At 41.7% G+C, this 121,943-nt stretch overlaps 1 protein-coding gene across 2 annotated transcripts; it reads right to left on the bottom strand.

Moving 5' to 3' along the window:
• Nucleotides 1-1,801: 1,801 nt before the first annotated feature.
• trpc6 (transient receptor potential cation channel, subfamily C, member 6) lies at nt 1,802-89,810 on the bottom strand. Of its 2 annotated transcripts, none has more exons than XM_031897323.1 (12): nt 89,492-89,810; nt 38,222-38,996; nt 31,449-31,637; nt 30,517-30,681; nt 28,786-29,002; nt 25,314-25,547; nt 18,648-18,912; nt 16,670-16,865; nt 12,474-12,677; nt 4,575-4,658; nt 4,336-4,411; nt 1,802-2,942 (listed from the first exon to the last, which is right to left on the bottom strand). In XM_031897323.1, exons 2-12 carry the CDS (start codon nt 38,906-38,908, stop codon nt 2,791-2,793), a joined length of 2,469 nt encoding a protein of 822 aa, XP_031753183.1. In that variant the 5' UTR covers nt 38,909-38,996; nt 89,492-89,810; the 3' UTR covers nt 1,802-2,790. The 2 variants fall into 2 exon arrangements, with proteins under 2 accessions (XP_031753183.1, XP_002935616.2); XM_002935570.5 differs by lacking the exon at nt 89,492-89,810 and adding an exon at nt 86,476-86,820.
• Nucleotides 89,811-121,943: the final 32,133 nt, after the last annotated feature.

The following is a 121,943-nucleotide window of genomic DNA, read 5'->3' as shown; positions in this document are numbered from 1 at the left end:
ATATTCTTATCATACTCTCATCATAAAATAACTTTGTATTGTGTCTAAAAACACTGACTAATCACAGACCTGGACTTGCTCAGATCCAAAACCCCATGATTTTGGTCCAAATCCTGGTCTTGCCAGACCACACCCCCATTCTGCCCAGCCCCACCTTCTTCTGTCTTCTGTATAAACATGGGGAATCTGGGAGGGTTGACAGGTCTGACTGGGGGAGTAGGTCTGAAATGCTCTTTGTGCTTGGGGGCGCTGGGCCAGAGATTCACACTGCTGCTGGGGAGTCAGAGGAGGTTGTGGGTCAGAAGGAACCTTGTAGCCAGTTTGGCTTGTGACCTACCCCCATAGATAGAATGTCGACCCATAAAGTTCAAGTTGAATGGTCAACTCTGTAGGGAGTGGATACAGATTTCAGAGAAAAAAGAATAGTTTCCCCCCCACCAATCCTGCCAACAATTTTGCCACCTAAATCCAAAGCCTAAATCCCTTTCTCCTTTACAGCAGAACAGACTCCATTTTGAGCCCCTGACTGGAGCCCTGCCTGCCCCTCCTTCATGCCTGCAGTTCCCAGATGATCCTATTAGGCTTTCTGCCTGTCTGCGTGACGGCGCCACAGACACAAATATACCTGCTACTGTAAGCACTATTTACTGATATCACTTGAATTGAAAAGTAACACGTCTAAATCTGTGTGAATTATGGGCAAGGAGGGTGCTATATGGTATTTATAGGCCTGCAAACAGTCAGTAAGGGGAGACGTCTGTACCAGGGGAACCTGCACTCCTTTATTCCCCGTTCATAAAAGGTTGAAATGGTTGCTACGCTGAAGGCCCACTGAATACAGTTTTCTCTTGCTTGTGCTGTTAGAACCACTATGGTTCTGAATTTACAGTTGAATTGTAGTATTTCCATGCTTCCCCCATTAATATCAAAATAGGAAAATAACGACTGGATCACTTTTGTACCAAATAACCTACACCAGTGGTTCCCAACCTTCCTAATGCTGCGACCCTTTAATACAGTTCCTCGTGTTGTGGTGACCCCCAACCATAAAATTATTCATAAGACCATCGAAAATATGTGTTTTGCAATAGTCTTACGCGACCCCTGTGAAAGGGACCCACAGGTTGAGAACCGCTGCCCTACACGGTAACACAGTGTTCCTAAACGCTCACCAAATATGTCACCAGATGGAGTGTAAGGGTGCCAGCTGGACATTACCCCCTTTTTAAGGTTGGTAATTAGACCAAGACCAAATTTTCTTTAAGAGTGATGGCACGTGGAACATTTGTCCCCTGTGGTAAATCATCTCCTTTACAAATCATCCATAAATACCTGTATTGTAGTCTATCTGAAGCAAAAAAAAAGCATGTGTGTGTGGGGAGGCAGCTTTAAATTAAATATGAGCCTATTTAGGGCAATCTGGGTTGGGGCTGGATTCTAGCCTGGTTAAAGGAACAGTAACACCAAAAAATGAAAGTGTATAAAAGTAACTAAAATATAATGTGCTGCTGCCCTGCACTGGTAAAAGTTGTGTGTTTACTTCAGAAAGTCTACTATAATTTATATAAATAAGCTGCTATGTAGCCATGGAGGCAGCCATTCAAAGGAGAAAAGGCACAGGCACATAGCAGATAACAGATAAAACACCATTGTATTCCACAGAGCTTATCTGTTATCTGCTATGTAACCTGTGCCTTTTCTCCTTTTTTCCAACTTGAATGGCTGCCCCCGGGGCTACACAGCAGCTTATTATATAAATTATAGTAGTGTTACTGTAGCAAACACACCAGTTTTACCAGTGCAGGGCAACAGTGCATTATATATTTATTACTTTAAAGCTCTTTCATTTTTTTAGTGTTACTGTTCCTTTAAGATAGTCATGAGATCCATGTTCGTGCCCATGGAGTTCCCATGTTCCCAGTTTTTTTCAGCACCTTTATAAACATAAGAGAAATGATCCCCACGTCTGAGGCATTTTAGAACATGTTGCACCCCGACCTTCACTTGTGCCCCACCCTAGCCTTGTGCTCTCCATTAATTTACCCCTTAGGCAATATTTGTAGTTCTCTGTCTGTAACACTGAAACGAAAGCTTTGGGATCAAATGCCATTGTCCCATTATCATTGGAGGATAACCCTACCCTACATTCCATAAGAGTCAGCAAGGTGGCTCCCTTACACGCCCTCCATTTGTACATGGAGCTTTTCCTTTGCTTTCCTAGGCCGGGGCAATGCGCCTCGTGTCTGCTATCAGTCATAGGTACAAAGGCACGGGGGGACTCAGTTCTGCATTACTTAGATGTTACAATGGCGCGTGTGCTTTTTGTATGTATTACAGATGCACCGAGCACAGAACTCTTTGTCAGTGCAGCCCTCGCAAGATGAATGAACCTAAAGATGGATTCCAAGGCTGCTGTGCAATTCTTTAAATCGCTCCTGGGTCAAATAAACAAATTAGCCACTAGCAACCGGCCATCTTGCACTATATTTATCTTAAATACTTTGGTCCTGATGAACCAGTTTATCAATTCTATGGCGCTTACAGCTAAAAGTACAATAAATAACATACATAATAGTGGCTGAGCATCAGTCTCCCCGCTGGTAATGGAGCAGCATAACCCTCAGTTTATATCATGTATTAAATATATCGTGAGTAATATGACTATTCAGATAAATGTCGCTGTTTGGAAGTACTTATAATAATCATGGAATGTGAAATGCTGAATACACACAGTTGGAAAATTGAAGAGATAACTCAGAGGGTGATGGTTTTCAGTAGTTAACTCCTCCGTCATCCCTTGTTCTGTTCTGGTTCAGGCTCTATTGACAGTCTCTCCCCAAGTTTCCTAATAAGCTCTGCCAAGTCTTCTGTATTGTGGGACTTTTCCTCCAGAAGCTCGTAGCGCAGGCTGGAAATGTCCTGCTTGATCTCCTTTAACTCCCCTGAAGAAATAGAGAGAAAAAGTAGACTATATGCAACAGATAATGAGAGAAACTGTACAGGGAACCAGAACATCACGGAGAACCCCAACATCCCTCAAGCCTTCAATGGTCAAGTAAAGTCAGTATTGATCTCTAACATCAGTTAAAAGTTCTAGATCTTTGCTGTAGCGCTTAGCACTAATCATATAACTATGAATCATATTTACACTTCACCTAAAAAGAATAATGCATGTGAAGCCCACAGATAGCTACAGTACGCTATGGGCCTACTGCTTAGGGGCTTCATTGGTTGCCTGCATATTGGTGCACTAGATATATGGTTAATGGATAAATAGGATTATTTGCATGGAAAAAGTTGCCCAACACCAGTGATGGAAAAGTTAACAAAAGTTAGGTACATTATGTTGCTATGTAAAGTTGTTTCATATTGTTTCCTAGGTAGGAAGTAGAAGAGGAAGAATTAGTGCAACCCAACTATTGGGTGATACCCTGGTGGAGGAATGTCCTTAAGATGGGAAGAGGCAGGTTGGGTGGGGAAGGAGAAGGAAGACTGAAACGAAAGCTACTACAGGAAAGAGAAACCTCACAAGGTCAAGGAACTGCCCCCACAAGATAAAAGCAAATATCATATTGGTTGCCATGTGTTAATGAACCTGAATAAACTTTGCCTTTTATTTCTCATTGAGGTTTCCCTTACAACCAGCGCTAGGGGAAACCTTGCAGGTTGTGTTCATGGGAATAACTGCTTTGGCTGGGTCATGGACATCTTCTGGGAGATGGTACTGCATGTCGGCCAACTGTCCAAGTGCCCATGGTTGGAAGAGTTTGGGCTGGTTAAGGACCCAGATGAAGAACAGGGAGCCAAGAGAAAGGAAGAGGGGTTCTAAGGGAGGGGCCAGACTACTATACCATAATCTGGAAGGGTAATGTGATACAGTTGTGAGTTGTATAGGATGAACGGCTATAAAAGTATAAAGTCAGCAAAGAAGATTTGTATTTACTATTCAATAGATTTAACATTGTATCTGTATGTGAATGTGAGTGGCCATCCCACTTGCACTGGATTGCAGGCATGTTTAACCCCTACCTCTCTCTATTGTCATGTGACCTGTCCCCCCCCCCTCTTACTTTCACTCTTGGTTCAACCTTGTACCTTTATTGGCTCCACATACAGCACTGAAATAACTAGGGCCGGTGTTATTATGGTAAGGAAGAGGGGGGCATATAACAAATGCATTCCACCAGCTGGTAACCTACCTTCCAGCAGCTCCAGACTATCAGAGCCGTAGTATTACCATTATACCGATGCCCCCAGCCTTCCTGTATCCCTTCTGGTCTAACCCTGACCCTGCTCCTAGGGTGCCACCAAGGTCCCTATGGCAGAAGAACTCACCTTCGTTCACTTCGTCGCTCTCCTTGTCAATCTGAGCTTTCAGGACATATCTCTTAATAAGGCGCTTCATAATTTTCTGAAAACAAACAGAGATACCCATCAAACCCAGCAGTCTGTATTATCATGTTGTGCTGTTCATCATGGCGGCACAGTTTAGTTACAAACCATCTGCTCAGCACAGTTATTCAGGTTTTCTATTGTTACTAGGCAGTCCTTTGGCTAATTAATCAATCACTTACTTGATATCTGGTGGGCGGATGGCTGATGTGATTCAGATTGCCGTCTTCCGAGCTCCTGATGCTGGAATGTTTGCTGTGACCCAGCTGAAAGGGAAAAAGCACAGAATGACATTCCGTGGGGCTTATTACGCCCCGGCGCTTCCTGCCAAATGGGATTGTTATGAGCAGTTACAGCGATAACTACGGAGATAGAATGAAGACTGATAGCGTCATGGCGGGCAGCAGAAGGGAGCGCAGTGACAGGCTAGTCTGTACGGTGATTATATACAAGTGATATGTTTAGCTCATAAGAGCGAAGACACATGGAGCTACTTAGTAGCAGCTACTTGTCACAGCTACCCTAAAATACCCAGACAATACTGAGAATTGCCTCTGCTAAACACACGTAGTGACAATTGTAGGGAACTGGTAAATTATGCCTTTTCCCACTCTGGGTCCCCTAGTTCTCTAGACAGCTATAAGGGTCCTTAATATAATGGGAAGTAAGTCCCTTGTTCCTGGGTCATAGCATGACCCCTTGTGCATTTCCACAGTTTGGCCATAAGGTGGCACTGTGGGTATAAAAGGCTGAGCAGCCATGAGGCAAAGAGCCATTTTGTGAATCTCTCTGAGGAAGCAACAGAGAAATCTAGGTAGGTTTAGAAAGAATAGGCAGTTCCTGTTATAGGTCACACTAGGTGTGATAGACAGGCAGGGCTATTTAGTGAGCCGCATTTGCTCCAACCAGGATTGTAGAGGCATTATAAGCCGGGTATAATACTACCCAGAGTAGGGTTAACAGTGTACAGACCTAGGGTTAGATAGTGATCACCCAGGTTCCACTGGAAGCATATACCTGAAAGCTGGGAGTTAACCCCTTGTGCCCTGCAGCTAAAGGGTTATTGTGACTATTCCTTGTAAGTACTGCCTATGCTGTGAAATGCTACTACCTACCTATTCTATGCTGTAATTACTCCTAAGTGGCTGTGTAAATAAACAGTTCATGGTTTCAAGGTTAAGAACCACTGGCGCCCATTTATTGAGAAATACAACACATATCCACCTGGCCTCCATACAAAGCCAGGGCTCACCCCTGAAGGATACAGTCTCATCCTGGGTAAAATACGGTGTAGCTTGTGGTAATTAAAGGGCTAATTTACTATAAGCTTACACAATTATCAGTAAAGGATCAGCATTGTCGTTTAGTAGCCACGACAAGTAGCTGCTACTAGTAGCTCTGTGTGTCTTCACCCTAAGGGCAATTAGCCACAGCGACTTTTCTGCCATAGGTTATACTGTAATAGAAGTCACTGCGACTAAATGCTTGCAAATTTTCACTACGCGGATTAGTTGCTTTTTAAAAAATCGCGGTACTAATCGCCCAGTGTGTCTTCTCCCTAAGAGTTAAGGTTGTGGACCTTGTCACTGCTGATATTTCCCGTTTTAACTCCTTAAAGCCTGATCTTTAATACAAAAACACTATCACATTGGTTAACGACCACTTCATTAATGTTCTCTTAAAGGGGCGGTTCACCTTTAATTTAACTTTTAGCATGTTATAAAACGATCAGTTCTTAGCAACTATTCAACTGGTCTTCATTTTTTATATTTTATAAATTGCATAGTAACATAGTAAGTTAGGTTAGAAAAAGACATACGTCCATCACGTTCAACCATAATGCCTATATATAACCTGTGTGACTCTTTCCAGCTTTCAAATGGGGGTCACTGACCCCGGCAGCCAAAAAACTACTGCTCTTTAAAGATACAATTTTATTGTTACTTTTTTTATTACTTATCTTTTTATTCAGACCCTCTCCTATTCATATTTAAGTTTCTCATACAAACCAATGCCTGGTTGCTAGGGTAATTTGAACCCTAGCAACCAGATAGCTGCTGAAATTCAGTGAGTGGGGCTATGATGTGGTGATTAGCCAATCGTTGCATCAGTCTTCGAGAATCCTGCCCGGTTTTCCCAATTTGGCAGTTTTGACCCGGACAGCCCTAGCGAAGACCCGGCTGTCTGGGTCAAAACCAGACAGGTGGCAACCCTGCTAGCAGCTAGTTTCTTTTTATATTTTGTAAGAGAAGCCCTGGGAAACAAGTGCAGTGTATGTCTCCCCCAGATTCCTGTCATACTGCCTGAAATCATTACAATTTGTTCTCTGCAACCTATAAGCTAAAAGGTCTTGTGTATTTATTGAGAGCCACTGTAAATGTGCTGTTCTCTTATTTGGCCACTAGATGGCAGGACTAAACAAGATTTGGTGAGGACAAAGCGATGGTTTTATTCTGTGCGTGGTTTTATGTTTGGCATTTGGATTTTCAAAAGAGTAATGGTTACCTGAGGCTAAATTATATTTGTATGATTGGGGACGGAATGTATATTGACCAGTAGTTAATGTCTTATAATGGGTAATTTTGTTGCCAATAATCTGGAATAGTGGTATGTGTGTGTGTGGGGGGGGGGGGGGGCATTTTCCCTGGAGGGGTCAAGAATACCATTGGTAAAAATATAAATGTATAGTACAGATTTAAGTCTGTAGTAGACTGATTGTAACTCATTTGTTTTGCATTGGTTTGCCCCCCCCCCTTCCATTAAAGGAACAGTAACACCAAAAAATGAAATTGTATCAAAGTAACTAAAATATAATGTACTGCTGCCCTGCACTGGTAACAGGTATTCTGATCAATATGATCAATAATCATTTCACTCTCAAGATATGGACAGAGTTTAAACTAACAGTAACACCAAAAAAATAAAATGTGTCAAAGTAATTCAAATAAACTGTACTGTTGCCCTGCATTGGTAAACTGTGTGAGTTTGCTTTAAGTAACACTTCTATAATTTATATAAAACCCTGCTATATAGCCATGGGGGCAGCCATTCAAGCTGGAAAATAACGAGAAAAGGCACAGGTTACATAGCAGATAACAGATAAGCTCTGTAGAATACAATGGTGTTTTATTTGTTATCTGCTATGTACCCTGTGCCTTTTCTTCTTTTTTCAATTTGAATGGCTGCCCCCATGGCTCCACAGCAGGGTATTTATATAAATTATAGTAGGGTTTCTGAAGCAAACACACACCTTTTACCAATGCAGGGCAACAGTACATTATATTTGAATTACTTTTTTTTTTTTTGGTGTTACTGTTCCTTTAAACTCTGTCCATATCTTGATAGTGAAATGATTATTGGCCAGAATTCCTGTTCTGTATCACAATACTGTTATCTGTTAGTAGCACAGTTCTGCAGACAGATGCGGGACAGTGACATATAATGGCCGGCGCAGCCCTGAATAAGCGGCCCACTCCTGGCAGCACGTTATTAATGCACTGAGTTATGACATATTCCCATTCATACATCATGCTGTCGGCTCATAATTGCCTATCCAGCAGCTGTTTGCTCTGTAGAACTGCTCTGTGGAGCATGAATTCCAGATATGTGAATGCCACATTCCAACAGCTCTTGCTGAACTACAGTTACAGTTAGAGCTGCATTACTTCCTGTCAGCTGATCTCTGAGGAAACACTCAGACCATCACAAAATGGCGGCTCAAGATGTAGAATGACAATATTTACTGATATATATATATATATATTCCAGTTTGGTAAGATTCTTTAATAGGCCACTTAAAAAAAATATAAAGAGTTGGTTAAGTATTCATTCTGTGGGTATAGTTTTCCTTTAGTGGAGTTTCCTCTGGGTCTCCAGATAAAGCTGAGCCCACTGTGTGAATATGGTAGGGACCTTAGATTGTCAGCTCCACAGGGACAGGGACTGATGGGAATGTGATAGGGACCTTAGATTGTAAGCTCACTGGGGCAGGGACTGATGGGAATGTGATAGGGACCTTAGACTGTAAGCTCCACTGGGGCAGGGACTGATGGGAATGGGATAGGGACCTTAGATTGTCAGCTCCACAGGGACAGGGACTGATGGGAATGTGATAGGGACCTTAGATTGTAAGCTCACTGGGACAGGGACTGTTGGGAATGATGTATTATCTCTGTAAAGTGCTGTGTAAATGGCATCTCTGTATAAATAAAAGATATTAAATCTGTATATTCACAAGATCTGCTATCAGTTCTCACGGCCTCCTCAACATATAACCCCCTCTCATGGATGTCTGAGTGCCACTGACAAGCGCCGCCGCTCACGCTAACAAACATCTGCTTGTAGCTCTCTACCAAGCGCTCCCGGCTTCCCCGGAGCTGACAGTCAGATGCTCACTATACGGAACAGCCGGCATCTCGTCCAGACTAGGAAGCGGCTAACCACTTGGAAGTAAATAGGGTGGGTGAGGAGACGAGGGGTCATGGGAAAGGGTTTGTGTTGAAGCAATGAGGGAAGATGATGAAGTGGTAACAAGAGGAAAGGAAAAGGGAATATAGGGACAGAGCAGAGATACAGTCAGCAGAGGCTCCCTGTACAGAAATAATATAAGGAGTAGGATTCCCACCATGAACCACGGGGGCTGCTCAGCTTACATAAACATAATAATACACTTTATTTAATAAAAGAATTATTATGACATGAGGTCTGTAGAGATATATATTTATTGCATATAATCGGCCTCTGAATATAGTGCTGCCTGCGTTGGGCACTGCTGCATTTCTGTGGGGGATTCATGGTACCAGGTGCAGAGCAGAGCCGCACAGACGGCTGCCCCAGGAATATGTGCCTGAGCCTGCATTGTGCCCAGGGCCACAGCAAACACCTGCACGAAGCCATGATTGCATTTACGCTCATATTTCCCTTTAGAGTGAGATAAATAATGCACTCCGATTTTAGGCCTTGTATGTATGTATGTATGTATGTATATCTTTATTTATAAAGTGCTACTTATGTACGCAGCGCTGTACAGTAGAATACATTAATACAAAAAGGGGGTTATAAGATAATAATAGATAAATACAAAGTTTGTAGGGGGTTCAATTGCTCCCAGGGCTGTATTTAGGTACAGCGCTCCCCTAGGTACCAGACCTCAGCCCTCCCCACAAATGCCTGGCCAAAGGTTATGGTTCCATAAGGGAATCTGAGGGCCATCCCCTTAAACTGCTGAGTGCTCTGTTTTGCCCATGACATGCAGTACATACAGAATTACATTCCCTTTCAGCTTCCATGGAGCAGCACTCTACATGCCATTGATTACAGATAAATACAGACTGCTCTTGTATCAAAGAGAATCTAATCTTCACTGTTTATCCAGCACATCATGAACATTCAGTGTAGCTCAGCCATATGGCACGATATGGATTTTCTGTGTTCAATTTTAACCTTGCAAAGTGCCTGTCTTTCCATGCCCATCATATCTATGTATACACACATATATATATATATATTTTTTTTTTCAAATGAAGTCCACACAGCTGAAGGTGCCTAGTCAAAGATTTAATTTATAAAAAATAAAGGACCAGCACTACATGTTTCTAAACCTCTGAAGGTACAGGTATGGGATCTGTTATCCAAAAAGTTCTGGATTACAGGAAGGTCATCTCCTATAGACAGTACCTGTACTTGATCCCAACTAAGATATAATTACCCCTTATTGGGGGCAGAACAGCCCTATTGGGTTTATTTCATGTTTAAATGATTCCCTTTTCTCTGTAATAATAAAACAGTACCTTGTACTTGATCCCAACTAAGATATAATTACCCCTTATTGGGGGCAGAACAGCCCTATTGGGTTTATTTAATGGTTAAATGATTCCTTTTTCTGTGTAATAATAAAACAGTACCTGTACTTGATCCCAACTAAGATATAATTACCCCTTATTGGGGGCAGAACAGCCCTATTGGGTTTATTTAATGGTTAAATGATTCCCTTTTCTCTGTAATAATAAAACAGTACCTGTACTTGATCCCAACTAAGATATAATTACCCCTTATTGGGGGCAGAACAATCCTATTGGGTTTATTTCATGGTTAAATGATTCCCTTTTCTCTGTAATAATAAAACAGTACCTGTACTTGATCCCAACTAAGATATAATTACCCCTTATTGGGGGCAGAACAGCCCTATTGGGTTTATTTCATGGTTAAATGATTCCCTTTTCTCTGTAATAATAAAACAGTACCTGTACTTGATCCCAACTAAGATATAATTACCCCTTATTGGGGCAGAACAGTCCTATTGGGTTTTTTTCATGATTAAATGATTCCCTTTTCCAGAAAACTCCAGGTTCCAAGCATTCTGGATAACAGGTCCCATATCGCATTGACTGTACAGTTACAGGAACTAACCAGCAGGCGGTGCTGTTATTATGAAATTGGCAACTACCTTAAAAACAGCTTTGAAATGGGAAAAGTAAACATTTAATGTAAATTGTAAAAGTGCTTAGAAAACCACCCTGAGCAAACTTAGATATAATTTTTTTAAGATTTAATAATCTTTTTGCAAACTTAAGCCATTCCCAAATGTTCCACTGTTTTGTGCATTTTTTCAATGAAGTAATATGGGACAGATTCATTAGTGGTGAATAAAATGTAGATGGCAAAATGCCCTAAGTGGCCATATGTCATAGCGCTAAGGTCTCCTTACTTAAGTCAGTGCAGTAAATGGAAGATTGTCAACCCCATGGCACAGTCTTATGGAAACCCACCAAAATCCTCAAGAAAATAATATGCGTTGCACACAGATACTACAGTCCCTCATTGGCCCTTATTACTCCCCAAAGCCACCATGTCTTCTGTCTGTTTTAAATGCCTTCACCCAATTATTTCACCATGTATATAGAAATTACAAATGAAGTCATTGGCACTTGCTGCTCCTTTCCACCCACAGAGAATGGCAATCAAGTTCATTTGTACTTGGTATTCTGTTCAATCCACTCTGGGGGCTAGAAGCATGTATATTACAAAACTGGGGGATAGGAAGGATCCGCGATGCTCACAAGCATCCCTGATTTTAATTACATTGTAGAGGTGTTAAACACAGCTGGAGGGGAGCGGGGTTGGGGGGGGGGGACTGATAAAGAACACATTTAATAACATGAGATTGTTGGGGAGTTTTCTGGCCAGCAGCGGCTTGACGTTTAATGAAGGAGAATGAAAAGATCAAGTAATCAGAATATTTTGTGAAATGCTCAGCTACAATAGGAACGGGGTATGTGGAATACAAATGACTGCTCACAAAGAGACATGCGGAAAGCACACGAGACTGCTCTCCTAGCATCTGAACAATAGCAAAGGCTAGAATGTTACCAGGTAGAGATCAGTGGTTCTACAGAGGCCATACACTGACCATTACTCCAAGGTATCTCACTATCAAGCACACAGACCTTACAAACGGATACCATATGATAGTATGTGCAACTGCCAACCTGGTGCACTGGCAGATGAAACCTTCAATCTAGATCATCTACTATCCAAGAGGATCTAAGGACAGTCTGTCGTAACCTACCCCAGACATGATAGCAATATTTAGTAATCATAACAAAGACGTTATAAGCTCTCTCAATAGCCAACTAGAACTGACCAGGCTTCTCCTCCAGCTTGACAATAACAATATCCCTCCTTCTAAAAAAACAACCTCTCTGAAGGCACAAAAGTGCCTGGTCTGGATCATGTCTCACCAATCGCTCTTAAGGGAGTTCTCCCTAACCTTATACACTGCAGAGGACCTCTGCAATTTTTACTTCTACTAACCTGCTAGTGGTGGCCTTCTCCTGCTGCCTTCAACCTACAGTGTTTTAGCTTGGTCCCAGTGTCCCCTCAACACATCTTCTACCATTGCTTTGCTTTTGGTGGCTTGTCCCCATCTGTCCAACCCTCAGGTTCTATATGTCTAAGACGTTTGCACAGTTGCAGCACAGACACAGTGTATTTTAGAGGCCCTGAGTCAGAAGCCTCAGCACCCTTGTTACTTCAGCCTTTAGCATAGGTACCCGTACATGTAATGGATTAATCAAACCTACCTTGTTCATTTCTGAGTCTTCCTGCAAGCCTTTACTGTTGCACGGGAACCTTTTGTTGAGAAAACCTTTTACTTTCAGTGCAATGTAAACAAATGATTTGGGGCTTGGAACCAAATTGAATGGTACTGGGAGTGTCCTCCCTTCTTCAAAGTACGAGAACCAGAGTTTGGCTCTAGCAAACTTCCACTCCACGTCTGCATCGTCCTAAAACCAAAATGGAAAGGTTTAGCCAGGCAACCCATCTGGTAGGGGGTTTATATAGTTATTAATATTTTATTTATATAGTGCCACCATATGATACAGAGAAGTCCAGAGGTCAGACCAGTCCCTGCCTAGTGAAGTTTACAGTCTAATTTCCCTGCTGCTTTCACTACACATTGTTAGACACCTGATCTCCCAGCATGCTTTTGGATTGTGGGTAATAGTGGAAGGAAATGTAGACGTTGTGACCTGGTTGTAATCGAACTGAAGACACCAGTACAACCAAAGCACCACCATTATGCCTATTATAATTCTTACTTGTAAATAATGGATTGTGTGCACTTAGTACAACATGTTATGTAGCAGGACAAAGGCCCCCAAACTGTGTGGCTGGCCCCCTAAATGCACTGGACTGAATGAGGGCAAGCATGAATGTTATTTGGGTTGAGATTTGGGGTTATTTTCCTATACTGCAGTTATATATATACTGGGTTCGATTCTAGCCCGGTTTGATTCATGTTCTGCATGGGATTCCACCCACACTTATTAAAACATACAGGCACCAGAGTGAATGTGACAAGAACCTTAGACTGTAAGCTCCACTAGGAAAGGGATGAAAAACATGGTTCAAAAACATGAGTTCAATTGAGGCTTGGGCACTATCTGCATGGAGTTTGTATGTTCTCTCCGTATCTGCATGGGAATAAAATACAGTTGTACGCATGTGATAATTAAAATGAAACATTTGCTGTGATATTTAATTAGCAAATGAACCAATATAAGTAAAATGTCATATCATCTTTTGATGCTTGGCTCCAATTCTCTTTTTAGCCTAAAATTCCCTCTGAAATTCGTGAACCAAAGCTTCGCAGATCTATTACATTCCGTGACCTTTAAACATGGGTATATTGCTGGTGAATACATGTATATACAGACTCGAGACAAGAGCTCTGCTGTTCAGATTTAATACTGAGAGCACTGCAAATATTAATCTTTCTCTCAAATAACCAGGATTATATAACATTACATTTTCTAGACATAACATTAAGGTCAAAACCCTGAATAGCAATCCGAAAGTGCTACTGACTCGCAGACCTTGAGATCTATTCTTCTTCACTGAGAGGATATAAAACTGGGCCTGTGCTCACATAGCGGATAATCTACCCCCTACCCTAATGTATAAGGATATCAGAAGTCTGATTAATTTATAGGGAAAGAAGAACCTCACACCTTCAACATTTTAGTTATAATACAAAAGTTAATTCTTTGGAAAAGAGTTAAAGCCACCCATACCTCCCCGCTGTGTAATCACACTGCTGATCTTCTAATACTGTCATCATGAGTTGGAGCCATCACTCAAACTATTGCTCACTAAGATTAAGGTTTCCATCCCTGTTGTGTGAGTAAACCTCATGACCCACAATGCACTGTCAAAGTTTTGCCCAAAACGAAGACAACTGGAGCAACTGGAACCTACAAAAACCCTTGGTGCTGATTACACTTTGACCCATTGACATGTCTCTGCTATGTCAGCTCTTGCCGGTGCCACCAGAAGACTCAAAGAGGCCAATTCATTTAAGGTCGATAACGCTTATCACATGCTTTTTTGTGTTAAAAAGCATGGTTTTAAGTCCCGATTCATCAAAGTAATTTTGCATGCATTAAGACGCATAACGCGTGCGCAAAAAAACGCACTATGCTTTATTTACCTTGCATTGCGTTAATTCTCGGATAGAAATAATACTTCACATGATTCACAAACACATATGAAGCATTAAATGTGCTAAATATCGCATTAGTCTGTGCGAAGATTAACCCCTACTTGGGGCAGGCAGTACTTAAAGAAAATTGTGGTTCATGAGCTTTTGGCAACACAACATGAACTTTTTCAGGGGGATTTATTCAAGTCTGTGTTGGCCCCAGAGTGATGCAGCCGCCAGTTTGCAGGGAAATGGTCATTTTCAGAACAGTAGTTTTCCAAAGGTAATGGTTACGTGCATAATAGCGTGCGCTAATATAGCAATCGGTGAAATATATTGTGCGCGCTGGGAATTAACGCAAGAAAAACGCTCATTGCAAGTTAAATAATGCAAAGAACATCGCGTCTTAATTATGACAAGTATCCTTTTAGTGAATCATGCGTTAAGTTAGAAGCGATAAAATTTTTAACGCATGCTATAAATAGCTCTCGTTTTATCGACCTTTAGTGAATCAACCCCAAAATGTGGTGCTCCATAGTTATTCAAACAAAGCAGTCTTATATGAATAGTCTACAATCCCAAACTGCAGTGCACTGTATTCATCCATATAAATCTGCTATCCCTAGCATGTACCTTTATCATGGGTGTGTGGGTTTGGAAAGGCTATAGCCCCATGAAGAACTGTGAGAGTCTCACCTAAAGAAGGGCATTAGTGAAATTAAAGATGTAACAATTAGATAGCAGCACATTGAAATCTTAAATAAAGTTAATGAAAAGTTGCAAACTGCCTTCCTGTAATTGATAGCCTTATGGACAGATATTACCACCAATTAACTGCCATGTCATTAAAACAACAGTTCAAGATTTATTACTTCCATTTGTGAGCGAAAACACTTTAAAGCTGAATGAGATGAAGAAACTAATTTGAAGTAATATGTGTGATATATTATAGTACTGTGCCGGAGGTTGCACTTAATCAGCATTTAGATGAATTGTATGGAAACTCAACGTATGGTCCTTACTTGTTGATAAGCTTTAACTCCTACCCGATAACTTCTAACCATTGTCTTACAAAACTCTACTCTACTTGTTGCTGATCCAGACCTTCAAGTATTTACTTTGCGGGTTGGCTACAACAACAACAAACATTTGTAAAGCGCTTTTCTCCCGTAGGACCCAAAGAGCAAGTGATATTTGTGTAGAAGTAGCGGCTCAAAATGGCTTGACCCTATTTCAACATAAAATGGGGACATTATGTGACAAAACTCAATCTGTATTAGGCTTATTGCTTTACCTTCGTATAGTATGTTGTCATTAAATATTCCCTACGTTGTGCTTTTATTTGAGACTTCAAAGACATTCTATGGGTTGTTATGGACCATCAAGAGTGTGTTTTTCTGGATGTAGAGGAAATGTTTTTATTCTAAATGTATTTCTGATTGTAACTTTTATGTTGCTACCATCTTAGCAGCTGAGAGTTTCCACAATGGAAGAAGAGTAATAGGTCAATGCTGTGGTTATGAGCCATTTGTTACTAATGCTGCGTCTTACCGATGCTCATTAAATATATTATATTAATATATATAAATGTTCACTTTTTCATAGGAACAGCCTGTAATAATGACAATAAGGCCCAAGTACTACTGGTAGGTGCAAGTTAATGAGCACCCACATGTGCACATCAGATACAAAAAGTGCAGAGTATTGGGTTGCAAGAGAGGCTTAACTGAAGGGATCCAATAGTGAAATACACTCATAGTTGAAGCAGGCCTGTATTTTTTTTATATGGTGGCAACATTAGGGGTGTGATCTTTGGGTGCCTATATTGCCCCTGTTTACATGTAAATCCAGTGGTTGAGCTTGGGGAAGGGGGTTTCATCTGTTCTAGGTGATCAATACATGCACAAAGAATGAGTATGGGGCTGCTTGAAGGGTTGTGCCTAGTGCTGCACCAGATTTGAATTTGGTGCTGAGTTGCGGGGTATTTGCACCTTTTGAACAGAACACAAGAGGGATGTACAAGGATGCAAATGAGAGAGAAAATAGGTGTTCTTCCCAGGTCTCTCCCTAATTGCCCGTAGGCAGCCTCACAGTTTTGGAACAACTGTATCATTGAACACTGCAGGTATATAGTGGTCAAAGTAACACAGTGGTCAAACCATGAGTCCACACAGCGCCTTAATCAGAAGAGTCTAGATCAATACAACCCAATGCAGTATGATCCCTAATCCAATTTGTAACTGGAAGATGTTTCTTTGTGCAAACTTTACCAAATGGCATCAAATAAATGTTTACCTCAATTTCCTGGAATGAATTGTTGATCATGGCAATGAGCATGTTGAGCAGAACGATGACCATGGTGACATTGTATACCCCGTACAGGACGTAGCCAATATTCTCAATAAATTTGTGTCCGTAATTGATGACCACTGATTTCACTTCAGAAAGTCCAAAAATAGCCCAGAACAATGTCTTAAAACTTTCTTCAACGCTGCAAATATATAACAGAGACCCTAAGGTTAAAGCTGAGCCATAGCTGGATAAGGCTTGATAAGGTATGCAAGCTTCAATGGGTGAGTAAGGCTAAGGACCCATGTAATGAGTTAGTCACCCACAATAGATCTCTGCTACCGGGGATGACTATCTGCTCCGAAATGCCTTCCAACCAGCAACAATAGGAGTTGTCAGTGGAAAGGCCTACGTATCTCTTCAGCTTTCTGAAGTCACACAAAGATTCCTCCTGTAGGCAACTTTGCGACTTTGGAAAGCCATGGACAACTAACTCGTTCCATGGGTCCTTAGTCTAAAAGGAACAAGTATATGGCGGCACATTTTATAATACTTGACCATACTGACCATTAGTTCTTCAGTCATCTACTGAATCACATTAACAATCACATTACAGCTTTTCTTTTTAATGTTGCCTTTGGGTTTTTAGGTGGAAATATTAAGAACCAAATGGATATTTATCTTGCTTTGAGTTTATTTTTTCTAGCCTCCACAATGGTTAAACTGGCTTCTCTGGCCTAAAGAGCCACTGTATTGGGCAGGTTGCCCACAAGTTTTCTTTTCTCCATCCTGTAGGCGTCTTACTGTGTAAAAAACCCTTTACAACCCTTTACAAGCAGTATAGAGGCATGGTATAGCAGTTTATGGTTGTAATGTGACATCATTGGGTGGGTTGTGACTATCCAAGCCTGTAAAGCAAATGCTCAATAGCAGCCAAATCTCCCTAGGGTCTTTGTGGGCTACTGTGATGATGCCTTTGTGATATTTAGGACATGATCAACGCAAGTTCCTAATGTGCCTGTCTCAATGCTGCACAACTTAGGGGCAGGAGGGGAGATGCCTATGTGCCCCCGACCCCCCCCAATCAATTAATGAATACCAAATGCGGGTAGCATTGTATTCATGGGGGTAGTCGCAGGTCTCTGTGCTCAGAAAAGGACCGCAGGGCCCAGCAGCATTTTCTTCTTCAGGTATGGGATCCCTTATCCGAAACCCCTTATCCAGAAAGTTCCAAATTACGGAAAGGCCATCTCCGATAGATTTCATTATAAGCAAATAATTCTAATTTTTTAAAAAAATTTCCTTTTTCTCTGTAATAATAAAACAGAACATTGTACTTGATCCCAACTAAGATATAATTACCCCTTATTGGGGGCAGAACAGTCCTATTGGGTTTATTTAATGGTTAAATGATTCCTTTTTCTCTGTAATAATAAAACAGTACCTGTACTTGATCCCAACTAAGATATAATTACCCCTTATTGGGGGCAGAACAGCCCTATTGGGTTTATTTAATGGTTAAATGATTCCTTTTTCTCTGTAATAATAAAACAGTACCTGTACTTGATCCCAACTAAGATATAATTACCCCTTATTGGGGGCAGAACAGCCCTATTGGGTTTATTTAATGGTTAAATGATTCCCTTTTCTCTGTAATAATAAAACAGTACCTGAACTTGATCCCAACTAAGATATAATTACCCCTTATTGGGGGCAAAACAAGCCTATTAGGTTTATTCAGTAGTTAAATGATTTTTAGCAGACTTAAGTTGGAGATCCAAACTACGGAAAGATCCCTTATCCGGAAAACCCCAGGTCCTGAGCATTCTGGATAACAGGTCCCATACCTGTACAAGCCTCTATTGAGCTTAAATATCTGAGCTATGTGAATGGCACTTACATTTATTTAACAATGTTTCAATACATAATGATGGTCACAACAATAAACAAACTGAAAATCAACATTAAAAAAGGCAATACTTACGTTGTAAAGGCATCATTTTGTTTGGCTCCAAGATAATAGGAGTAGAGGTTAAACATCCCAATCATAAAGGCTACAAACACCATGATAAATATCACCATAAACTTGAATATATCTTTGACAGTTCGACCCAGTGATATCTGCAGGGGCCCGAAGCTCTCATTAGCGGGCAAAATATAGGCAATTCTGGAGAAACTTAAAACGACGGCAATTGCATAGAGACCTTCGGATATGATCTGAGGATCTGACGGCAGCCATTTGATTCTGGCTAGAGAAAGAGAGGTTAAGTCACAATAACATAATGTGAATGTCCATGATAGGTTCAGCTTCCGACACACACTGCGCTGGCAGGGACTGCTCATTATTTTCCCTTAAGTTAAGATAAATGTAGCCTATTACTAAATATTTAATACCGCTGCTAAAAAAAATCGACATTGTGAAGTTAATTTGTAAAACTGCTACCAGAAAGGAAAAGGGAATAATAATATAATGTATTTGTTTAAAGCAACAATAAACATGTCGGGGCAGGCAGTACTGCTGCATGCAAAATAAGCACAATTAGTTAATTACACAATACTGAGACGCGACTAATGCTCTCATAGAGAGATGCTATTTTTCTTTAAATTCAATAATACAAATATCATGTAGTTTTTACAGATTTCTTACTATACAGATTTCTTACTATAACCACATTACCACAAGACAAAGACAGTTTTGCATTGCTAGATGTTATTGGCTAGACAATTCAGGGGCCATGGTATGCAGTCTTATATCAGTAAAGAGCATAACGCTATCTGGCAGAGGAGTCAGAGCCTTGCAAGTCTGACCCATTTGGTAACAGAGATATTTAAAAGGGGTGGTTCACCTTATAGTACTGTATGTTATAGAAAGTCCTATTCCTAGCAACTTTGAAATTGCTTTTTTTATTTATTTTTTATAGTTCTTGAATAGTTCTTGAATAATTTGCCTTCCTCTTTTACATCTTTCTATCTTTTAGATGGGGGTCACTGCCCGGAAGCCAAAAAACTATTGCTCTGTGCAGCTATAATTTTATTTTTAATGTTACTTATCTTTCTTTTCAGGCCCTGTCCTATTCATATCCCAGTCTCTTATTCAAACCACTGCCTGGATGATAGGGTAAATAAGACCCTAGCAACCAGCTAGCTGCTGAAATTTCAAACTGGAGAGCTGCTGAACAAAAAGCTAAATAACAGAAAAATCACAATTAATAACAAATAAAGAACAATTACAAATTGTCTCAGAATATTAACATCTACATTATACTAAAAGTTAATTGAAAGGTGAACTACGCGTTTAAGGGATGTTGAAAGATGGTGGACAGGAAGTTGTTGATTTTAGCTAGCAAATGCTTTATGAGATGGATGTTGTCAAACTTCCTTGCAGTTTTTAAAGAATGGACTGTAAACCAATGTGGTATTGCAGGATATATCTTCAGATTTGAAAATATTTTGTGCAACAGCGCCTGATTTGCAACAAAGCAGATGTGCAGTCATGTCCATTTTATCGAACTGGACCCAATAGTGATAGGCACTAGTGATGTGCGGGTTGAGATTTTCTCGACCCGACCCTAACCTGCTTGTTCCCAACCCGACCTGGCTTCCTTCCTTTATTCATAGGCCTGCACCCGTCCCGCAATGATGTCACAAAAGGGGCGGGTCTTCTGCTTGTGTGCCTATAAGAAGCTGGAAGAGAGCTGCCGGCAGTGTAAGGTTGTGGGCGGGGAGGGTGAACGGAAGAGCTCAGCCTGAACCCGCCCGCAGGTGATGTGCCGAGGTTGGCCCGAATCTGCCTGACCGACGGGTATTGGGCAGCCCGCATCACTAATGGCCAATGGCATCTGCAATGATGCTGGAATTCTGGGAAAACTACCCATTGTGGGAAAAAAACACGCACCCAAAATTACTCGATGGACTTGCAAATGTAAATGAGCCATTTAATATTAATTAAGCTGTCTTCAAGGTTTGAATAACATGTAATTATCAATGACACGCCTTACCTATACAGCATGAATGAAATTGATTACTTCTTTGTATCTGGGCAACTCAAAACTGTCAAGTGGAATAGGGGTTTAACCTTCCTCTATGTTTATTTCACTGTTAAGTGTTGGTGGGAGAGAGGTATAGAACCAAAAGGTGTAGGCATTTTACGTAGCTGGGTTTGAAGTGTCCCCAGAGTTGCAGGAAAAAGAGTGGATATTTCTGGGTATAAAGAAGGTCCCAATGAAGAGAGATTTCTGGGGTCAGGGAAGAACCCCCAGGAAGGAGGGCAAGTTAGTGGTAGATGATTGGGTTGCAGCCAGTCAGGGCTATGGGGTGGGTTTCACCAGTGAGAAACTGAAGTGAGAGAATACCTTGATATTCCACATTGGATGGGCTTTAATGATGTAGCTGAACCCCCCCCCCCCCTCCCCCCATGGGAGTACTAGGTCAGGCAGTAACTATAGATAGTGTTATATGGCATTGTGAAGAAATAAATAATGTGACACCGCACAAGAATAAATATCAAATTGTTTGAAAAGGGAACCATTACTGTCATTAATCCCTGAACTAGTGGATATTTAACAAATCTGTTTCACAAGAAGCCTAAATTCTATTTTATTCTTCAAGTTGTTCATATACTTAACATTGTATTATGGCCTCAACATACATTTTTCCATCACAGTGTCTTAGTACAACCCATATCTCATATCATTCTAAGGTAAACTCTCCCTTTATCTGATCAGTCTAACATCAAATAAAAGATAGTTATCTAGAGTGGGTCATTGCAAATAACAGGTCTCAAACAGTAAAGGTTAAGAAACCCTGATTAAAGAGATTGCTGGGCAGAAGCAAGTGCAACACTAGCAGCCATCTCCTTGAATATTATTTGGGTGGCTGAGAAAGTTCTAAGATTAATTTTACAGTTTATCTTCAACACTTGATGCTGATCTGGTGCCATATGTTATTCTATAAATAAAGCTGAAATCACAGATGTGTCGTGTGTAATTAGATAACCCAGATTTCTGCCACATCCCCTGCACGGGAACTGTAGTATCTGAGTCGAACCCTCCACTGAACGGAACATATGTTCTCTGTCTAAGGAGAAATATCTGAATATGCAGAATGCCAAGGAAATGAATTATTTTAAAGGCAAACTGTCATTAAAAAGAACATTCCTAGAGAAGAAATTCCTAGAGAGTGCTAAATGGAATTCTACTATCCACTTTCTATGCCTCATTCACGAGGTCCCTGTTCCCAGACTTAACTAAGGTTTGGATAGGCTCTACTGGACTCCATTACTATGACCTATCACCTCAGGATCTCCGGCACATCCACCTCCTGCTAGGATGGAGTCCACAAAGAGAGAGAACACCACGTGCTTCTTCCCCTTATATAAACGCAGGAAAATGTCACATGATCCTTGGGCCAATAGATAGAAGCCTCCCTCCCACAGGGCAGAGAAGACAGTAACCAGGAATTCCTCAGTCAGTAGGTCAGTGATCCCCAACCAGTGTCTCAGGGCAACATGTTGCTCCCCAACCCCTTGGATGTTGCTCTCAGTGCCCCCAAACCAGGGAGTTATTTTTGAATTCCTGACTTGGGGGCAAGTTTTGGTTGAATAAAAACAAGATTTCCTACCAAATAAAGCCCCTGTTAGCTGATAGGGTGCATAGAGGCTGCCTAATAGCCAATATTAGCCCTTATTTGGCACCTCCATGAACTTTTATGGTGCTTGTGTTGCTCTCCAAGTCTTTTTACATTTGACTGTGGCTCACTAGTAAGAAAGGTTGGAGACCCCTGCAGTAAATAGAGTCAGACATTTACTGTATATATTAATATTCAGAGCTGCCCTAGGTACACCCCCATTGTCTGTCTCTCTCTTACCCAGAGCATGTGCAAAAGACTATTCCCCGTATGTAATAAAAGTTTACCCAGGAGCAGTAACTCATAGCAACCAATAAGACGTTTGCTTTTAAACAGGTGGCCAATAAATGCTACCTGCCGATTGGTTGCTATGGGTTATTGTTCCTGGGCAAATTTAGTATCAGACCACGCCTCAATGCACACCATATGTGCATAAACTAATCATGTAGGAGATGCCATATGTGCATAAACTAATCATGTAGGAGATGCCATATGTGCATAAACTAATCATGTAGGAGATGCCATATGTGCATAAACTAATCATGTAGGAGATGCCATATGTGCATAAAATAATCATGTAGGAGATGCCATATGTGCATAAACTAATCATGTAGGAGATGCCATATGTGCATAAACTAATCATGTAGGAGATGCCATATGTGCATAAAATAATCATGTAGGAGATGCCATATGTGCATAAACTAATCATGTAGGAGATGCCATATGTGCATAAACTAATCATGTAGGAGATGCCATATGTGCATAAACTAATCATGTAGGAGATGCCATATGTGCATAAACTAATCATGTAGGAGACGGGTGACATTGAGGTATGGTCTGATATCACCCACAAAAGCAAAGAAACATCAGACAAAATAGCTCCAGTTCTACCTTTGTATAGGGGATAACCCTCAGATTAGGGCTGGAGTCAGTGTCCAAATTGAGTCTGAGGCTCTCTAAACCTCTCCCCTCTCTACTGAAATAAACAGTGCATTTAACAAGACATAAACAGTGCATTTAACAAGGACAAAGATATATGTCCTGTCAATGAAATACATATTGCACCCTTACAAGCTCAGTCTCACACTGGTTCCATCCTATAAAGCACTGCAAGTTATCTGTACAGTTACACGGCCTGTCAGTAATGTCATATTAGGCCGCGGGTAAGTATATATCAGTTACATAGTGAGGGGTGCTGAAGCCTTCCAGATGGAGCCCCCCTGACCCCTCTGTCATTGAATGGCTGTGTTTTACACTCTGTCATTAAAAATGCACTTTAGTTCTAACCAGAAGGAACTGCCTATGTTACTGTTAGAGAGAAAGACACTCAAGCCCATAGTGACTAAAATGTGTAATATGACATGTGTTTCCAATAGTGCAAATACTTAGATTGTAAGCTCTACGGGGCAGGGACCTCCTTCCTACTGTGTCTCATATCACATAGCACTTATTCCCAGTGTATTTATATCTATTTATTGTATTTATTTATTATAACACTTGTATTACTTGTGTGTAATTCTGTATATTGTAAGATTGTACAGCACTGCGTACCCTTGTGGCAGTTTATAAATAAAGTTATACATACAAATACTTGTCTTGGGGTATTTTATGGAAATACAAAGACTTTCAGGTATGACCGTTCTGTATATTGAAAGCTGGATGGAGGATATTTTTGAAGGGGGATCTGGGGAGCCAAAGGTTTTCTGGAAAGTGCTCACAAAACACAAAAATCATCCATTTTGCAATTGCAAAACATCTAGGGGGCTGCAGGCTACCCATTCCCCTGCTAAACTCTAAGGGTGTGCATGGTACAGGCAACAGCATTAGAGCTGATTTACATGGACCGTGGGTACAAAAGCACCAAGGAGCGCAAAAGCACCGATCTATCAAAGGAAGAGACACCAACACCCAGCGTATTGTTAAGCAGGTATGTGTCTAGGTTTTATACACAGCAGGGTTTTCCCCACTAAAAAGACACTTTTTAGTTTATACAACATCAGCAGCAAACAAGTTAAAGTTATTTCTTCTGATACCACAGCAAACTAGTCCACTCGCAGTCCCCATAAAGGTGGCCACACACGTGACGATTTGCGACCATTGGTCACATGTTCCAATCCGCCATTAACGTTCAGGGCTGAAACGGCAGATAAGGAGGTAGAAACAATAGGATTTCTACCTCCTTCTGCCAATTCAGCCCTGAAGGCAGATTTTGCTCGGGCGCCATCAAAATCTTTTAACCCGCCCAATCGGAGAGTCGACCGATATCAGCAGCCTCCTGCATATCAGTCAACTCGCCGACTTGCCATACATGCCCGGAATATCGTACGAAACAAGGTTTCATACAATATTATCGGTGCGTGTATGGCCAGCTTAACTAAGAAACCTGCTCTTTGTATCACATCACCATTACGGCAAAATAAACCCAAAGGAAACATATTCTACTTAGTGGTTTTATTATATCTCCCCCATTTCCTGGTTTCTACTTTCTAAACAGAGGGTTTACTCACATAATGCATTAATTCCAGCACATCTATCGGCTTCTTCAGCCTGAGTGAACACAGACCCTAATTTTCTCCACATCTGCTGTGTCTCATAGAGCATTCTGGGAGAGACATGCCTACCCATTAGGGTTTTGCAGTAACTGTCCAATAAAATATATGTTTTTTTTTCCTCAGGAAAAGTCACATTAAGAACTTCTTTAGACATTGCTTTGAAATAAAAGTATAACAGGGAACTAAATATACTTGTACAATCTGTCATTCAATAAAACGAGCCAATGGCTTAAGGGTCGGAGTAGTTTAGCAAGCCAGTAGGAATTATGTATGAGTTGGGGGGGTGATTGACCCATGGATCAATACCTCAATATAAATGTTACGATGTCTCTATCCAATCTGTGCACGTGCTCTGACCATAAGACCATAAATGATATTATGCAGACGCGCTTATCCGCTTACAGATTCCGTCATTTTGCACTTACAGATGTTCCATTTGCAGCTGACGGAATAAAGAGCTGATGGAAACTCACCTAGCGTGTAGTATTTTATTTCGGGAGGCAGCGTTGCGCTCGACAGATCCTTGATGCTCTCATCGTCGTCAACATAGTTCTGCGCCCGGGACGCGTGCCAAAAAGCCATAAACCTTGCAATAAACGACGCCGCGAAGATGGCTAACATTCCGAAGTCGAGAATATTCCACAGCTCAAACATATATTCCCTGGGCCCCTGCGACCAGATCTCTTTACATTCGGACCATATCATGCCTGTGGCAAGCAGAGCAGAACCCGTTAAGGGCAATGAGGTTGGCTATAAAACAAACCGACATTAAACATTGTCCAAGTAACAACTGAGCTCTAGAAATATTCCAGAAATATGGATATCAATAGTTTTTGAAGGTTTTATGTACAAGGCTACAATATGGAATTGCCCTGCAGAATGAAAGGGGTTAATATTGTACCCCTATCCCTCAGCTGTGCATTGAACCCCTTGCGCCTTTCACTCATTGCCACTGGGGACAGGTCTGATTTATAAAAGTTCAAATTAGATCTTTTTTTGTGCAAAAACCTCCAAATTCAAAATCTTGAATGCTCGACATATAGAAGCGCAAAAATGATCAAAAACTCATGTAAAACTGTAAAAGTGAAGGGGAGCTGTCCTAGGGAAACTTTTGGCAATTTTTAAAAAAAAAAATGTTTTGGTTTTTCGAATTTTTTAAGAAATAAGCAAACTGCAAGACTGATAACGTTACGAGTTTATTCTACAATTCAAAAATGCCAAAACTGATAAATAAGCCTCTATGTGACTGGTTAATTAATGTTTGAATTAGAATTACTTAGAAGTTTGCACAAAAACTCCCAAATTCAATTTATGGTTTACAAAACGTGAATGTTTATTGAGCGCAAAAAATTTGAAAAACTTAAATGTAAAACTTCTAAAACCTTGTGAGTTCATACAGAAATCACTGGGAGTTGCCTTCAGGGTCGGACTGAGGGGTGCAGAGCCCACTGGGGCTTCTGCCTCAGGGGCCCCTGCACCCCCTAATGGCCCCCGCCGTCTTCACCCCCTCCCCACAGGAGCCCCCAATACCCTCCGACCCCCCCCCCCCGAGCGTGCCTAAATGAAACTCACCTGCAGCACATTGGGGGAGGGAGAACGACGGATCACAGGAGCGCCCTGGGGGGTTCGGGTCTGGGCCGCTGGGGCCCACTAGGGCCCAGTCTGACGCTGGTTGCCTTCCTTAGGCAAAATTTAAGCTTTTTGTTAAGTTTTTCATATTTAATTTTTTTTGAGAGTCTGTAGACCCAGTGAAAATGATCAGAAAAATGTGAATTTGATGCATTCAAGTTAATTCAATATAAGATTTTTGGTAACATTTTGACTATATTTCAATTGAAAAAGAACTCTGAATTTGAAAATTGATAAATAAGCCTATATGACCGATGCTGTGCGAATAAAATAGAGTTTTGCTTTATTCCCAAAAACATCAGAAATGGTTGTGCCGAAAACTCAGTCTTTATGGCACTGGGATGAGTTAAAACTGGCAGTTATCCCACAACAATATGTGATTTTTTTTTGTTTTCTTAGGAGCCCATTCTCTAAAGTACAAAGGGAAATATCATTAATTTCATTCATTCATTTGTGTAGAAGGCATAGCTGAGGAATGCCAGCCGGCTCCCGAGCTTCAGTGAGATAATGATCCGGTAGCAGCCGTGCCAAGTCAGTTTTTGGCATTCATCCCTCTGCTGAAAATGTGAGAAGGTCTAACAGGGCCACAAGAGCACTGACGTAAAATCTCCCTATAGGAATAGCAGATGTTACCGGGCAGAGGAAACACTGATCCCCTAAAACTCTGTTTTCTTGAAGGGTACAATGTCTAAACTGATAAAGGTATAGGGTATTCAGTATCAGTACAGCACTCAGCAGTGCTCATTTCCGAGTGCAGTGGCCAGATAAGGCTGACATTTTACTTTTAGGAGCCTACCAATACAAGGCTTTGCATTGAAAAACTTTTATGAATTATATATAAATATATAGAAATCCTAAACATTTATTTTTCTCCACCTATGATGGTGGCCTAGTGTTGGAAACAAGAAGTCAGTGATGTTGGAAAAGCAATGGAGATACTGCTCCTTGGCAAGAAGCTTTGGGGACAAAATCTCTATTATTATTGGCTAGCTGTCCCTTAGTCCTTATACAGGTATAGGACCTGTTATCCAGAATGCTCGGGTTAAATAAACCCAATAGGACTGTTCTGCCCCCAATAAGGGGTAATTATATCTTAGTTGGGATCAAGTACAGGTACTGTTTTATTATTACAGAGAAAAGGGAATCATTTAACCATGAAATAAACCCAATAGGACTGTTCTGCCCCCAATAAGGGGTAATTATATCTTAGTTGGGATCAAGTACAGGTACTGTTTTATTATTACAGAGAAAAGGGAATCATTTAACCATTAAATAAACCCAATAGGGCTGTTCTGCCCCCAATAAGGGGTAATTATATCTTAGTTGGGATCAAGTACAGGTACTGTTTTATTATTACAGAGAAAAGGGAATCATTTAACCATTAAATAAACCCAATAGGGCTGTTCTGCCCCAATAAGGGGTAATTATATCTTAGTTGGGATCAAGTACAGGTACTGTTTCATTATTACAGAGAAAAGGGAATCATTTAACCATTAAATAACCCCAATAGGGCTGTTCTGCCCCAATAAGGGGTAATTATATCTTAGTTGGGATCAAGTACAGGTACTGTTTTATTATTACAGAGAAAAGGGAATCATTTAACCATGAAATAAACCCAATAGGGCTGTTCTGCCCCCAATAAGGGGTAATTATATCTTAGTTGGGATCAAGTACAAGGTACTGTTTTATAATTACAGAGAAATAGGAAATCATTTTTTAAAATTAGAATTATTTGCTTATAATGGAGTCCCTTCCATAATTCTGAACTTTCTGGATATTGGGTTTCCGGATATGGGATCCCATAGCTGTACTGGCCTTTGGGACAGGATTGCAGTCAATGCTTTAGTTACAACATATAAAGGGATTGGAATATAATCTGGAGGCTGAGTTTGCTGATGTATCAATATAAAATGTAAATGCTGCCAACCAGTGTCAGACTGACCCACCAGAATACCAGGAAAACTCCCGGTAGGTATCCTATTCGGCCAGTTGAATGGTCATTCCCAAATTCTGTATGGGAAAAAGAGATGGAAGGATAGAGTATAGTATGTAGAGGAAAGAGACTTGGATAATAAAGAAGTTGAGGGAGGAGAGGAGGAAAAATAGTTTAGAAAGTGGGCCTATGGTAAAAGATTTTCTGGTGGGCCCCTGGCATCTGTCCGGCACTGCTTCCAACTGCACTGTTGTCTAACCAGCCTTAGAGCACTGGGATGTTATACGTGGGCAGCATAATGTGGCAACCCTATTCCCCAGTGATACATTTCTATCCTTCCAAGTAATGGGGGGCAAGCATTCTGGCACGTGAATAATCTTTACCTATTACCCAGGAGATAATGAGCAATTCCATCCAGGAGAAGCAAGAGGTTTTCATCCTAAAGAGCTGCTTGGCATTATCCGTGAGGCTTTCATTAGGAAGGATCTTTGTGCCTTCAAACCTGTCAGCGGCATTCATCACTAGCAGCCCCAGGAAGATGGTGAAAGAAGCCGCGTGGGCCACAAACTTCATGAAAGGGCCACGCATTATCTTACCAAGCTGGTAAAAAAAATAAAAATGATCATAATGTAAATGGATTGGGTATGCAAAGCTTTCCTTATATAAAATGTAAAGCTAGCCAAGAAGATGGTAAGATTTTACTACTGCTCCAACAATTAATCAAGTCAATAAGGGAGACAGGGATGGAAATTAGCGATGTACCAATTAGCACAGCAAGGTGCACTTATTGAACTGCTGCAATCAATTTACCAGCTGCCTCGCATTATAGAATACTCAAGATGTGTAATTGCAGGGGCTTTATCCTTCAGTTCTTTAGAATACTGTTTTCCTGCTATAAATTGTCAGTTTCAAAATATTATCAGTTATATAAATACTGTTGGGGGCTCCTTGATAACAATGGCACTGGGGCTCTGTAGCCAGGAGAGCTGAGTGTGTTTCAGGCGGTATGATTCCGGCCCATGGCAATGCATGTGTTAACTGATCTAATGCTGAATGGGGAAAAAATAGAACTTTCAAGAGAACACTTTGAAGAAGGAAATACTTGGAAAATTACAGTTTTCTCTTGCTGAGCATAAAATGACGTATTTAACTCTGCAGTGAAACTGTGCCCTTTGCTGATCAAAATGTATATCATTGAGCATTCAGGAGTCATAATGCCTGGCTAGCCAAATGAATGACTGGTCTGGGATACGGCATCACATAGAAAGCTAATGATACATTGTATTTGATTGATCAAATGATCGAATGTACCACTAATGGAAGCATGAATATACATTCTACATAGAATATTAAGATGTTATTGGAGCTAATTATCTGTGCCTGGGGGGCCTGGACCATGGGGTCTGCTGTACAGTATTCCACTCTCCCCAGCCCCACTCCTACCTTTAAATATAGTGGCACGGCCGGGGCCAGGAGGAGGGGCGGGGGAGGAGGGACTAGAAGGCACTGGGCACACTACACCCCCTCAGAATATTTTCCTGCAAGGGGGCCAAGTTACACCGCTTAACACATTGGTGTATAGGCCATTCTGCCATAGGCACAATAATATCTAGGGCTGCAAATGAATTTTCAATGTAATTCTCACACTTATTGACCTTCAAGGTGTATCTAGAGCAGCAAATGGCTATCCTCCCCAAATCTCTCCTTAACTGGCCTTCAGGCTGAGTCCCTCTGTCACAGCCGTATAGTCTAGGAACCACTGCTACTTTTTACACAACTAACTTACAACTAACTAATGGTGGGTTATTTTGGGATACATTTTTCATATCTCCTACATAATTCCATGTCATGGGTATTTATTTACCAGCATTAATTATACGGGATGTGACATGGTTTAATGTGTGTCTCAGGATCCAGTTTCTCCCCATTACCAGCAGGTAGACATACTCTTGCCTTACCAAGACACCTATATATCCTGACTATTGTGGCACAGAAGTATAGCTGGTAACATATGTAGGTTTGGGAAAGAGTGAGCAGGCATGGAAGGGATGCTGAATACTGAGAGTAGATGAGATTTAATAGAAAGAAGATAAGGCTGAATGAATGGCTTGTACCTTACTACATGGTGCAATCCAGTACACCATTGCCAGAAAAGGCAATCCCATCGCGACAGCTAAAACAACCAGGAATTTGACAGCAGTAGTCTGCTGGCGTAGGCCCGACAGATTCTCATACCAGATTGAGAGGAGCTGCTGCTGGCAGTTGGGATGTGCAACAAACTGAAACAAGAAACACGTTGTTATTGTTGCCTTTGTCCTTAAAGAGGGAATAGATCTGATATTCTGGCAGGGAATGCTTTTATATAATATGGGTACTATTCCAATGGTAAAATCTTAAAGGAAAGCTATAACCCCAACACAATGTAGGTCTCTATAAAAATATATTGCATACAACAGCTCAATGCAAAACCCTGCTTCATCTAAATAAACCATTTTCATAAAAATATCCTTTTTTAATAGTATGTGCCACTGGGGAACACCAAATTGAAAGTTGCCATTTTAAGTGCTAAGGGCCGCCCCCTGGAATGATAAGATTCACGGTGCACACAAACAAACCAAGGCACACATACATGCTAGGCCCCATCAGCCGATTAATGGAACAAAGTTCTGCCTTTTACTCCCAGACTACTTCCTGTTACAGTCAGAGCTGCATTATTTCCTGTCAGCTGATCTCTGAGGGAGCACACAGCCCATCACTAAATGGCGGCTCAAGGGCTGTAGAAAGACAATATTTACTGATATATATATATTCCAGTTTGGCCACTTAATAAGATATAAACTATTTGTTGGATAAATATTCCCCCTGGGGGTATAGTTTTCCTTTATCCTTATAAACGTGGGTTGTGGATGGGCCAACCTGAAATATTGGAGTGTTCAAACAGAAACATAGGCAATAAAAGCAATATAAATAGAGGTAAACTTCTTTATTCATACTGTAACATGAATACAAACTCTTTATGGAACAGAAGGAATACATAGGCTCCTACCTTCTTGACTTCATACTTAATAGCAAGTTTTAAGCGACACAAGCTGGGCCGGCCATCCAATTCCACGTTACCGCCATTTGTATCTACATCACCATTCAAAATGGCTTCCACTTCCTCCGTATTTCTGCACAAATCGAGAAGCCCAACAACAAAGTCCTTGCATTGCATAGACAATTTTTTGTAGTCATTCTAAAAAAACACGTAATATACATAGGCATTGGTTTTCTGGTCACAATATCTCTGTACGGATGTGCAAAACCTCATATAACAGATTCAAGCAAAGGCATCTACTTCCAAGTTATGGTAAAATTCCTTTCATTTTGTAATTTGCTTTTGATTTCAGTTTTTAGGTGTATAAAAATGTAGGAACACAGAAGAAACAAGTTCATATACAGGGCTTCATATATCGGACCCCTTATCCAGAAACCCATTATCCAGAAAGTTCGGAATTATGGAAAGGCCATCTCCCATAGACTCCATTTTAGTGAAATAATTCACTTTTTTAAAAAATGGTTTCCTTTTTCTCTGTAATAATAAAACAATACCTTGTACTTGATCCCAACTAAGATATAATTACCCCTTATTGGGGCAGAACAGCCCTATTGGGTTTATTTCATGGTTAAATGATTCCCTTTTCTCTGTAATAATAAAACAGTACCTGTACTTGATCCCAACTAAGATATAATTACCCCTTATTGGGGCAGAACAGCCCTATTGGGTTTATTTAATGGTTAAATGATTCCCTTTTCTCTGTAATAATAAAACAGTACCTGTACTTGATCCCAACTAAGATATAATTACCCCTTATTGGGGGCAGAACAGCCCTATTGGGTTTATTTAATGGTTAAATGATTCCCTTTTCTCTGTAATAATAAAACAGTACCTGTACTTGATCCCAACTAAGATATAATTAATCCTTATTGGAACCAAAACAATCCTACTGAATTTAATGACTGTTAAAATAATTTTTAGTAGACTTAAGGGAGGGGATCCAAATTATGGAAAGACCCATTATCCAAAATACCCCAGGTCCAGAGCATTTTGGATAATGGGTCCCATACCTGTGTAGCCCACTTTTGGTATATCTTGTGCTGCTACCTGCTGATTACTGTTATTTGGCGCTACAGGAGTCCTGAGCCCCCGCTTACTATGGGGGTTTATCTTGGATTTCTCCTTCTAAAGGCGTGCCTCCACCCAGGGATGGTGTTGTGGAACTATATTCCACCCCCTGGGAACTTAACAGTCTCTAGTACCCCTGCTTGGATCCACACAGCACCCCCAGTACCTTGCCCCTCCCTGGGGTAGTAGCTTACCGGCAGGTAGGTGATCCTTGTGCAGGAAACAGTCAGATACACACTTAGTAGAATGAATCAGTTGAGCCAGTTTATTAGGGCAGGACCTCTCCAGGAGTGGCACATATATTTATACACAGCAATGCAGGGCTTTATCTCCTTTCTACTCATTGAGAGCTTTCTCCTGTTGGGCAACTCACGGTACTCACGCCAAGTGTCTCCTTCTAGGTGATCTCCCCGGTACTCACGCCAAAAGGCACCCCCTCTTGGGGCCCTTCCCGGTACTCGCGCTAGGCAGCATCACCACAGGCAGCCCACCCCGGTACTCACGCCTAAGTCCCCTCAGATACAGCCTCCTGGGCTAGCGGTGACCTTGTCCACCTACCTAACCACTTATGGCCCTGCACTCCGGCTGATGTAATGCCGGGAGGTCTTAACCTCGCTTACACTCCTGGAGGGGCAATGTCCGCCCATGCTAAACTCCTGTTGTCCTACATGTCACTCCTAGAGCGACCTATTATATAACTTCTACCACTAACTTGTACCTGGGGTACTCCTTACTGGAGCAGTCCCCAAAATGTCTGACCAACAGCACATGGCTGCATCCCCTTATATGGGCCTATGCACCACCCTGTGGCCATATCCCGAACTGCAGGTATACACCCTGTTAACTGTTTAACCACCCAGTCATCCCAGTGTCCCTGTTTCCCAGCACCACCCTGTGGCCTGTCCTAGGGGTTCCTGTCCTAAGGGCCCATTTTTGGTAAACCCCTACACCTGTATAGGGCTTTTGTTCTCAGAGGCAGGGGCAATTAGGGCTTCAACTCTGCCTGAGGTAGCATTTGCAATGTAGCCCCTCTCCCAGCCCCCCTGTGCTTACCTTTACAGTGCCGGAGGGGGGTCTAGGGGGAGAAATGGAATTTCTCATAGAGATAGCTGGGTTTGGCAATAGCCAGATGAACACTATTTGCCTGAAGACAACATAAAGTTTAAAGTAGGAGTAATAATAGTCTGCGGCTGTTTCTAGACTAGGGTCCCTGGATCCATTTCTAAAGGCCACATCGTACAATGATATTCTTGACAACTTTGGCTTTCTGCTTTAATGCCCAAATAGAGATCCATACAGAATGGGTTTGCTGAAATGGGAGGGAAGAACTGGCCTCCCAGAGTCCTGACCTCAAACCCAATTAATACCCAGATATAATGAAACATTTGTTTGCAGGATATCATTCTATTCTCAGTCACACAACACGAGCATTGCGGTGCCCTCCTTGGGTAATCTATTCCGCTTTTTGCAGTAACCACCATGTAGGCAGATGGTCATGGATGCTTAAAGCAGTACAGCTGACTGTAAGTATTTTCTACAGTTATATTACTAGCTTGCCCTTTCCTTGCTGCTGTTATTAAAGCTAATGCTCACTTAATGACATCGTTATGGGAGCCAGGAGTCTTTCTATGGAAATGTATTAGCTACAATACAGGTCCCCGTGGATCATTTCATCACATTTTCATGGGAGCCAGGGGTCTTTTTTACAAAAACATATCAGGTGCAATACAGGGCCCCATGGATGTAGCTGTCTATATGGCAGAGATTTATACCTGCTGCCCTCCAGCCTTCATTTGTGAGTGCCCAGGTACTGCTGTGCTGAATTACAACCCTTTTGGTGGGGACTCATGGACCCTGGAGGCCTTGGTAAGTAATGTTCCTACTCCACTCACCTAGATAATTCTTAGGGACTTTCTATTTTTTCCCTCTTTGAATAGACAACCGTTTTGACACCAACTTCCATCACAGAACCATGGTTCGAGCCATTGGGTGACCAGTGCACCTTGCTTGAGACGGATATGCAAAGTACACCCCGTCTGGGGCATTTACTGGTCACCACTTTGAAAGCAACCATGTTATTGGTTGCTATGGGTTACTGCTCTTGGGCATACTTAGTGCCTTTTATTACATATGGGTGTAAGTCCTGGGTCTACTGTATATATATATATATATATAAAAAGGAAAATTGTCGGCACTCACAGGATTCTCACGAAATATACTCACGGACAGCAAAGCATAATAGGATGCAATATAGTGAGATTTATTGGTCCTACGTTTCGGTTCTTTACTAGAACCTTCGTCAGGGCCCAATTTTATATATATATATATATATATATAGATATATAGATATATATATTAGTAATTTGCAACCTCTGCCCTCCAACACCAGGTTCAGGCAGCTATATTTCTCTTAATATTAATTTAAACTAAACAAAATCACAAAAATAAATCAGGATCCCATTGGTCGGCTGTCTACTATTAAAGTAACTTTATTTTTCACCCAACTAGAGACATAAAAGCAACATGATCTATGGCTAATGAGTAATCAGCTGAGATGAATGCCGCAGGCTATGCTGATATCCAAGTCATCAAGCAGAATGCATCTCATCTAATTAATAATCAGCAGCCCTCGGGGCTATTCCTTGAGGAAACGGAATGCACATTCAGATGTCCATCTATGATGGAATGCACCTTAACATGCACAAAAACATTGTTACATACATACCTATGATGACCAGCACTTATGAAACATGATATGTGGTTATAAATGCCTACCTATCCAGGGACACAAGCCTTGTACAAGGGATAAAACACATAACAGTAAAACTGGCTTATTTATAAAAAGACAATGTTGGGAGAATGTGTCATAAGCATTGGCCGGTGCTCCAAGCTGGTCAGCGCCACATCCACAATGGGCGGCATAGTGACACATCAAGTTCAATGACCAATTATAGGATTTATTCCATGAGTTCCTAGGTGCATTTCTGATCTGGTTCTTGATTCTTCTGCTTGATTATGACTACTCTGATCGCTGCCTGCCCTGACCTTTGCCTGAAATAAGAAAATACTCTTTAAACCCTTATATAAAGCGTATTGGACTTGGCCTCTGCCTACCTGAACTGAGCTTCATCTTTGGACTTCAATCCTGGTAAGGATCAAGTGGTTCTGAAAGTCAGTGAGTCAGTGAGCCCTGCACCTCCCACCCCATTCTAGATTCACCTCCAGCTTGCATAGACACCCACACAGTGTGCAGATCACCTCCCAAAAGAACAAGAATTTATTAACGTAATATCCAAGAGATCGGACTGCTTATCTTCCACTGCTTATTGACACTGCTCCTACAGAACTTCGATATCCTCTTCAACCAAAATATCAGTAAAAACTGCTCTGGAAGTCCCAATTCTGATACCTATGTGTCCCTTACTGGACCAGAGGTGGCACCTTTTCCTGTCTGTTTATATAATCAGAGGGAGTACATGGCTCTTCCACTTTAAACCCCACCAGTGACCAGGGGTGGATATGCTGAGGAACCAGAAGGCCCAGTATCATGATGAGTTAACTGAAGGTAACCCAAGCTTTAGAAATTTCTGGACTGCATGGACCCAATGAACAAGAATCAGCTATTGAGGACACTATGACTCCTGCGATGGGGTGTATTATGACTCCTGCGATGGGATGTATTATGACTACTGTAATAGTATTCTCCAGGGGTGTAAAATAGTCAGTACTAGTGAGAAAGAGTTCTGTGCTGCATCAAGGAGACTTGGGTGGGGTTTTTAAATCCACCAGACTAGAGACCCCAGTATGGTAGGGCTCAGGGTTGTGTGTATTCTCTTTAAACAATACTGGATATTAATTACATTGGGGTGAGACTATTATTGTTTCTCTTGGTCTATTGCCAAAACTAGTGCCTTCTTCATTATTGTTTTATTTGTATTTAACCCCAGTTAGGAATCACTGATACCCTTTATTTTGATACAGCATTTAGGTTGTAGTCCAACTACTTCACCTTTACTCTAGATACGTTTGTCAAGGGCCCATAAGAGGGAGAAGGTCACAATGTAACCGCAGTCTACTGGTCATAAGTTCAGGTATAGAAGAGATTTCGTTTACCCTTTTTACCCATTACACAAGTTTCATCTCAGACCTTGCAACATGCCATTATTTTGTTATATATGGAGAAGCAAATGAAGCCAGTTTGGCAGTTGCAGCAGCAGCACCCCAGAACAAAAGCCCAATTTATCAGCTTGTAGTGCATTTGTGTGACTTCAGCCAATACCATATATAGCAGCAATAAAACACTAGAATGACATTCTTGGATGAGTATGAAAGGTAACAGACTACTTCAAGTACAGAGAGTTACAGGCAAGGGGAATTTAAATAATGGAGCCAAAAAAGGGCCAAACAAGTATAAATGGGTTGTTCAGGGAGAGACACAGAGAGGTAACATACTTACTCTCCTTATGGGCACCTATTGGTAAAACCTATTGAGGTCCAGATATTTTGATTTACAGAACAATTATGTACCAGTAACATTCCCCCGCACTGAGCGAGTCCATAATATCCTTTTTGCACATTAAGAGATAGTGTTTGAACCTATGCCAAGTTACGGCATTTAGGTTGGTATTGGTTTATAGATCAGTTAATGAAGCTGAAAGAAGATCAAGGCATGCAATCAACAGCGAATCAATTTAAAATGGTTTTGCTGTTTGCTTGGCAAGAAAGAGGACAGGGCAAATGGAAAGCCATTGCTATCTCCACTTAGGCAATTACTTGTATGGAGAAGAAGTAATCAGCCTTGCATTATATAAAATAACATATACTACATTGTTCTAATATCTAATTAGCTTCTTCTAACAACCCAAGAAACACAGACTATCTGGCACCAAATCAGCAAGGATTATCCATACTCTCTACTGAAATGAAAGGAATGGCCATGGATTTTAGATAAAGCTCCAAAATGAATACAAATATTATACAAACATTTTACAAATAATGCTGCTATTCTAGATTTTGGACTAAGAAGCTTCAGATAGACATAGTAGTGTATTTAGCTCTTGTGTGGAATATGGTGCCCTCACATATGTTAACTTACATTTCTTCCAAGGGTAAGTAAACCTTTTCTCTATTAACAATGCTCAGAGATGGAGTTGATGGTTATTTTCCAAGATACCCAGATTGAAGCAACCACCATAATTCAACCTGTTTCAAGGGTAGCTGAGCTACTGCACAATTCCAATAGAGAAAGTGGGCAGCAACCCTATTTCTAGTGGTTACTAGTAAGTCAAACATAGTCGTTCAGGGTGTGTTTGTGGCACCAAAAGTTACCTGTAAGCATACAAATGATAACTAGTGAATTTTACCCAAGGCCCATCTTATCATGCCTTTTATTTTATACTAATAAAACATAAAAATAAAAGGCATGATAAGATGGGCCTTGGGTAAAATTCCAATACCAGTCAGTTGAACTGAAGAAGCTGCTCGGATGAGTAGTGAAAGGTCTTCAATGATTACTCAGCAAGTCCAGTTGCTTTAGATATATTTATACTAGATATACCATGACCTGGATGAATGAAAATCATCATAGACATACTAATAAAACAGGTTAATAATACTGAAAGAATTATAGACATTATGACCATGTTAGCACATACCTTAAATTCTTTTTCAATATTTGCTAGAACAGCCAGCTCATTACTAAGTTCCAGAGCTGTCATGACCGGATCTTCGCTGGAAAGGGAAAGGTATGCAGGACTAGCGAGCCCTTTGTAGGCATTGATTCTAGACCTTGAGTGACTGAAAGAGTCGTGTTTTTGCTTTTCGCTACATTCAGTACATTTGCAGAAATAATCGTGGGGCCTTTCAATCCGGGCCCCCTTTCGCAGAAGCGTATGGACTATTTCATATTCCTGACAATGGGCAGCCAGAATGATAGGGGTAATATCCTGTGAGAACCTTGTTCCATCCTCGTCGTAGGCATAGAAGTCATCATGCTGGAACTCAGACTGACTAGGGCTCGTCGTGAGTCGCTTTCCTTCAGAAAATGACGGGTGGCTTAGTATTGCTTCAACTATCCGTACATACCCTTTACTGATTGCCAGCAACAGAGCATCCCCAACTCGGGCCAAATTCTCCTTTTTCAGTAGAAGTTCTGTAATTTCCAGGTGTTCATTTGCTACTGCCAACTGCAAAGCATTCTGGCCCATATAATCCACACAGTTCACGTTTAAGGAGCGGCATTCCTCCATCATTCTACGTACTACAGGGATATTCCCATATTCTGCAGCATCTAAAAAACGTTCCTCATCTGCTGAAAGGCTTGTGGAGCGGTCATTAAACATATATGCTGGTCCGCGGTTGGCTTGCCTCCGGCCCTTTTCTCGGAGTATTGTTTGCCGACGGTGGGAGAGTCTGCTTTCAGTGCTCTGCCTGTATCAAAACAAAATGGAATACTTTTGTTTTATTACAGTAATAAAAAATGGCAATCTAATTGAAAAGAACCAGCCAATGCAGGTAAAAACAAGAAACTATGGGGCCGATTCACTTAAGTGCAATAATGTTTATTGCATGCTTTTTTGCGTTAAAAAGCACGCGATAATTAAGTTAATCAAAGTCATTTCGCATGTGTTAAGACGCATATCACCATCTGGTAGAAAGCCAGCCCAGAAAAGCATATATATTGTAGAGTGTAAGCTCTTTTGGGCAGGGCTCTCTTCACCTCCTGTATCGGTTATTGATTGCTTTATGTTACTCTGTATGCCCAATGTATGAAATGCAGTAATTCCTTGTAGATTGTAAGCTCTTTTGGGCAGGGCTCCCTTCCCCTCCTGTATCGGTTACTGATTGCTTTATATGTTACTCTGTATGTCCAATGTATGAAATGCAGTAATTCCTTGTAGAGTGTAAGCTCTTTTGGGCAGGGCTCCCTTCCCCTCCTGTATCGGTTACTGATTGCTTTATATGTTACTCTGTATGTCCAATGTATGAAATGCAGTAATTCCTTGTAGAGTGTAAGCACTTTTGGGCAGGGCTCCCTTCCCCTCCTGTATCGGTTACTGATTGCTTTATATGTTACTCTGTATGTCCAATGTATGAAATGCAGTAATTCCTTGTAGAGTGTAAGCTCTTTTGGGCAGGGCTCCCTTCCCCTCCTGTATCGGTTACTGATTGCTTTATATGTTACTCTGTATGTCCAATGTATGAAACCCACTTATTGTACAGCGCTGCAGAATATGTTGGTGCTTTATAAATAAATGTTAATAATAATAATATTAGCACAAAGAAATCTTCATATTAATACCCTTGCTGTTGGAATGAGATGTTGGACATGCAGATGTCCAACTACTTTTGGCCATATAGTGTATTTTATGGTTGGGTCATTATTTAGTAGACATTTCTCATGGAACTGGTCCTGGGCCAGTGTATACATGCATTAGTTTTTGTAGTGACTATTATGTTTTTAAGAGTAAATTAGTAGACTTTCAGATGACGCTGTAAGAAGTATGCATAACACTGTGTGGTCTTATGTTGTATCATTGTTTAATAAAGTTATTCATCACCTGGTTAAAAGCAAACAGCAAATTGGTTGCTATGGGTTACCAGACCTGGGTATTATTACATTCCCACTAATGCATTGTTATATATACTGTATCAAAATTTTCATTTCAGGCAACCATATTATTTTTATATCAGACAACTGTTCTTCAACGACACAAAAGAAGGAAGGCCACAATGTTATCTCATATATATGAGATGAAATGGGTTACTGGTCTAAAAGGGGAGGGTTGCCATGGAGAAATCAGATACAAGAAGGTATTTTATCTTATATCAGTTGATAATGATTTTGTTTAGGTAAGAAAAGGCAGCTTAACAGCAAAAACAAGAATAATGTTAGTAAACGTTCCTTAATTTTTGCCCTATAGAAACATCATCAAATCCATGATAACATAAAGAACCTATAGTTCTGCCAGTGATGAATTCTGTATTTGACTGATAATGGCAAATGAATAAAGATATACACACAACTGGGGTATCAGTACGAGACAGACCTTGTGCGGCAGAGCCTACTGCAGATCCCCATAGGAATCCTACCTTATCGGGCTCAGGGAAAATAATGGAAACCTGACCGGCATGACCAATTGGAACTTGTTTCCTGAGTCCCAAAAAGCAAATAGGAAAAATGCATGGTTGGAAAATAAACATAATTATGCTTTAACACTGACTCTGTGTTTTACAGAAAAATTCAGTCAAATGGCTTATAATTAAAGTGGTGGGAGGCCTCTATGAATCTCTGGCTGCCAATAATGGCTGCAGGCTGATATTCACCTTATGGGTAGTAAATTGCTAAACGCAAAGAAAGGAAACTAATTCCAGAAAATACATTTCTTTTTCAGAGCTCATAGACGTTGAATTTGCACCAGTTTACCTGCCTAAAGGGGCAATAAAGCACATTAAAAATTTCAAACAGCAGTCTCTTAGTCATATAGCAATTGTATTATTAAGGAGGAATGTCATCCTTGAGAGAGGGAAGACGTCTTCCCGTAAAAGTGTATGCCTACAGTTTCATTAATATTATTACCTATAGCACTGACATATTCCATAGCAATGGGTTGGGTAATGTAATAAAAGCTGCAAAGTTGAATCTAGTAAACCATAGCAACCAATCAGGAGTTGGAAGGAAGCATTCACTAGGCTGCTATGGGTTACTAGACCTGGTGCCGTTGCTATGGGTTACTAGACCTGGTGCCGTTGCTATGGGTTACTAGACTTGGTGCCGTTGCTATGGGTTACTAGACCTGGTGCTGTTGCTATGGGTTACTAGACCTGGTGCCATTGCTATGGGTTACTAGACCCGGTGCCAAGTTCATTTACATCATCTTTGAAACTAGTTGTTCTTACAGTCTTAGGTTCCTATTACAGGAACACACCCTAGAATCATGGCATCAGGGTGCCCGAGGCACTTGCCTCTTCTGGCTACCATTAGCCCTGGCTCTGCAAGTGAGTTGCATATCCAAAATGCAAAGAGAGTCCTGGAAGTAACATCTCCTAAGGGAAGGTGACTATTTTAGGGCTCCATTGTGTCCATCTGTCCTGTACGTCCCACCATCACACTAATTCATCAAAGCTGGTATGGAGGCAGGTCAGTTTCTAAATAATATTTAACTGTATGCAGTTTTGCACTTATACCTGCTTTGCTCAATCCTGTGCGGAAGGCAGCTAAAGGGTTACACAAAGCAACTGGGATAATCGCTGGCAATCAGAGGGAGAATGATATGGGAGACAGGTGACAATCACTATACAACATGGAATGTACTGTATGGGGAGAGAAGAAAGAACGGAAAGCAGACGGAGCAATTAAACAGCAATTATTTTTACTTCATGTGGTTTAAGTAAAAGGCAGATCACACAATATAAATACAGATGTACCCAGTACAATACACTGTAGGAAATAAAGTTTATAGCGAAGAAGAGGGGATTGTGACTCTTTATGTAACAGTTTTGCATAGAATGGAGATACAGCAACATTACCAGGTAAACAATATGTACTACTAGTAAACTGTGGGTCGTAACTCAAACATGGGTCCCCGTGCTCATTAGAAGCGGGTGTGCAAGAGAGCTTTCAGGGTCGGACTGGGGGGTGCAGGGCCCACCGGGGCCCACACTCCCCAAGGTGCCTCCTCCGGCTGTGTCCTCCGCAGGGGCACCCGCCACACACCCCTAACCCCCCCCCCTGCAGGGGACCCTGTCCAACTTCCTCCCCTGAGCGCGTATGTAAAACGTGTCAGGGGAGGACATCGGAGGTCAGAAGAAGAAGCAATAGGGTCGGATCTTGGCCGCCGGGCGCCCAGTCCGACCCTGAGTGCTTTAAATGGGGACTTTCAACTTCAAAATAAAAGTTTAGTATGTTATAGATCAGTTATCCCCAACCAGTGGCTCCTGGGCAACAGGTTGCTCCCCACCACCTTTGATGTTGCTGCCAGTGGCCTCAAACTAGGTGCCCATTATTAAATTTCTGGCTTGGAAGCAAGTTTTATAAGCACGTATAAACAGTTTTAATCCAATCAGAGCCTTATGCAGGCCAGCAGTCCACATGGGGCTACCAAATAGCCAACCACAGTACTTATTTGGCATCACCAAAGAAGTTTTTCCATTTGTGTGTGTCTCACTTACACTATTTACATCTGTGTAAAACGTGGCTTATGAGTAAAAAAGGTTGGGGATCCCTGTTATAGAGGCACTTGTTCCATGCAACTTTTCAACTGGCCTTCAGTTTATATTCTTGAACTTTGAATAGTTAGCCATATTGGTCTTGGGTTGCTTCCATGGTTTGGGCCCCTGGCAAACCTTAAGGTTGCAATGTACAATTACATGATTTGTGCTTTCAAATTTATGGCAACATTTTGGGGTAGGCCCTTACCGCATGAACAAAGAAAGGTCTATACAGGGTTTGCAGAGATAGGAGTAGAAGAACTTGACTGGCCTTCACAGAGCCTTGACTCCAACCCAGCTGAACAACTGTGGAATTGGAAGGCCAATGTGGGCCAGGCCTGAGCCAACATCAGTGTCCAACCTCGGAAGTATTAATAGATGAAGTATGAATAGTGAGCAGAGGCTGTTATAGCAGCAAGAGTGGCCTAAATGTATAGTTATAGCCTTGGTTTGGGAACAAGATGTGGACAGGCAGGTTTACACATACTTCTGGCCATACAGGTTTACAGATACTTAGGCCATACAGGTTTACAGATACTTAGGCCATACAGTGGATCATTTGCTTATACAGCGTGCAGGTAAAATGTGCTTCAGGGATTAGCCTTTTAAAAATAACAGCTCTGATTGTGAGCTTTTGATATAAACATGGACACGTCTCAAAGCTCACCATGCACGTCACGGGGACATGAACAAAAAGCAGCAGGCAAAATGGATGAATTAGTCAGGACTCTTGGAAGATAATTCAGACCTCAATGTTCTGGCAGCCTTCAACTACAGGGAAATGAAATCAATCTTATCATTGGCAACATAAATGAAAGCAGTGAAATGTACTTTATAAACGGTTAAATCAAATTGATTTATGTGGATCTCTTTATCTGTAGCTCTTGGCCATAGAAGCAATCACGCAATGTAATGTTCTCCAACCAATCACAGAGCAGCTTCAGTTTCCCTGTTTGTCCGGTTCAGCTCAGAACATCATAGATTTTTTGTGATTAAAACTATAGACACGCATTTTTGGGCTATTTATTGCACTCACATTGAGCGTTTAAGTGAATACAGGTGTAGGTAGGGAACTGAGACATGGTTTAGTAGAAACGTTCTTCTAGAACATTAAATGGGTAGGGAACAAGGAATAACTGAGGGCATACGTTTAAACCTTTGATAGGGTTGCTGTGTACAGATGGATCATTTATATGGGGGTCCCATTGGACTGTTTATGATTTTTAAGTGTGTGTTTAGTGTGTGTCAGTTCTACTGAGGAAACACACAAGATCTCAATGATCTACATCACTTCATATTTAAAAAAAACAAAAAAACACCTCCATTACTGCCTATGGGAAAATCTGGAAATGGGTCTGGAGATCAGTATTTCTCAAGCAAATCTGTCTCAGTGGCTGATAACCATCTGTTGTTATTATGTCGTCTCATTCACTGTAACAGAGAGAGAGGAAACAATTCCGCAGAGCCCTATGTTGCTGAAGCTATTATTATCAAAATACTTAGGCTTAAATAGAGGCATTTTGGCCTGTTAGAAACCAAGGTTTAAAATGTGGTTTTGTAGCGTCTAAAACGGCTCCACATTTGTGGCAATGGGAATCATGTGAAATTACCAGCACTGATGGGGGGCAAATTCAGCAAGATAAATGGGGGAATAATAGCCCATATCACTCATCTCGCTGGGATTTAGCTCTGACGCTGGAACGCAGACTGGAATTAAGTAAGACACACATGGGCCATCGATCAGTCATAGGTCTACTTGTGGACTCTTGACTTCTAAGATCGGGAGTCCCCAACCTTTCTTACTCGTGAGCCACAGTCAAATGTAAAAAGACTTGGGGAGCAACACAAGCACCATAAAGGTTCATGGAGGTGCCAAATAATGGATTTGATTGGCTATTTCGTAGCCTCTACAGAGACTGTAAGCTTACAGGAGGCTTTGTTTGGTAGTACATATTGTTTTTATTTAACCAAAACTTGCCTCCAAGCCAGAAAGTCAAAAATAACTCCCTGGTTTGGGGGCACTAAGAGCAACACCCAAGGGGTTGGGGAGCAACATGTTGTCCCCGAGCCACTGGTTGGGGATCACTGACAAGTGATTCCAGAACATATCCAGATGTCTCCACCACTCTACCACTTAAGTAAATGTATGCTAACACTTTAAAATTATGCCTGCTCCCAAAAACAGATACATTGAACGCAGAATTTTAACCCTTTGCCCTACCCTATTGTCATGATTATGCCTTCTAACACAGAGGAAAAGCTTAGTACAACCAAGCAGATTATCTAGGGTTCAAAGCATTAATCAATTATAGGCTATATAACAACCATCCAAGGCAATATCTCAGTGTCACCCGTTTCTAAGCCAGTAACAGTATTCATATTCATGCTGCTAGCAAGCCTAATGATTTGTATATGTTGTATTTAAATGTATAGTGTGATTATTTAAGTACACACACATGGTCACATGGGGCCATTTAGCAGAGCCCAGTCATCAGACCTACCCCACTACCTCGCACTTGGATTTTCATGGTAGCATTTGTCTTCATTATGTGATCACTATACTGAATAATAAAATGTAATTACCTTAAGCCTCTTTATAAAGGTTATATTTTGTGCTGTACAGTGCCTGGAACCTAGGAGACCTCTAGCATTTGGAACTGGGGAGGATGAGAGTATAATAAAAATACAGCCTAGAGTTTATCTCATTCTAATCAGGATAAAAGCCTTTTAGTTCTGTCCATATATTCTCCTCCAGAATAATGCTTAGCGCTTATGTATAATTTCATCTTTATATGTTAATGTCAGGCCACAACCTCACTTATATTATACTACTTACCTAAGACTTACCCATTATTTCAAAATGAAAATGGAAACAGTTTTGGAAGAATATCTTGTTCTGCCCATACCTGATTACTAAAAACAACCCTCACCTGAAATGCAATGTTGTCCAACAATATATCCATCATTATTAATAGCTAATATTATCTTGTATATCCAGAAGGTGGTTACTGACAACCTGGTACAGTCCTGGAATATACAACACATCATGCAGTCATGGACGTCCACAGGAAAGTTTCCAGTAGAGGAAAAAAGTCGATAACCAACATAATAACTCCTGGATAATATCATCATTATAAAGCTTTGCTGTATACATAACATAATAATCTAATTTTATTAAATAAAATCCTGATATTCATGGGTTCAATTTCTGTATCAGGTACTTGGAGACTTTTTATGTCCCTCTAGCACCATCAATCAGAGCAAGGCCTAGCTTCTATGGCAGCCAAAACAAGGGTGGAAATCTGCATCCTCCCAACACATCATTACCCCCTGCCTCAAGCTGGCAATGCATGTACGGATTTTAGTCTTCTTCCTACGAACATTTGGATGTCAGTTGTACGTACATTTAGCCTGAGATTGTAGGATATAGCTCTTAAAATACAAATGGGAATACAAATGTTCTGAACACGAAATAGTTGGCAGACACCAATCATACAAAAGTGACTTCCATTGTAGGTCCTCCAAGTTAGCCAACTGAAATTTTCTGGCTTTTTGACTAAAAGACCGATCGCCATGGTACGAAAATTATCAAGATGATAATTCGGAGCCCACACACAGTACAAAAATCATCCGAAACTCGGACCATTTCTGGGCTTAGAATTATCGTCTCAATGTATGGCTAGCTTTAAAGAGTTTTTTGGTGGGAACAGATCAGCTGGGGGAAGTATAAGGCACATGGTTGCAATTATATATAGGCTCTAGAGCAGTGATCCCAAACCAGTGGCTCAGGGGTAACATGTTGCTCCCCAACCCCTTGGATGTTGCTCCCAGTGCCCCCAAACCAGGGAGTTATTTTTGAATTCCTGACTTGGGGGCAAGTTTTGGTTGAATAAAAACAAGATTTACTACCAAATAAAGCCCCCTGTAAGCTGATAGGGTGCATAGAGGCCCCTAATAGCCAATCACAGCCCTTATTTGGCTCCTCCATGAACTTTTATGGTGCTTATGTTGCTCCCCAAGTCTTTTTACATTTAACTGTGGCTCACGAGTAGTTACATAGTTACATAGTTACATAGTTACATAGTTACATAGGGTTGAAAAAAGACCAGAGTCCATGAAGTTCAACCCATCCAAGTAAACCCAGCACACACAACCCACACCTACCAATCTATACACTCACATACATGAACTATATATACAACCACTAGTACTAACTGTAAGAAAGGTAAGAAAGTAAGAAAAGTTGGGGACCCCTGCTCTAGAGGGTCAATGCCTAGGGTGGCAGCTTTAGGTGTGGTGGCCATCAAGTACCTATTTAAAAAAATGAAAGGCTAAAAAAAAATCCCTTCTGCCCCCTAAACAGCAATCAAATCTGGCTGCAGAGCTGAGGAGGAGGGGGGTGAGCTCTTTTTGTCTGGTCTCACAATCGGCTACCCCAGTAACGTACCTAGGACCTCCCAGGTCCTGGCAGAGGACATGCAACCCCCCCCCCCACCCCATACTGCAGGGATCCCCAACCTTTTATACCCATGAGCCACAATTAAATGGAAAAAGTGTTGGGGAGCAACACAAGCATGGAAAAGGTTCCTTGGGGTGCAAATAAGAGCTGTAATCGGCTACTTAGAATAGAATATATCTTTATTGTCATTGTCACATAGTAAACAACGAGATTTAAAAGAAGCAAGCAACAACTCAAAGCAATTAATAGCCCCTATGTGGACTGGCAGCCTACAGATGGCTCTGTTTGGCATTATACTTGGTTTTTATGCAACTTGTCTCCAAGCCATAAATTCAAAAATAAGCACCTGCTGTGAGACCACTGGGAGCAACATCCAAGGGGTTGGGGAGCAACATGTTGCCCAGGAGCCACTGGTTGGGGATCACTGCCTTACTGGATGTGCTTTTTTCTCTCTCCCAGAAACACGCTTGCATTAAAATGAATTGGGACGCAGCCTCCAGCAGGCCCCTAGAGGGCATGGACCCGGTGCAATCGCACCCCTTGTGCCCCCCTGTACCCCTCGGCTGCCCTAACCCAACTTGTTATGTACCCCTAGCTCCGGCTACCTCTGTCCACTATAGCAGTCATAAAAAAAGGGCACAATTTTGTGCCACATAATACTCTTGCACTTGCATTCTGTAAAATAGTAACTGAGCCCTATAAAGCACTAGTACAGGTATAGGACCTGTTATCCAAAATGCTTGGCACCTGTGGTGTTCCAGATAAGGGCTCTTTCCATAATCCAGATCACCATATCTTAAGTTTACTAAAAAATCATTTTAACAAGTACAAGGTATTTTTTTTTACAATTCCATTACTTTCCATTAAACCCCATTACTTTATATTGACATATTACAACCTATTTAGCCCACACTGGCACACTGTAAATACCTTGTAAGCTGAAGTAATCATCCATTATTTATATAGAACTGGCCTTGGCATTATTTAAGGGCTGCATGAAAAACTCTCATCCACTCTAGAAACTGACTTTACAAAGTGAAAACTCTAGTTCTTTTGAGTTTAGAAATCGTTCCCAACGGAATACAAAGCTGACACTTCTCACTTCACATTTCTTTGACAATTTCACATCAAATGCAGATTGCCGCACAAGAGTGAATTTTACTCCTTTGTTTTCATTTCATTTGTAATGCAAGTTTGTTTGAATCACTATAGAAGGCATTGTTCTCTCTAAACAAAGATAGAATAAACAGCTTTTCATGTAAAACAAAAAATAACATTTTCTCAATCCAGAAATTACATAGAAATGTCTTATTTTTAGGCCAAGTTTGGAATAAACGTAGTATATCTGCCGCTTTTATGGATTTAGCCAGTTTTAAAGGAGAAGGAAAGTCATTTTGGCATTTTACTGCCAATAGATTTGCCACATTAGTGCCACCTAGAACACTATATTTATTCTGCAGAAACCATTACCATACCTGAGTAAACAGCTTTAGAACTTTCTCTGTTTGCTTAAAATAGCAGCTGCCATTTTATGTAGCTTCCTGCCTGTAGTCTAGCCATTATAGCTGAGATCACACATTCCTAAGGGAGGGGGAGGGAGTTCTTAGCATTCTGGTGGGGGAGCAGGAGAGGGGAGAGAGGTGAGAACTGCAGTTTTTGAGAGAGGAAGTCAGACACTGGAACATCATGTTTACAAAAAAAGGACAGATCTCCCTTCCAACCCTCCAAAAAAGAACAGATCTCCCCTCCATATGCCTCTTCCCATCTCATTTAATCTGTTGGTATAAGATGACAGAACAGGGTTGTCCTAGTGTTATTGCACATCCTGCTATGTACAGCAAATGTACAGAAACAGGAATGGTAATGTAGGGGACTGGTAAATTATACCCCTTTCTCACTGGCAGTCCCCTAGTTATTTAGACAGCTATAGGGGTCCTTAAGATAGAAAGGAAGTGAGTCCCTTTTCCTGGGTCATAGCATGACCTTTACAGTTCTACAGTATGGCCATAAGGTGGCACTTAATGTAGAAGAAGTCCATTTTGTTAGAGAACTCCAGCTGGGCAGGCATTGGTAGAGAGAGTGGAACATGGGTGCAAGGTATAGGTCGCACTAGGCGTGACAGATAGTTAGGGCTAACTAGTGAGCAGCTCTGGCTCCGACAAAGATTGTAGAGGTATTATTATCCCAGTTGTACTGTAGCCCAGAGTAGGGTTCCCCGTGTACAGACTTAGGGCTAGATAGTGAATTGCTTGGGTGCCACTGGGGATAAACTGAAAGCTGGGAGTAGCCCATTGTTGCCCTGTGGGGATAAAGTCAATGTGACCAAGTACTGTGAGAATAAGCCTGACCTGTGATATGCAAGAGGCCTGCATGGTTGTCTCCTTACATAGTTACATAGGGTTGAAAAAAGACCAGTGTCCATCAAGTTCAACCCATCCAAGTAAACCCAGCACACCTAACCCACACCTACCAATCTATACACTCACATACATAAACTATATATACAACCACTAGTACTAACTGTAGATATTAGTATCACAATAGCCTTGGCTACTATGCTTGTTCAAGAACTCATCTAGGCCCCTCTTAAAGGCATGGATCTGTTTAATAAATATGTACCTGTTTAAGTTCAAGAACCTCTGGCACCCATTATTATTGTGAGTTACAATTGCACAACACCCTGGCCTCCAACCTATGCAAGGGCTCATGTCTGAGAGAAAAATCTTATTCTAGGTAGAAATTGGCTCCTAACTTGATTTCTCTCATTGCCCTTTTTCAGACTGAGGGCCATAACAGAGTAGAGAGATCCTGTTGCCTCCAACCATAGTGTAGAAGACAGCGGTTGCCCTTTTTAGCTAGTGATCAATAAAGCACTTGCACAGAACAATGGCTAAATTAATTACACATCCATCCCCCAAAGCACCTTCACTCAAAAAATCAGTCAATGTAACCACAACCTTCAGGAAAAACCTTTTTTTTTGGCATCACGTGATGCATCTTAGGATCAATAATAAGGCCCAAGGGAAAGCGCATGTTTGACCTGCTCGCAGTTGAAGGGTTCAGTAGCTATCAAGTATTATTTGTGAGCAGGAAGATTGGGCGTAGTAGGAAAGACTGAAGAAGTGCAATAACAGTATTGATTTGGGGCAAAATATTGTATAACTTATTGACTATCAATGGAGATGAAGGTGCTCACCAGTGGGGTAGAAACATACATTCTAATGAAGCAATTGTTTCTTTATACTTGTTCATACGTAATTGTATATAAAGAACACAATGATGTGTAATTCCTTTGCACATGATATGTCACACTTGAGAGCCTTCACTTATTATGAACAACATCCTTGGCCGGCACTAGCTGCTGGGGATGATGGAATGCTCAGAAAAATTATCATTTTCCATTTCAGTAGTAGCTCCAAGGCTATAATTCACAGAATGCAGCCGCATACACAGTAGAATTATATATAGGAAATAAGTATAAGATACAGGAAGAACAAGACTGATGTACCTTGTTTTTTCAATTGGGATCAGTCGTGTTCCCATTGCAGCACCCATGTGAGAAATGATCTATATGTAGCTATAAACACTGCTGTTGTAAAAATATATTAATGCATAATAGATACCCTTTACCTCCCAAAATGGTTAGAGGCAGGAATATATAAATGGAGACAGCAGACCTAGAGTCCCCTGGGGGCCTATGAAGAAGAAGGGTTCTGTGGTGGTCCTGAGTGAGCTAAAGGTTTTACAGTGGGGCCCCAATACGTTCTTGTTACACTATAAAAGCAGATTAAGATATAAAAACTCACTTTCTATTCAATCCTACGGGATTTTTTCGAAGTGTATTTATGAATGGGTGAAAGAGTTCCCCATTTGATTGAATATATTTCTGAAAATCCCATAGGAATGAGAAGAAAATGAGTTTTTCTGTGCTAAGCTCTAATTTCACATTGTCTGCCCCTAATACTTTGGAAAATGGGAGTTTTAATTACAGGGTGTGCTATGTATATACGGTAATAGGAAATTGACAAATCTGTAGAATATTATATGATGATATATATAATATATATATATAATATATATATATATATACAGTGGTGTGAAAAACTATTTGCCCCCTTCCTGATTTCTTATTCTTTTGCATGTTTGTCACACTTAAATGTTTCTGCTCATCAAAAACCGTTAAGTATTAGTCAAAGATAACATAATTGAACACAAAATACAGTTTTTAAATTAAGGTTTACGTTATTAAGGGAGAAAAAAAACTCCAAATCTACATGGCCCTGTGTGAAAAAGTGATTGCCCCCCTTGTTAAAAAATAACTTAACTGTGGTTTATCACACTTGAGTTCAATTTCTGTAGTCACCCCCAGGCCTGATTACTGCCACACCTGTTTCAATCAAGAAATCACTTAAATAGGAGCTACCTGACACAGAGAAGTAGCCCAAAAGCACCTCAAAAGCTAGACATCATGCCAAGATCCAAAGAAATTCAGGAACAAATGAGAACAAAAGTATTTGAGATCTATCAGTCTGGTAAAGGTTATAAAGCCATTTCTAAAGCTTTGGGACTCCAGCGAACCACAGTGAGAGCCATTATCCACAAATGGCAAAAACATGGAACAGTGGTGAACCTTCCCAGGAGTGGCCGGCCGACCAAAATTACCCCAAGAGCACAGAGACAACTCATCCGAGAGACCACAAAAGACCCCAGGACAACATCTAAAGAACTGCAGGCCTCACTTGCCTCAATTAAGGTCAGTGTTCACGACTCCACCATAAGAAAGAGACTGGGCAAAAATGGCCTGCATGGCAGATTTCCAAGGCGCAAACCACTTTTAAGCAAAAAGAACATTAAGGCTTGTCTCAAGTTTGCTAAAAAACATCTCAATGATTGCCAAGACTTTTGGGAAAATACCTTGTGGACCGACGAGACAAAAGTTGAACTTTTGGAAGGTGCGTGTCCCGTTACATCTGGCGTAAAAGTAACACAGCATTTCAGAAAAAGAACATCATACCAACAGTAAAATATGGTGGTGGTAGTGTGATGGTCTGGGGTTGTTTTGCTGCTTCAGGACCTGGAAGGCTTGCTGTGATAGATGGAACCATGAATTCTACTGTCTACCAAAAAATCCTGAAGGAGAATGTCCGGTCATCTGTTCGTCAACTCAAGCTGAAGCGATCTTGGGTGCTGCAGCAGGGCAATGACCCAAAACACACCAGCAAATCCACCTCTGAATGGCTGAAGAAAAACAAAATGAAGACTTTGGAGTGGCCTAGTCAAAGTCCTGACCTGAATCCTATTGAGATGTTGTGGCATGACCTTAAAAAGGCGGTTCATGCTAGAAAACCCTCAAATAAAGCTGAATTACAACAATTCGGCAAAGATGAGTGGGCCAAAATTCCTCCAGAGCGCTGTAAAAGACTCGTTGCAAGTTATCGCAAACGCTTGATTGCAGTTATTGCTGCTAAGGGTGGCCCAACCAGTTATTAGGTTCAGGGGGCAATTACTTTTTCACACAGGGCCATGTAGGTTTGGATTTTTTTTCTCCCTAAATAATAAAAACCCTCATTTAAAAACTGCATTTTGTGTTTACTTGTGTTATCTTTGACTAATAGTTAAATGTGTTTGATGATCAGAAACATTTTGTGTGACAAACATGCAAAAGAATAAGAAATCAGGAAGGGGGCAAATAGTTTTTCACACCACTGTATATATATATATATATATATACCAAAGGTAAGGTCAGCACTCACAGGACTTATACAAAAAAGTAGTTTTATTATAAAGGAGACTAAGGGGCGTATTTATTATGCTGTGTAAAACTAATTCGCCAAGAAAACGGAGTAAAAAGTTGTTTAAAATAAATGGAAAAGATCGCCATCTGAACGCCGGATATTACGCTGGATATTACACCTTTATTTGCCATAAGTTCCGGTGGAAGAAAAAACGCGTAAAACAATTACGCCGTTTTTACGCCATTTTTACACGGTGAAGCCTGGCGATGTGTGGCAAATTTTCTCGCCGTTTTTTACACAGCATAATAAATATGCCCCTAACATTTCGGCTAGTACTCTAGCCTTTATCTACTGACCAGAAAATTATATTTTATATTAAGTCCATGTGCTCTAAGTAATTTAATGGGGTTGTTCACCTTTGAATTAACTTTTAGTATGTTGGTATGTTCTAGAGAGTGATATCCTGAGACAGTTTGTAACTGGTCTTTATTTATTGTTATTTGTGGCTTTTGAACTATTTAGCTTTTTGTTCAGCAGCTCCTCAGTTTTTACAGCTATCTGGTTGCTAGGGTTCAATTTAACCTAGCAACAAGGCAGTGAGAAACTGTTAATGAATAGGAGAGGGCCTGAATTGAAAGCCAAGTAACAATAACAAAATTGTAGCCTCACAGAACAATAGTTTTTCGCTTGTGGGGTCATTTGAGCATGGAAAGTTTTTCTGCCATATTCTTAAATTGCAAAGGGTAAAACTGAAAAAAAAAAAAAAAAACAGATAAAGAAATGTGTTTTCTACCCACAGTGCACTATTTTTGCCCAGTATCTCAGCATAACTGCATGGAATTAGGGTTGCCAATTTTTTGGTCGGATTATATTGGCCATTGGGTGGGGGGGGGGCGACGACGACGACTGCTGAGTTGCGCGACAATGGGCCTGTTTGCATAAGGGGAATTGGGCAACGGAGAAGGTGAGTAAGGGAGGGATTACTAAGGTACTACAAATTTACCAGCAAGTATATGTGGATGAATATCTGCTTGGATGCCCTTAACCTGCTAATTGCTAGAGCACAAGGGCACGTTCCCCATTAGCCTGATACAGACAGGAGTTGAGTAGAGGGCTCCCTTGCACCTAAACGCCCTGCCTGTGTGTCGCTAAGCTAAGTGCAGCCAACAAAAGGGTACAGCATTCAAGTTATAGCTATACAGGTATGGGATCTTTCCTTTTTCTCTGTAATAATATAACAGTACCTGTACTTGATCCCAACTAAGATATAATTACCCCTTATTGGGGGCAGAACAGCCCTATTGGGTTTATTTAATGGTTAAATGATTCCCTTTTCTCTGTAATAATAAAAACGTACCTGTATTTGATCCCAACTAAGATATAATTACCCCTTATTGGGGCAGAACAGCCCTATTGGGTTTATTTAATGGTTAAATGATTCCCTTTTCTCTGTAATAATAAAACAGTACCTGTACTTGATCCCAACTAAGATATAATTACCCCTTATTGGGGGCAGAACATTCCTATTGGGTTTATTTAATGGTTAAATGATTCCCTTTTCTCTGTAATAATAAAAACGTACCTGTACTTGATCCCAACTAAGATATAATTACCCCTTATTGGGGGCAGAACAGCCCTATTGGGTTTATTTAATGGTTAAATGATTCCCTTTTCTCTGTAATAATAAAACAGTACCTGTACTTGATCCCAACTAAGATATAATTACCCCTTATTGGGGCAGAACAGCCCTATTGGGTTTATTTAATGGTTAAATGATTCCCTTTTCTCTGTAATAATAAAAACGTACCTGTACTTGATCCCAACTAAGATATAATTACCCCTTATTGGGGGCAGAACAGCCCTATTGGGTTTATTTAATGGTTAAATGATTCCCTTTTCTCTGTAATAATAAAACAGTACCTGTACTTGATCCCAACTAAGATATAATTACCCCTTATTGGGGCAGAACAGCCCTATTGGGTTTATTTAATGGTTAAATGATTCCCTTTTCTCTGTAATAATAAAACAGTACCTGTACTTGATCCCAACTAAGATATAATTACCCCTTATTGGGGGCAGAACAGTCCTATTGGGTTTATTTCATGGTTAAATGATTCCCTTTTCTCTGTAATAATAAAACAGTACCTGTAATTGATCCCAACTAAGATATAATTACCCCTTATTGGGGGCAGAACAGCCCTATTGGGTTTATTTAATGGTTAAATGATTCCCTTTTCTCTGTAATAATAAAAACGTACCTGTACTTGATCCCAACTAAGATATAATTACCCCTTATTGGGGCAGAACAGCCCTATTGGGTTTATTTAATGGTTAAATGATTCCCTTTTCTCTGTAATAATAAAACAGTACCTGTACTTGATCCCAACTAAGATATAATGACTCCTTATTGGAGGCAAAACAATCTTTTTGGGTCTAAATGATGTTTAAATTATTTTTTAGTAGACTTAAGGTATGGAGATCCAAATTACGGAAAGATCCCTTATCCGGAAATAACAGGATAAGAACAGGATGGATAACAGGTCCTATACCTGTAATAAGCACCTAGCTATCCCTGAATGCACCATAACCAATTTATTGGCACAGACAACAGAGCGGCTGGTGATTTTTTTCCTCCGGAGACTTTTTTTTTCCTCCGGAGAATTTAACATCCATCTGGATTATCTTAACAATTAAATGTTGTCCTTGAAACCTTTTCCTTTAGTATGAAATGGTAACATTTAGTACATAGATATAAACGTTAGGGGGGGGTTGGTGTAATGATGCTTTATGGGTTATATAATCCTGCTGCAGTTGTACAATAGCTACAGCCGCTCTCAGCAGAAAAGAACACGTTTATCATTGTACTGTGCATAGTTTATATCCCTAGCTGTAATGGAAGCAGCCTCTCCACTATATTATATTATATTGCCACTACATACATACAAAGCAATTTTGAGACATCATTACCTTTGTTGCCATTAGCATGTAAATAAAGCTAGAAATGAATGGGGTATTTTACATTAATGCAATATCCCTAGTATAAGTAAATCTCAGCAACTGAAGACGTTTCACTACTCATCCAAGCAGCTTCTTCAGTTCAACTGACTGGATCAGTGGAAGAGTACATATGCTGAGGGCTTCCCATACCAATCACAATGGTGCCATGGTGTAAGTGGTGACACCTGAAACTCAGAGAGGTGAATGCTGTGGGGTTACTGTGATAGAGTTAGACACCCATTACCAATATATATACATTAAGACATTCTGTGCATTAGGCTACTAAGCTGTGCACTCCCCTTTAAGCAAAACAGGGATGGTTTGAACATATACTGCAATATACTTCAAGGGCTTCCCATACCAGCCAGCTGAACTGAAGAAGCTGCTCGGATAAGTAGTGAAACGTCTTTAATAAATACTTAGCAAGTCCAGTTGCTCTAGATTTACTTATACTAGATATACCATGACCTGGATGAATGAAAACCTTCATAGTCAAGACTCAGTATCGACTGGTATTAACTCTTAGGCAATTTCCAATTAATTGGACTTTACCAGCACATAAGAGTCTTTACACAGTGTATACAGGGTTACTGTTATTATTTACATTTATTTATAAAGCACCAACATATCCCGCAGCGCTGTACAATAAGTGGGTTACATACATTGGACATACAGAGTAACATATAAAGCAATCAATAACCGATACAAGGGGTGAAGAGAGCCCTGCCCAAAAGAGCTTACAATCTACAAGGGTTAGACAGTGCTGCAGGTGATACCTTGGTTGACATCTGCCTTTGTTTATTGATATGACTGTTTTTGACTTTTTTTCCCAGTTTTTTGTCATAGTGCTATTTCAGGTAGGATGCTCTCTGCTAGGTGTGAGAAACGGCTTCTGGTGGAATTTGGTTTCTTATGTATCTTTGCAGCAAAAGAGACAGCCAGATGTGTACAGTCACAAGAAAGAGTGCTCCGAATATAGGGTCATCTTCTAGAATGAATAAAGTCATTTAGTTCTTATGCCAGCAGGGTCTACTTCTTCCCGATATCCCCCACCTACGGGTGCGCAATATCAGGAGAATCCAGGGTAATTCGGTTGTTTGGCCTGGGGCCAAATGATGGAATTAGAACGACAGTAATTTGGGTTCGCGTGGCGTTTTTCCGCTGCGTTTTTTCTCGGCCTAAAGACGCCATACAAGTCACACATGGCGTTTTTCAACAAATCCCGTTTCCATGGTGCTAATAGTGCGAAATACCAAAAAACGCTGCGTATTTCCGCTAGGTCTGCCAGCTGCCTTTGCGGTTTTACACAACGCTGTGTCAACAAAGTATTTTTCAGAGAAGTTTTTGCCCTTGATCCCCCTCCTGCATGCCACTGTCCAGGTCGTGGCACCCTTTAAACAACTTTAAAATCAGTTTTCTGGCCAGAAATGGCTTTTCTAGGTTTTAAAGTTCGCCTTCCCATTGAAGTCTATGGGGTTCGCAAAGTTCACGAATTTTCGCACTTTCTGGCGTAAGTTCGCGAACGGGTTCGCGAACTTTTTTTTGAGGTTCGCTACATCCCTAATAAATTTATATATTCCCATACTGTATGTATTAAGCTCTTGTTTTCAGTTCTGGCCAGTCAGTCTTTTAAAATTTTGGGAAAATTGTACTGATTATAAAGGGCAACAAAATTAATTTCATATTCTTTTTTAATTCATAGTTGGTTTGTTATCCCCTAAAACACCAAAAGGCTTTGGAATCTTTAATCCAGTTGTGGTTATAGTGATAGAAATCCCTTCTTCTATCTAAGCCACATTCACCCTGAGTACTCCCCAGTACCTGCACATAGATGTATTATATAGGCACCCACCCAAAATGTCCGCCTTAGGCACAGGCCCTCGGGTGCCTATATATAAATATGGCCCTGGTTTAAAGGAACAATTAATGATAAGCCCATCAGTTGGTTCTTCATCAACACAAGGAGCTAATAATTGGCATTTTTCTTATTGCAACCACTATAGGGTTCAGTGAATTGTCCATATATAACTCTGAATTGCCCCATTATCTGAATATTCCTAGACTAAGTTTCAGTTCTTGTCATTTCTACAACAAAGCAGAGAGTTCTCAAATAACTATGTCCTTTGGGGCTTAATAAATATAAGAAGCACATGGAATATCTCTTCCATCAGACAATGTCCTTTATTAGCGCTTTATCATAATGGAAATAAAATACAAAAAAAGGAGGATTTTGCACTGCTGTAATGAGGCTACTTGAAATCCAAATCTACATTTTTAACAGGATAATCCCCATTGGCTCAGGTATAAGGCAAGCACGACAACGTCCAGTTTCCACAAACAAGTAAGTGGATTTTCTTTCCGGTAAAACCAATGACTGGGAATTCTTTTATCATAATTAATTAACCTTTTAAAACAATTGCGGCTGGCAAGGCTTGTTGTCTCATAAGTGCTGTTGGCATAGATTGAATGGCAAAAAGCCTGCGGTCTGAAGTGGATTGTATTGGCAAATCTCGCAGAAAGCTCCCACGGGACCTGCTGCTATACTGTATGAAAAGGAATGTTCAGCCTTATTCCTTTAATCCAGCAATAGCCAATGCTAACCTAATATGTGTTATTAAATCTACAGAAATGTCAGAAACCTGTTATCCAGAAAATTCCGAATTACAGGAAGACCATCTCCCATAGACTCAATTATAAACAAATAATTTCACATTTTTAAAAATTATTTCCTTTTTCTCTGTAATAATAAAACAGTACCTGAACTTGATCCCAACTAAGATATAATTACCCCTTATTGGGGGCAGAACAGCCCTATTGGGTTTATTTAATGGTTAAATGATTCCCTTTTCTCTGTAATAATAAAACAGAACCTGTACTTGATCCCAACTAAGATATAATTACCCCTTATTGGGGCAGAACAGCCCTATTGGGTTTATTTAATGGTTAAATGATTCCCTTTTCTCTGTAATAATAAAACAGTACCTGTACTTGATCCCAACTAAGATATAATTACCCCTTATTGGGGCAGAACAGCCCTATTGGGTTTATTTCATGTTTAAATGATTTTTAGTAGACTTAGGGTATGGAGACCCAAATTACAAAAAGATCCCTTATCTGGAAAACTCCAGGTCCCAAGCATTCTGGATAATAGGTCCCATACCTGTATAGCAATGAGCGAATTTCTTCACCAGGCATGAATTAGATGAGATGTTTTGTGAATTTTTTCACAAAACTGGTGAAAAAGTTAGCTTTGCTAAATTAAGTCATGGTTACATCAATAAAGTTGCTTTTTGATTCAAAAGCGTTTTTACCTTCAGCAAAGCAAATAGTTGGTTCATCATGAATAACAGGATTCTATTGGTGGTGATATACTGATGCCAAACTCCCTACATGTCTTAAAGAGGAGCTTGAATGCAATAGACAGGCAAGAAAGCACTAAGGCTGGCAATTTCCTACAGAACACAAATGGGAGATTCTATTGCACCTGTTTTGACACACTGGCCACAATAGCATCGGCCACTAATCCCATCGCAGCCACAATCACTGGAATTCTGGGGCAAAAAACACTGCATTCTGGGTAAAACACATGGCAAATTGTGTCCAACATTACACATAGGGGCCTAATTATGAAACCATGAATTTTGGCACTCTGCAGCTCCAACCCGGCCAAAGGAAAGTCTCCCATAGGGCTCAATGGCACTCTGCAGCTCCAACCCGGCCCAAGGAAAGTCTCCCATAGGGCTCAATGGCACTCTGCAGCTCCAACCCGGCCCAAGGAAAGTCTCCCATAGGGCTCAATGGCACTCTGCAGCTCCAACCCGGCCCAAGGAAAGCCTCCCATAGGGCTCAATGGTACCCTGCAGCTCCAACCCGGCCCAAGGAAAGTCTCCCATAGGGCTCAATGGCACTCTGCAGCTCCAACCCGGCCCAAGGAAAGTCTCCCATAGGGCTCAATGGCACTCTGCAGCTCCAACCCGGCCCAAGGAAAGCCTCCCATAGGGCTCAATGGCACTCTGCAGCTCCAACCCGGTCCAAGGAAAGCCTCCCATAGGGCTCAATGGCACTCTGCAGCTCCAACCCGGCCCAAGGAAAGTCTCCCATAGGGCTTAATGGCACTCTGCAGCTCCAACCCGGCCCAAGGAAAGTCTCCCATAGGGCTCAATGGCACTCTGCAGCTCCAACCCGGCCCAAGGAAAGTCTCCCATAGGGCTCAATGGCACTCTGCAGCTCCAACCCGGCCCAAGGAAAGTCTCCCATAGGGCTCAATGGCACTCTGCAGCTCCAACCTGGCCCAAGGAAAGTCTCCCATAGGGCTCAATGGCACTCTGCAGCTCCAACCTGGCCCAAGGAAAGTCTCCCATAGGGCTCAATGGCACTCTGCAGCTCCAACCCGGCCCAAGGAAAGTCTCCCATAGGGCTCAATGGCACTCTGCAGCTCCAACCCGGCCCAAGGAAAGTCTCCCATAGGGCTCAATGGCACTCTGCAGCTCCAACCCGGCCCAAGGAAAGTCTCCCATAGGGCTCAATGGCACTCTGCAGCTCCAACCCGGCCCAAGGAAAGTCTCCCATAGGGCTCAATGGCACTCTGCAGCTCCAACCCGGCCCAAGGAAAGTCTCCCATAGGGCTCAATGGCACTCTGCAGCTCCAACCCGGCCCAAGGAAAGTCTCCCATAGGGCTCAATGGCACTCTGCAGCTCCAACCCGGCCCAAGGAAAGTCTCCCATAGGACTCAATGGCACTCTGCAGCTCCAACCCGGCCCAAGGAAAGTCTCCCATAGGGCTCAATGGCACTCTGCAGCTCCAACCCGGCCCAAGGAAAGTCTCCCATAGGGCTCAATGGCACTCTGCAGCTCCAACCTGGCCCAAGGAAAGTCTCCCATAGGGCTCAATGGCACTCTGCAGCTCCAACCCGGCCCAAGGAAAGTCTCCCATAGGGCTCAATGGCACTCTGCAGCTCCAACCCGGCCCAAGGAAAGTCTCCCATAGGGCTCAATGGCACTCTGCAGCTCCAACCTGGCCCAAGGAAAGTCTCCCATAGGGCTCAATGGCACTCTGCAGCTCCAACCCGGCCCAAGGAAAGTCTCCCATAGGGCTCAATGGCACTCTGCAGCTCCAACCTGGCCCAAGGAAAGTCTCCCATAGGGCTCAATGGCACTCTGCAGCTCCAACCCGGCCCAAGGAAAGCCTCCCATAGGGCTCAATGGCACTCTGCAGCTCCAACCTGGCCCAAGGAAAGTCTCCCATAGGGCTGAATGGCACTCTGCAGCTCCAACCTGGCCCAAGGAAAGTCACATTACCAAAGCTTGAATGAATCCGAAGCTTTCGTACTCGGCGCAACAATACAATTTTGTTGCGTAATTTTCGCCGCACAGTACGAAAAAGTCACACAAATATGCAAAAAAATCGGCAAAAATACGCAAGGTAAGAAACCTTGGAAAAAATACAATCTTTTCGGACTCGGATTCATTCGTATTTTGATAAATGAGCCCCTAAGTTACTCTTATAAAGCCATTCAAAATCCACACCCAGTGTTTTGTATTTTTTTATCCTTCACAATTATTCCTTTCTGCTTTGCAATTCAAATGCCGCCCAACGTCCATTTCTCAGGTGTTCCCCCCGCCATGTTCCAGCTGAATGAGCAAATGGCTCCTCCTGGGTAGGGAATGGCTGCTCCTTTATCATAATGAATTGAACGTTACATAATGTTGGCTGGCAAGGCTCGCTGTTTATAAAGCAGATCCCTTGAGCATTGTTGGCAGGGATTGACTGAGTGCTTCTGGTTTAATATGGATTGGATTGTACTGGCACATCTCACAGAAAGCTCCCACGGGATTTGCTACTGAAATTTATGAACAGGAAATTTCCAGACTGATTTCTTTAAAAGCCACATTGCCAACGATATCGCCAAGAATACTAAAGCTTAAAGCTAATGAAATGTCAGCCTCTAATTGTCCCCTTATGCACCTGTGTATAAAGGCCTTTCATTTTTCCGTTTGTCCGCTATTTAGTAATTATATTAATGATTTACTATACAATTCCCAAAATACAGTTAACAGGATCTATTATCCAGAATGCTTGGGGTTTTCTGTAATTTTGCCCACTGTAACTTAAAGGGAAACGAAAGTCAAAGTCACTTGGGGGTGCCAAAATGTTAGGCACCCCCAAGTGACTTTAACCGCTTACCTCGTACCCCGGGCTGGTGCCCCTGTTAGGAGAAAACAGCACCAGCCCGGGGTACCTGGAGCGCAGCGCTTCCTCCTTCCTCGCTTCCTTTTCCTGAGTGCCAGCGGTGGGCGCATGCGCAGTAGAGTGAAAAGCCGACTTTAACATTTAAGTTCGGCTTTTCACTCTACTGCGCATGCGCGCGCAGCGAATCAGCAGCAAGGAAGCGCCGGCAGCTACCCCGGGCTGGTGCTGTTCCTTCCTCACAGGGGCACCAGCCCGGGGTAAAAGGTAGGAGGTCAAAGTCACTTGGGGGTGCCTAACATTTTGGCACCCCCAAGTGACTTTGACTTTATTTTTCCAACTACTGATCATTTAAACACTTTATGAACCCAATGGGATTGATTTGCCGCTGATATAGATTCATGCAGCTTAGTTAACACCTAGTACAAGCTACTGTTTTATTATTACCAGGGAAAGGAAATTAAAAAAAATGAGAATTCTTTTTTTAAAATGGACAATGGTCCATTTTAAAACATTTTTATGCACCAAGTGTGTCTTTTGGTTACGTGAACACGGAAGTAAAGAAATCTTTAAGCGCCTTTCTCTTTAGTCCATTAGTAGCCTATTTTGCATTTGCAAATTAGGATTTGGATTTGATTTGGTATTCGGCCGAATCTTTCATGAATTAATGGATTTGGCACATCCCTAGCAGAAACCTATGGCAACCAGTCAAACCTTTTATTCACAGTACCATTAATAAAACTGGGGGTATATCACAAATAGCAGCACTGTCAAAGTATAACTGTGGGCTAAATCCTATAATAAAGTGGAACTCCAGCTCTTTTGTTAAAGAGCCCACACAACACAGAAACCCCTAATATACCTATCCCTGTAATCTGTTTCTTTAAAAAGTATGAATAAATACAATTTTTATATGCTGAAATCCAGCTGCAAACCAGTTCTTCTCTTTCTGCATCATCATCAAATCCTGGCAGGGGAGGAGGGACTAAAACACTGATGTTACAAATTGTAACAACTTATCCACAGCTTACAGACAGCATGCAGGAACTACATAACCCACAATGCACTGCACTGGGATGTTCCTTTCCTTATTGACATCACATGTGCAGCAGGGGATTGTGGGATTGGGAGGAGGCAGGCTGAAGGCAGGCTGAGGACAGGCGACTACTGTTACATTTTATTTGAGTCACAAAGTAGTCAGCCAATCAGCAGGGGAACAGGGGGCGGGGCTTAGGGAACTGTTCCAAACCATATTATTACATTAAACATCATGTAAAGGCTGCATATTTTTCAACTGATGTATATTGCAAAGTTGCTTGAAATTATGTTTTCTTTTCAAAAAGTTCAAGTTGTGTTAGTGGGATTAATAACTGGTAAAAAATCCATCTGCTTAGGTATTTAAGTATTTAGCACTGGGGTTGAGTGGAACCCCAGTATTTTCCTTGACAGTATCTGGTAAAGCCAGCCATACACTTTAAGATCTTTCTATCCCTAACAACCAATTTCATTTGGATCTGACAAATCTGTCAAATTATTGTAAGGTTAGTAGGTACTGAGCGCAATGAAATTTGCCCATTGTCCAACTGTTTGCAGGGCCAAGCAGCTAGGTTTCCCATCTTCAACTAGACAATATCACTTGAAATTGTTGTTTTTGCATGGGCAGCATAAAGGCTAAGGTTGTCAATGAGTCTGAGCACTGCCAAAGTTAATTCTTAACTGGGTTCTATTGTGGCAATTAGATTTCCTTAATAAATTGTTTTAAAAAGAAGCATATATAGTCACTTTGTGTGCTTAAAGACATATATTTCCTTAGCCTTTGCAGGGCAGCTGGTAAAATACAATACTTTGCACTGTATGGAACATCCAACCCCCATCTGGTAATGAGGCACCTAGCACTTCAAGCCTTCAGGTTCAGGATATGTAGCATAGTCTGTGTACTCATACTGTAGGTTAAGCTATAAGTGGTATTTTGTGGCCATAATACCTTTTAATAACATATATAAACATCTAATAAGAGAACGGTAAAGAACAGATGACAACATCTATGAAGCCCACTCAGTGCAGTAGCAAAATAGTCATATAAATAGCCCACTATTTCTTACCCCACTTTTAGCTTTAGTGTGCTACAACAATGTCCTTCCCAGAGACTCGTGCTTCTGCTGTTTTGCCTTTGTAGTGTGGCTTATACCCAACCTGTTACTGCTGGGAAAGCAGTTCCAGTTTGCAAAAGAATACAATGAAAATAACTATTTGTGATAGCAAAAACCTGCTGTAAATTTAGCAGCTTCCCACACAAATCTCCCCAGTCCAACACTGTGAGACAATATTTACAGAACTGGTTCAGAATGAATGGGAACATATTGTTTTTGTACCCACAAGTAGGTTCTCCATAGGGATTATGAAAAGAAGCCAGTTCTCTTGCTGATTACACTTGTGTCCTAACAACACTGTACTTTCATAGAGTTCTGTGGGTTTTATACAAGATGATAACATTGTTCTGTATGGAGTGATGTCATAAAACCCTTTTGCAAAGATACAACAAGTTTATATTTATGGCGATTTAGTCTAAGGAAAGAAGTTTTTACAATGTAGATCTAGATTGTAAGCTCTAGGGGGCAGGGACCTCCATCCTCCTGTGTCTTTGACTCTTAACTTATTGCAACTGTATCTTGTATTTATTGTTATACTTTGTATTTATCTATAATTATCTTAATAACCCCCTGTTTGTATTAATGTATTCTACTGTACAGCGCTGCGTACATAAGTAGCGCTTTATAAATAAAGATATACATACATACTATGTGACATCAACTACAAAAAAGTTGGTGCACCAAGAGCTATTTCATGAATTAACCTAAGTGTATGGACTGTCCAGCGGTACTGAGTTGTGAAGGATCCTCTCCAGTTGGGTAGGAATAAGAACTCAATTTCCTGTTGTACGAGACCCCATAGAGCAGGGATCCCCAACCTTTTTTACTTGTGCTGACCACAATCAGATGTAAAAAGTGTTGGGGAGCGACACAAGCATAAAAAAAGGTCTTTGGGGATGCCAAATATGATTGTGATTGGCTATTTGGTGGCCCCATGTGGACTGCTGGCCTGCAGAGGCTCTGATTGGAGTAAAAATGTGTCTCTGTGCTTCCAAAACTTGTCTCCAAGCCAGGAATTCAAAAATAGGCACCTACTGTGAGGCCACTGAGAGCAGCATCCAAGGGAGTGGGGAGCAACATGTTACTCGCGAGCCACTGGTTGGGGATCACTACCATAGAGGATCTATACATATATATACTGTAGTTAATAACATACACCCTTTCTGAAAAAAAACCATAGATATTAGATTCAACCAATAGTGCCATACCAAAGCAAAAGGCCATCGTTTCAGGTTTTGGATTCAAAGGTGACACCATAGAAGGCACTTTTCTGTTGGTGAGTTGTGCTGATGCAAATGTAATGAATTTAATGAACAACTACTGGTACCAATCCTGAGTTAGTTACTTTTTCCTGTTTATATATATAATTTCAACATCAGCAGTGCCACCAACTGCTCTCTAACCCTACCCTAGATACTGCTATAAAGTCTGGGTTAAACAGCAGTCTTTTACCTTGATTATTTACAATATCTCATAATTCCATTAGTTGTTACTTAGCATACAATTCCCAATACTAATCCACTTTACTAGCTGTTACACTGAAGCTGTATGTATGCATGTGTATTGATAGGTATTCCAACAAAAGAGGTCCTCCAGCCTTTATTTAAATAGCAGTGGAAGTTTAAGAAGATCAATCACATTTCACTAATGATCATAATGGACTGAATCTTGCCAAACCCTGGTTACCCTCAGTTTCATCTGCTAATTGTATGTGAGTAAAGTTAATGTCATGCTGATATAATACATGCGCTTGTGATGCAGTCTACGTATATTGGTTGCTGCATGCATGTATTTATGATGATATTCCTGTCCAAAAAGTATTGGAGTGCCTTACAACAGACGAGAAGGATACCCAGAGTTGTTAAGGACTTCTGGCATCCTAAATAACCAAGAGGACGCTTGCCTTGGTGCCTAGCAGGAGAAGATGTAATAAAATAGTGCTGAGCTTGCCCTGAAGGAAAGGTCTGGTGCTACAACTAGAGGGGCTCATAAGTCCCTAATAAAAGATGCCAGATGCACGGGAGTGTTTGTGCATACACCTGCAATATCTTCCAGTAAAAAGGTCCCTGTAGTACAGGGGTCCTCAACCTTTGTGAGCCACAGTCAAATGTAAAAAGACTTGGAGAGCAACACAAGCACCATAAAAGTTCATGGAGGAGCCAAAAAAGGGCTGTGATTGGCTATTAGGCAGCCTCTATGCACACTATCAGCTTACAGGGGCTTTATTTGGTAGGAAATCTTGTTTTTATTCAACCAAAACTTGCCCCCAAGTCAGGAATTCAAAAATAACTCCCTGGTTTGGGGGCACTGAGAGCAACATCCAAGGGGTTGGGGAGCAACATGTTGCCCCTGAGCCACTGGTTGGGGATCAATGCTGTAGTACTACCATGGGAGCTAAGAGGAGTCTCAAATTAGCAATGGGTACATAGGTTGCAAAAAGGTGACTTTTATTCTTCAGGGAGAGGTAGTGCTCTTGGTATGTGACCTATTCTATACTTCCAAAGTTTCTAAAGAAGAACTGAACTATATTAGATAACCCAGATTGCGGACATAACTGAACCAGATGACCTGATTCTCTTTGTCTTTCCTAGTTGGACCCGTGTAGTGTATCTACTAGATGCCATAAGGTGCAGGCACTGTGCCACTCCATCCCAGGTTTCTCACTCCTCCACTATTACCATGGAGGGTTCCGAGGTTTAACTAACTGCCAGCAAGTAACTGGAAGCTGGAGTGTAATGCCAGTTTTGAAGGCAGTGCCAGAAGAGGGTTACATTTGAGTGTATGCTTAGGGTATAGACAGTCTGTATGCCACACCGTGAACCAGAAATTGTGTGCTGCTAAGTAATTTTCTACAGCTTTATAAATAACAACATAATAAATGAACACAGTACGTTTTAGCATTCATGCAAAGTTACAGTTACAGAGGTCATTCCCCATGTCCGTACTTACGTAAATGTAGATGCTTCCCACACTAATCTTCCGGCTGTGCCCTCAGTGCTGCTCTATGGGAACCAACGGCTGCAGTACACACTGCATGTACTCCAATTCAGCATAAAATCAGAGACTGCTTTTTAATAAATTCCTTAGTACTTACTTGAAACTTAATACTTGAAGGTTTTATCTCATATATTAGGGTGCCTTTAGAGCCTCCTTATCAGTATAAATTAATTTATTATTATATTTTGCCAAAAAATCACACACTGCAACACATACTGGTGGCATATATATAGAGAAAGCAGACCCCGTTGTCGCAGGGGGCCCAGGAGACAGGGGGACCCAGACCTACTTACTCTATCAGCCTGTTGCAATAAGCCTCATTATGGCCTATCTATTGCTGCCTCTCTAATACTTTACACAAGTAACCTGTACTAAATCACATTAGGGGAGAAAAGCTGCTCTGTTTATCATTCACTATTCCAGAATGCAAAGCAAAGTCATAAACCCAATATCTGTAGTGGTAACCACATGTGGGCAGTATCCCAAGCCTTTCAGCCCAAGTGACTTTGCAGACTAATTTAACAAAAATAAATCTATAGAGAAATATTGATTTATCTGACAGGCTGCCCAATTTATAAACATTGTTTTTAATGATATGAGTGACATCACCAATATGGCGGATGCTTCCAAGGCCATCCCATGAAAAAACGCATACAAATTCAGGCCCCATGTAGGCACAGCAATTTTAACAAGTGTCTGATTTCAGCCAATCAAGCCGACCTTTATGCAGGCAGCTGACCCAAAATGGCAGATTACCCAACTCAAGTTGTCCCCTAATTTCAAGGGCCATGGAAGTTAAGCACAGCCATCGATATAGGACTCCAAGCTGCAGCAACATAAACTGAGTGCGGATTGCCACATAGCCTTGTATCAGTGTCACCTCATTCATTCACAGATTCATTCATAATGTCATACTGCCATCACTCCATTGTCATATATGTGGCAATTATACTAATCTGACTCCCAGTTAACTAAAGAGTTTTTTGTTTATTGACATATTAAATGTTTTTTTTAATAGACCTCAGGTATGAAGATCCAAATTATGGAAAGTTATCCATACCTGTACAGTTTATGTCTGGGAATACAATATCTTATTTATCAGGTAGCACTTCAGCTACAGACACAAACCTCTGCTGAAGTACCATTGAGACTTTTTATATTATTGTGTCCCAGCAATGTCCTTGCTACCCTATTCATTTACCTTATATTCAGGTGTAAGAATTTTAGGGAGGATTTTAGTTTAGCTCCCAATGGATTATGTTATGTTTTGTGTACTGGGACAGAGCCAAATTGATATGGAAATAATATATGATGATGCCTTGCCTGAATAGATCATACAGGGAGGTCACACAAAAGGTATCTTACAGATAGATCAGCAAAGTATATACAATATAGTGTTATGTTTCACTATTTCATTATTTTATTGGCTTCCATGTGAGGTCTTATAATAAGATAGATGAAGTGATACCTGCAGAGACACATATGGTATGTGAATTATTAACTGTCATATGATACTTATAAAGTACCAAATAAAGGTTGGATGTTGCACGTGAACCATTGCACACCATGACCTGGGAAGACTGACATAGAGGTGGGGTAGTCAATTACTTTCACTTTCCATTCACCACTTTCTAGATGTCACTGCACTGCTCACATTCCCCCTCCCCTCTGACAGTATATAACTGTAGCCAGTGCATAGGTATGGATATTAGATCTCCCATTCTGGCGCAGACACACAATTTTGGGGTGATACAAGACCTGCCTTAATAACAGTGTCCACAAAAAGGCGCCTGTCTGCTTCCTGCGATTGTGAGTTCCAAGACAGAAGAAAACAAAATGTAAATATTTTTTATAGTGTAACTTATTGTGCTTAACTAATAGAGAAGGTTTTGAAATAATTTCTCAGGGTGACAGGTTCCCCTTTATGAGATGCAATTCTAGTTTTATTTCTGTGTTGCGTGGGTGATGTCTCACCTAGAAGTCTATTAAAACTGCAGAAGTGGCGGCTCATTCAGAAGAAGTCTCTCATTGCAGAGCTACTTTGATTGGTGAGGAGGCTGAAAGATTCAACACTTATTTATGTGTTCTTATTGGCTGAATAAGCTTTTGAATCTCACACCTAGTCATTTTACATTGCAGCTGTTTTCATACTGTAAGCTCTTTTGGGCAGGGCTCTCTTCACCTCTTGTATCGGTTATTGATTGCTTTATATGTTACTCTGTATGCCCAATGTATGAAATGCAGTAATTCCTTGTAGAGTGTAAGCTCTTTTGGGCAGGGCTCTCTTCACCTCTTGTATCGGTTATTGATTGCTTTATATGTTACTCTGTATGCCCAATGTATGAAATGCAGTAATTCCTTGTAGAGTGTAAGCTCTTTTGGGCAGGGCTCCCTTCCCCTCCTGTATCGGTTACTGATTGCTTTATATGTTACTCTGTATGCCCAATGTATGAAATGCAGTAATTCCTTGTAGAGTGTAAGCTCTTTTGGGCAGGGCTCCCTTCCCCTCCTGTATCGGTTATTGATTGCTTTATATGTTACTCTGTATGCCCAATGTATGAAATGCAGTAATTCCTTGTAGAGTGTAAGCTCTTTTGGGCAGGGCTCTCTTCACCTCTTGTATCGGTTACTGATTGCTTTATATGTTACTCTGTATGTCCAATGTATGAAACCCACTTATTGTACAGCGCTGTGGAATATGTTGGTGCTTTATAAATAAATGTTAATAATAATAATACTAAGGAAAGGATATCCCTAACTGATAACCCATCGCTGTTCTTACCTTCCCTACTGCAGTGTGCAATGGCCCTGTTGGAGACAACAGCCTTTACATGAAGATCCTGCACCCATTAGTGCCCCAGCACGTGCTCCTGTACCCAAGGCAAATGAGCCCATATGTTTTAAGGTAAAAAGGCTCCATGTGCCATAGGCCTCAAGTTTACACAATGTGTGAAATGGTGACCAGTTTGAGGGTTCAATGGAAAAACTGATTCCCCAGCTAAAAGTAAATGTAGTAAAGTGTTCTTTTTGTCATGAAGCTAACTGTAAGCCAGCGCTTTTCTCCACTCATCATTCTATTTTACAATCTTCTTTCATCCTGTCTCATTTTATGTTTGCGTGTAAGTTATCCTTTTACAACACAAGAATTTCAGAAGTTTTAAATGCCTTACATTTATCGTTCCATTGTATTTCCTATACTAAACCTAAATAACAGCACAGGGACACAATTTCCCGTGGCTCTTGTAGAATACTAATCATCGGCTCGCCATTACTCATGTTCCTGCATTTCGGCTTTAGGCTCCTTTGTCATTGAATCAAGGTCTTTCAATTTTTTTCTCAAGAAACCCAGATTAAATATGAAGAGTGGGAGATTCCCAGCCCAAAAATTGGTTTGAAAAGCATTTGTTCACTTTATTTTTAATTACTATTATAGGAAGAAATGGTGATGGGTTATTGAAACTGGTTAAGGGGATGGAAGGGTTAAACTATGAGGTTAGACTGTCGAGGTTGGGGTTGTTTTCTCTGGAAAAGAGGCGCTTGCGAGGGGACATGATTACTCTGTACAAGTACATTAGAGGGGATTATAGGCAGTTGGGGGATGTTCTTTTTTCCCATAAAAACAATCAGCGCACCAGAGGCCCCCCTTTAGATTAGAGGAACGGAGCTTCCATTTGAAGCAGCGTAGGTGGTTTCTCACGGTGAGGGCAGTGAGGTTGGGGAATGCCCTTCCTAGAGATGGGGTAATGGCAGATTCTGTTAATGCCTATAAGAGGGACCTGGATGAGTTCTTGAACAAGCAGAATATCCAAGGCTATTGTGATACTAATATCTACAGTTAGTATTAGTGGTTGTATATATAGTTTATGTACAGTGGAGGAAATAATTATTTGACCCCTCACTGATTTTGTAAGTTTGTCCAATGACAAAGAAATGAAAAGTCTCAGAACAGTATCATTTCAATGGTAGGTTTATTTTAACAGTGGCAGATAGCACATCAAAAGGAAAATCGAAAAAATAACTTTCAATAAAAGATAGCAACTGATTTGCATTTCATTGAGTGAAATAAGTTTTTGAACCCTCTAACAAAAAAAGACTTAATACTTAGTGGAAAAACCCTTGTTTGCAAGCACAGAGGTCAAACGTTTCTTGTAATTGATGACCAAGTTTGCGCACATTTTAGGAGGAATGTTGGTCCACTCCTCTTTGCAGATCATCTCTAAATCCCTAAGGTTTCGAGGCTGTCTCTGTTCAACTCTGAGCTTGAGCTCCCTCCATAGGTTTTCTATTGGATTAAGGTCCGGAGACTGACTAGGCCCCTCCATGACCTTAATGTGCTTCTTCTTGAGCCACTCCTTTGTTGCCTTTGCTGTATGTTTTGGGTCATTGTCGTGCTGGAACACCCATCCACGACCCATTTTCAGTTTCCTGGCAGAGGGAAGGAGGTTGTCGTTCAGGATTTCACGATACATGGCTCCGTCCATTTTCCCGTTAATGCGAATAAGTTGTCCTGTGCCCTTAGCAGAAAAACACCCCCAAAGCAAAATGTTTCCACCCCCATGCTTGACGGTGGGGACGGTGTTTTGGGGGTCATAGGCAGCATTTTTCTTCCTCCAAACACAGCGAGTTGAGTTAATGCCAAAGAGCTCTATTTTGGTCTCATCAGACCACAGCACCTTCTCCCAGTCACTCACAGAATCATTCAGGTGTTCATTGGCAAACTTCAGACGGACCTGCACATGTGCCTTCTTGAGCAGGGGGACCTTGCGAGCCCTGCAGGATTTTAATCCATTGCGGTGTAATGTGTTTCCAATGGTTTTCTTGGTGACTGTGGTCCCTGCTAATTTGAGGTCATTAACTAACTCCTCCCGTGTAGTTCTAGGATGCTTTTTCACCTTTCTCAGAATCATTGACACCCCACGAGGTGAGATCTTGCGTGGAGCCCCAGAGCGAGGTCGATTGATGGTCATTTTGTGCTCCTTCCATTTTCGAACAATCGCACCAACAGTTGTCACCTTCTCTCCCAGCTTCTTGCTAATGGTTTTGTAGCCCATTCCAGCCTTGTGCAGGTCTACAATTTTGTCTCTGACATCCTTGGACAGCTCTTTGGTCTTTCCCATGTTGGAGAGTTTGGAGTCTGCTTGATTGATTGATTCTGTGGACAGGTGTCTTTTATACAGGTGACTAGTTAAGACAGGTGTCCTTAATGAGGTTGACTAATTGAGTAGAAGTGTCTAACCACTCTGTGGGAGCCAGAACTCTTAATGGTTGGTAGGGGTTCAAAAACTTATTTCACTCAATGAAATGCAAATCAGTTGCTATCTTTTATTGAAAGTTATTTTTTCGATTTTCCTTTTGATGTGCTATCTGCCACTGTTAAAATAAACCTACCATTGAAATGATACTGTTCTGAGACTTTTCATTTCTTTGTCATTGGACAAACTTACAAAATCAGTGAGGGGTCAAATAATTATTTCCTCCACTGTATGTGAGTGTATAGATTGGTAGGTGTGGGTTGTGGGTGCTCGGTTTACTTGGATGGGTTGAACTTGATGGACACTGGTCTTTTTTCAACCCTATGTAACTATGTAAACCCACCCAGTGTTATAAACTCCCTGGTCTGGAACCAGGGACCTGCTGTTCACTAGCCATAGATCCTCCTTGTCGAGCCACTGGAGGCCTAAGGTTGGGGGCCAAGTCAAGCACCCCCACACCTGTTAGTGTCTCTCCTCTGATCACATAATGTCGTCACACTCTTATGCACCATCTCAAATCTGACATCTGACAACAAATGACATTTCAGACTTGTACTATATGCGCACTGGGGTTCATTTGGCAGTGGTTGAACATGATGGGCTTTGATGTTTATTCAACCTCTTGATTTTTACCCCGACTGATTCTCAGAGGTATGCTCTTATTCACAACCAGTGTGTTTCCCCGATTCTCTCTTTAGTAGAGAAACTAGAATATTCATTAATACTCAAGTGGTCGCTTCCTGCTAATTGAGAATTCCTAATTGAAAATGACAAACGAGAGGCATAGTAACATTAAGGAATGAATCCCTAACTCCAAGTAGAAATAAATTTGGGATTCCCATTACAGACAAGCCTGCAGTGTCAGCAATAATTATGCAGTTTTATCACTTAAATACGTCTCCCTGAAGGGCATTCAAGGCCTCTGGCGTATACATAGATGAGACCCAGTCACCTATTGAGTCAATATGATAACATTGCCCAGAAAGATTTGCTTATGTATTTATTCCAGAGGGAAAACACAGCATGTTTCACTACGTTAATATAACATAGCTGGGGAGATAGATATATTGGTAACTTTGGAAATGTCAATAATAAAAACTGGAATGCTCCCATGTGTGTGGGAGTCTGTGATCAATTATTAACATTACAGAGTCGAGCTTTATTCTCTTGTGTCTGTTAGTGTCTGATTAAAAACCTCTTCTATTATTCATCTCTTTTAGACTGCTGGAGGGTTATATATAGTGATAATTAAACACGGGTCGAACAAAAAGATTTTGTTTTGAAAGGGAAACTCCACCCAAACACAACTTAAGCTTTTTGAAAATAAGCAACTTTGCAATATACATCAATTAAAAAAATCTGCAGCCTTTTCATGACGTTTAATGTAATAATATGGTTTGGAACAGTTCCCTAAGCCCCGCCCCCTGGTCCCCTGCTGATCTAAGGAAAGGAAAATCTCAGGACTCCTTAACAAATTTTGGTTTGGAAGCCAGAGTTCCCCTTTAACAGAGGTTTGTGTCTGCATAGCATAAGTTCTACCTGATAAATAAACTCTTCCATGTGTTAGTCCAGCAGTTCGCAACCTGTGGGTCAGGACCCATTTGGGGGTCGAACAGCCCTTTCACAGGGGTCGCGTAAGACTATTGCAAAACACATATTTCCGATGGTCTTAGAGATAATTTTATGGTTGGGGGTCACCACAACATTAGGAACTGTATTAAAGGGTCACGGCATTAGGAAGGTTGAGAACCACTGTGTTAGTCGCTGAGCAAAGATATTGGAGAAAAAAAAAACATTTTTTTTTTTTATTTATAGAACTTTTTGTAATGCCCACAATAATTTCATTAAAATTCCACTACTATTTCATGGTTTTCGTTAACTTTTACAAAAAAGTTGTATTTTTCCCAAAGACTACGACCATTTCAGAATTCATTCAAGCTTTGGTATTGTGACTATCTTTTGGCCGGGTTGGAGCTGCAGAGTGCCATTGAGCCCTATGGGAGACTTTCCTTGGGCCAGGTTGGAGCTGCAGAGTGCCATTGAGCCCTATGGGAGACTTTCCTTGGGCCGGGTTGGAGCTGCAGAGTGCCATTGAGCCCTATGGGAGACTTTCCTTGGGCCGGGTTGGAGCTGCAGAGTGCCATTGAGCCCTATGGGAGACTTTCCTTGGGCCGGGTTGGAGCTGCAGAGTGCCATTGAGCCCTATGGGAGACTTTCCTTGGGCCGGGTTGGAGCTGCAGAGTGCCATTGAGCCCTATGGGAGGCTTCCCTTGGGCCAGGTTGGAGCTGCAGAGTGCCATTGAGCCCTATGGGAGACTTTCCTTGGGCCAGGTTGGAGCTGCAGAGTGCCATTGAGCCCTGTGGGAGACTTTCCTTGGGCCAGGTTGGAGCTGCAGAGTGCCATTGAGCCCTATGGGAGACTTTCCTTGGGCCAGGTTGGAGCTGCAGAGTGCCATTGAGCCCTATGGGAGGCTTTCCTTGGGCCGGGTTGGAGCTGCAGAGTGCCATTGAGCCCTATGGGAGGCTTTCCTTGGGCTGGGTTGGAGCTGCAGAGTGCCATTGAGCCCTATGGGAGACTTTCCTTGGGCCGGGTTGGAGCTGCAGAGTGCCATTGAGCCCTATGGGAGACTTTCCTTGGGCCAGGTTGGAGCTGCAGAGTGCCATTGAGCCCTATGGGAGACTTTCCTTGGGCCGGGTTGGAGCTGCAGAGTGCCATTGAGCCCTATGGGAGACTTTCCTTGGGCCGGGTTGGAGCTGCAGAGTGCCATTGAGCCCTATGGGAGACTTTCCTTGGGCCGGGTTGGAGCTGCAGAGTGCCATTGAGCCCTATGAGAGGCTTTCCTTGGGCCGGGTTGGAGCTGCAGAGTGCCATTGAGTCCTATGGGAGGCTTTTCTTGGGCCGGGTTGGAGCTGCAGAGTGCCATTGAGCCCTATGGGAGGCTTTCCTTGGGCCGGGTTGGAGCTGCAGAGTGCCATTGAGTCCTATGGGAGGCTTTTCTTGGGCCGGGTTGGAGCTGCAGAGTGCCATTGAGCCCTATGGGAGACTTTCCTTGGGCCGGGTTGGAGCTGCAGAGTGCCATTGAGCCCTATGGGAGGCTTTCCTTGGGCCGGGTTGGAGCTGCAGAGTGCTATTGAGTCCTATGGGAGGCTTTTCTTGGGCCGGGTTGGAGCTGCAGAGTGCCATTGAGCCCTATGGGAGGCTTTCCTTGGGCCGGGTTGGAGCTGCAGAGTGCCATTGAGCCCTATGGGAGGCTTTCCTCGGGCCGGGTTGGAGCTGCAGAGTGCCATTGAGCCCTATGGGAGGCTTCAAAAATCATACATCGAAGGTTTCAAAGCCAGAAAGGTTTTTGCACCGTTTAGGAATGTTTGGATCCGAAAAATTTTGTGACTTTCGGAACGCAACCACGATATTTTTGCACGACCAAGAAAAGAATTATTGTGACATTTTTGAACATCAGAAATTATCCTGGTTACTCTGAATTTTTTCCAATCGTGATTTTGACCACCAACAAATCGCGGTTTAATGAATGGGCCCCATTGTATTCCCAGACACCAGGGTGAATGAGGAGGCACCATGAAAGGATAAAATTACTTTGCTATATACAATGATTCCAGACAGAAAGAAATTTGTACAATCCACATAATATGGTCAGATTTATATTGTTGATATGACTGATCTGATTGGTTTGTACCATCAGAGACCCCCACGCTTATGTTATCTAACCATGGTTATCTTCTTGGTTTTCCAGAAAGGTATACCACCTCTGTTTTATTCATTTTAAGCTCTTATCCTGATGTTATTTAGTGAGCGGTGATAAATGAAAGTCTCCTTGGGTAATGGGGCAATCTGTCTGTTTCCTTTCTTCAGTTCCACAAAGCCAGGCAAAATCCATGTAATATCCCTTCCACATACAACATGGAAGCAATTCCATTTGATGAAGAGTCTGTAACTTTCATTTATCTGTTCCTACAAATTGAATTGAATCGTGCCAAACAAATTGGCCAAGAGATAAGCAATACATTGCCCCCTTTTGTGAGCACATTGAACTAATACCCCCCCGCACACAAGCCTGGAACACTGGATACTGATGTTGTTGGAATTAAGAAGTCTATTAACACAATTAATCAGAGGGTTAGGGGCTTAGTGGTTTGTATCTACAGATTCATATACATATGGGAACGAAGGTGATTTGGGTTTGGATAGATGATAGTAAGCCCCATGTCTGCTAACATGACATTGAGAAGATGAGCGGTCGCTACTGAATGTTTCCCAGGGGTTACGGAATGCTTGCCTTGGTAACCAGTTCTCTCTGTGAATCACTTGTATTTGTTGAGATGGGTCTTCAATTAAATTCCTTCTGAGTTGATCTATCCTGACAAGCGTAAGGCATGATACAGTGCAGCCAAGACAGTCACCTTGACAATTATCCCCTACCTTGTCTCTTTCTCAAGGTGCCACTGAGCCTTCTTCATCCCTAACCATCTCACCTGTTCTAACCTCCTTGTAAATGGCTTCCTTCCATGTTCCCTGTTCAGCATGTTGCAAATACTTTTGTTTTGGTCAACCTCATCTATCTCCTTTCTTGGGCTCGTATTACTGGGTTGCCATAGCTATACAAGGGATATACTTATTATAGTGGGTAAGCCAAAATAACCGCAAAAATCAGCGATTAGAATTAAACAATCACCAATCACCACAAGTTAGAAAACAAAAGCAACCATCTGATTGGTTTCTATGGGCTTATACGCTATAATAAATATGTCCCCCCCATTCCGGAAGCAATGGTAGAAGCTTATTTAAATCAACTGGCAACTTTTCTCTGCCATGTAACCATTTACATTTCTTGTTTTCTTAAGGGAATAATCTAATAAAAAGCTAGTCGTTTTAGTGGCGATACTTTGTTTGCTTATGAGTCCCAAGTCGCATTGGTTTTGAGCTCAAAATAAGATTTCTTTATCTCCCTTGTGTAGGAGAATGAGTAGGGATTCTAAACCTGGCAGACTTTACCCTCTTACCCCTGTGAAAGAAATACTACATTTTGTTACCTATAACAAATTGGGAGTAAAAAGAGCTAAAAAAAGCAGCACCGATCAACATCAATATTTACAGCTGAGTCTTTTGACAAGATGTCCCATGATACCAATGTGGGAATATTTGGGGCATTTCAATGCTTTTATTCACACACCTTTATGAATATGCCTATATAAACAGGCCTATACTGTATGCAGAGGACTTTTGGGGAAAACCGCACAGATAAATGCACAGGAAAATACTTCTGGAACCAATTTTGGGACATCTAGGTAAACTATCCCAATGGAGACTCCTTCTTACCTCACATGTATCCCAGGACCTTTCTAATCTGATGCTTCGGTATTTCTGAATCTAAATGTGAGGCCCTCTTCTGGAAAAACCGAAACCACTGGCAAACTGGCATACAGTGTTAGCATAGATAAGAGCCAATAGGAGCAAGTGTTTATGTAATTTATGTAATTCTGAGCCTATTTATTGCACCTAGTGAACTTAAATAAGCCCTTACGTACATTATTTGGTTTCTGTTTGCAGTAAAGGACAAGGAAATCCTGATTCACTGGTAAAGCATCATTTAGGCACCCCCCCAGTAAATCCAATCACTGCTATTGGCACATATTGACACCCCCAGTAAATTGCTTGTGCTTTAAAGTTGCATGTCACATAGAATGGGATGTTTCTTGTGCCAGTACCTTTATTATTAAGTCCTTCTGTTTATCTTTCAGCCTTCATTCAGCCTAGCTCCCTGGTTGCTAACGTTAGGGGCACACAAATAACTAAATCAGTTCTTTATCCAAACAGGAGACATTCAGGATGCCACTCTCTGCCTTATGTTATCTTTAGTGGCAAACTCAGATAGGACAGGTAGGAGAAATGTATTTGTATAAAAGAAGTATCCATAAAGATGTGTCTGAATGTTCATTTCATGCTTTATTAGAACATATATTTTGGAAACATAGAAAACTAGGACTATAACAGACGTTATACTGATCAATAGATGTGCCTTTCATTTCCTTTCTGTTACAATGACAGATAGTATCTGCTATTTAGTATTCTATGAATTCTCTCGCCTTCTATACTGTCTGTAATCTACCCACAGACATTGCTCTGTCACATTTCATCTCCTCCAGCCTCCCTGACTGATGGCTGAATTTATTATCTTCTGGAACCAATTCTGGGACATCTAGGAATACTATGTTTGCTTGTCGAGATGGATTTTGAGGTTCTGTTTGAGCACAAAATAAGATTTCTTTATCTCCCTGGTGTAGGAGAATGAGTAGGACATTCAAGCCTGGCAGACTTTACCCCCTTACCCCTGTGAAAGAAATACTACATTTTGTAACCCATGACAAATTTGAAAGAGCCAAAAAAGCAACATTTGCAGCACCAATCAACATCAATATTTACAGTTTAATCTTTTGACAAGATGTGCCATGATACCAATGTGGGAATATTTGGTGCATTTCAATGCCTTTATTCACGCACCTTCATGAATATGCCCCATTATAAACATGCCTATACTGTATGCAGAGGACTTTTAGGGAAAACCAAACAGATAAATGCACAGCAAAATACTTCTGGAACATCTAGGAAAACTATCCCAATGGAGACTCCTTCTTACCCCAACAGAGACTCCTTTTTACCCCAACGGAGACTCCTTCTTACCCCACCTGTATCCCAGGACCTTTTTTAGTCTGATGCTTCTTTATTTCTTAATCTAAATGTGACGCCCTCTTCTGGAAAAGCTTTCCCAACATGGTCTACCAACTCAAATGTGAGATAATACATATCTTTTAGTGACATGTAGGTCTAAAAATCTCCAACATGCACCAACCCTAACCTGCTCTCACATAACCCACAACCAACCCAACCCATCACATTTGGATGAATTCTAATATAACTATGTCCGCCTTTCTCTGACATTACTGGAGGAGGAAGGGCAAGGTGGGTTTTTGCCATTACAGTGGGTTAGGGACAAGGTGGGGAAAGTCTAAGGTGCTGTCCCACCCACGGCCTACTGTAGGGGCAATACATCACACCAAAACTGCCTTGACCCCTACATCATTAATATCTTTATATCCAAATAAATAACGCCCATACATTGCCCCATTTTATTTAAAAGTACCCAGAAGATTAGTCACCAATTCAAGATTTGCTAGGCACTCATGTTACACCTGTTTGGATACCCCTGCCATAAAGCATTAATCTGGTGCCGATGAGGTACTGCAATAATAATCGTTTATGATTCAATATCTAGTATATTGGGTTGAAATTATAAAAACATGAATCCAAACCCAATAAGTTGTTCACCTTTGAGTTAACTTTCATTATGATGTAGAGAGTAATATTCTTAGACGATTTGCAATTGGTCTTTATTTTTTATTATTATTTTTTTTAGTTAGTTCACACTTTGCTGAACAAAGTTCAGTTTGGAGTTTCAGCAGCCATCTGGTTGCTAGGGTCTAAATTACCTTAGCAACCAGGGATTGGTTTGAATGAGAGGCTAGTAAACGAACAGGAGAGAACCTGAATAGAAAAAGATTTTTATAAAAAGTAACAATAACAATCTAACTGTAATAGTTTTTTGGCTGCTGGGGTCAGTGATCCCCATTTGGAAGCTGCAAGAGTCATTACAATGAAATGAGAAATCAAATCCTATTGTGTTTCTGGTATATAGCTAAAGGGATTCATGAAATATATCTTTGCAAATTCATATCATGATCAGATTTATGTATCAATCTAAAGCTTTATAATTAATATTAGTGGGTATTAACTCATACTCGGTGACAGTAACTATCCAATATCTGCAGCCCACCTCATACTCTTAGAAAGAGATATGGCATTCTAATGAGTTCTGATTTATATACATTGACATTTATGTTAGAGAGCAATCTGTCAGGAAAGCAAGTGACTGGCACTTATCCGATTAAGCAAGACGGACGAGCCCAGCACTAATATAAATGGATCAGATATGATACACATTCATGTAAAACTATTCAGCCATTATCTATTTAACGTACAGGCACAAAGGCCAAGAGCCATTTTGATGATAAATGAAAAGACTTTTGGGATTATCGACAAGTCACTTTTATTCACACAAATGGCAAATAGCTTTGGATCATCTGTTCTGAACATCTCGGAAGAAGCTGTAGCCAATCCTTATTCTGGACCTGCCGGTGCTTTATAGATACACACAGATGTAGCACTGTCAGATCAGATCTGTCCAAACAAACTGATTGGTTCATTGCAGTCCCTCCAAAACCCCTATGAAGTTTCCTACAGATATACTGATTGAACACACAGGCAAAGGAGGGGGGAACTGAGGCTATTAGGGTGGTTTGAGGCAAGCCGGGGGGTTGGGGGGGCAAACAACTAGAGATTACAAATTAACTGGCAGCTTAATTGCAGGTAAATTTATAATGCCGGCCGCAGCCTTGGCTGGTGTTTTACCGGCTGGGCCGGTGCCTGAGTAGCACACTGGGAATGGCTCCTTTGGGAGGAATGTGTCTGTGTTCCTATCTAGATAAATGAGCTAGGGCTGAAGAGGCTAATGAGAGAGGACGGTGGCAGACCAGTCTATTGCAAATAATTAATCCAAATCAGAGCTGACATTTTATTTCACAAGATCTTCACTTTTCAGATTACTTGGTTAATGGGGCTCTCTATGGATGGAGATTCACTGGCAGCAAGTCCCTTCATTCCCATGGAAGAAGGAATATTTGGTTACTTTTTACTCTACCAACAAATGAAATAGCTCAGGGCCATAAACCTGTAAACAAATGTATGGCAAGGGGCTTGTTTGACAGGATGGCACATTGCTCGGATACATTAATACTCGGTGTAAAGCAAATATCAAGGACCCAGAACCCTACTCTCACATATATCAAAAGGGTACAGACAATCACCAGTTTTTGCATTTACACCAAAATGGGGAGACCTGTGTGTGCCCCATGAATATAGCACTGCCTGTCATTTTTGTATTCACGAAGGGCACGTGGGGGGGACATAGGCTAATTATGTACGGTTCCAGATTTCTATTGCACTGTTAGGTGCACAGACAGCTCCCAGAAACAAATGCTTTTTGGATGAGTACTAAGGAACGTACTTGTATCCTTGGTCATAGTAAATGAGCCCTCATTGCTCCTTCACCTTGCACATTTATCAACACTTGTCCCCATATGTAATAAAAGTTTGCCCAAGAGCAGTAACCCATAGCAACCTATAAGATGCTTGCTCTTAAACAGGTTAATGCTCCCTGCTGTATGGTTGCTATGGGTCACTGCTAAAATGTGTGCATGTGTGTGCCTACTTTTGTTGTTCTATACTAGTCCTGTGTACCAACCTAGGCACTGGCACAAGGGATCTCTGTGCCAAATATAGACCTTAACCAGCCTGTGACTACAGGGCCCCTTTCTGTGTTGCTCCAATATAATCCCATGCAATTTAGTGGCATATAAATCAACACCCCCATGTCCCACCCACGTACTATCCATTTCTTGTGCTGTTTCAAGTTTATTAGCCAGGCTCAGATCCTTGTGCCCACTCCAGTTACCAGAGGTCCATTCTGGGGCAGAATGTTGCACTGTGGGTAATACTATGACAAACTGCATTTTGTACTCTTTCGGTTATGTTAGTTTAAGGAGCACATTAATCATACAGTTTGCAGACAAGAAAAGACCCAACTATCCAGCCCTTAGGGTAAATGGCTCTTCTTACTATGTCCCACCTAAATGCCATTATAGTCCAGAAACATTAAATATTAAGCCAACAATGCCATTCTCCAGTCCATATGCCTTTAACTTTCCGACAGAAGCAAATTCAGATCTAATTACATGCAGCGCGGTAATTAGCACTAATCTTGTATCGAAGAACTTCTGTTTCTTAATCATTCTCCACACGGATAGATTACCTTTTTAATTATGATCAGTAAATAAAGTGAAGCACTGGATAAAGGACAAGTAAGCCTCCAATATAATACGTGCCTGCGTGCAGTAAGTGCTTCTGTGCTGCTGACACAGTGTCTAAATATTCAATAAAGGCATTTTAATTGGAAACTTTAACTTGGTGAAGCTCAAGTTTTCCTTTGCTATCACATAGAGCTTACAATCTGATATACAGGTATGGGATCCATTATCCGCAAACCCGTTATCCAGAAAGTCCCAAATTCTGGGAAGGCCGTCTCCCATAGACTCCATTTTAATCAAATAATTCTAATTTTTAAAAATTCATTCCTTTTTTCTCTGTAATAATAAAACAGTAGCTTGTACCTGATAAAAGCTAAGATATAATAATTCCTTATTGGAGGCAAAACCATCCTAGTGGGTTCATTTAATTTTTGAATAATTTTTCTGTAGACTTAAGGTATGAAGATCCAAATTACAGAAAGACCCCTTATCAGGAAAACCCGGGTCCCGGGCATTCTTGATAATAGGTCCTATACCTGTAATTGTTTACAAAATGTATAATTAACAATAACGTTCCTGCTAGGATGGGGGTAGTGTAGATAAAAGTATTTTTAATCAGTATCCACTTGTTTAATCTACTGTGCCATACAGGTGTAATATATATTTCAGGTTCTATTGCAGTCAGAGATATTGCTGGGGCTTTCAGTTATTTTTATAGAGCGTGATTGGGTGTCAGTAAGATGCCTGGGGCCCTGTACAGATAAATACAGAAATATGTGTAGTCTCCTATGCAGGTTTACATGATACATTATAAACATGTGTGTACTTCCTACAGCCCTCAGTATTCCAGCTTCACAGGCCCAGGGATTAACAGTACAAGCAGTAACAGGTGGGCGCTGTTCTCCACCAGAGGGCAGCAGTGGTTAAAATGCCCAAGTGCCATACACCTAACTCACAAACTGTCTACATTAAAATAAATGTTATTGCTAAACTATAACACGCATAACCCTTAGGGTACCACTGCTAAGAGGTCAGGATGATGGAAGCTTTATTTCTGTAACAGCTGGAAGGCTATGAATATGACAGATTTGGAATCAGCGTCAGGTTCCTGCAGAAGTGCTATTTACACCTAGTGACAAGTGGCTTCTTACATTTGGTGACTCTTTCTGCCAACTGCCAGGCAGCTCTATTTACCAGGAGGTTTAATATATAGGTACATACTGAGCATTTAGGCATAAGCTGGACTGGGCATGCTGGTGGAACCTACTGGAACTGCAAACCACCAATCAATGGCAAAGAACCAATGGGCTCATCCAACCCTACTTTGACAGTCCACAAGAGACCATCACTGTCCTAAAGGAGAGGTTCATCTTTAAGTTAACCTTGAGTATGTTATAGAAAGGCCAATTCTAAGCACTTTTTCAATTAGTCTTCATTATTTATTTTTTTATAGTTTTTGAATTATTTGCCTTCTTCTTGAAACTCTTTCACATAAGGGTCACTGACCCCCGCAGCAAAAAAACTATTGCTCTATGATAGTTTAATTGTTATTTTATATTACGTTTTTATTCAGATCCTCTCCTACTCATATATCAGTCTTTCTGTCAAACCACACCCTGGTTACTAAGGTCATTTGAATCCTAGAAACCAAATAGCTGCTGAACCTCCAACTAGAGAGCCGATGAACAAAAACTGAAAAAATTTAAAAAACTACAAATAATAAAAAATGAAGACCAATGGCAAATTGTCTCAGAATATTACTCTCTACATCATACTAAAAGTTACATCAAAGTTAAACAACCCCTTAAGTGACCCATACATGCACAATGAGAAGGAATTGGTCAAGGCCATGCTTGATGGCCAAGTCAGTATGGTGCCAGCAGCTCCAAATCTGGTTCTGGACCTGTCTTATCCCCCATATGTATTACAAAGTGTGCCCAGGTTCAGTAACCTAAACCAACCAATAAAATGTTTACAGCTGACCAGTAAATGCTGCCTGCTGATTTTATTCCATGTATTTGCAGATAACAGTCTCACCTGTACAGCTATATACACTGCTATTAAATTGCACCTAAATTCCTAGGGGCACAGAAAAAGACTTTTCAGCAGGCGGGGGTACAGCTCCAACAATAATGTGAAGTGGGGGTCTCTAACCAGTGAACCTTCAGATTTATAAGCAAAGCTACAAGTACTCTATGATGTACTGGGAGTTGCGGTTCAACCTGTAAAAGTGCAACATCAGTTTTCAGTAGGCTGCTGGGAGTTGTACCTCAACTAAAACAGATAGGGCCCATACTGATATAATGTGTTTCCCTCCTGTAAAGCATATTTCTGTTTAAAGTCTTTTCAGAAGCCTTGAACTTCCATAACATGGAACAGTGCAACTTGCAGTAACCATATATACGGCACAGCTGCTCCCTAGGATACCCCCAACTGTTACTACAGGACAAGATTCCTGCGTACGGAGGAAATTGGTCGGTCCGTGGAGCAGAAGTCCTGTTTTTATTGTAGTGTGCATGTAACTATCCTGTAACTGGTACCAGGCAAAGTGTGACCTGTTCCACTGCATTCTGTGGTTGGAACCTGGTCCTAAGAATCCACCTGGTACCTTTCATTGCTGCCTGTTTGAGCTTAACCCAAATAGAAAATGTTGCCTAATGGAAGGAAACAGAATTCTGAGCAACTTTCCATTAAACATTTGTAATGAATCTGCAGTGGTTTAAAACTCATTTGTAACTGCAACAGTAGTTTTCCTCTGTTCTTTTCTGCACTGCTGCTCCTGACTCTTAAAACAATGAACATAGAAGAAGTAAATTCCCCGCAACCAAGACAAGCTGACTTCCACTACCTGCTGGTAGCACTAAGGGTGATGACACACAGAGCTACTTAGTAGCAGCTACTTTTTCAAGGCTACTAAACACCAAACACCAGAAAATCCCCTGCCATAGACAATACTGAGAATTGCCTCTCCTAAAACACACATAGAAGACAATTATCAGTAAATAATCAGCATTGTCTATTTCTGTAGCTGTGACAAGTAGCTGCTACTAGTAGCTCTGTGTGTCTTCACCCTTATTCATAATACTATAATACACAAACAGAGCAACAATGAGCGCACTAGGGCACAACACAACCTATGCCACGTGCAAGCTGCTCTGTGTTGTGCCAATTTGTTTCTTCATTGATTCTTATAATATTGATGTAGAGTGTCTGACACATGAGCACCCACTTTATTCCATGCTGGAGTGTTGGTTCTGACTGTGTATACAAATATAGATATATACACACCTACCGTCCCTTTATCAGCGGCTGATTGGTGACTCGTTAGATCAGTCATTTCTCTGAGATCTACTCTCTCAAAGCAACTGAGTGTTCATCTGTGTTTTTCATGTGTTTTTTTCCTATCGGAATTCAGGTCCATCTATCAAACTCACTGATCCGCAGTGGACTGGCCAGCCGAGGTGCCTTTCTATTAACATTAGAAAGTGGCCACTCTTTTCTTGGTTTACTGTAACCTAATTATGCAGTCTAGGGATCAATACAATGGCTAATAACTCTAAAAACAGGTTGCATTGTTTTCTATGGAGCATGGCACACATCAGCTTTAAATGTATGAGAATCCCTGCCATAGGAAAACATCCTTCTATATAAATAAATACATTCAACATGTTGCTCTCAGCAGCCCAGATAAAATCGCTGATATATGATTATATCTAAGAGCTGTAGTTCAGCACCAGCTTAGGGACAGAGGTTAAGTAAGGATCTCCTTAGGGTTCAACAAGTCTTTAAACAACAAACAGAGCAAGTGACATGAACACTGACAGCCCAGCAGTCATGTCCATATCAATATATATGTAGATTTCTAATTAAAACATGGCCAGCCTGCTTTCTACCAATGCTACTGACCTCTTGGGCTGGTGAGGATTATGGGAGTTGTAGTTGTGTGGCTACAGATTGGATATGCCTAGAAGATAGTAAGAAGTACTTACATGGGGTAGTATCCATAGTGATGGAAGGAGTTTTCTGCCCCATCCTCTGTCCCCATAAGCAGATAGTCCTGGCTCTCATTGCGCACCGCTGTAATGGGACAGTTATTGTTCCTGGACACATAGGGCTCACACTGGCTCATCCTTAATTATCTCCCAGGGCTTTTGCAGGGTAAGAAACGCTCTCCGCCGCACTCAGCGACTCTCCCCGATATCGGTGTCTCAGGTGCGGCAGCGCTCACAGGGCTTCATTGGAGGAGCCGGGCAGGAGGCGCCGGGTACGCAGCGCAAAGGAACAGAGGGATGAAGCGCTTGTTCAGTAGGAGCCGAACCGGCTTTTATCCGCTCCTTCACTCCCATCCCTGTGCGCCCTCTAGCGGCAGAGAGAAGAATGACCGCCAGGCTCCAATTGACTGCGATTTGTAACAGGGGAATATACTACTTACTACTGGCCGTGTGTATCTGTGCTACTGCCAACTCATCCATATCTGTGCCTCATCCATACCTGTGCCCCTGCCAACTCATCCATACCTGTGCCCCTGCCAACAGATACATACCTGTGCCCCTGCCAACTCATCCATACCTGTGCCCCTTCCAACTGATCCATATCTGTGCCCCTGCCAACTCATCCATACCTGTGCCCCTTCCAACTGATCCATATCTGTGCCCCTGCCAACTCATCCATACCTGTGCCCCTTCCAACTGATCCATATCTGTGCCCCTGCCAACTCATCCATACCTGTGCCCCTGCCAACTGATCCATACCTGTGCCCCTTCCAACTGATCCATACCTGTGCCCCTGCCAACTGATCCATATCTGTGCCTCATCCATACCTGTGCCCCTGCCAACTCATTCATACCTGTGCCCCTGCCAACTCATCCATACCTGTGCCCCTGCCAACTCATCCATACCTGTGCCCCTGCCAACTCATCCATACCTGTGCCCCTGCCAACTCATCCATACCTGTGCCCCTGCCAACTCATCCATACCTGTGCCCCTTCCAACTGATCCATATCTGTGCCCCTGCCAACTCATCCATACCTGTGCCCCTGCCAACTGATCCATACCTGTGCCCCTTCCAACTGATCCATACCTGTGCCCCTGCCAACTGATCCATATCTGTGCCTCATCCATACCTGTGCCCCTGCCAACTCATTCATACCTGTGCCCCTGCCAACTCATTCATACCTGTGCCCCTGCCAACTCATTCATACCTGTGCCCCTGCCAACTCATCCATACCTGTGCCCCTGCCAACTCATCCATACCTGTGCCCCTGCCAACTCATCCATACCTGTGCCCCTGCCAACTCATCCATACCTGTGCCCCTGCCAACTCATCCATACCTGTGCCCCTTCCAACTGATCCATATCTGTGCCCCTGCCAACTGATCCATACCTGTGCCCCTGCCAACTGATCCATACCTGTGCCCCTGCCAACTGATCCATACCTGTGCCCCTTCCAACTGATCCATATCTGTGCCTCATCCATACCTGTGCCCCTGCCAACTCATTCATACCTGTGCCCCTGCCAACTCATTCATACCTGTGCCCCTGCCAACTCATCCATACCTGTGCCCCTGCCAACTCATCCATACCTGTGCCCCTGCCAACTCATCCATACCTGTGCCCCTGCCAACTCATCCATACCTATGCCCCTGCCAACTCATCCATACCTGTACCTGTTTTTTTTACCCACAATGCAGTACTCTTCCTTACATTCCTTACATCACATATGTGATTTGCAAATACAGGAGCAAATTAGCATTTAAAGGTATTGTACACCCAGCCATGATGCTGTCCCACTGCGCCCCCTAATTTTGTTATAGAAGCTGCCGAAAAACATTATAATAAATATAAAAACTATATAAAAATTATAGATGCAAGAAAATTCACCAATGAGAATTCTACCGATAAAAATAAATATTATAAATGAAAACGTATATGACACAAGAATCAGACATGGGGATAAAGGACAGACTTGTTCAGTGCTGGGAAACTGTGCTTAATGCTCCCAACTCCAATTGCAGCAACAGAGAACAGGGAGCCGGATTTACTCACATCAGCAGTCACTTACTGTGGATATTTGGGGAAAAGTTTTATTGTGCAATTTTGCTATAAGAATACAACCCTGATGCTGCCGGGCTACATCTCCCAGCATGCCTCAATCTTCATTATATGTTACATTATTCTGGGATTTGTAGTCCAGCAACAACTGAGTTAAGTTTGGTTGAGCAGTGCTTACTGTACATCCCCTTTAATAGTTGGGATGCCGTCACATCCAGAGTAACAATAACTGCAATTGCCATTTACATTCAAATCTACCACCAGGGCAGGTACTCAAGTCAGAGGCACCATGGCAGAGGGGGGCCCAAGGGATGTAAACATGCAATTGTAAGGTCATGAAGGGGTGGGCAGAGTTTGGGAGGATAATGGGTGGGGGGTTGGCATAGTAGGGTGTGGCCGGGAAGATCAGGGATGTAGCAAATGGGGATGTGCGGGTCGGGAAGAACTTAACCCATACCCGACTCTATTCTGCAAAATGTTGCCATTGTAGGACCCATACCAATGTGTTGTATGCTACGTCTGTGCGCCCCTTAGGTTCCAAGACAAGGAAACATCAGGAGCAGAGAAAGTGTGTGCTTCCCCAGTCTGACCTGCACCCAACCTGAACACACAATGGCTGCCCAGATTTCAACCCTTACCTGTCTGAACTAAGCATAAACCCATGGGTCCAATCACTGGTAGCCATATGTGCACGGGACACTCTTTTATTGGGATGCCATTTTACTTGTGGCGGTTCCAACCACAAGGGGGATAATAATTAGGGCCATGGGTGGAAGGGCTCTGCTAACGTAATAGTATGGAGCACCATGATTACCGATGGCAGCTTTGAGTGTAAAAACCTTTTTAAATAGCATCACTGCATGCTCAATTTGGCCACTCTAGGTGGTGGCCCCCATAGGCTGGGGAGGCCCTCCCTTCTTTGCTGCCGACCCCAGGCCATCTCCCACCACATACCTCTTTTCCTTGCTCCCTGCTGAAAACCTGCAGCTGCTGCAAACTGATCCTCCTGGGGGCCAGGACTAGTGTCGGGCACATCGGAAGACCCAAAGGGCCTACTACTCAAGCCAGTGGGAACCAACAGGACTGGGGCCCACTAGATTTTCTCCCGGTCCAATTCGACCCTGTATTTGAACCACTTGTCCTGCTCAAACATGACCCTTTGCCTAAACATTTCTCCAGATTTTGCGCCATCTCTTCTCTCTGTCTAAAGGGGGACTGCACCCAAATGTTTTTCAATCCAGCTGTCAGCAACTAAACACTTAGCACCAAAAGCAAATAAAACCCCTGACACTGTAACTATGGGTCAGCCCTGATGTCAGTGCATAGCACCCGCCTATATGGGAGGCTAACTCTCTCTCTCTATATATATTGTGAGAGATGCAATGGAAAAGGTCCTTATTTGGTGTATTTCCACCAGTATTTAAGGTGGGATACAAATGGCCCAAGGTAAAATACCTGGTTTTACAGCAGGTAATGCTGTTTTGGAGTCAATCTCCTTTAAGGTTTGATTTGGCCAGCTGTAGGGAGCTGCCTCATTAGGCTGCAGGTGAGCAGCCAATAAAAGGGCTGTATGATTTACACAGAGTTGGAGTTGGAATTGAACCTTGACTGAGTGAAGGTCACTCTCAGAGCAGGGCACAGAGCAGGCGGGCTGCCTGTGTTAGGAACTCCCAGAGGAGCTGGGGTGCCACTTGCCACTGCAGGAAGCAGAGGGAGTTCTGACCAAACGGATGAGTGCTGAGAGGGCTCAGCAAGGCTTACTGTGAAGCCTGAGTGTTCCAGAGTGTGGAACCAACCCTGGAAGGTGAGAACCCTAAAGGAGAGACATCTCAAAACCCTGAACTGTTTACTGAACTGTCTTTGTGTCTCTGTTGGGAAGAATGGGCCCTTAATAAACCTGAGTTTTGCCTGAAGACTTGGTGTCCCTGTCTCTATGCTCCAGATCCTCTGCATGCCTGCCTGCCTGCCTACCATTGCTAATTCCCCCAAAATTGCATGTACAGGCATTCAGCATGTCACTATATATATATATATATATATATATATATATATATATATATGTGTAAATATCCCTTATTTAAAAAGGGCATATTCACATTTATGCTCTCTAATATGAGGGCAGATGTGTGTTTTAGGATTTATGGGATCCATCATTTACCCAATTGGAATGTGTGCTCCTTAAATCTGTCTCCCAGTGGCTGCATGACATATTGTGGTTACCTTTATGTATATCTGCTGTCAGATTCCCTCTATAAGCCATTCGTTAGTGCAGGAGTAATATGTATTTTTAGACAGGTCTGTAAATATTTGCCCTGAAACTCATCCATGTTTATATTTGCATAGATAGAAGCTAATTTTAAAGTTTCCCTGGCACTTTGCCTGACTATTACATGTCGCAAAAGGAAAAGCCACTTAAACAAAGGTCAGTTTTTCTCTGTTAAAACACTCATATTTCAAAGGGGACCGTTCTGCAGCAATCTAGTTAAAGGGTAAGTGTACACTCACGTTTTCTTGTTGGCCTAGTTTTTTGGTAAGTTTCTGTAGAGGCTCAGGCCTGGATTTGCGGCAACGTGTTGTGTTTAGAAAACCGGCGCTGTAGAGGCTATAAGAAACATGGGGGGCAGTTCCTGCTGAATCGTGCTTGGTTATTTTTGTTCAGCATATTCCCCTGTGCAATAACAGCCCATTATGAGCAATCATACAGCACTGTCCCTATGTCTGGAGTATGCCACTACTTGTCTGTCAGCGGTCACACCCCAGTAAGATGAGGCCCTTCTGCCTGTGACACTAGGGAGGAAAGAAGGAAGGCTGTTCCTGACTGATTGCACCAGCCTCATTATCTCATACCCACTGGAGTGCCGCAGCTTCCCCCTAAAGCTATGTATAAACAGCGTGACACAAGGCAGTCGGCTTGCACGGTTGTGCAGATGTGATTAGTGAGTCAGGCAGGCAGTGCTCGGGGATTAATCATTCAGGGAAATGTCACTTTCTCTGCATCATGGGAAGCGTCGGCGCTGCCAGTCTGCGCGGGGCATTGTGCATGACAATCACTTGCTGTAACGAGCAGGCAGAAAAATAGCAAAGTCTTCACAATAAACAGGGATTCATTGGCATTTCGGATATTGCCAGCTCCGAATGCTCTAATAACCAGGCCGTATTGTAACGAGATTTAGTGTTTATATAATAATGGGTATATCAGTCGTTAAATGCTGTAACTAAATGCTCACCCAGGAGAATACCAGTGTCAGTGGTGGAATAGTGGGAGTTATAGTTTGGAACAACCAAGCAATCTGCCTCTACCAATAAACTGATATTGGTCTTTATGTGTGTGTCTCCAGCAGAGGGTTATGTTGCCCATTGAGATTAACAGCTGCCATTAATTCATTATGGGGGTGCAATAGCTGACATGCCCGACAGAATGAAAGGATGGCACCCAGCTACTCACCTCCCTGTGCAACATCAGGGCTATGGCACACGTGGCATTACTACTGGCAGGGAAAACCAAGGCCCTTCTCTCTTCAAAAGAGAAAGCAATGGCGTCGTTGTTAGGAGGGTGCTACTTGGTAACGCTAGCATCGGCAGCTGCTGGAAACCTGGTTTCCCTGCTGCTATAACTATCCCCCCAGAATGAATACTTAACCAACAGACAGTTTATATTATGTTAAGTGGCCTATTAAGAATCCTGCCAAACTGGAATATAAATATCCGTAAATATTGTCCTTATACATCCTTTCCCTTGAGCCGCCATTTAGTGATGGGCTGTGTGCCCCCTCAGAGATCAGCTGACAGGAAATAATACCCAATGGTATATACTACTATAAAAGTATTTCCTTTAGCTGCCACCTACTGACGGCAGTCAGCTACAAACTAACAAAAGACGTTGCTTTCTCACTAAATTCATTTTCACAACTCTACATCAGTTTGTTTTGAGGGTTTATGTTCCCTTTAAAAGGGTTCCTCACCTTCAAATTAACTTTTAGTATGATGCAGACAATGATATTCTTAAACAATTCGCAAATGGTTTTCATTTTTATTATTTTTGGTTTTTCAGTTATATATATACATATACTGTATATTATATATAAGTCATCAAAAGGCTTTGGACTGGCGTGGGTGTAGGTTGGAAAGCAGTGAGTTTGGATTGGGTTTGGGGAAAAATAACCAATTAATGTATATTCTTGCACGAGTGGTGAGATTACAAATAACTGTATTTATTTCAATCCATATACAAAGCCTAACACGTTTAATGCTTACCCAGCACTTAATCATAGGCTCCAGAGGATTCACATATATACATATAGATCACACCCCCAATTACTTAAAACCAATCAACATAACATACATCTTCCATTACATCACAAGCTCCCCAAACCTACATAATTAACAGCAGCAATATGGCTAGAATTCACTCAAAAAGTAGAGCATGTGAATAATCCACATTACAGGGCTATAGATAGAATTCATAGAATGCATGTATAAGGTATACATAATCAAATAAAATAGTTACAAAATTCTAGAGCAATAATTATCACACAAAACAAGTAAAAGTCATCCCCAGAGGTATGCATGTATGTAAGTAGAAAATCTAGAAGAATTCGTAAAAGGGTTAAGGTATCTCCCTCTCTCCTCCCAGTATTTATTCGTTCTATTGCCTGATATTGTGGCACAACAACATGGGGTAAACATACAACTTCTCTACCCTGGATGGAATCAAACCCAGAACCCCGGGAAATAGACCCAGACTGAATTTTTAAAGACCTCTTGTTTTTTTAATTGAAAACGCTGCTCCCAGCCATTTCCTTCTTGCCTGCGCCGCTGTGTATAATAAGCCAAACAGTGAGTATAGAAGGAAAGTGGAAGGTCGAGTCTTTTAACCTCTCCCCCTGAGGAGACAGGACCACACAGGCGCTCTCAGCAGCTCACTGCAACCATGAATGATATGTACAGAGGCTGATACATGGTCCTGCAACATGGATATATGGAAAGCTTGTGCTAAGGCCGTTCAGCTGCAATTAGATCTGACTGAAGGGTAACATGGGACATTATTTTTGTATCTTGATAACTCTGCCCCTATTCAGCCTATAATTGTGCTGCATATTATATGAGGCCTGGTCTGGGAGGTTGGCACAAACATAAAGGGCTAATATTACTATAAGACCTTCTTTTGTTTTCTGCAAAGTACCTATACCCCCCTAAAGTGCAGAGATATCAAGCTCATAGGGCTTAAAGGAACAGTAACACCAAAAAATGAAAGAGCTTTAAAGTAATAAAAATATAATGTACTGTTGCTCTGCACTGGTAAAACTGGTGTGTTTGCTACAGTAACACTACTATAATTTATATAATAAGCTGCTGTGTAGCCCCGGGGGCAGCCATTCAAGCTGGAAAAAAGGAGAAAAGGCACAGGTTACATAGCAGATAACAGATAAGCTCTGTAGAATACAATAGTGTTTTATCTGTTATCTGCTATGTGCCTGTGCCTTTTCTCCTTGCTGCCCCCATGGCTACATAGCAGCTTATTTATATAAATTATAGTAGACTTTCTGAAGTAAACACACAACTTTTCCCAGTGCAGGGCAGCAGTGCATTATATTTTAGTTACTTTTATACACTTTCATTTTTTGGTGTTACTGTTCCTTTAATCTGGGTAATTTGTGTCTATGCTCACAGCCTAGTTATACCCCCCGTTACACCCAAGCCACGCCCCTTGCTCATCCCACATCAGGGTTCAAAATTCAGGTAAATCTAGGATTGCCAACAGGTAGTAAATGGCATCTACTCTCATTCTGTGTTATACATATGGGTGTGTTGAACTACAACTCTCAGAAACCCTAAGAGATTCTGAGAGTTATAGTTTAAGGATTGACTGCAGAAAGTAACAAATGTCCGCCCCCCAAATCACTGTACAAAGTAGTACAGGTATGGGACCCGTTATCCAGAATGCTCGGGACCAAGGGTATTCCGGATAAGGGTTCTTTCCACAATTTGGATCTCCATATCTAAAGTCTACTAAAAAATCAATAAAACATGAATTAAACCCCATAGGAATGTTTTGCGTCCAATAAGGATTAATTATATCTTAGTTGGGATCAATTACAAGGTACTGTTTTAATATTACAGTGATAAAGAAAATCAATTTTAAAATTCTAAATTATTTGATTAAAACGGAGTCCATGGGAGACAGGCTTTCCGTAATTCGGAGCTTTCTGGATAACGGGTTTCCAGGTAACGGATCCCATACCTGTAGTACAGTCTCATACCAGAAAGAGCTGGAGGCGGGTTGTAATGCAGACAAGTTGTGACTGACAGATTAAAACAGCAGCAAAGCAGAGTAGAAAAAGGGAGCTTCTTTCTATACCATTCTAGCCCCATTGCATACTAGGTAATATTGTTTTACCTTAACCTTGACTGAAGGATAAGTAAAAACTACATTACCCAACATGCACTGAGAGAGGCATACCAGGTACAATAGGAAGAAGTTGGTTCATTTTCAAATTACAAACCCGCAAGGCTCCAAAAAGTAGCCCACATCTGTACCTTGGCAGGTTTGTACTTTAAAAACCCACCTGAGCTTTAAATTAGTAGCCCAATTTGGCAATAACCAAGAACCAATATTGACGCGGACACCCAGGCAGCGGTGAAAATGAAAGCTTTATTCCCACCAACCTGGCAACCCTGGCTGGGACCGGTATTACAAATTACTGGCAATGTACTTGCAGGTAAATTTGTAATAGCTAATGTTCTGCTTCTGGCCCAACCCAATTGCACCCCCACTGCACCTCTATCTAGGATTGCAACCTGTCTGATTTTGACTTGGACTGCCCTACTGAAAAACGGGCTGCCCAGGTCAAAACCGGAAAGGTGGCTGTGATAACCAGGTACACGGGTGTAGCAGAACTAGAAAAACCCACATGGAGATCTTAGATAGCACGGTTACCCTAGATGGAGATGAGAAGGAGAGGTGGCAACCCTACCTCCATCCCGCAGGTTACCTCTTTCACCATGCAGCTTCTTCCAGTTTGTGTCACCTTAGCAGGTCCGCCCCCTTTGGGTCATAGCACCGCCCACTCCGCATAATAGCCCTGCCCATCTTCTCACCCTTTCCCTGGCTTGGCATTATTGGCCGATTAGGAGCCACGAAAATGTTGGTAACCCTAAATACATACGGAGGCACAAAATAATCCTACAAACCACATTGCACTTTTTGGACACAGCTTGCAGAGGCCCTTTGCTACATTGCTGAGCCACTTACATATACAAAGGTATATTTTACCTTCACCCTGTAAAAAATGAGACCCAATGGAGCAAGAGAAAGATCAACTGAAGGCGGTTAAAAAGGAATCATCAGATTAAACAGATTGCACTTCTACTCATTTGCTCGCCAAGTATTTTTAAGGCCTGAGCCTATGCTGACAATAAAAGGAGGTCAAGCCATAAGGGCCATAAGGACCATAAGAAGCAATTTAATGGCTACCGAGTAACAGCAGCCATAACACAGGCGATCGCCGCAGATATCGTCTCAGTTAACTCAATAGCAGGCGCAGTGGGGCTCATTTACTAATACCAGGCACACAGTTGGATTTAACATTTTATATTCTGCACTGGCTTAGATTAAATTTGGCCCTAGCATGTGTGAATGAGATAGGGGCCTCAGACTCCAAGCTGATGGGAATGATGTATAATATAATATTGGTGTTATATAAATAAAGGATAAGAATTATTATGATGTCATTCACTAGGGAGGAAGACACCATAAAGGGTTAAGCATAGGAATATCAGGGTCCTTATGCCAGCTTGTCTTTTTTTTTTTGTCCTGTTGCCACAGAAACCCAGTTCTCTGAAGGCCAGTGTCTGGGGTGTAGACTGTGCCAATTAACCAGATATTTTATTTTACATTTATTTTAGGCAGGGTCTAATGATGTCTGTACTCACAAGGCGTCTTCCAGTCCAACATGATTCCCTACTTGGAGGAAACATTACTAAATCATAAGGCAGCAAAGCACCGGCCAGTAGGCAATCAAATATGATTACGGATTCAAGGGAAATGATTTGCACAAGCTTAATGGGACTCTAGTGGCATAACGGGCAGGCACTGGGTAATGGGCAGGCACTTGCTTGAATGGACAGGGTATCTTGTGGAAATGTGTCCTCCGAGATTGAGGAATGTTTCTATAGGCTGGAAAGAAAAAGTGTTATTGTTGCGGACAGTGGCGTAACTCGATGTGGGACTGGGCCCCACGGCAAATACATTTTAGGGCCATCTAATCTGCCAGAAGTTGATCTTAATAGCCAATATTTATATAGAAATTGCACATTTATTAGGGCTCCACTCTGCCGTCTACACTCCTGGGCCCCTCTGCAGCCACAAGCAAGTTCCGTGACCAAGACGGGACCTTTTGGTGAGTAATAAATCTTTAGATTCATAGACTATATTATTTACAAACATATAAACCTAAACTGAGTACAGATGGACGGAATCCTGCTCCTGGGTGCAATGGGGGAGATATCAAGCACCTTGCAGCTGTATTTATGCAAGACACACACATATATATAAACTGTATATATAAATAATCATGTTCTCTGTGGAGTGTTGTTTAACTGTACAATTGAATACATACAGCATATACAGTGCACACATTAATAGGATAATATACACCAGGGGGGAGTTTGGGCTATGGTAGGCAAGTTTCAGTGCATAGAAATGTTGATTTCCAATGATAAGGCACAGAACTATGCACTAAGCTGCCATGGTGCCTGCATTTGGGGGCAATTTTTCCCCTTCCCTTACGAATGCCATTCACTTGTGTGCAAATGCTGTTACTGATACTGCACCACCACATCTAGTAGCAGATTTCCCCAATGGAAGCAAGTTTTGCGTCTATGTTGACGTACAATTGTTTGGAAAAAACACATACATAAATATATAGTGTATTTCAGTATATTTTATTGGCTTGCACAGTTTTGCTGTGCAAACGAGATTCTAGCTTATTTATACATAATATTTTGTTTTTCTTTTATTCCTACTTCCCTTTGTTCACCTTTAGCCAGTAGTGTAGGACTTGCCAAATATCTACAATTAACATTTAATATTAGAAATTGCACTTACACATAATATTATGGAGCACTTACCGGTCACTGGGTTTACGCTGGTGCAGCAACTGAGGATCAGCCAGGAAAGCATGGATTCCAGTGCTACTGGGCATGCCCCGTCCCTTCCTCACACGTTTACATGGCATTAATCATAGTGGCAGCCAACAGGATCAATGCAATACAATGCAGAGCCAAAGCCAATGTACAGTATCTGTGCTGAGCCTGATGATAGGGAGAACACTTAAAAATAAAGATGTATATTTTGGATATTGCTACCAAATTGGTAGGAGTTTGCTAAATGTGAACATCCCCTCTAATCATGCTTTGATATAATTAAGCACTTACAATGTTTGTGTTTATAAGATGAGGATGTAATTAAAGGGGCTTGTCTGTCATTCCAAGGGTCAGATTTACTGACTGACATTAAATCTCACAGATGTATTATTGTGCATGGATGTCAGTAAGGCCAAATCCTGGGAACTGGCTTTTTTGTAGTAATTGTCTCATGTTTTGATTTGTATAAAGACACAAGTAAGATATAAGTATATTTGCAAATAAGAACATTCTAGTAATTATTAAGAAATAATGCCCATTGGCTCCAATGCATTTGACACAAGAAAAAATAGCAATTGACTGTCGAAATTCCGCCTAATGCATTGGAGTCAATGGCCGTTTATTCTCACACCAAATGCATTGGAGTCAACAGACAATATTTCTCATGTTTCTGCAATTTTTTTTCCTGGGGAAACAAAAACACATGGCGGGATAGTAGTGGAGAAAAAGATATGCTCATCTCTAGCAATTATCATTAAAAGAAATATAAATTCTCACGATCCTGAGATCATAGGAGTCACAGTGCACACAAACAAGCCAAGGCACACATACATGCTAGGCCCCATCAGCCAATGAATGGGCAGAGTTCTGCCTTTTACTCCCACACTACTTCCTGTTACAGTCAGAGCTGCATTACTTCCTGTCAGCTGATCTCTGAGGGAGCACCCAGCCCATCACTAAATGGCAGCTCGTGGAAAAAAAGGGGCTATATTTACTGATATATATATATATATTCCAGTTGATTAGTTCAGATGCTTAAATGGGCCAATTAATATGACATAAACTAGAAGTATTTATTCTGGGGGTATAGTTTCCCTTTAGTTATTATTACACAAGCAATACCTCCCTACGCTCCATAGAGGCAGAAATAAACTGTTCACTTTTCACAGCAGCATAAGAACAAATGAAAATCCCCCTTCTAGAAAAATGGATTAGCCGGAGGTAACAATCATTTGCAGATCAGGATAACAATTAGTCGACTTAATTAACGATAAACTTAATTCACTTTCTGCAGTAATATTATTTGTTCTAAGAAACGCTTCAGCGCTGAAACCAAACCTCATTGTCACAATCATCATAATCCATTTATATTATATACTATATGATTATTCTGACAGCCTCTTTTTTCTGCTAATTAAAAATGCCTTCATATAATGAAAGCAGAGAATAATTGCAATTTACCCCACGCTGTAGAACACTTTCATTGTTACAGGGAGGGAATTTAATAAAGTAATATTTGAGATAATTAAGCTGGTTAGCACATAGAAAACAGTGAGGAGATTAAAGGGAAAGTGTCACTGAAACAGTAATTGGCAACAAAGGTGACCTGACACCATGTACTTTGGTAGAAATAATTAAACGCAAGCTATCTACTGAATGGTAGTGTGTTGGGGGTATCCTTAATGGAGAAGGATCTAGGGGTTTTTGTAGATCACAAGTTGTCTAATTCCAGGCAGTGTCAGTCTGTGGCTACTAAAGCAAATAAAGTGCTGTCTTGTATAAAAAGGGCATTGACTCAAGGGATGAGAACATCATTTTGCCCCTTTATAGGTCCCTGGTAAGGCCTCACCCTGAGTATGGGGGGCAGTTTTGGGCTCCAGTCCTTAAGAAGGATATTAATGAGCTAGAGAGAGTGCAGAGACTGCAACTAAACTGGTAAAGGGGATGGAAGGGTTAAGCTATGACGTTACACTGTCAGGGTTGGGGTTGTTTTCCCTGGAAAAAATGTGCTTGTGAGGGGACATGATTACTCTGTACAAGTACATTAGAGGGGATTATAGGCAGATGGGGGGTTCTTTTTACCCATAAAACAATCAACGCACCAGAGGCCCCCCCTTTAGATTAGGGGAACGGAGCTTCCATATGAAGCAGCGTAGGGGGTTTCTCACGGTGAGGGCAGTGAGGTTGGGGAATGCCCTTCCTAGTGATGTGGTAATGGCAGATTCTGTTAATGCCTATAAGAGGGGCCTGGATGAGTTCTTGAACAAGCATAGTATCCAAGGCTATTGTGATACTAATATCTACAGTTAGTATTAGTGGTTGTATATATAGTTTATGTATGTGATAGCATACATTGGTAAGTATAGGTTGTGGGTGCTGGGTTTACTTGGAAGGGTTGAACTTGATGGACTCTGGTCTTTTTCAACCCTATGTAACTATGTAACTATCATGGTCCTTCAGACGAGGTTCCAAAGCCAAAGAGCTCCATGAAATAACAATAATAAATATTAATAATAATAATAATAATAACAACAAGTATTGGGTCCAAAATATGGTGTCACCTATAGACTTCAATATATCTACATTGGGAACTGACTACACAACACATGGTCTCGTGTTTTATTGGTGCTTTGCCAGACATTGCCTTATACTCATATGGGTTATGTAATAAAGGCCACTAATTTTGCCAGAAGCAGTAACTCAGCACCCAATCAGCAGGCAGCTTTTAATAACAACAACTCAACATCTTATTGGTTGCTATGGGTTACTGCTCCTGGGCAAACATAATACCTTTAAATACATATGGGGAATAGAATGGTATTGACATTAGTTAACTTGGATTTATGTGGGGTTGCTCAATTACTTTGGTTATCAGGACATTGCTATATGGATATTTACATTACATTTTGACCACACAGCATCTGAAAGTTTTTTGGGGGAGACCCAAGATTTTTGAGTTTGGGTTTGCAGCTGGCAATTCTTTGATGGATTTGTGCAGATTTTTATATTGCAGGACCAAGAAACAATGTTTAAGGTACACCTGTCATGACAAATTACATTTTTTCCCTTGAGCCGCCATTTAGTGATGGGCTGTGTGCTCCCTCAGAGATCAGCTGACAGGAAGTGATGCAGCAACAATAACAGGAAGTAGTGTGGGAGTAAAAAGCAGAACTCTGTCCATTCATTGGCTGATGGGGCCTAGCATGTATGTGTGCCTTGGCTTGTTTGTGTGCACCGTGAATCATATGATCCCAGGGGGCGGGGCAACTTAAAATAGGGTGACAGGTTCCCTTTAATGGGGTGGTTACTGTTTCCTCTAGAGGCTTGTCCCTTCTCTCTTTCTCACAGAAGCCGTATACAAGGAATAATATGAGATATCATATAACACACTGTATAATTCTGCAGAAACATAATTAACATTCATCAGATTGTGAGTGGAGAATAAGAACCCATTACTGGCGGCTTCTGTGGATGGAGATCTAAGTGCACACGCTTCATCTATAGTTTTCCTTTCTATCAAACGTGTTTCATTAAATCCGCCACTGCCACCGCATCAAGGGAAGAGAGACGTCTTCTACGTTAGAACTGTGTATCCAGTTATCTCCTTTGTTAGTTCTGCACGGCTACAAAAGGAACCAGAAGCCATTCATTGGTTTCTCTCTGTGAGAATGAAAAGAACGGGCAAATTCTATTCATAGCCAGCGCTTGTCTAAGAATCGTAACCAGGGTCGGACTGGGGTGTCCGGGGCCCACTGGGTCTCCTGCCTGGGGCCCTCCAACTCCAGTCGCAACATCAGATCCCCTCCAACCCAACCCCTTGTGGCCGTGATGGTGGGGGGGAGACACCAGCACTTGCAGTTAGTAGAGGGATCAGGTCTGGGTCAGTCCGACCCTGTTGTAACTAGTTAGTGATGCAATGGCAGTGTATTGGGAAGAGATTACAGTGAAACCTCAATTTTATATACTTGATTTCAAGGGGCACATTTACTAAGCAATTTTGAGAAAAAGTCCATTTTGTTTTACTTCTAGATATTTTCGAGATTTGCAAATGGGTTTTCGCCAGTACTCGATCTTTCTGATATTGTTTCTTAAGTTTTTCGAAAATAACTCCCATAATTCGTGATTTATTACCGTTTAGTTAATTTTTTTTGCCAAAAAAAAAATCGGTAGGTTTGATGTTTCAAGTACCATTAAGTCCTATGGAGGCTTAGAATAGTAAAGGAATAGAATAGTCAGTGACAGCCTGTCCTTGGCACATATTCAGGGGCACATTAACCACCTCATTGCTTCAATTCCACCCAGTTTCAAGGGGAAATTAATCCCATCATTGTTTAGTATGTCACATACTTTCAAGGGAAAGTAATTCCATCATTGTTTTCTATTTCACATAATTTCAAGGGGAAGTTAACTCAGTTACACATTATTGTTTTCCAAGAATGGGTGCCAGTGCTCTTAAAATGGCTTATGGAGCAATTCCTGTTTGGGAAAAATAATGAGAATTCGTTGAAACAAGCGTCCATTTAAACTTAAATTTTTTGAGCGTTAACGATACTTTTAGCTTGAAAAATTAGTGATTTTCAAATGTAAACTCAAAATTTTCATAGACCAATAACAGCATAATCATGACATTTTATAAATTCAACAATGATCGAGTATAATTCGAATTTATACCATGTCGAGTCTATATGACTTTAAAGGCCAGAAAAAAATGAATTTTAGTAAATCAGCCCCTCAGTTTTTCCTCAGTATACACCTTGTTTTGTGGCCCCACCAATATTTAATTCATAATGCATCTCCCTAATTTGACATTTTGCTGGTTTTTACATCAAGGGATCCCTTATTTGGAAACCTGTTATCCAGAAAGTTCCGAATTACGGAAAGGCCATCTTCCATAGACTGCATTTTAAGCAAATAATTCTAATTTTTAAAAATTATTTCATTTTTCTCTGTAATAATAAAACAGTAATTACCCCTTATTGGGGGCAGAACAGTCCTATTGAGTTTATTTAATGTTTAAATGATTCCCTTTTCTCTGTAATAATAAAACAGTACCTGTACTTGATCCCAACTAAGATATAATTACCCCTTATTGGGGGCAGAACAGCCCTATTGGGTTTATTTAATGGTTAAATGATTCTCTTTTCTCTGTAATAATAAAATAGTACCTGTACTTGATCCCAACTAAGATATAATTACCCCTTATTGGGGGCAGAACAGCCCTATTGGGTTTATTTAATGGTTAAATGATTCCCTTTTCTCTGTAATAATAAAACAGTACCTGTACTTGATCCCAACTAAGATATAATTACCCCTTATTGGGGCAGAACAGTCCTATTGGGTTTATTTCATGGTTAAATGATTCCCTTTTCTCTGTAATAATAAAACAGTACCTGTACTTGATCCCAACTAAGATATAATTACCCCTTATTGGGGCAGAACAGTCCTATTGGGTTTATTTCATGGTTAAATGATTCCCTTTTCTCTGTAATAATAAAACAGTACCTGTACTTGATCCCAACTAAGATATAATTACCCCTTATTGGGGCAGAACAGTCCTATTGGGTTTATTTCATGGTTAAATGATTCCCTTTTCTCTGTAATAATAAAACAGTACCTGTACTTGATCCCAACTAAGATATAATTGCCCCTTATTGGGGGCAGAACAGCCCTATTGGGTTTATTTAATGGTTAAATGATTCCCTTTTCTCTGTAATAATAAAACAGTACCTGTACTTGATCCCAACTAAGATATAATTACCCCTTATTGGGGCAGAACAGTCCTATTGGGTTTATTTCATGGTTAAATGATTCCCTTTTCTCTGTAATAATAAAACAGTACCTGTACTTGATCCCAACTAAGATATAATTACCCCTTATTGGGGCAGAACAGTCCTATTGGGTTTATTTCATGGTTAAATGATTCCCTTTTCTCTGTAATAATAAAACAGTACCTGTACTTGATCCCAACTAAGATATAATTACCCCTTATTGGGGGCAGAACAGTCCTTTTGGGTTTATTTCATGGTTAAATGATTCCCTTTTCTCTGTAATAATAAAACAGTACCTGTACTTGATCCCAACTAAGATATAATTACCCCTTATTGGGGGCAGAACAGCCCTATTGGGTTTATTTCATGGTTAAATGATTCCCTTTTCTCTGTAATAATAAAACAGTACCTGTACTTGATCCCAACTAAGATATAATTACCCCTTATTGGGGGCAGAACAGCCCTATTGGGTTTATTTAATGGTTAAATGATTCCCTTTTCTCTGTAATAATAAAACAGTTCCTGTACTTGATCCCAACTAAGATATAATTACCCCTTATTGGGGGCAGAACAGCCCTATTGGGTTTATTTAATGGTTAACTGATTTTTAACAGACTTAAGTTATGGAGATCCAAATTACAGAAAGATCCCTTATCCAGAAAACCCCAGGTCCTGAGTATTCTGGATAACAAGTCCCATACCTGTACATCACTTTTTTCTGGTTGTCTGAAAAACAGAAAATAGGGGTTCTACTCTATTAGATATTGGGGAGGCTTCTACATGCCCTGCTAAGAGACAGACAAAAAGAAGTTCTCTAATCGAGCTGTAACAGACAACGAGAATTGATCCAGAAATACGGTTACATTTGAAGAAACATTTATGCACCGGGAACAGAAAGATCTGAGGCTTTTATTAAATAAGGTGGAAGCACAAGGACAGTAAAATTGCCGGCGTTGGCGCTGCTCGCCCTATGAAGCGACCCTGACAGCCGCCCGCTGAATGTTTACATGCTAATGGCATCAAAAGCAATTTGAGGGGATGACCTGACATTTTGCACAGAAGCAACACAAGCTGTGGGTTTAATGGGGTCCGTGCAGCTCAAGCAGTGAAATAAGGTTGAATAAAAGATGATAGGGGTTTCCCGTCAGCGCCTGAAGCAAGATCCGTCATATGAGCGGATTACTAGCACTTCTTCAGTTTAAGGGGGAAATGTCATCCAGACATAAAAAGCTGTAAAACATTTTTTTTTTTCAAATTAAACATGAAACTCATTTTATTATTAAAACATATATACCTGTTATAAAGGTATTTAAAAATCTCAGCTGTCAATCATATATTGCCTGCCCCACCTGTCAATAAGGATTGGATGGAGGTATGTGGTCCCCAACCTCTTTGAGTAAATGGGGGACCATCACCTCCTATAAAAATAACCTTTTAAATGCCACAGCATGTTTTCTTGCTGTAATACAGTAGCACAAGTGAAAAAAAATAAACAAAATAAATAAAGCCTTTATAGATTTATACATTTATAAATTATTTGTAAATGATATTCTTCCATGTAGCAGTATTTTTTTCAACTCTATTTGCGCGCTGAGAAGTGATTGTCTCTGGGCCACATGAAAACGACTGCAGGGCCCGAGACTTTAAATCAATGACAATAAATATATTGCTTCAATGTTTCTTCAGAATACAGGGGCAGATCTACTAAAGATCTAATGGGGATAGCCAGAAGCATATTTTTTGCACACATCTTTAGGAAAAATCTGCAGTGGCTCTCTGTAGGAGTGAAGGGCAGGATCAGAGTAGTTACAAGAGCAGTCAGAGGAGTCAATGAGGAGCCCAGATGGGTTAGTACCCTGGGTGCCACCCAACAGTATGGGGAGTCAACTGAACACATGATATAACGCCAGGCAGACTTCAAAAATAGTCAGTGATTTTGCACTGATTTGCGACAAAGCCAGGGCCGGATTTCAAAACCAGCCGCCCCGAGGCCACCCCCGGTCGCACACCCCCACCGAGTGCGCATGCGTGCGTGTGCTTGTCACAAGCGGGAGTGCCCATGCGCGAACGGTGGGTGGGGGGGTTGCGCATGCGCGAACGGTGCGCATGCGGGAACGGGGGTTGCGCATGCGCGAACAGCAGTGGGGCGGGGGGATGCAAGCAGGCATCCGCACATTTTGGTGCCGCCCCAAGGTTTCTGCCGCCCTAGGCCCGGGCCTTTGTGGCCTCTCCACAAATCCGGGCCTGGACAAAGCACAAACGCAGCCACGTCCCTTTTTGAGAATCAGTAGACACAGCCCAATTGCCTTAAGTGGATCGCCCGTTTGTGTCCGCAATGCTGCTGAAATTGTGGGCAAAACTGTTGCATTGTGGGGGAAAAACATGGCGATTGCACTCACAGTTGTACTTTGCTCACTGTGCTTGCAGATCTAAATGAGCTCTTTGGTGCTTTCTCCCTGGCATATATGAACTGATGGAGAAAGTACTGGTTGTGATTCTGTTACATTTTCTATTCAACCTAGCAGGACATTGCATCAGATATGTTGGGGGCTTCTGTGCCAGCACAGTATATGCCCATAGTTCTAATGTCTGGGCATCTCTGTGCTAGAGATTTACTCATAATTACAAATATCTGCATTAGGCAGTATAAAAGACAGTTGGGTTTATTTAAAAAACCATGCACTTTACTATTCCAATAGTTAAGTAAGACGATTCTTTATTTCCTTTACTTTCCCTTTCAAGAAGGAAACTGGTGTATTAAGGCCATTTAGCCTGTATTAAAAACAATAGCTTTGTCGGCAGTGAGAGACACAAGATCAAATATTGATGTTGCTACAAAATACAGGCGATTACACAGTTCAGTTCACTTAGCGCTCACATAGCGAGTTTTAATTGTCAGTTTGTATCTCTTCCAGGCTTCTTCCTGTGAATTATTAACTATGATAGAAGGCTTCTTCTAGGAGTCTGATTTTGGGTATAAAATGTGTAAAAAAACAAAAAAATGATTTTCTGTCTTATCTTCCATTCATCAAAGAGTAAAAGTTTCATTTTTTAGGTGAAAAAAATTAAAAGACAGAACATTTTACATCTGCATTTGAAAGAAAAAAATATTTACGGGAAAGTTTATTCGTGAAATTTCTCTGGGTAATCAAAGGCCCCTTCTTTGACCTTCTAATAGAACTAAAACAGATGGGGTAAATGAGAAACCTAAAAATAAAACTGCCCATTCAGCTTACAGTGGACTCCAAGAATAGACAGGGTTTTGCAATAGTCGTCACTGGCGGTTACTGGTGGGTGTAATTTTCAGTAGGAAAACTATAAAAAGTTCTATTTTATGATGTCGGATACGGGGCTGCACGTTCTCGTGTTCTCATAAAGGGTTTCATTACATTCACTAAAAGTATGTAAAAAAAAAATGGAACTGAAACAAGAAAGGAAAAACAAAGTCAAGGCCCAACGAGCTAGAAGTCTGAACCAAGGAGAAAGCTGAGTTCAAAGAGTCAGATACACAGTATACAAAGGGATTAAAAAGCTCAAGGTCGTATTCAGGCAAAAGTCGGGGCAGGCAGCAATCAATTGTAGTCTGAGTCAAAGTAGGAAATCAGATAATCGGAAGATCAGCAATTCAGGGGCACCCAGGAACATCATGCATATAATGCCCTACAGTATATTCGGCCATTGAACCCAAGTCTTTAGCATCAATTTAATTTGATTTTCTTGCCAGGTGTGATGTAATAACGTCACTGTACCTACACCGGGTCCCACTTGGCTCATGGTGCCGGAAGGAAAAGGAGCACCATCAGGTGCTAGAATTTTGGCATAATTGCAGACACCAACGGGCGATTATCTTGTTCCAATTGCCCTACACTAGCACAATTGCATCCAGTTAGCCAAAACAGGTGCAACTGCACATGAGTTCGTCACAAATCAAGCACAATTGTGCCAAATATTTTCAAAGTCTGGCATTATTTCCAGTGTTTAGTGGGTGAGTGCCGTGTTTATGGGCCTTTTAGTTTCATGTTCCAGTTTAACACTCCCGTTTAGTTGTATGTATGTATATCTTTATTTATAAAGCGCTACTTATGTACGCAGCGCTGTACTGTAGGATACATTAATACAAACAGGGGGTTAATAAGATAATAGATAAATACAAAGTATAACAATAAATACAAGATAAATACAGCTGCAATAAGTTAAGAGTCGAGGACACAAGAGGAAGGAGGTCCCTGCCCCGTAGAGCTTACAATCTATATGGGAGGGTAACTAACAGACACAAATAGGCAAATATAAGTGCTGTAGGTCACAGTGGGTGACAGTACAATATAAGTGCCAGTTCCCAGATCATTTGCTGGGCGAGTGCTCCAAAAGGTAGTCTTTAACTCTATTTTTAAAAAGACTGGGGAAGGATTCTCTCCGGAGGACATCGGGGAGGGCATTCCAAATGTAAGGGGCAGCAAGGCAGAAGGGTTTAAGGCGGGAAACCGCAGTAGTAGTTGGGGGCGCAACCAAACGGTTGCTCTGCGAGGAACGAAGGAGTCGGCCAGGAACATACGGAGACACAAGGGAAGAGATGTAGTGAGGAGCAGAGGAATGGAGGGCTTTGAAGTTAATAGGTATTGGGTATAATTTCCTTCTTTAGTGGCAATTCTATTACGTGGAAAGCATCAAAGAGCTTATCTCTATAATGATGCATTGAAGCACCGTGGAGCCATTACTGTGGGGTAGTTTTTGGGTAAAAACAACTGTTAGTAATTGTTCCTGGGTGCTCCTGAATTGCTGTTCTAACTAGTTACCTCTACTAAGTTTCATTTAGCATTACTCCAACCTAGATTTCCAGCCTCTGATCTGATTGGTGTGTGTGCATAGACTATTGTGAATGAGAGCGCTACCACCCACTCCTCCATATATGTGCCACTAGATGGTTAACAGTTGTCCTCTCTGGAAAGAGGGTTACAGATATAAGCAGATCAGTCCACCCACTCAGCAAACCATACTGGGCATGCCAAGGTACGATTTAGATTAGGGGTCCCCAAACTTGTTTACCCATGAGCCCCATTGAAATGTAAAGAATGTCGGGGAGCAACACTAGCATGCAAAAAGTTCCTGGGGTTGCCCGATAAGGGCTGTGACTGCCTGTTTTGTAGCCCCATGTAGAATGGCATTTGCAGGAGGCTCTGTACACATGGCCTTTAGGCCTCCAAAACTCACCTCCATGTCCGGCATTTAAAAATGAGCATTTGCTTTGAATTCACTGAGGGTAACATCCAAGGGGTTGGTGAGCAACATGTTGCCCAGGGGTCACAGCTTTGGGATCAAGTCTGTAGAATAGTCATAGGAATGTCCCATAGACTATTTTCAATGTAATTTGCTAATATGGCTGCTTTTGTTAAGGTCAGACTACCAGGGCTGTCCCCTCAGGGGCTCTCCACCCCAGTCGCAGGCCTTCCTCCCCCTAGTCACAGGGGCAGCAATGGGAGGGATGAGAGGAGGGTCAGAGAACGGTACTGGGTAGGTGGGGCTCACAAGGGCTGTGGCCCACCTGTTTTTCTCCCAGTGTCCCACTAGCCTAGTTGGCTTTCAGTGTACTGGAGTACTGCTTGTTGTTTATGCTGTGTATTTCTCTAGTTGGATTATGTCTCTTCCCTTTAGTGCTGCTTGAAAATATGAGATGGGGTGGTACATTATTGTTGGAAACAGTCTGCAAGTCTATTTTATATTTAGGGTCTGATAATGAGTGTTGGCTCACACTTGCAATCCCCTGTGTGGTCCATCTGTAACAATTTATAGATGCCGATCCATCCTGGAGGACCATGTTCCCAAGGAAGGGCAGCCATGCAATTAAGGAGGCATGAGTCCCATGTGTCTCGCCGGTCTCTATGTAAAGCAGAGGCTTGTCCGCAAGTATAGAATATTTCCTTATAACACATCATGTCTAAGGAAATGACAAACCTAAGGAGATGCTGGGACTTATAACTGACCTACTGTACAGGATACCTTGGATAAAAAAACATTATAAATGTCTGACACCGCTATGTCTTAAGGGCGAGGAATCTTGAAGCCACTCCAAAAAACGTACATCCTGATTATTTTAGGAGAAAAGCCTGGGAATATTCAAGATTAAAAAAAAAAAAAAACATTTCAAATGAAAAACATGCAAGGAAAGCTCATAATTCAAAAGCCGAAAGCCCTTATCTTTTCCTGGCCTTGGCACAGGGGTCGGCATTGGTAGCTGAGAACATGTTGTGCTTAGTCCATTTGCTTTTCATTGACCCAGGGTAGATGGATCCGTAGGAAACCCTTAGAGAAAGATGGAAACACAGAACACAAAGGGAGATATTAATCTTATCTTAGTCCTCCCTGCAGATCTGACGCTCACCGCGGTAACCACCATCATGTATCATCTCGCGGCAATAGGCTCCAGTGTCTGGCAAATGAAATTAAACTGACAAACAGTGAAAACAGAATTAGCAAAGATATATGTCCTTAAATGCAAAGTCATGATTCAAGCACAAATAAAGCATGCAATTAAAGGGTAGCCTGATTTAGAAAGCACCGCAGAAGAAATGGTGCAAAGGGATTCTGTCCTAATTTTTATGGGGAACCAACAAATGTATTTGTAGCTGTAATATTGGTGTGTAGGCGCCATCTCAGTGCATTGTGCCTGAGTCTGAGCTTTCAGCCAGCGCTACACATTAGAACTGCTTTCAGCTAACCTATTGTTTCTCCTACTCCCATGTAACTGGAGGAGTCCCAAGCCGGACTTGGATTTCTTACTATTGAGTGCTATTCTGATAGCTACTGGGAGCTGCTATCTTGCTCCCTTCCCATTGTTCTGCTGGGGGGGGATATCACTCCAACTTGCAGCGCAGCAGTAAAGTGTGACTGAAGTTTATCAGCGCACAGGTCACATGGCTGTGGCACCCTGGGAAATGAAGAATATGGCTAGCTCCATGTGTAATTTCAATATTAAATATAAACAAATCTGTTTGGGCTTTTGAAAAACATGAATTCCAGGATAATGACAGCCCCCAAAAACCAGATTTGTGCCAGTAATAAAAGGGTGCACATTGGGCAGCAGGCAATGTTTGTGTCTCGCTTTGTAATATGAACCTCAGTGAAGAGCAAAACTGCCCCATCTCTGCGAAAAATTTGAGTTATGGCGACATCGCGGAAATTTTCCCAAATGCACTGGAGTCAATAAGCATTTTATTAACCACGTTTTTTCCACACCAAATGTATTGGCATCAGTGGGTGTTTTTTCTTCAATGCTTTTCTCACACCAAATGCAATGGAGTCAAAGGGTGTTATTTTTTCCAGTGAAACGCATTAAAATGTTTTCCTTCTTTCTTAGAGAAAAAGAAAAGTATGATTATTTTAATTTTACCCTACTGCCCCTTCCCTTCCATGGGAGGGATACAGAGTTGTGCATGATGAGTCCCTCTCTTTCTGCTTGTGTTCAGGCTTATAGATTGCGAAGAGTTCATTATATGGGAATAATTAGTCATCTATTTAAATCCCCTCTCTAACACCCACAAGTGCTCTGCAGAACTAAAGCCATAAGCAGCCATTACATACTGGAAGCTTTGATGTAGACTCATCTGCACAAATAACGACTATTAAACCCCAGGCAGAATGCACCTTCAGTGCTAAATACATAGAGATGAGCAAACCAAGAAAGTGGAATGTTCTTCATATTATATAGTTATATAGGGGGTCAGAGAACTATTCCCCATGCTCTGCCTGCAATTATTTTACACTCCAGTGTGTCTGCATCTGGGAGCACCCTGGTGAGGGTCCCAACAAGAGATGGATATTGGAAAGGGTACATGTGTGTGGCTGTTAGCTGTACATGTAGCTGTTAATTGGGAGAGGCTACTAATTCCAAGAAGAGGTACTTGGGGCAGGTAGCACTACCTGGGGTAATAAGATCTCCTGGGAAGGGACAATTATTACAAAGGATGCACCGAACCCACTTTTTCAGGTTTGGCCAAACCCCCTAACCCACCCTGACGGATTCAGCCGAATCCTGAACTGAATTCTAATTTGCATAGGGATAAAATTCGCCACGCGGCAAAAAAAAAATTTCCCCCTACCATTTAACCCTTTCCAGTGTCGGACTGGGAACCCAGGGGCCCACCAGAAAACCTTTGACCCTGGGCCCAGTCTCCAAACTATTTTTTTCTCCTTTCCTTATCCAACCTCTTTATTCTCCTAGTCTCTTTTATTCGGCCCGAATCCGGAACCAAATCCGGGATTCGGTGCATCCCTAATTATTACACACATAACCGAGAAGGAATTGCATGGGACTGAACTTTAATTATTTAAAGGACTGTCCCCACTGCAGGATTTCTATGTGTATTGAATGCCCATTGGCAGGGCCGCCATCAGGGGGGCACAGGGGGTACGATCGTCCCGGGCCCGGGCGTTTTTAGCTTTAAAGGGGGCCCGGCCGCGCTAGAGTTTCCTTAGCTCGGGCCCCCTTTCATCAAGCCCGGGCCCTGTCTTCAGTCATGTCCTCCGCTATGTGCCGTGGCTCTCTGCTACATCTTCCCTTTTATAAGGTTGCGCCCCGTGCGTATGACGTCAGTACGCACGGGGCGCAACCTTATAAAAGGGAAGATGTAGCAGAGAGCCGCGGCACATAGAGGAGGACACGCCTAAAGACAAAGAAGTAGGTGGGAGCCGCGGCACATAGAATAATAAGGAATTATTCCTATTAGCAAGCACTGAAGTCTCCAAGTCTTTATTGTACTGTAATATTTTGTCTAAAAAGGCCAGTATGGTTTTAAAATTCCTTCTGCTCTGAACATTTGACTCTCTATTGCTTATTAAACATGCTAACAGGACCAACCAATCACAAGCCTTTCTGATGAGTAAGGGAAGAGCCAATCCAACATGCAATATTAGCTCTTCGCCTGATATAGGTTTTCACTGTAATATTTAGTAATATTGTATCACGGGAGCTGGAGGCCACTGGGGGGAGGGAAGGGGGAAATGGAAGGTGCTTGGGGGCCCTGGGGGAAGCTGAAGGATACTTGGGAGGGGGGGGGCCCTGGGGGAAGCTGAAGGATTCTTTGGGGGGGCCCTGGGGGAAGCTGAATGATGCTTGGGGGGGGGGGGCCTGGGGGAAGCTGAAGGATGCTTGGGGGGGCCCTGGGGGAAGCTGAAGGATGCTTGGGGAGGCCCTGGGGGAAGCTGAAGGATGCTTGGGGGGGAGCAGGAGGATGCTTGGAGGGGACTTGGGGGAAGCAGGAGGATGCTTTGGTGGCCTGGGAAGAAACAGGAGGATGCTGGGGGGGAGCCGAAGGATGCTGAAGGAAGCAGCGTTGAGCAGGCCATAGTATGAGTAATTTGGGGGAGGACCACCAATGTTTTAGGGGGCCCTGGGCTGGCTAGCAATGATTTAGGGGGTTCCTGCCCTGGCACCAATGCTAAACGTAACCCCTGGCCACCAATGTTTTAGGGGGCCCTGGCTACCAATGTCTTTTGTATTGATGGGAGGGGTCACTGGGGGAGGGGCCATTTGGGGTGTGGGAGGAGGGGGGGCCCTGAAATTTTTTTTGTGAGGGGCCCCGTGATTTCTGATGGCGGCCCTGCCCATTGGACCTTTATATTTCTATGAAACCTCTGTGTATTTTATTTCCCTAGTGGAACCCCTCCTGAGGTGTATCCCACAGTGCCCACTAGGTGGAGACACTGTGCTGTAAAATCCCAGTTTCCCAGTATCATCCATATCTGAAGAGGCCAGGTTTGCCAGATTGGCACAGGTAATGCCCCAGGTGTAGGTGAGCGTGATCCTATTCTAAAGGTGTGCGCCAAGAGAGAGTTACAATTCCATATAATACTGTATATTACTGCCAAGATAGGTAAATAATAGGCAAAATATTAAATTATAAGAGGAAGATTAAAAAGTTGCAGACTTTAAAATAAAATCGTAATTAAAAATAGTTAAAGACTGAGTAGATAGCAAGGGGTAAGTGAGAAGAAGAGAATGCTCAGGCACAAGGCGCAAGGGAACACCTACCATTGCCTTTGGGCACTACATGCTTTAATAATGGAAATCTAGCAGCTTCAATGGAGTTACTAATAGCCTCATACCATTTAATAGTTCATTTTCATTTCAGTGGAGCGTCACTTTAGCCTCGAAGGGTCACTTGGTAAAGAGTTCTTTGTAGTTCTCAGATACTATAAGATATGATATTGCTTTGTATTTTAATTTTTTTTGTGTTATCTGTATTTTGACTGGCAAGTGTGGCTGCTTATGGGATTTTACTAGTTGAAAGAATCAGGTCACGCCTGCAGAACAGACAATTATTAGCTGCCAGTGTCGGCATTAGATTATTACATATCAGTGTTATGCATTATAGGCTGGCGTGGGGGGAATAATGGTTGAAAACGAGAGATAAACATGGAGAGACAGATGAAGGCAGAGCAGGAAGAACAACACAAATCTATCATTCTTTTTAGGCTGATTGTGTTTAATGAGATGAGAAATGCAATAAAACCCACATTTGCTGTGTAACCGGATTATAATGAACAAATGTGCACTAATTCTGTGTTCGGATAGGTGCTGTTCCTTCTCTGTAGTGTTCTGTGCTTTTAGGGATACCCGTGTAGGGATGCACTGTGGGTACCCTGGAGCTACTACAGGTATCGGACCCTTTATCTGGAAACCCATTATCCAGAAAGTTCCGAATTACGGAAAGGCCATCTCCCATAGACTCCATTTTAATCAAATAATTCACATTTTTAAATATGGTTTCCTTTTTCTCTGTAATAATAAAACAGTACCTGTACTTGATCCCAACTAAGATATAATTACCCCTTATTGGGGGCAGAACAGCCCTATTGGGTTTATTTCATGGTTAAATGATTCCCTTTTCTCTGTAATAATAAAACAGTACCTGTACTTGATCCCAACTAAGATATAATTACCCCTTATTGGGGCAGAACAATCCTATTGGGTTTATTTAATGGTTAAATGATTCCCTTTTCTCTGTAATAATAAAACAGTACCTGTACTTGATCCCAACTAAGATATAATTACCCCTTATTGGGGGCAGAACAGCCCTAGTGGGTTTATTTAATGGTTAAATGATTCCCTTTTCTCTGTAATAATAAAACAGTACCTGTACTTGATCCCAACTAAGATATAATTACCCCTTATTGGGGGCAGAACAGCCCTATTGGGTTTATTTAATGGTTAAATGATTCCCTTTTCTCTGTAATAATAAAACAGTACCTGTACTTGATCCCAACTAAGATATAATTAATCCTTATTGGAGCCAAAACAATCGGATTGGGCTTAATTACTGTTTATATAATTTTTTTTAGCAGACTTAAGGTAGGAGATCCAAATTACAGAAAGACCCCTTATCCGGAAAACCCCAAGTCCCGAGTATTCTGGATAAGGGGTCCCATACCTGTACCTAGTTCAGAGGTGGTGGTAGCTCTAGAACTGTCAACTTTTACTGCTGATGTTCCGGAAGATTGTGCGGGGTGCACAGTCCGCCACCAACATTTTGTGGGCATGGCTGTCCCCTTTGACGTCACCACACACAATACACAGTGACGCTGCTTAATGCTTACTGCACACGTGCAAAGCCCTTTCCTCAGTACTAAAGGCTGCGCATTCACAGTGAGCGTTCAAATGGGGAGAAACTAATATTGGGGGAAATCAAGCAACTCCCAAATAATCCAGAAAAGTCAATAGCTCTTAGTTCCAGGACCTCTTTGCTGAGTTGGGGTTGATTCTGGACAGGAGGCAGGAGGGACTAAGCGGCGCTGATCACAAATATACGGCAGTGCAAAGAGGGCCTTGGACGTCAATACCTTTATGGAAATTTTCTGACTGTGGGGAAATTTGCACATCTACAGCTTCAGTAACGGATGCAAAAAAAACCCTACTGACTTTTACTAAGATTTGCCAAAATATAAACGGCACGGCATATAAGGTTAGATTCCAAGAGCTAGAAAGCCATGGTTACACCTGAGCCATCTCTGCAGAACAAAACAGCAGTTAGTGATATCTCCTCTGAAAATGTTCTTCTCTCTGTCCGGGAATCCCTGGGATTTATTTATGGAACGTCAGTTATTCTTCTTTCTGCACCTATTGGGGAAAAGAAAGACATGTTCAGCTTGGCACGACGACTGACAGGGTATCAGGAAATTTTGACAGGAAAGCAGAGACCCAGTTAGCAGATACATCATTCAAAACTGCTGGTTTCCTTCCATCGGTACATTCTATGAATGACATGCAATTTGTTATATCCATCTCACTGGCTTCTGCCGTCTGTTCTCTGCATTACCTGAAACAAATCCATACTGGAAATAAAAAGCAGATCATATTATCCTACTGGCAGCACCAATGGCAGGCTCAATCAATGGCCCTTGGGATGTCTTGTCATTGTTACTCAAGTGTTTTCTCAAAATTTCCCATGGGCCCTTTCACTAGGTGCTCACTTTTTTGTGATGTGCATTTATTTTCAACCATAAAAGTGATGGTGCATAAGAGTTGTCTCTGCTCTAGAACTCTATTAATGTGGTTCTTTCACTTCCGTGACATGAGTAGTTCAGACTAGTGAGAAGGCATAGTAGCAAGATGAATAAATAAAGCGTCACAGCAAACATGGCGGCAGGGGTAGTTTGCTGCAATCCTTAGCCACCAAATTGTTTGCAAATAACTGTAATTTTACTGAGAATAATAATACCAGTAGTTTCTACCCTATCTGTCATAAAGTAAATATTGCCTTTTAACATCTTTTCCCATAAGCCACCATTTAGTGATGGGCTGTGTGCTCCCCCAGAGATCACCTTGGCTGATGGGGCCTAGCATGTATGTGTGCCTTGGCTTGTTTGCGTGCATCCTGAATCCTATGATCCCAGGGGGCGGCACTTAGTACCTAAAATGACAATTTTCTATTTAGAGTTACCCAGTGGCCCATACTACTACAAAATTATATTTTTAGCAAAATGGTTTATTTAGATAAAGCAGGGTTTTACATATAGGCTGTTCTATGTAATATATTTTAGCGATCTACATTGTTGGGGTGTATAACTTTCCTTTTATATAGTTTAGAATATCCTCAAGGCTGCAAGGCTGCTTTCATGGATGTTCCAGAAAGAACACGGAGAAGATCAAATTATGGCTTAAAGCCACCGGCCAGCGTACAATCACATTTATCACCTGAAGAAATCTGGCAGCTGACGGAAGGCTCTGTAGGAACCCTACTAATTGTTCCATTGCATAGATCAGCTTTCTCTGCTTCCCTCATGTTTGCAAAGATTTGTTCAAAAGCCAACTGTCACTTAGGGATAACTTTATTTCAGTTTGATTTTTTTTAAAACCAAAAATAAGTATATGTTTTGAAAAAATAAAAAATTGATCCTAAACACTTAGTCCTGTGTAGGATATTTAATATGATGCGTCTCAGCACAGTATTTGGCCTCACCCTTCCAGTGGTACGATCTGAACTCAATGCCTTGTGCCGAAATCTGACGGAAGGCACGGAGCATGGCCGATGCAGGGGAGCCCTGTACTTAATAAATGCCATAAGCAGGCAGGACCAGTGCCGGCTCAGGCTGGCCAGATGCCCTCGGCAACCCTAGGGTGCGCATGTGCCCTAACAATGCGCCAGCAGCAGAGGGACAAGATGACAGAGTTGGGCCAAGCCAGCTGGGTGCCCTAAGCAACCCGGCCACCCACCTCGCCCCTGCAACCATCTCCTGTGTAAGCAGGCAAAGAAACACATCCATGCACGGTAATATTGCACGGGGTGCTGCGCAATGACAAGTGGTGGCAGGGGCAAGAGGGCAGGGACTAGGGGTAGGTAGAAGAGGTATCTGGTTGGTGCCCCCTCATCATTGCATCCTAGACAGGTGCTTCTTCTGCCTACCCCTAGTTTCGGCCCTGCAAGACAATGACAAGCGGTGGGAGGTCAAAGGCCCGAACTACGGGTAGGCAACAGAGGATATGTGCCCAGTTATACCCTAGACCAGTGGTTCTCAACCTGTGGGTTGGGACCCCTTTGGGGGGTCGCCTAAGACCATCAGGAAACACATATTTCCGATGGTTTTAGGAATAATTTTATGGTTGGGGGTCACCACAACATGAGGAACTGTATTAAAGGATTGTGGCATGAAGAAGGTTGAGAATCACTGCCCTAGACACTTGCCTCTTCTGCCTACCCCTAGTTCTGGCCCTGGGCAGGATGTACAAAGCTACTTAGCTACAGATGTCCCCAGGCAATTCTGGTTTGCACTTTCTGAGTGACATGCCAACTTGCTATGGGTCAGGTGCCCTCATACAGCGAGACAGTGTCACATTCAGGAAGAGACACAGCATTCTGTGCTGCATTGTGGGAGAGCAATAATTGCACAAGGGGCCAAAATGAAAAGTACAAATAAAAGAGCACAGTTCACCAAGTCAAAGCAATCAAATAAATTCTGAGGAAGTGCAGGGAATACGTTTCCCTGGCAGGAAGATTTTATGAACAGATGACTGTTAACAACTACAATGCAATGACCATAAATAGGCAGCCAGAGTTTTACCAAACTATAACCATAACAGAGGTATTTGATTTTTTAGGGCCTGTAGATCAAGTCCAATTGTATAAATAGAGAAATATACTTTTAACTGCACTTTACGGCACATCTATGACAGGTAGGCTTCTAATAAATCAAATAAATCTTCAAACCATTGCTGAGTACCCTTGGTAAATCCTATTTTGCAAATAAAAGTCTGTCAGGGTTGAAAGAAATAGGAAATGCATCCAATTACCAACTGAGCAAAGAAACGTGATATACTGTTGTGCTGAGCTGATTTACTTTTTCCTTTCCTTCTATACATGGAAGAGAGATACACTGGATAGGTACCTATAGACTTTGGGTATCTCATTACATAGCTGATGAGACATACACAGAGTACACGCCTATCAAGTTAAATCTTCTTAAGCATTTAGTTGATATAGAGCAGGGATTCCCAACCTTTTTTACTTGTGAGCCACACTCAGATGTAACAAGTGTTGGTGAGCCACACAAGCATGAAAAAAGTTCTCTGGGGGGTGCTAAATAAGGGCTGTGATTGGCTATTTGGTAGCCCCATGTAGACTGGCAGCCTACAGGAGGCTCTTTTTGGCAGTACACCTGTTGTTTATGCAACCAAAACTTGCCTCAAAGCCAAAAATTAAAAAATAAATACCTACTGCAAGGCCATCGGGAGCAACATCCAAGGGGTTGGTAAGCAACATGTTGCTCCTGAGTCACTGGTTGGGGACCCCTGATAGCCAAACTACTCTCTGCTGTTTATATTTTTCCCACAGGGGTGCTATTTTTCTCCCCATGTAATGTACAACACTGAACCATTAGTAAATATCTATAGTTTAAGCCTATAGGTAAATAGAGGTGCTGGGTAAGTAAGGGTGTGCCTTCTGATCTCTAGGATGGGCCCTTGCAGAGTTAGTGGGAGGGTTTTGCTGAACAATAACTTTCAGGTTGATTAAATGGATTTGGTGCCAGTGGTTCTTGAAACAAATGGTAATTTTTTATTTACAGAAATGTAGAACAGCCTTCAGGAGTAGGGTTGGACTAGAGCAGGGATCCCCAACCTTTCTTACTCGGGAGCCACAGTCAAATGTAAAAATATTTTGGGAGCAACACAAGCATCATAAAAGTTCATGGAGGTGCCAAATAAGGGCTGTGATTGGCTATTAGGCATGTGTTGCCTTTCCATTTTAAAGGCTAGAACTTTGACATTTCTTGACCAGTTACCAGGGGCGTATTTGGGTCCAGTGCCCTCGGGTGCCTTAATATAAATGCGCCCCTGCCAGTTACTGAACTGCCAGGATAGGGAAACATTACCCCATCTTATTAAGGTTTGCTGACCCTGGCAGCCAAAAAACTAGCCATTTCCCAGGGTGCCACAGCCATGTGACCTGTGCTCTTATAAACTTCAGTCACACTTTACTGCTGCACTGCAAGTTGGAGTGATATCCCCCCCCCCCCAACTCCCAGCAGCCAATCAGCAGAACAATAGGAAGTGAGCAAGATAGCAGCTCCCAGTAGGTATCAGAATAGCACTCAATAGTAAGAAATCCAAGTCCGGCTTGGGACTCCTCCAGTTACATGGGAGTAGGAGAAACAATAGGTTAGCTGAAAGCAGTTCTAATGTGTAGCGCTGGCTGAAAGCTCAGACTCAGGCACACTTTACTGCTGCGCTGCAAGTTGGAGTGATATCCCCCCTCCCCCCCAGCAGCCGATCAGCAGAACAATGGGAAGGGAGCAAGATAGCAGCTCCCAGTAGGTATCAGAATAGCACTCAATAGTAAGAAATCCAAGTCCGGCTTGGGACTCCTCCAGTTACATGGGAGTAGGAGAAACAATAGGTTAGCTGAAAGCAGTTCTAATGTGTAGCGCTGGCTGAAAGCTCAGACTCAGGCACAATACCTGAAAGGCCACGTTTCTGATCTTATTTTTCTGATCTTTTACCGTATGAAATGCGTTTGCTTGGTGTTGCTGTACCGTGCAGGAATCAGTACATACGGAATTACTGACAGAACGCATGTGAAACTCTGTTAGGCCACTTCTTCCACAATCCTGTTTGAATCCATAATTTATCAAAGCCATTCTGTACTTGCTCCTATTCCTATTACTCACTTGAATAGTCATGTTAATTACAGTCTCAATGAACCGAGCATGGGGGGCAGTCGGTCAGCGCTACATTACATTCAGCGCTTCATTTCACAGTCTGCTAATGTATTAGTATTTATATGGACAACAATACTTTATGTAACTAAATGGTGAGACATATTTAAGCAAGAAAAAGATGAATTTCACAATATGAAAGAGACAAGAGACAATCCTACTTTTATGGAATTGTATTTCAGAGGAAGATGGAAGGCCAGGTATTGCACATAACTTATCTACTGATGGAACTATCATGGAACTGGCACTTAAACCACACCGTTCTTCCCAATCAAATTCTCCAGTCAGTGTAGCTTCATCTATACATAACACTAAATAATGATTGATATTTTTTTATGTTTATCTATCTATTCAGCCCCCTCACCTAGTCACCGTCCTGCTTTCAAACACCTGGCTGATAGCTAGGATCAGGACCCTAAAAAAACTGTTAGTAGGCTGTCGAGGTTGGGGTTGTTTTCTCTGGAAAAGAGGTGCTTGTGAGGGGACATGATTACTCTGTACAGGTACATTAGAGGGGACTATAGGCAGAGAGGGGGGGTTCTTTTTTCCCATAAAAATGATCACTGCACCAGAGCCCCCCCCCCCCCCCTTCATATGAAGCAGCGTAGGGGGTTTCTCACGGTGAGGGCAGTGAGGTTGGGGAATGCCCTTCCTAGTGATGGGGTAATGGCAGATTCTGTTAATGCCTATAAGAGGGGCCTGGATGAGTTCTTGAACAAGCAGAATATCCAAGGCTATTGTGATACTAATATCTACAGTTAGTATTAGTGGTTGTATATATAGTTTATGTATGTGAGTGTATAGATTGGTAGGTGTGGGTTGTGGGTGCTGGGTTTACTTGGAAGGGTTGAACTTGATGTCTTTTTTCAACCCTATGTAACTATGTTCCTAGCGCCCCCCAGTGTTGTGCTCTAGGCAGCATTAGGAACAAGGCACGGGGTTAATAAACAGTAGCCTAAACAGGACAAACTGCATCAGGACATGTGTTACTGCAGTGCATGAACCCAGATGCGCCACTTCTGGGCTGCCTCACACAGGCCTTCCATGCTAAATAAATTACTAAATAATTCTTTTTGTAGCGCAGAGACCCATGCTCATCCTATGAATACACGGGCAGCACTATATTCATGGGAGGGCATGTAGGCAACCCCCCTTGTCTCCTGCGTCATTCAGACATGTAAGTAAGGGAGCACCAATGGATGTAGTTGGCAGAGGGCCTCACCGATGCTTCACTATACACCTTGGGGCACATTTACTAACCCACGAACGGGCCGAATGCGTCCGATTGCGTTTTTTTCGTAATGATCGGTATTTTGCGATTTTTTCGGAAAATTGTCGCGACTTTTTAGTTATCAATACGATTTGCGCGAAAAAACGCGAGTTTTTCGTTACCAATACGATTTGCGCGAAAAAACGCGAGTTTTTCGTAGCCATTCCGAAAGTTGCGCAAAATCGCGATTTTTTCGTAGCGTTAAAACTTGCGCGAAAAGTCACGCCTTTTTTTGTAGCGTTAACTTAAAAGGCGCGATGTTTTGTGGAAGTTTTAACGCTACGAAAAAATCACCAGATTTTGCGAAACTTTCAGAATGGCTACGAAAAACTCGCGTTTTTTCGCGCAAATCGTATTGGTAATGAAAAAGTCGCGATCATTTCCGAAAAGTCGTAAAGTCGCAGAAAAAATCGCAAAAAATACGAAAAAGTCGCAAAATGTTCGTTTTCCAATCTGAATTTTTCCAATTCGGATTCGAATTCGTGTCTTAGTAAATCAGCCCCCTTGTGTTGGGTTTTTTCAT

Source organism: Xenopus tropicalis, chromosome 2 (genome assembly GCF_000004195.4).
Source record: "Xenopus tropicalis strain Nigerian chromosome 2, UCB_Xtro_10.0, whole genome shotgun sequence".
NCBI classification, from domain to species: Eukaryota; Metazoa; Chordata; class Amphibia; order Anura; family Pipidae; genus Xenopus; species Xenopus tropicalis.
The sequence above is the reverse complement of the archived record's forward strand: the minus strand, read 5'-3'. Positions and strand labels throughout refer to the sequence as shown.

Coding starts and splice junctions, on each gene's coding strand:
- trpc6 (XM_002935570.5), bottom strand. CDS start 86,615: ATGAGCCAGTGTGAGCCCTATGTGTCCAGGAACAATAACTGTCCCATT. Junction 30,682..31,448: donor TTAAGTATGAAGTCAAGAAG/GTAGGAGCCTAT, acceptor TTCTTGTTTCAG/TTTGTTGCACATCCCAACTG. Junction 25,548..28,785: donor CATTATCTCCTGGGTAATAG/GTAAAGATTATT, acceptor TGCTTGCCACAG/GCATGATATGGTCCGAATGT.